Below are 116,250 nucleotides of genomic sequence, written 5' to 3'. Positions count from 1 at the left end.
CTTTTTATATAAGTGGGAAAAGTCCCTGGAGATCAGAGGACTTTGAAGAGTATTATCCCAACCCTGAAACGTAACTCTCTCCAATACAGCTGAAAATAAGAGATACTGTTTCAGTGATAGGTTGGCACAGGCTGCCAATGGGAATGTAATTAATGGAGATAGCAAAAGTCCCAGTTTTAGGTTCAGTGAAATTACAATAATAATTGTAGGTTCAAAAAAAATTACAGTAATCATGTTTAAAGTAGTAATTATAAGTAATTAAGGAATTAATCGGCTGAGTTGAGGTTGACACCTGTTCACTCTATTATTCAAACATTCGGTTAATATAGGACTCTTCAGAATTAATTGATATTATAATGGATAATAAATTTAATTCATACTAAAACCATATTTTTAGGGACGTACCAAATTTGTCAAAAACCTGCCATTTAAACAGATCAAGCCAGCATATTGCAAATTAAAAACAAAAAAAAAAAAAAACCCCATATGTAAATCAAATTAAATTAAATTTTCAATCCGTTATCCGTCATTTTCAAAATTTCAGCCGAGCTTCCGTGCACATTTAAAAGGGGTGGATTGGGTAAACCCCAGGCTTGAACATCTTTTGATTTGAATTTAATTCAAGTTTATTAAATTAAAATTAAGTTTGATTTAAGTTCAATTAAGATAAAAAATAATTCAATTCGATTTGATTTGAATTTATTCTATTTTGTAACTCGAATCAATGATCTGAATTCATAGTTCGGTTCAATTTGAATTAATTATTCGAATTGATGGTTTGAATATATGACTTAGATTCATGGCTCGAGTTCATAGTTTATTGAAAAAACGATGTTATTTTACCTAAATAATATTTAAAATTTCTTATTCGAACCACGAATTTGAATTACCAATTCAAACTACTGAATCCAAACTAATTTGAGTGATGAATTAAAACTGAATTGAGCCACAAATTCAAACTACTGATTTGAGCTTTGAATTCGAATTGAATGTGAGCCAAACTGAGATGAGCATCTCTTAACTCTAGTTCAGCTCAAATTAAAAAACGAGTCAAATCTTTCGATCTGAGTTTGATTCGAATATGAATTAAATAAATTTAAACCAAACTAAATCGAATCGAATCAGTTTTGAAAACTAAGCCGACTCAAATTATATCTAGACCTAATTTAAAGTGCTATAATAATTTTAATTAAACGGTTTATGAGAAGTGTTAAAATTACGAATTAATATTATAACATTTTTTAAAATATATTATTAATAATATATCACATTAAACATTTATGTACATGTTCGGTCTATTTTCACATACAAATTTCACGAGAATATATTTGTAAAAATATATTTATTATCATTTTTCATATCATACCCATAAAATTCTTCCAACTTTTTTTCATTTTACCTGGTCGGTTTCCTAGTAACTTCACAGGACTTTATTGCTTTGGTCAATACTGGTTTGGGAGGTTCTGTTTACAAATATTTAAACATTTGAATACGAGAAAAATTTACTGCTCAACTTATCCAACATTCGTTTTTCTAGGGTTTCATTTCCGTAATCTGTACAAGGTTTCATTGTTCTATAGTTTGTAATGTTCCTTACATCATACCAGAACATGTTGTTTTGCATGGCAAGAAATGCCCAGCTTTTTCTTGTTTGTTAGTTTCTTGGTTTTTTGAAATTTCAGGGGTACTTCCATTGACTTGTTGGAGATCAAAGGTAAAACCAGTCTGTAAATTTTATATCTCTTTTGTTGGTGTTAAGGGCTTTTTCATATATTGATACGTCAGGTTTCATGCTTTCTCCCGTGTGTTTCTTTCTGTTAAATTGCCTCCTTGTTGTGATCAATAGAGTTAATAGTGGCGGATGCAACCATAATGAAGCAGGAAGTTTGATAGAATCATCTTCTATTTTCCCATGCAGATTTTCCATTCCTTTCAGGGAATGTATAATTCAGTTCAAACCATAAAACTGAATCAAACCAATTAAAAATTACAATTTGATTTTGTTTATAAAATAGTTAGGTTTTCGTTGATAATTTTTTAAAAAATAGTTTTTAATTTAAACTATTTTCAAATCAAATCAAATTATAAACTTTTATATATATATATAAATAATTATATTTTATAGATATAATTTTTTAATAAATAATTAGATGTAGAATTTATTTTCTCCTTATTTTATATTATATTATGAAAAATTATAATTTTATTAAATAATAAATATTTAGAAGTGAATATTTTTAATATATTTAAATCAAATTTGATTGGACTATATTTTGGTTTGGTTTAATTGAAACCTAAAATAGTTTGTACTTTAGTTTGTTTGAAAATTTTTTAAAAACTCTCTCAAACGTATCAAACTGGATTTTACACAAATATTTTAGCCATTTTAATGCCGCTCTAGTCCTGTAGTTATTTAACATTAATTTTGGGAAGACTAATTTATATATTCAGAAAAGATTTCGTCTTCCACTGGACAAATTCAAAACTTGGTTCACAAAATGCAAGTTCTCCAGGGAATTGCTGATATAGGAATAAAATGGTCTAAGTTTCATTTGGATACATGTTCATGGAGAAAATCCATTTTCATCTTCTGCTTCTTCTTGAACGTCTCTTGAGAATGAAGGAGAAAGAGAAAGTGAATGCTGAGTCTAAAGGACAGATAAATGTGTCAATACTACATACGTAAAATATAATATGAGATACCTTGTTCCTTGAAAAAGTACATTTTTTCATATTTTTCTATGCTAGTGGTCAGGGATTTTCTATGATTATTGTTTTGTTCATTACTTCCTATTATGCTATCTTGCGTACTTGCTCTCTTTATCTGTCTTCTGGAATCACAGGATGCATAGGAGAGGAGCCTTGTGCTTGGCTTCTTTAAAAATGCAAGTGGCATGCTTAGGGCTAACGGTGAAGTTCACGTAAGTCACAAAACAAAGCCTCCATTTTGGTCTTGAACTTGTAGAACTTGCTAGCTCGAACTCGCTGTTATTAAATGAATGTGTTCCTTTTCAAATAGAAGACTATACCCAGGTTACAACAATGTCAAGGAAATTTGATGGTTGCTTCAAAAATGTCAAGGAGACAATTCTAAGAGCTAGCTCAAAATGATGTGATTTTGTTCATAAATCTCCCAGGTTTAACAGTTTCACACAACCTCAAACAAATGTCGCCAAAAAATATGAATAATGCTCCAGGCCACATAGGGTTGCCATCAACAAGTTACGTCCGAAGAGAAAGTGTAGGAATCTTTGATGGGTAGTTCAATAGTGTAAGGGAGACAGTTGGAAGAGTTGAATGATACATGCCTGCGGCGCAAGGAAGAAGCTTAAATGGTTATTGTATTTAATGGATGAACTTCACCATTTGGACACTGGGAGATCAGCACAGCTGTAAGTCATGAGGCTGCATAACAATGACACAGGTAAAGTAATGGACTAATGGAGAACTGCATCTTGCTTTAGTGGGGAGTTGGGAAGCCTCTTGGCTTTTGCTGTAAGTGGAAGTTCAGCGAGGAATTTTGGTAGAAGTAGAACCACGGAAAGACAAACCTAAAAATTGCTTCTGATTTTTCTTCCTTAAATCACAAGGCATTCTAAACCAGTGACGATTATGACCCACCTTTGTTATTCTCTGAACTCTGAAAGAGGGTAGTAGACTATAATTTCATTTTTTTATTCTTCTCTTAACACTTGCATGGTTATTTCCTCTTCCAAAACTTGGAAGTGGAGTTTCTACTGGTGTTGGTGGTTCACAAGGCTTCTGAATATTGCAGAGGAAAAAAGATATACTTTAAATTCAAAAAAACCCATTTCAGAAAATTTTCCAATTTCATCAGATTATGGATGATATACATAAATGCTGTACTATTTATTAACTAATCACCTCATCTCGTGCTAAGTTAAAATTACAAGTCAAGGGCATAAACTAAAAAGATGATCTCTGTTATCTTTATTCCACAAGTAGAAAGGAGATTCATTTATTTTGCAACAATTCTACACTAATTACACATTGCGAGGTATACTGCTGCCACCACCACCAGTGGTTTTCATTAGACCCGTTTTAAAGACATATCAACATGTAAATATACTAGTATAATTTGGCATTTTCCCAACTTCCACATCTGCTAGCTGGCTGCTGTCATACTTCCCTGCACAATGCTCTTAACCCTTTTATGGCCGGATAAAGAATGGTAGTATGATACAAACAACCTGATTTCGGGTTTGTGCAACACCACATTGGAGGAAAATTATACCATCCTCTTTGGGTGTTCTTCTATATTTAATTTATCTACATTCAGATTCAAAGGATTTAAGATGCTTCCCAAATCTTGTAATCTCTACCCTCCATGACGAATGACCATTTTTGGGGTCCATTTGGAGGTTCATAATGACCTGGTCCAATCTTCATTGCAACCTTTTTGTCGATGATAGCTGCATACACATCCCTTTCCGCTTTAGCAATTTGAACCTACATTATGCAAATCAAGTGTCAGAATGTTTTCAGAATACAGCATATTCACTCACTGAACACTTCTACTATCTGACTAGTAGATCTAGAATAGCAGTCTCTCAGCTTATTGAAAACTAACTATGCTTCGACAATGGAGCTTGTTCCTTTTTCTAAGAGAAATAAGAGCTTCAATCTCAGATCGATAATTTGAAAAGATATGATCATAGAACACTGTTGGTGTTCCTGGATGAGTTAAGATGTAAGCATATCCCTGCATTTCCCTTCCACCAGGAAATCTCCAATGACCCTTCCAAAAAAAAGAACATAAAGAGAAACTGAGTTAAAATTACACTCTTCAACATCACAAGGTTATAGCATAATTATATAAAGGATCTAACACGGTTTCTCTCCTAAGAAATTATAATATTATAAGGTCCATATAAGATCTCATTTTGGACAAGGCGTCATACAGAAAACCACATTAAATAAACTAAAGAAAAAGGAATAAAAGCAGTCCGGGAACCAAAAAAGAAGACAGAGAGAAGAGGAGAAACATATTAAGATATTGCTTTTCAGCTCAGCTTAAAACTAAATCCAAAAACATCTTAGGCTACTGATATTTTTGCAATTCCTCACAAAAGGGATATAGATACAATACTAAACCAATCAAGATTTATGGTAAAGCTCCAAAGATTTATATGATATTAATTACAAGAATCTCAAACAAAACGCAATTCAGCTATTTCAGCTCAGAGTTATGTTGCTGGTAATATTCTTTGATTGAGTCATGCATTTTACTTCTTCAACTATAAGAGATTAAAAATGGTAGACAAAATAAGTGGTTCAGACATAAAGAACGTGTACCTGAGTAGAACCAGTGTCATGATTCTCTATAAAGGTTACAGCCCGAGATGGCCACCATCCAACAACACCTGGGGGTTTTCCCTTCTCATCTGATAAACGCCAATATTCACATCTTTCCAGTGCCTATGATAAAGAATATTTGTGAGTATATTATCCCACAACTTATGATGGTAGAAATCCCAAAATGATGTCCCAAGAGGAGGGCAGTGTAGAAAGAGCAGACGAGATGAAGAGGAAAACATTATCAAGCCTCTTAAACAATGTCATAGCCAGGTTCACTGCATATTGTCATAGGCAGATTGCTCTGACAGCACACCTGCGCGACCTTAGCTAAAACCCAAAGACATGGGCAGCTAGAAATTGGCAGGTCATGACAATATACTAGTTGACTTGATATAGCTTATGAGATAAATAACTTGATATAAGCAAAATCATTAACATGCTATGCTTTCCTCTATTTCTACAGAATTGCCAACAATGTCCTAATTTTGTAGGCGAAGCAACAAGGCAACTCATCAGTTCAGACAAGCAGATATAATGTAAAGAAATTTAGTTTCACATGAACAACTATGAACTAAGGCATGGCTACAAACATAATATAACCTTTATACCACTTAACAAAGATGTATGCAGTTTTCCCAAATCCAAACACCCAAAACAGAAGTGCTTACTGAATGAAGAACTCCTTTTGTTGTGACATCAAAGGCACCAGAAAATCCATTAGTGGCATTGATCCAGTCAATTATTCTCTGTCGATGTGCATCTTGATTGTGATCCATTTCATCATATGTATAATTGAGAGAATCCCAGTACTCGCCCACAGAGAAGTAAGGTTCACTAGCATCCAAGTAGTCCTTGACATAACCCCCCCAGAATCCTCTAACAAAGTCAAGCCTCCATCCATCATATCCAATTTCTCTTCTGCAAGTCACATAAAACAGCTTTACAATGAAACCCATGATGACTTTTCTTTATCACACAAAGAATTCAGTATCAACATCAGAGTAAGCAAATCTCCATTTAAAAGAAAAATGGCAGAATTGATTTCACAAAATCATAAGACATAGTCATTACTATTTACCACTCTATTCAGCTCCCAGTCCAATCTGCTAATTTGGACAATCAGAAAAGAAACAGAATATAGGCAACTGGGGTACACATATGGCCACCGTAAATCTCTATACAAGCACAGAGGAAACCTGCTTTTTCATTTTCTTACTATTACCTCTTTCTATTTAACTTGCCCATGTCAAACTGTAGAACCCATGTCTTAATCAGAGATAATTTTCCAATGATTGAATAAAATATTTGTATTAAAATATAGAATAAAATTTTCCTACTTCGGGTCTTCAACTTTTTTTGAATATCATGATTATAATATCATTTTTCCTTTCTCCCCTGATTTGTGAAATCTAAACATTAGATCCAGTTAAGCACTTAGACAGAATTCAAAACAATTACATTTTTAATATCTTTCTTCAAATTTTATTTTCAGAGTCCCCCCACTTCAAGTTAAAATATTGGCTCAGTCTTGCTCCTACACATGCAATTTTGTTTCCACTGATAATAAAAGAAACTCAAAAGATCAAAGACATCTCTAGAGCAAAAGAATTTCATCCAGAGTAATGACCTCAGCCAGCATAACCATTCTTTGATGTCTTTCCGAACAAAATCTTGTGAATGATCAATGTTTGGAGCAGCATGAAAATTATCTCCGCTACTTTTGTTGCCCCTGCCCTGTATCAAATAGAAAAAGGAAAATAACATATTTATCTTTCCCCAAACATACATACATACACCATAAACAAATACAACTCTGTAAAGTAAATCATGGATGTCTAATTCAGAAGTCAGAAGGCATTTCTTAACATTGTTCGGTTGACCTTTCTTTTTGTGCAGTATCAATTGAAGATTCTATAAATTGTTAGGCTGTCTTATTTTTTGCTATAAAATTGATCAAGTTTCATCAGATCCAAAACCATATTATAGCTGCATATTACAAATATGCACATAAGGCACAACTGAGATAACATTACTTTAAAACTCAAAGAATGTTTCGGCATAAATCTTGGGTTCCACTACAGGGAGCACTGAGTTAGCAAGTCTAGATGTTCAAACATAAACTAGTCAATCTCAGAAAATGATACTACACTACTGCTTGCACCTTTTTCACTGTTTCCACAATCATATAATCTTTTGTAGAATAACAAAACAAAACTTTCATTATAAAAGGACATCTACTCTTTTAGAATGTTTACATTCCTAGATATATGATATTGTCCCTTAAACATTTTGATATTTGCACTCTGGAAAATGAAAACATTTTTTTAAACTTTATTATAGTAAATAGAATGGTTGAACTCTATCAAAGGGACACCATGAGACTTCTGAAGACAAATTTCTTATCTCTTTGTATGTCATCCACAAGCCAAATTGGTTGTAAACATTGTCAAATGTGCACAAGGTGACAAACTACAGTCTTTTTTTGTACTGAATGGAAATTCCAACTGAATATACATATATAATAATTTTCCAACCTAAAAATAAAATAAAAGACTAAAAAAAGTCATTAACTTATATGTTTATATTGAGTATTAATTTCCGAACTTTCCATACCAAAGACAGCATTGCATCATCAATTGTAAAACCAAGATGACTTCTCAAGGATCAAATATATCTTAACTACAGTACTTAAAAAGTAAAATTCAGTCAGGATGGGAATCTGTGAGTTAGTAGCATCTTTATGTGATAGGTATATCACTTAAGCACCATATTGTGCATTGCAAACCCTAATTACTCTAACAGCGTCTAGACCTACTTAAACTTGATTCTACAGGCGACAAAGAAATCTCAAATTTTAGGAAACAGCAAGAAATTTTTTACCTGAAAATGGGGATCATCACAAACAACTGCTCGATCATCCCAATTTAGATGACCACCAAAAATATTCCATACACCATTTTGATTCTGAAAATGGGCACAGCGGTGATTCAAGACAGCATCTCCTAGAACTTTGATACCAACTTCATGAAATTTGTTCACAACATCCTTCAGCTCATCAATAGTTCCATATCTAGCATATATCCCATAACATAAATCAATAATATTTGAAATTTTTACTACGATGATACTATTCATCATCTTCCATGTTCAGAAAGGTAAAAATGGAAATTATATGCTTAGGAAAGTATGCATGATAAGGAATCAAATCCAACACTATTTAGATATGACAAGAATTGAATTTTCATGTTCTTTTCTCACTAAACAATGTAAGTTATTGATGGCTAATTATAGGTATTCACCCATAATGGCCATACATAAGGCCTAAATTGATATAAACATAGATCTTTTTCGCCCCTCAAGAAATGATGTTGATCACAAATTATTTCATAAACTAAAAATTATTAGATACCTGCAATTTAAATTATATAAATCCTTGGGCATGTATCCTTCAGGTGACACAGATTCTGTTGGTGGTGGTAACCATATAACAGTAAATCCAAGTGAAGACAAATCTGCAGCTTTTTCTTTGAGCTCCATGTACCATCTTCCAGATTTATGTGATTCCCAATTAAACCCTTGGCATAATATTTCAAACCCTGTCGCTGTCCCTGAGGATACTTTAGGGGAAGGTTCTGATATCTCAGGTTCTGCAGTAGCTTCCTCCATAAAAGTTAGACTAGAACTTCTGAAGATACTATAGGCTTCAGCAGCCAATTTTTCAATTTCCTGAAGTATACTTTCTTGTACAGCTTTAGTTTTTGTCTTTTGACCTCTCTCAGAGGAGATGCCACTCATCAAGCTTCTTATCTCACTAATGATTCCATCAGTGTAAGAAACCGTATGGTCTGCTTCTTCAGCCCTTGCGGGTACTGGTGCATCACTAGACCCGACTTGTGAGTGTTCATTAGTCAAGGAACTTGAACTCAGAAGTGGAATGTAGAAATCATTTCCCATACATTTCATCCAAGTGTTGTCATTCAGCTTGAGGACAAAAACAAACCCTGTAAATTCTTTTTCTAATGTAAACAATTCACAGCATCCATTTCCACCTTGCTTAGGCTGAGAAAAAGGCATTTGCATAAACAGAAAAATGAGAACAAGAAGAACCATTCATGCCCACATTAAGATGAAAAAAATACAGAATCTGGTTACAAGCCACCAAAAAAAAAAAAAAAATTCCAACTGGATCCTACATGAACTCATGTTGACATATTCATTACTTCATGTATCTTGGAATCCATCTACTGTTCATAGTGATCATGAAAGAAGGCTCTATGTGCCAAGTCCGTTCAATAGAGTCAGCAAGCACATATATATACATGAGAAAGATAAAGATTACTAATTAGTTAGAACATAACTTCCCAGTTCCTGAATAATTATCCTGCTGCTATTTCACAACCATATTTGGCAATATGTAACTATTTGCAGTTTTGATACACTATACAACTGTATGACACTGAAAATGAATTTTAACAATTTAACATTAAGGAAAAGGAAAAAGAAAAAGGCATCACAACAGCTTAACTCCATTTCTCTGCCACATAATGCTACACTGACCTTTAATAGAGTTCGCAAAGCCTTGTTCTTGAACACAGTTGTTTCTGGTGGATATGGGGCAGCTGGAATTTCCCATTCTTTACTTTCAGCTCTGCAAACTCCCCAGTGAATAACAACATCTCCAGGCAGATCTGTTTCCAAATACAGAAGATTCTTAGCTGTCTCATGACACTTCCTAACAGAAACAGTCACTGAGGTATCAGTGACAACTTTTTTTACAATAGCCAGCTCTTCATAGAACCCTTCTAGGCGCCTATTTTCTTGTTTAGGCTCCTTGAAATCACTTTTGCTGTCTTGAACTTTTGATTGTGATGCCTCTGCCTTGACAAGCATATTCGGTATCTGTCCCAGAGCTCCTATATACAAAAGGAGGCAACAGATTTCGTCAGTGTATCATTTGAACATAAATCAGAGATATAATAAAAGCTACCAGTAACATGAAAATTATTTTCCACCCTACCCCTGGCCTATTCAACACTCAACCCAAAATATTAGATATTAATGGGCTCTATATGTTAGCAAGTAGGCTGTTTAGACAATTATATGGATTTAAAAAGAAAGAGATGTAATGAAACTGATTTTGCAGCTGTTAACACTGGTTATTGGTTAGTAGATAAATCGTAGTGCGAATTCTTCACTTGTTCAACACAACTTCAGGGTGTTCTTGAAATACCAGATTCAGTTAAATCAATGTATGCTATTAGGTGGTTTGGTTTTTCCTCGTGTTAGTACCAACTCTTGGTTAAAAACAGGAAGTAATTGACACGGAAATTAATTATCAATATGATCATATTCTAGCATCAAACATGAATCAATAATGAAAACAAAAGCATACACATGTGAGTTCTACAACCTGGCCAGAAATCAAATACAGTTTTCGTGCCAATTGCGTTGTCATCATCTTGGAGGTAGTCCACCAAAGGCACTTTAAAATCTCTACCTTTATGCTGATACCAAGATCCAGTTTCTTCATCCTACATCATCATCACACACCAAATATATGATTAACAAAAAAAAAAATCTATAAATAACGACATAAATTTTTATTAAGCACATAACGAGCAACTCTTGAAAATCCAAACACCTTCAATACAAAATTTATAGCTGCAATTTCACTTCTGGGATCAATATCAATTGCTACTTGATGAAATGCACCTCCTTCAGATTGTTTCTTCAATGGCGTCTCAATTGCATAGTCCTAAATCGAAAAAAACAAAAAGTAGTATCAATTTTTTCCTCTTAATAAACTCATTAACATCTAAAAGCTAACACATAAATAAATACCTTGATGAATACAGAACCAGGAGGTATCATATCATTTGGAGGTTGATCCCATTCGCTACAAAAACAACCATATATAATAAATCATTACAAATCATAAAATCGTAATTTAAATTAAAAAGAATCATAAATAAACACATAAGGCAAATCTCACCAGCCAGTATCACCGCTAAAAGTAACTCCCCAATGAATAATCCATTTCCCAGGAAGATCACAACCCACACTTAACTCCCACCTCTCTTCATCTTTCCCCTTATGCAATCTTATAAAAATCTTTCCTTCCTCCTACCAAACAAACCAAAAATAAATAAATAAACAAAAATCCCAAACCAATACAACACACACAAATATTTCATTTCCTTTCATAACAAACCGTTTTTGTCCGCCTCAAAGGAAAAGTTTCCCGGAACAAGAGGTCATTGGATTCAGAAGTCCTGACGCTAGAAGTGTCTGTAACGGATTTACCAGCGGCTTTAACGGTGGGAAGGTTATTAAATCTGCAGAAGGTAGCGGCATTCGGGAGTGACTTTAAAGAGTAATTTAAAGAGTTTGGTTTGAGTAAAACGTTGCTGGTATTGGGAAGGCAAACGAATTTGTCTCTACAGTAACCATAGAGAAGCGTCTCAGAAAGGAAGGTAGACATGGCTTTCATTGGTTTGAAGAAAAAAGAATGGAGTTTGAAGAACAAAAGTTGAGATTTTTGCAGATAATTATCATAAGCGTCTAGCAGCCGTCTGTTTTTGTGAATTCTCTTTTTCAAGTTTTGCCGTAAAAATCAATTTTCTTCATTTTTAGAGCCAATCCAAGTTGTACATATAAAATTAGTATTTATTATAATAATAATATTTTAAATTAATATTATCCAAACAATTATCCATATTTATTTTAAATATATAAATAAATAGATATTTATATATATTAATATTTAAATAAATATACATAACTTTATTATTCAACTTATATTATAATAACTAAATATTATTTTAGACATATTGGGAGAATCATTTAAATTATTATTTGGAATTACAATAATTAGAGGGACTGAAACATAATCTTCCTATTAAAACAGACTAATCTTGTGATTTGCGGTCAAAAATTTTCTACTTTTAATTTAAAATAATTAGAATTTTAATATTTTTATTAAAATAATTTAATTTTTAAATCAATTTTAACAGTATTAAATTACAATAACATGCATGATTGTCAAGATTTAAAAATTAAAAAAAAAGAAAGAAAGAAAGAAAGTTGGATTTCTTGATTAGAAAACTATTATCATTTTGTCCCACAAAAAATGTGTGAAGTTTTGTTTCTTTACGAAACTTTTTACACTTTCTTTACGGAAGCCACAAACTTTTGAGGGCGGCGAATCGGATCATCAGCTTATCCATTCGTAAATCAAAAGGGTCAGCACTGATGATCCTTTTTCTTGGAAATGTCCAATCATTTTTTTATTTGATTTTTTTTAATTTTTTTTATATGCCAATAAAGCCCAGTATCGCCATTCTCATCCCTCGTATTTCAAGTTTTTCCCTGTCCTCGAAAAACGAGAAAATAATAAATAATAATATATTACACACAGATAGATTCAAATAATTAATAAAATATTATAATTTTAAAAAATATCTGGATTTAGGCTGTTATTATATTTATTAAATATTAATTTATTTAATATAATAATTATGAATTTATTTATTATAGTCTAACCAGGTTTATTATTAAGCATAAGTACTATGAAATTGACACAACAAAAAACTCATAAGGGTTAATATGGTCTATAATCTGTTTTCTTTTTTGAATTTGAATAGTAGGCATCAAAGACTAGTAAATAAATTACATTAATACTGTGTAAACTTGTCATCAGCCATTACCAATGCTCTCTGCAAAATGATGGCAAAGTCTATCAAATGCAAATTGTTGATCAAAATGTTTTGACCTTATCAAAGGGTATTTTCGTCTAAAAGTAATAAAATAAATAAGTTTGAATTATCACTTATTTACAAAATGTAATATGAAAATGTTTTGATTTGTAATCCAAACTTAAATTTATAATTTAAATTTATGACTTATTTATAAAATATTTTATTTATTATTAAGTAAAATAATATTATTTTATTAATAAATTATAAATTTTTATTATGAATCTAATTAATATATTTTAATAATTAAATTGAATTATAAATTTAAATTAAATTATTTTTTTATTTGAATCGAATTTGTATCTACAAACCCATATACGTATGTTTTACAAGATAGAAAAATAAGTTAGAAAGGTGCCAATTTTGTATACAAAACATACGGGCGTCGCCGGTTTGACTACAAAACGACACGTTTCAGAGAGCGAACCGCAACTCGAAGAATATTCTCCAATACGCCCACTCACACAACCACCTAAGCTCTCTCTCTTCTTATTATAAATCAACGGCTCAAAAAACTCTACATCTCCCACGCATATAATCCAACTGTCCACATCACTCCTCTCCGTAAACAACCAAACAACAACATACTATTAGGGTTTTCATTTCGTTATATGCTATATTCAAACTAAGCCACTATAATTCATTAACTTTATTCCTATTTTCCTCTCGTTTTTCTTTTCCATTTTCTCGGGAAAATCATGGGGAAAGGCCCTGGTCTCTACTCTGACATTGGCAAGAAAGCCCGAGGTAACCGAATATTTCACTTAAAAAAAATTTTATTCACATTTAATAGGTTTTTTATTTATTTTTGTAGATCTTCTCTACAAGGATTATCAAAGCGACCACAAATTCACTGTCACTACGTACACTTCCACTGGAGCCGTAAGTTTTTTTTTTTTAAATATAATTTTTAGCTATTTTTCCCTTTGTTTAGCGAGAAAATGGGGAAGGAAAGAGATGAAATCAAAATGATATTATGAATCTATTTAATGGGTTGAGGTGATTTGAAATAATGATATGTGTTTGTAACGCCGTACAGGCGATAACTTCAAGTGGGATTAAGAAAGGTGAGTTGTTTTTGGCTGACGTCAGCTCTCAGCTGAAGAACAAGAATATTACCACTGATATCAAAGTGGACACCAACTCAAATGTAAGTCTTTCATTGACATTGCACTATCAATTGACTGTTCTTAATCTGTTTCTTGCAACTCCGCAGCATTTTATATCTGTCAGCAGTTTAAGCATCTTAAGTAGTTCTTGTATCCGGAAATTGAAGTAATTTGTATTGTGGATGGTTTTATGTATGAATTTCTGTGTGCAAGGAAGAAAAACGGGGTAACTTTTCTTGTTGGGTTTGAATTTTTTACTTGGTCAATAGACTTATACAGTTGTATCCCGATGTGATTTTGATGAATTCATGACTTGTTTGTTTTCTTATTTGTTTTTTAGCTTATGGAAGCTCATGAGATTTTCCTCACTTATCAAATAGTTCTTCAGATTGCTACCAGTAATGTATTATGTTTGACTATAAGGAGGAAACTTCTGATCGCTTGTTTCTCTCTTTTCTGAAAGATTTTCTCGCCTGGCATTTTATACATTTCTATATGGGTTATATCTTAATTTCAATATGCAATGGGTATCAGTTCCTAATGATATGACACTTAGATTTGTTATGTTTGTCTGTAGCTTTTCACAACCATTACTGTCGATGAACCTGCACCTGGACTCAAGTCAATCTTTAGTTTTAGGATTCCTGATCAGAGATCTGGCAAGGTCAGAGATGCCTACTTACTTTGTCAATTATGTTTGTTTTCCGACTTTTGTCTTTGAAGATTCGGTTCTATGTGCGACTAACTCACAGTGCTTCATTCATGTGACTTTTAATGCACATCAATGGGCTCAATGAGATAGTTGTTCATTGTTGTTTGATGATCTGATTCGTGGTTATTGTGGAGGCACAGGTTGAACTCCAATACCAGCATGAGTATGCCGGAATAAGCACTGGCATTGGATTGACTGCCAGTCCCATTGTCAACTTCTCTGGTGTGATTGGAAACAATTCTCTCTCCCTTGGAACTGATCTTGCATTTGACACAGCCAGTGGAAACTTTACCAAGTGCAATGCAGGGTTGAGTTATACCAATACTGACCTTCTTGCTTCCTTGACATTGTGAGTATTTCTTTCTACATAAAACAATTCTTTTCCATATTTTGGCATGTTTTTAGTCATATTAACTCTTAAATGGTACAGATGGAAATCAATTGTTTTAAATTGTTTAACTTATGAGAGCCAAATTCTATCAGTTTTTGTGCCTCAAAATAACTTCCTGTTGTATTGGATCATACAACGAGTTAGACCTATAGAAAGAATTATTTTGGGTAATACATACTTATGTTTCGGTTAAAATCTTATTTATTTTAAAATTTATCGCCATCTGCTACTTGTTCACCGTATGATATCTTCATTCTGTGTTTTCGATGAGTTGATTTTGATTAACCGAGTACAGGAATGACAAAGGTGATACTCTTAACGCTTCCTACTATCACCTTGTGAGCCCATTGACAAATACAGCAGTTGGTGCGGAGCTGACCCATAGCTTTTCAAGCAATGAAAACACTTTGACAATCGGTACTCAGCATTCACTTGACCCTTTGACCTCAGTGAAGGCCCGTGTAAACAGCTATGGCAGAGCAAGCGCCCTGATCCAGCACGAGTGGCGCCCAAAATCTCTGTTTACTATATCAGGAGAGGTTGACACCAGAGCGATTGAAAAGAGCGCCAAGATTGGACTGGCCTTGGCACTCAAACCATAGACTAGATAACCATTCTTGATACCTGGAAAACAATAATGTTAGGTGGAAAGACGTAAAATCCTAATTGTTTGTCGTGGACATGCATATTGGCTTTCACAGATGTGGCCTGTGGGTTGTAAAATAATACCGGCTGCTGGAGTATTGAGCCAACATTATCAATTTTATTTGTCTCGGTTAATCCCACCTTTAATGGTGGGTGTACTTGCTTTGAGCCGTATATTTCATATGGAATTTGCTTGAGCTTCAGGTCCGGCCTGCACCATATCATCTCCAAGGATACATTTCAATTCATTTTCATAATTTTTTTTAATAAAATTATATATAAAATCAAGTAATAATAATATATTATTATATAATTAAACAATTGTAAATTAAGTTTAAAATAATATTTAATTATATAATAATATATTATTTATCATTATATAAAGACAAAGATTTATTGATACCTTGAACTAACAAGAATAATTGTTAAGACTTTTAAATTGCAGGGGTGCCATGGTCATAACCCAACAGTAATTCCGGCAATGAAGAATCATCTCAATCATCGAAATTTATGCTCCATAACACCACACTTTAATTTGTCATTTAACATTCTAAAAACCCAAATTGAAGACACCATCACACCATATTTAATCCTATACGGTTCCTTACTTACATCACAATATACAACTAAATATAATAAAATCCTACACAAATTCAACCAAATTACACATCATTAACTCAGAATACGGGCATTTCCAATTTGGAAAGCTATGCACCACTCGTAGCTTTGGCTTGAAGGAGACCTTCTCTTATCTGTGATGTAATGTCTCTCACAGCACCAGGTCCATGTGGGATGAAAACAGAGTTTGACTTTGAGGATGCGCCAATTTCCTTCATGGTGTCAAAATATTGAGTGACTAGAACCATGTCCATCACATCCTTCGATGTTGTTCCCGGTACATTCACAGAAAAGGCTAGCACACTGTCCCTCAGCCCATCAACAATTGCCTGCCGCTGACGAGCAATACCAAGCCCAGCCAAATACTTTGATTCTGCATCTCCCTCAGCACGCTTGATTTGCAGTATTTTCTCTGCTTCAGCTTTCTCGTTTGCAGCCACCCTCAACCTGGCAGCTATCAATCACAAAAAAATATGTCAAACATTTTTCCCATTTCTCCCACAAGGCTTGCAATAGAAAATTGGTCAAAATTATCCTCACTCTAAAAATCTCTGCAAAGTGAATTGAGCCAAGAAATTGATATCTAAAAAAATCCATGAAAAAATATTAACATATATTACAATTCCCAAAGAGATCTAAGTCATACCTGCATTGATTTCATTCATTGCTCTCTTTACGTGCTCATCAGGTTCAATGTCCACAATAAGAGTTTGAACTATCTCATATCCATAATGTGACATGGCCTACATATACATACAGAATTAAAATACATTTTCATTGTTTAAGTTAGTGTGATTTGGTGAATCCTAAAACTATATCAACAACAAAAGGTACCTTCTCTAGTTCATTTTCCACAGCTTTTGCTATTTCATTTTTCTGTTCAAAGGTTGAATCCAGGTCCAGCTTTGGAACACTTGCCCGAATAACTGCAGTAGAAACGCGGAAGTTAGTTTCTCCTACATATTATGCTCCAAAAACACATCAAACAGCTGTTTCTAGCATAAGTTCAAAGTTAAAACAAGCATAGCCAAGCAATGAATCATTTTCAAATTTCCAGAAACATTGTTCATTGTTCAAATTCAATTCTCCACTAAAAGAATTAAGACCAAAAGTAAATGGTTCTCCAATAACTACAAAAAATCAACGAGATGGAATCAACGGAAATAGACAATAGTACATCACTATATTAGTTATGAATATCTATCCAATCTAAAGAATCCTCTTAAGCTTCAGTAAATATATCAGCACTAGACCAAGCAAAACACAGGATCTATATAGAATGAGAGGGATGAAAAATGGAGTTCTCTCAAAATTGTTCCAAAATTAATTCCCACGGTAGCATAGTATGCTACACAAAATAAATATTACATATTATAATAAGAGTTTCCATATCAAAATTTAAAATATTAACACAAATTAATGCAGAACTGAATAATTCAAATTGCTTCAAAAAAACAAAAAAAAAGTAACAGCATGATTAAAAAAGAAGAGCAAAGTACTCAAAGTTTGTGTGCAAATTCAGTGCAGGAAGAGAATACAAATTATACCTCAATAATCCATGGCACAACTGAAGCTAGATAAAGCAAAAGTTATCCAAAGAAAAAGTTAAAGCAATAAAAAGAATTGGATATGGACCATGACAAATATTCATACCATCGAAGACATAGGCTTGTATCTGTGATCTGGTATTGCTGAGCTTGTAGAAAGCATCAGAAGCCTTATCAGCCAAGGCTCTGTACTGAATGGATGCAACCACATTAACAAACACGTTGTCCTGAAAAAATGACAAATACCTCCACCTGGTTATAATTCCACCTTGAAGCATATAAATGGCTACAAAATTAATGATCAGTTGTACTATGGACAAACAAATATGATGCAGTAACTTTGGCTTTCAAATACGCTCTAACAAAACATTCATAACAATTCAACTTCACAAGACTTCTTTTAAATGATGTAATTTCTACTAGGGAAAAGCTTATCTTGCATGCTATTGCCCTCATTTTATTCAAAATCATTCAAGTTTTATATAAATTATCAATGCAATTGAAACTGAAATCCTATGTCATACTACTATAATATGGCTCAAGCAATAATTGTATTCCTTCCAAATTTCAAAGTAGCTAAGCATAGAATATCAAAATTAACAATGGAAAACTTAGAAACTAGAACAAATTAGTGAATAAAACTTAAATATTCTTGTCAGGATGTATTTGATTGTGCATCAAACCTTGGTTTTTGTTTCACATCGAACATCCAGCTGTTGTACACGTAAAGAGAGGTGACCAGCAACCTGGCTCCCCAAACACCAAGGCAGACAGTGACAACCAGGTTCAAGCACATCATCAAACTTCCCAAAAGTTTCTTTGATGGAAACAGTGGACTGTTCCACTTTAATACAACCCAAAGCTTGTCCCATTTCTTGATTCTAATTAAGAAACAAATACAAAAATCAATAATCTTTAACCAATTCCTGGTTATAAAAACTTATTGAATATAGTCCCTGTAAGACTAGATAAAGAGCTCTCCTGGAAGGCCAGTCATTAGCAATTATATGTCGAATATGCACCTTCAAAACTCAAATCAAACTTTTATACCACAAGTTGAACGAAAAGCATAAAGAGTGTAGTGACCAAAAAGCAATGAACAGCTTACCACTAGCCAAAAAAAGGTAAAACTAACATATTATATTAGATAGTCAATGACACATATAAAAGGGCTTGTACAAGTTGAACCTACCTCAGAAGTATAATTAATTTACAAAGCAACTACCCACAAAGCAGCCTAGCCATATAATGGTTGACAATGTAGCAGTTGTATTCAGATTTTTTTTTATTGCTATAACAACATACCAGAGCACACCTAACTATGAAATCAACAATTTATAACAACTATAAGTCATTAGAAAGCTGAGTCCTTCATAGTTCACAGTACCAATAAGCATGTACCCAGACAATATCTATATCCCGTCAACAAGGTGCCAATTGGCAGGGTTTACAATAAAAAAATAAAGTTGACTGGACAGAAACAGAAAGAATAACCAAATGGAAAAGAAGAGTATTATCTCATTAAGTATCTTGATTTTGACCAGTACAAAGTTGCAGAATGGCAGGCAAATACAATTGAATCAACTTTGATGAAAGCAATATATATATAGATAACATTTAAAGAATATAAAAACCCAAAAACAACACGAAACTGTCAGCCAGGTTCATATTGTAGATTTTTTAAGAAGGCAATAATTGATTTGTATACAGCTCATAGTGACTGATTCAAAAATCACAATAATAAAACATTACAAAATCAACAAAATCAAAGTGAATCAAAACTGACATGTATACCACGTTCATCACTCAACCTCTGTATGAACTATTATCATCCCAGAATCAAACAAGAACCATATAATTCATACACAAATCAATAAATAATCACGTAAATTACATTAAAGATAAACACAAAAATAATACTAAAACTTCCAGAAACGATCTCAAATCATAATGGAGAAATTATGACAACAATGCAAAGGCAGAACACTGAAATTCTACTCGGAATTCATTAATGTAAACCCTAAGTGATATTGAATATGTTACCGCTTACCAGAAACGCAGAAGTGACAGGAACCTACAGGTGTGAGAGAGAGAGACTCACATAGAAAGCATCATTTGCGCGTGCGTGCGTGTATATATGTAGGTGGCAGCGTAAGCGTGTACGCTTGAAAGAAAAAGACAAAGAATAATATTAGACAAATTAACGTTGTCTCTACTAATACAAATTTAATTTATATTTTCCGATAATTCTTTCTGCACGAACGGTTGATCTTAATTTTAAATTTAAAAAATAATATTTAATTTATATAATAATATATTATTTAAATATTTAATTTAATTTTTTTAATTTTTCAAAATAAGAAAATTATTATTTAAATTTAAATTCGAGATAGTTGGATCAAGGTAAGTGGATAGGCCTTTCTTTTTGGGAATTTTAAAAACCACACACCATGTCCAACGAAAATTGCGTTTTCAATTGAATGTGATGGAGATGACTATTGCTTGTAAGTTTCCTGAATTTTTCAACAAAGCTTTAAATTTTATACTTGGTCACACCATTGTGATGTTAATAGTATTTAATTGTATTTTAAAGTATCATTATTATAAGACGTCTTGTCATTATTATATATAAAAAGTCATTGATTTTATCATTAATGAATATTTCACAATCTTTATATTTAATTGTAAACAAATAAGGTGGTATAATTATATAATTAAATAATTAAAAATAAATAATATTTAATTATATTATAATAATAAATATAATTTTATTAGAGAAAATAATTATTTTTATCTAAATTTTAGTCTAATTTTAAAATCATTTTTACAGTAGATAAAAAATTTAAACACTTACTTATAGATTAACTATTATCCAAATTTTTAATTAGGGATAAAAGTAAAATCATCATTTTATCCATAAACCATAAAACCTTGAAATTTATATCATTTTCTCTTTCAAATTTTAAAAACTAACACTTCAACCTATTTTCAAAATTTGAAAAGTTTAAATTTCACCCCTGAGATTTGTTTCTTTCCCCAGTGACTATCATTCCGACCAATGACTGATACTTTTCACCCATATTTCAGATCCAATGACGAAGAACGACCTTTTATCATCCAGAGCAATAAAAAGAGATGAACAACGAAGTATCATCCTTTGTCTCTTTTTGTTGATCTAGATAATGCTTCATCATTAAGATCTAGAAGATGAAGGGTCGTCCTTCGTCATCTTTGACCTTCGCTTGTTTTCGATCGTTAGTCGATTCCCTAAGCCACCAGGAAAATAATATAAATTTTTTAAATTTTAGAGTTTATAAGTAAAATAATGATTTTATCTCTGCCTTTAACTAAAAATTTAGACGACAGTTAACTCATAGATAAATATTTGAATTTTTTATCTGTCGTAAGTGTGATTTAAGTTTTGATTAAAACTTGAATGGGAAATTGCCCTTTTCCCAGTTTTATTATTGAAAAAATGAAAATAAAAATACTTTTTCTTGATACATTAAAAAAAATAAAAATGGCATCATGGAAATGTTCGACTTAAAAACAGAATACTTACCGAGAATGTTAGTTGTAAGCAACCAGGGATTCCGGCCATAACGGCCCCAAGGTTTAACGAGAGTCAAAGGAACCCAAATATTTGACTGACATTAACCAAATCAAACTTTTACAGAAAACTACTTAAAAGACCGTTTTGTTTTACTTATCCAAAATTTTCGTGCCTTCCCTCAAACAACTTCAATGCAAGAGTCACTCTAACAGCTTTTTTTTAATCTTTTTCCTCAACATCATATCCTCCCACAATTAAAAATCTATTCATGCCTGTCAAATATTTGGGCTCAATTGTTGTTATCCAAAACTCTTAGGCATAAATAGGACGTTCACTAAACCTTGAGGTGGTATGCATTGACATTCGTCTTTCTTTAATGTATTTTCCTTTGCTCCAATAACTTTAGAAAGTGATAATTACACCCTTATATTTTTACCTGTCATTGACATAATTTGGACGTTAAAGGGGTTTCGGTGTTTATATGACCTTTTCTTTTATCCCATCTTTATTACTAATTATTAATTAATTTTATAATATAAATTTAAAAATTCAGTATAAATCAAATTCTAACGCTATAGGCAGTTATAAATTTGTAATTATATCAATAATAAAATTATACATATATATTTTTTGTTTATAATTTAGATACATAAATAATATATATTATGTGATTAAATAATTTTAAATTAAAGAGAAAATAATACTCAATCACATAATGACACAGATTTGTGTATCTAAATTGTATACTATCTGTTATATGACTATATTATTTTTTAGAACCCTATATATGGATAAAAGCTTTTATGTTTTAATTAAAAAATTATTAGTCAAATTTTAACCTTCATTGTATGGGTATTAGAGACTTTTTATAACATGATAATGTGAGAGAACAATTTTTTTTTTAACGAGAAACTCCACTCAAGCCAAATCGTCATATTAAGCCAAACCAATTACACTAAATAAGATAAATCTTGGGTTTAATGATTGACTTTATAACTACGATAAATTAAGAGTTTGATCTTAATATGTTATTAAAGAATACTTAAACTCATATTCTCTGATCTCCTCCTTTATCCCTCAAGCTATCTCTCAGAGGTTGTGGGAAAACAATTTGATAAAAGATGTGGATGGAATTGTTACTTTCGAAATATATTGGTACAAAGGGAATGATAATGAAAAGTGATAAAGGGAAAGGAATTTTCCATTGTAGCGTGCTTCACACTTTGTTACTGTCCCATTGTGTTTGTTGACTGACAATTATTGAAACCTGACATGATTGTAGCCATTTGATCAAAATATGTGCCACACCACACCACCTGCCTCGTCGACATGTAGGAGAACGAGTGCTTCCCGCCTATCCTTTGTCTCAATGTCATTTTCTCGTTGTGGAAGAACAATAAAAAGGCAAAAATATCAATGGAAGGAGGGCGATGGAGTTGGCAGCAATAGTTGTAGTGGTTGCTTCCATGGCCAAAACAAGTCGAAGTCGAGTTGACCAGGACAACTTGGACTTTTACTGCGTTTTTGAAATGGTTTTCCTGAATTTCTGCAATTAATCTTACCATTTTTTTTTTCCACACAATGGGTGGGAAAATGTTATTTACTCAAAACTATAATAGAAGGGACCAGCGGGAGGCAGGAGAAGACAAAGAAAGAAGCATGTAATGTAAGTGTAGTTTCAGAGCAGAGTAGCTTATTATTTTCTCAACCTGACAGTCAAAGCTAGAAGATGAACACCAATCTATCAACAATGATTTCATCCTACTCATCTACCACCAAAATCATGGCGATGATTTCCAAGTAATTTTTTGTTGGGTTGGTTTATTTCCTACACAAATGATGTTTGGATTCCGTCCTCCACGAAACTCCAAATAGATGTATCTTATTCTAAATATATAGTGGAACATGGGAATAAACATGCCGCTCTTGCAGGTGCTCCGGGATCTTTAACATGGGAAAAGCCCTTACATTCTGAATTTCAACAATTAGCAAGGTATCAATCTTTCAATCTTTGTATTTTTGTCGAGATTAAAGGAATAATTCTGGACAGGCACATTTCATTGGAGGTTCTAAGAAGTAAAGTTCTCTGGAATGTCAATGTACAAACACGGTAGAACAGAAGGACATTGAAGGCTTTAAGCATGTAAATGAACTCGCCAGCTTCTAATAATAAAGGGAAATTGATTTAGTGGAATTGATTCCTTGCTTTGTTAAAAAATTTTGGCACTACGTGAGAGAATATTTTTCCCATTAATATATTACCAGGCAAGGTCTTCAAGGACTTGACTGCTTTAAATTTCACAAGCGGAAATCAAACAAAGTGCAAAATGGAAAGATGGAATGAGAGGTAATCATTTCTTTAATATTTTTAAACAGATTAAAGCAACATATGGTTGGCATCAGAAATTTTGCTCCATAAGCTTTATCTGCCTGGATATTCTTCCCTACCTAGAGGTGGACACTCTAAAACACAACATAAAGCATGTTTCTCTGTTGCTTTCTGGGTTCTCCAACAACAATGTGTGAAGAAATAAATGAAGAAAATGGGGTCAGGAAAGAGAGAACGAACGCAATCCTATGGTTTGCCATTGGGTTTTGGTGATTGATGGGGGTACTGATGGTGATATGGAGAAGCATGCGAACCATTCGGTATGGAAAGGCTTCTCTGCCCGTTTCTTGAAAGTGATCCAGCCTGACTTCGCACACCGTTTCTAGTATTGGGACTTGAGATTATTCGTTCAGCTTGCATGGTCTGGAAATAATATGATGAGCTTGCCATGTCCTTGAGATTGGGCAGAGGCTTTAAGGCTTCAACAACTTCGCTCATGAGGGGCCTGGCTTTTGGATCCCGACTAAGGCAATGAGCAGCCAACTGGGCAGCTTTCTGGGCACCTTTGATGGAAAAGTGACCTTCAAGACGAGGGTCAATCAATCTGTAAAATCTTCTTCGCTCTCCTAGATGTGGCCGAGCCCACTCAACAAGATTATGTTCCCCATTAGGACGGTTCTTGTCCATTGATCTCCTGCCAGTTAGCATTTCAAGTAGAACCACACCGAAACTGTAGACATCACTCCTTGATGTAAGATGTCCTGTGATAGAAACAAGTACTTTGTCTAATTAGACCGAATGAAGGAATTAAAAATGTGCACCATGCTAACAAAGAAATCATCAAGAGGTTAAGTTCTCTAAGCTCAGATATGCAGGATTTTTGCTCACTGCAGGACTTGATCAAGGACACTGGCGTTTGAAAGCAGAAAGCTTTCACTGAGAAATTAAAAAAAAAAAAAGCAGGAGATTATTCACTAGATGATTTTGCTCTTAATTACACCTACCAGTCATTACATACTCTGGTGCTGCATAGCCGTAAGTTCCCATCACACGGGTTGATACATGGGTTTTATCTCCCTCAGGACCATCTTTCGCAAGTCCAAAATCAGAAAGTTTGGCATTGTAGTCCTGAAATAATATATTATTAAAATGACAAACGATAATAGGAAAGAACTTTAGTGTTGCCATTGGTTTTGTCACATACTGCATCTAATAGGATGTTGGAGGTCTTGAAATCACGATAAATCACCGGCCTTTCAGCTTCTTCGTGTAGAAATGTAAGACCTTTTGCAGCTCCTAGTGCAATTTTCATTCTTATGGACCATGGAAGTGGCAAGGACCCTGCATATGACCAAATATAAAGTAAACATAAAAAAACTGTACTTTGAAGACAATTCTCACCAACAAACAGAAACAGCTAATATATAACCAGGTCCTAGCCATACTGAAGAGAGCTTACTATAGCACTGCATTAGCATTAAATGAAATGATAAATGAGACTGTTATTCAAGTGGTCACACATTTAAAAGTAGATAATTGATTCCACACTTCTAAACCTGACAGACAAAACTGGTAGCATGAGAAAGTAAAATTGTTGAAGCACACACAGAACTGCTGCTTGGAAACCATAGGTCTATTCCTGATTTGTGGCAACATGTTATCTTTTACACTTCCGCAGTTTCCAGCAGAAGTAAGAGCAGATAGAATGTAATTTCTTTCAGGAAATTGCTTTTTCATTCTACTAAGAACCGAAGCAACATTTGTAAATCGAATCCAAGGGGTGAAAAGTAGCTGAATTGATGGTAGAGATAAAAAGTTTCGACAGAATCTCCTACACTTTCCACTATAATTCAGGAGGCCTAAGCGAGACTTTAAAATCCAAATTTCAAAACCACAAAGATGAAATGGGAAGCTTAATAACAAAGAGGAAGCAACATACTTCTGAAAAGGTGATTCTCCAAGCTTCCTCGAGGCATAAACTCATATACTAGCAGCCTTTGATCATCTTCGATGCAATAACCGATTAATTTAACCAAGTTGGGATGAACAAGATCACCAAGAAAATTTACTTCAGCCTGCAGCATAGATGAGCCAAGATTTAGACAACAACTTAACATAAAGTCATTAAAAAAACACTGTCAACCCAGAAGCAGTAAATAGAACAGATTAGGGAAAATTGCACACCAGCCATTCTTTATGGCCCTGAAGACCATCATGGTTAAGGGTTTTAACAGCAACAGTAAGCCCTGTGCCAGGTTTAACAGGAGCAGTTCCATTTTCTTCTATCCAGCCCTTGAAAACACAACCAAAACCACCTTCTCCAAGAAGACTCTCCGGCCTAAAATTTCGTGTTGCCAGCTTCAGATCATTAAATGTGAATTTTCGTAGCCTAGAAGCAACTTTAAGCTCTTCCTCAAGCTTAGAAGTGGATGCATTACTTTCTGCATTACTGGTGGTAGTAGATGGGACTACTGGAACTGTCGGTTGGTCTCTACTGGTGTCATTTGTGGATTTACTTTCTGCTGATCCACAGACAGGCTTCATAATTTAGAGTGCAAGTCATAAATATTCATATGCAACATCAACAGATGCATTTTCTTACAATATTCAATAACAAAAATAAAAACAAAAAAGGATTGGGATCCATTCTTAAAAGCTGGAATTACTCAACATTGTGGGACTCCTAAAAACAGATTTATCAATGAAAATCTAAAAATATGGTTTTAAAAGTAATTTAGATATGAGAAAGATGACTATTTCAATGGAGTGAGATTGAAAAATATATGACTAATATTTTCATTTACGGGAAAAAGTTGGATATAATACAACATATTAATACATGTTTAGTGTGAAAGAAAAGACTATAAAGCTTCTTCCTCAAACTTTAATCAGTCATCAACAACAACTCGCTTTTGTAGTTACATATTTTGTAAAACAATCCATAAATTCTCCAACCCATGATATGCTCTTGCTTTTTGATTTAAACTTCACCTTATAATCAGTCCCCACTCTAAAACTGCCTCACTTAAGCACATGTTGAACCAAACCAAATCTATTAACTACTCGATTGCCTTATTTTAATATTTTGAGATGCAGATTCTCGCTAATCCAATGTGTTAACACTACCTTCACCACCTTAGGAATTTTCACATTAGATACCCACTATCTCTCGCACACAATGAAGTGAGTAGTGTAAAACTTACAGGTTCAGTCAACTTTAGCTCATGAGATAGTTCAGAAATATTTATGCAGAGACTGAGAAATTTATAAAACAGAAAACCTTTGAGATACATTGTCCTTGAATGCAAACATATTCTGATAATTGACAGAATAGTAACATCAAATTTGATGCAAAACCAGTTACCAGGCTTGCATCACTATTGCTACTATATCCATTGCTGTCAACACCAACAAGTTAGCCTACTAAATCAGGTACTTCAGACATACAAGCTAAACTATTGCCCAACATTTAGCAAGTTATATGGCTTTAGAAATACAGTATCTAATTAAATCGCAAAGCCGAGGATTACCACCAGCAGTACTCCAACATACTACCGAAAGCAAATACATGCCAGAAGTTCTTAGTTGTCAACTGTCATACCCTTCAACGTTTATTGTCCAGAATAAGCCCATGTACACCAAATATACTCATTCAAAAAGTGGTGGTTAAAGGTTGAGCCCCAAATTCCAAATTATATTTTCTTGAAAACTGAAGTCTGATCAGCGTGAAGTAATCAGTTAATTTTTTATCCAAATGAAGGACAATATGATATTTCCATTCCTGTAGATTATCCATCCAGGTGCATACGATATAGGGTTGATACCTAATAGCAAATACAACTGCAAATATTCCTTTTCGCTTGTGTTAAACTCTTCCAGCACTGACTGAGTCATTTTGATAGAGTTACCTTCTGAACTGAATTACTAAACTAGTAATGACTGATGTTTGCAATTATTACTCCAACGGATATGATTCAGGATTCACAACAGAAAGACCCAATAAATGGTAAAAAAGGAAAATGATATGACTAGAGAAATAGAGGTGAAACTCTACACTTAACTCCAACATAATTATGTTCCACTCCCACTGTGGAACCCCAAAAACATGGTTTCCCGAACTCAGGAATCATCCATGGATAGGAATGGCTCTTTTGAAAGAAACTCCCATGCAATTCCTAAATAGTCCAATGATTGAGGAAATGTAAAATTCAGCTTGGATTTTTTTCTTTCAAATTCTATAAAATCTTCATGTTTTCATAAACATCAAGTAGTTTAAAACTATTAAACCACGCACGTTAACCTTGCCAGTCACACGTCACCTGGCATTTGGTTCCGTTTATTCAATTTACAGCTTGAAAACATGCTAACAGAATACCCGAAACAAATTCACATCGATCAAGATCATACCATTGACAAACAGTTAAAAAAAAAAACATATTTAAGCAAAATCGCGTGTGTGTAAAGAGTCTAACAAAAAATGATAAGCATAAAAAGAAAGAAAAACCCTCCAGGTAAAGCCAACGCTAGTACAACTCCTAAAATTCCCAGGAAAAACTTGAAATAGAAAATAGAAGGTTCAAGTAGAGAAGAATTACCATAATGAGTACTGGTGCCACTAACAGAGCTATCAACTTTGGATCTTGAAGAAATGCAGCTTCCAATAAACCTTAACTTGAGCCAACACCCAGTCTCTTCTCCAGCCTCAACTTCATCTTCAACCTCCTTCTTCTTCTTCCTTCCCTTTGATTTGCGCACATCCCAATAAGAACTCTTCACCTTCCCATTTGCACCATCAAACCCCATTCTACTCCTCAACAAACCCAAAACTCATCAAAACCCTCAAAATCACTTATTTCCTCCCACCCACCAAAAGACTTCAAAAATTTTCACAAACTTTTCGTTTCAAGGACACCCCTAGACCAGGTCAGAAAAAGACAAAAACAACCCAACCCAGTTGAGAGCAGAAGTAGATCACACGAACCAGATCATAAAACAGTAACCAAAGATTGATCGACTTCTGTCCAAACTCAAAACTAAAGTACTATAATTTAACAAACTTGACAAAACAAAACAAATAAATAGAACACTTAGTTAAACCCACAAAAAGAGTTGCTACACAGCCACAAAAAATCTGTCTCAAAAATACTTGAACATAAGCCCACCAGTTTAAAACAAAATAACTGGCAAAAATATAAAAAACATCAACTTTATATTATCGATTCTCTTTTTTGTTTATTTTAATAGAACCGAAGACTGGAAAAAGCAACATGGGCTGCCCGGAGAAAGCGGGCAGAGAGGTGAATTTGGTGCCCGTAAGAGCTGACCGTACAGATATGTAGGGAAGGGTGATGGGTTGTACATTGAAAAAGACGAAAAGGAAAGAGAAGGGACAGGCCGGGAAGAGTATGAGAGTGGAAAATGAGGGTAGGAAAGGGACCCACTTAGATGGTGACGTGCATTTCTATGGTGGGCGGACGCCAACGCGCGCGTCATATTGAGCTCATGCTACTACAACTATACTATGCATGCATCTACTCGGTATTTTGAATATTTATTTATTTATTTATTTATAGATTGATAGAGTTGAAGGGCTGTTTGATTATTAAAATTAATTTATTAATTCAACAGACATATGCGTTTAATAAATTAAAAAAAGATAATAAAGGTGTACATACAGGATGAGACGAAGAAGTGTTTTCATTCAAGTATGAGAATACAACATACATACATACATACATACATACATACATATTATCATACATACATACCTAAATACCCTCTAAATTAATTTAATAAGATATACTTACTTAGTTGTAGGCATCTTCAAGATGATTCTCTGTTTTTTTAATACTCATGAATACCTCATCTTCTTGGGGGATATGATATCTTTGAGTATAAATGTTTTCATGCTTCATTATAAAATTACAAATTTTAAATAGTATACTTAAAATGTGCTTGTACCAAAAATTACATTGCCACCTAAGGTAGAGTTGTTTTTCATCCCAACTGTTTTTGAGCAACATTTGTAATTTTCACTTATTACAGGAAATAATTTTTTAATAAAATTATATAGATATATATTTATACGTATTATTATATTATTAGATGATTTTAAATTAAAAATAAAATAATATTAAATTATATAATAATATATATAAATATGTATTTATTTGTATATTTAAAGTGGGTATGTATAATATTACTCATAATTTTTTATTTCGAAAAATAAAAGATAGCCAGAAAAGGGGAAATAAGATTTGGCATGGGTGTTTAAAGTTGAGAAGGGGGATCTTTTTGATCATTTTTAATTGAATTCTGAAACTTTATTTCAAACCTAATTCAGGAGAGAAGTAGATGAACATGTGTTTGTGGAGTTTCGCAGGTTAAATGCATGGCATTTACTTGAAATAACTCAACATCATCCACTACATTGCCTTGGGAACTTGTGCAGTGCAAGTAATAAACTGCCCAACCCAACACTCCTAATTATAATTTTTTGGGAGAATTCAAATATCTGAAGTCTAGAATCTCCTCGATGGATATATATCCATCAGGGGAGAAGGACTATTTCACCCGCAACTTTTGATGCGTTTTGAAACTGCCACTTACGGCAGATGAAAATCTATTTTTCTCACCCATGAGCAAACTGTCATCCAATTTTTCAGTTAGAGACAAGGGCAAAATCGTTATTTGCTATTTAAAATCTTAAAACTTTAAAATTTTACCGTTTCTCCCTTCAGGTTTTAAAAACTAAAACTAACTCATCCTCAAAGTTTAAAAAATTTAGATTTCACCCCTGGGGTTTGCTTCCTTCTCCGGCCACCACCGATAGCCGACGCATTCGATCGATCTTCCATCTTCGACTACAAAAGACAACGAAGGACGACCCTTCGTCATCCTTCGTCGTCTAGGTGGAGTGACAAAGAGAGACCTCTTCGTCGCATCGTGCGACGAAAAGATCTCCGTCTCTTCGTCGCACCGTGCGACGAGGAGATGAAGATCTCTTCGTCGCACCACTGTCGTCGCACCAGGAGAAGGAGAAGGCCGGTGGCGATGCCGGAGACGACGTTGGGAGATGAAGTTGAAGAATGTGGGTGAAATGCTAGTTTTGAAAGTTATGGGGGGGTGACTGTATTTTAAAAAATATAGAAACCCTAGGTTTGGGGGTGAAAATGTTAGTTTTCAAAGTTTAAAAACTTTAGGTAAGGTGAAAATGTTAGTTTTTAAAACCTAAGGGAGGTGAATAGTAAAACTTTCACATCAATTTTAAAAGATTAAATTGAGGGATATTTTTGTCATTTTATCTAATAAGGGTAAAATAGACATTTTATCCTTATGCAAATATAAATCATCCATATTAACGGCTCATAGGTGGAAAAAGTGGATTTTCATCTGTCGTGAGTGACACTTTAGAAACGCATCAAAAGTTGGGGGTAAAATAGTCCTTCTCCCATCCATCAGCAATGACAGAAGCTTGAATCAGGTCTTCTCCCTACAAGTTATAATATTCCACCATCAAAGAGATATCTCCCTAATTTTCTACTATGCCTTTTCCAGTCAAAGAATCTATGTATTTCTAAGGAATAATCCATTCCCATTCCAAGGTAGATTGACTCATTGCTAGAATCAGAGTCAAATTACTTTATGGGACACCCAGGTGGAGTAAATTAAATTTTAACAATAGACAGACCTATAAAATATGATATTACCATAGTCTTATACAAGTACAAAATGCAAATAATTTTACAAATAATATGATTACATCCTCCAACCACAATACAATAGAATTAAAATTCTAGCAACTTCCCCCAAATTCAATGTGGGTCAGACCCTCTCTCTGCCGTAAATTAGCAGTATAAAGAGTACAATTCACACAACACAACAAAGTCATTGTGACTTCTCACACCAACAGATTCATCTACAAAGCCTGCATATTCTTTTCCACTAAACGGTATATAACAAATGTTGTTCTTTATAAAGACATGACAATGATATCAGGCTATTTTAATTTCCTAACCAATCACTGGCACAATTCCCGCTAATCCATGTGAGGAAATCATTTACCCCTTGCCGCTAAAATTGCTAGACAACAGCTCTTCCAATCTCTTTCCCTGTGTTTTGTGTATAAAATTGTGATAGGAAACACAACTTCCAATACATATGTCCTAGAGGATCCCTGTCGAGATGCTGGAAGTCGCATTAATTTTCAGTGACTGCTCTGGAATATAAGTTACACCTGATTGTATCAAAGAGGGATTTTGCATAAGAATAGCTAGTATTAACATTTGAGGATACAGGTCAAAACTAATGCATCAATTTACTTTAAGGGTGGAGTCAGTCAGAAGAAAAAGTGCACAGAACCTGTGTGTGCCGTCATTCATAGATGAGGCGGACAATTACCAAAAACTATAGCTAAAAACTACAGAGGAATGTCACAATCTTGAGTGTGAAACACTAACCTACTAAAAAGTTCGTGTTCAAGCAAAGTGGCATAAAAAAATTCATGCGACAATGGAAATGGTATAAATGATGTACCGTGTCCCTCATCATCAATTTATCAATTCTACTTATATCCACAGAAGAAATTGGATTGCATTTAAGGCAATGATAACAGATTCCTTCTGATGGCAGTTCGAGATAGTTGGCAAAAGAGCAAAAAACGGAAATAGGCAGACAAGTACCTTTCTCCTTAACATCAATCTGTAGGGTATCAAGTGTAATTATACCATCAGTCAGTGGAAGCAGCTCAAGCTTGATTGTAGCCGTAGAATGAGAAGGAATGCATCTGATGCAAACCATAGTAAGTCTTAATACCTAGTGCAATAACAAATTAAAGATGAAGGAGAAGAAAGTGGTGAATTACCCTAATGGAACTCTACTCTGCAACCATAGATGTGTACAACCCAAACCAGTACTCGGTATGACATCCGATACAGGAGAGGACTGCCTGTTAATCAAAACAGACGTAACTCCGCCATCACCATTCTGTTTCTGGTTCTCTGATACTAGGGGTACAGAGCTCAGCTTGTTCAGTGCATGACCATGTCGCTCATCATTTGCTTTTCCTGCATACTCAGAAGATCCAACAAAGGGACTGAAAGGTGATGATGGTGTAGAACTCAAGGACACCACTGTCGGAGGAGAAGCAAATGAGGTTGGAGCAAGAACTGTCAAGGTCAGGTCTTCAGATGTCAAATTTGATGCCTGAAGAGTTAAGACCTGGAAATTTGAATCAGTTAGATGATATACAACTAACCCAGAGCAAAAGAGAGAGGGTACAATACCTGGACAGGAAGCTGTGTGAATCTATCATTCGGCCCAGAAGGTTGTCTTGACATTTCAGATGCAACAGAGATCATGAGATCTCTTGAGATGCGTGGTTGCCACGTTGTTGGTTGCTTGAAAAACAATCTTGACTCTATAGTCAACATAAAATAGTGAGAATTCAGAATAACTAACAAGTTAAAATATATCAGATGATACAATAAAGTAAGAAAATTACGATACCAGTATAATTGCACCGACAAGATACCATAAGTGCATACTGATCAGCAGTTGAAGCACTCCTCTTTCCTTCAAAAGTCTTGGAAGGAAGATGCAAACTTGATGATCGAGAACTTCTTTCACCATGCGCTTTGCGATCCATCCACATTGAATATGCTGGTTTTAGAATAAAAGATTGTTCTTCACCCCTCCTGAGATGGGAAGTTCTTCAATAAGCTCATGGGAAGAAAAGAGTCACTGAATCCAAAACCCAAACAAATATTTCTTAAACTTGCATAGGCCATAGAACTATGATACCAGTGAAGTCTTCTCACCCTCCTTATGTATACATTATGTGCTTACATAACATCTGATCAATGTATAAGAACACAATCAATAGTATTGGCACACCTGTTTTTCATATTTCAATGGACATTAGCAACAGGGTCCATATTACATGGTGGTGTTCCTGTCCAGGAACCATATTATTATAGCAGTGCATGGCATCTTTTGACTAAATTAATTTGACTCATGGATGAGCCAACTTAGTGCGAATAATAGTTTCTGAATAACTCTCCTAATATTATTACATCTAACTTTTTCCAATTATCAAGACCATTCACTCCTCCAGACCACCTCTTTTTCTTTTCCTCTTCTCCACTTCTCAGGATAAAGTCAAAGTTTGGCAAAAGTATTGCTTAAGGTCCTTCTCCAATATCTACTTGACTATTACTGTGACTAACTAGAAGAGAGAAATGGCTTCAAGAGGGTATCGATGGAGGTACAACTTGGGTTTCTCAACTTGCCATTGGCTTGAGCATATCTAATTATAAATATCTACAGCATGCTTACAACATTATATTTGAAACAATCAATATACTTTTAAACCAACTATTGTTATAGATTGAATCTGAATCGTCCCACAGCAGATTGAACACAAGTTCGTGCCAGCGTGATAGACATGTTTAAGTTAAAAAGTACGAGAGTTGACATTGATAAATGCATTACAGTAACTCTTCACTCTATAACTAATTTAAAAGTAACATATAGGAGTAAAATTCATAGTTTCTCACACATGTAACAAAAGCATTGCCCCTATTGAACACAGATAGACATTAATGGGTTTTCACTTAATCCAAGTAGCAGGAAGCCTACAAAATTATGCATTAGTTCACTAGAATATCAACAGCCATCAGTTATTGCAATACTGAAACAAGCAGAATTAAATAAAGGGTCAACTAATTACTAAAATTAATTTAAGATATTGGAGTGAAAAAAACCTGAGTGATAAATTTGGCAAGCTGTGGCCATTTCCAGCTTCAATACATGCAATCGGCAATGATAAAGTTGGTCCACCTTTTGACGCCTCCTCAAGGACAATTGTTATAGCATCTATATATACCACAATATCTGGTGTATGTGCAGGAGAAATATTCTGTAAAATAACTAGTAAAATCTTAGGATAAGTCTGGCCAAAATTTGACTGCAGGACCTAAGGAGCAAATCTGCATAGCTATGTAAAAATTTATATATTTTCACTGGAAAAAAAAGAGGTATAGTCATATGACCAGATATAATCACAATAAATACCTTTATCTGAACACAAAGAAGGTCATCTGTACAGCAGTCAGCAGAAAAAGAATGAATTTCAATGGGTTGAATTATTTCAAGTTTCCTCCTCCACCTTCTTCCTGGAACATAAATGCCTTCCAGTCCACAACGAACTGAAAATCTTTCTTGCTCCACTGATACACCTCGAAAAGATAAAAGCCCTTTAGTTTCATTTCTCTGATCCTTAAACAGTTTTTGAGATGAGGATTGATCCCAATCATCAAGATCAAAGGATGGCTTAGAACTTTGGACTTTAAGAGGTAGAGGAGGTGTGGTATTTTGAGGAAGAGATGACATGGAATAACTTCTAAATTGGGAGAAGAGCTGAGAGCCAGAAGAGACAGACTTTTGTTGAGTGCTGCCAATTCCTGTAGCAGAACTCCTAGGAGGAGATAAAGAATGAGCTGGAGGAACAGTGTTATCCAACGGAAGCAACCATTTTAATAATTCTGCACATGGATCAGGATTTGCATTCATTAAGTTGTCCTGATTCTCAGAATACAGGTTTCGTTCCTTATATTTCTCAAATTGAAGAATTTCAATTACAGGGTCTCTCAAGAAATCAACACCAACATTCACCTGTAAAAGCACCTGCATCCTTCCAAACAGAGAAATGGAGAGACAATCATTAAGCTGAACAACAAAATAACCCATAAATGAGCTGACCATAAAGGTTCTTGGCTGAAAATTTTTTAGTGAAAATCTTGGATGAACAACAAAGATTCAGAACTTCAACTTCTTGGAATAGAAACATGGAACAACCATATTACCGAGCCAGCTAAAAAGTGCAAATAACAATAAGAGCATCTCACACAAAATGATAGTTCATTTAAATTCTCCAACTTTAAAGCAAGTTGCTGACTCAACATGCAGAAATAACTAAACAGAGCGACCAGTGTAGCACAACCAACATACCAGATGGGACTACTCAATTCAATTAAACTTCAACAATAAATTTATTGTGACAGGACTCAACAAAGCATATTAAACAGAAATTATAACATAAATTGCAATATAATCCAGCTTCCATGTGCTGCATCAGCACATTTAATACATGTAAAAACAGAAGCAAAAAATTCTGAATCTATATTGCAATCTATAAACAGAAATTAATAGTGCAACTGCAAAGCAATGATTTATGCTCTCACTAAATATAGAAGCGGAATAAACAAAATAATTAAGAACAACATATAAGTTGTCACATACCACTAAGTCTCCGTTAGAGAGAGAGCAGCACTTCACTGAATTTCTTGCCACTCCACCAGAGACATTGGCATCAAAATTTCCTCTATCAATAACTGCAGTAGCACGAGACGCGCTTTTTGTGGCTTTTTTGGTTCCACTTGCACCAGACTTTTGACTATCTGTCTCAAAGAATTCAGAAGATATCTCAGGAGAACTCTTCTTTGACCAAAGTGATTCACCTGACTCTGCAATTCTAACGAAAAAATGGGAGTCCTTGAATTTTTGCAACAAAGTTTCAGTTTGTCTTTTGTGATCTTCCATTTTAAGCAATGATTCACTGGCTGAAATATCATTTTGTAAATCCATCTTTTCTTCTGCTGAGTTTACACCATTCTGATCTGTTACTTGCCTATCAGGACTCACTTCCGTATATCCAACCACTGAATTCATTGTGTCTTCATTGTTTCCATTTTTTCTCTCAGGGCTTTGTCCTCTACTTCTACCCATAACAGCAGCAAGTTTAAATGGTGTAATGATTTCTGTATCCTGCTTACATGCTGACAAGCATGCCAGGACATGTAACTGTTCACCTGAAATAGAAAATAGTTCAGGTATGATAAAACAAACACAATTTCCAACACAGGAAAATCAGGGAAATTATGTATTCCAAAACTGAAAAAAGCCACTGCTTCGGGAAAGATTGGGTACCAGGGAAAACAAAGGTGCGGTCCAGTGAGCAGAATGAATGTCTATCTGGCGCATCGTACCAGTTATCTGGGAGTTTTTCTACAATAGCATATCAACCATTGGATTAAATAGCATCGGAGTTAAAGAAATAAACAATCATCATGTAATATTCATAAACTGAGGAAGAACTTCAAGGAAACCAACTCTAGAAGACTGTTCGAATATTACACAAAAAAATGTAAAAAAGTATCAAAGATGGATATTGATGCACCATACTATCAATAGAAGGGATAAATCAAAAAGACAAGTGCTAAAAGCACAAAAATGGGAGTATGGGATAAGAACTTATATATACATACATGTGTGTGTGTGTGTGTGTGTGTGTGTCTAATTCGCATTGTTTTACTAGGTACTCTGTGGTTATACATTAATGTTCCCGAGCAAGCAAACCTTTATTTATTTGTTTTTTATCATAAATTAGTCAAAATCATGTCATAAATACCTATCTGAGCTTTTTTACATTTTCATTCCAAATATATATGTGAATTCCTGCATTCTCTATCACATATTAGTCAATAGTCAGTTTCTAAAAAACTGATTAATACATAAGGGGCATCTCTAACTTCCTTCCTTTTAATAAAGAAGGACAAGCACTTAACGGTTAATCAAATAATTAAGTTATTTAATTTATAAATTTAAAAAAAGAAAGAAAAAGATTATGTCTATCTCCATAACGATAATGTGTTCATACCACAATTTTCACTTCCGAGCTCCCTTAATATCTCTTGTTTTCTAAAATTTCAACCATCAATTATACAACTTCAAACTTTAGTATATGCTTTGGCCCTGTGGAGACTAAGAACTAAATTCTAGCTTAACTACATACAATTAAAACACCAAGTTAATGCTAAAGTTATATTATAATACTAAACAAACCAATCAAAACCTAAAAACAATTAAACCGTGATTGAGAAATAGTACTATAAGGAATGATGATCCATCCTTCTTCTTCAGAAACATCAGTGTGGTTCTCTACAACAGGAGAGTCATTCTTTTCACAAGAAACCTCAATGCTGCCGCCATTTTCACCTCCAACACTTTCGATCTCTCCACCAAGATAATTAGCCGTTGAGTAACGCGTGTACGCATCCTCAGCGATAAGATTTTCCAAGGTTGATGGATGTTTGGGTAAAAAGCTCGTGGCTGCAGGAGATTCCTGCTCTGGCACTGCATGTTGCGTCGTCGTTGTAGAGCGCAGCAGAAAATTCATCGTCCTAACCAAAAAGATTTCGCAGAAATAGTGGGAAAAAATGTAATCAGAGGCAAAGACATGCAATGAAAATCTACTAGTGTTGTAAAGTAAATGAATAACGAATCATCGGAAAAATAAAAGTTAGATTTGAGAGGAGAGAGTGAAGTTTACCTGGCTAAAAGATCAAACTGAACAGTTTTTCCCTCAGAAGTGGTAGATCCAATTTGCAGAGTGGATCATAGAGAGGAGTGAGTGTTCTTTAATTTTCACGCTTGGTTTCGATCTGGTTCTTCTGGCATGGATTTCTTTCTATCTCTTTCTTTGGAGCCTGAAACGCAGCGTTTTATTAGGGCTGATCACCTGCAATTGAAGCCCTTTATTATTGATTTATTGTATGGCCGAACGGGGAGTCTAGTGTCTCCACCAGAGGTTTGGCCAAAAAACACTTTGCATCCGTTGAGATAGGAGGATAACAATTTTTTCACTCATAATTATTAATGATAAAAATTAATAATATAAAGATAAAATATTAATTTCATTGTTTATAAATTTAAAAAAATAAAAAAATTTAATACATTTTATGATCATACCCAAACATTTTAAATATTTTATTTTAACTCTTAAATAAGTTTGAAAACTTTTATTTATACCTTTAAAACCCTAATCATCATGCGACTTTAATATCATTATCATTGACGGTAAAGTTAACACTGAATGAAGTGAAAAAGGTTTGATATCAATAAGATAAAATGTTGAAAATTGCAATCGACATTGAAAATAATTGAAAAGAATGAGATAAATACGTGAAGAGAGTTCTTGGATTTTAATAACATGAAATAAAATGGGAATAATGATATCATTGGAGATGGATACATTAATGTTGAAAGTGTATGTAAAAATCGAATAAGTATTGGAGATGAACTATTTATGTGAGATTGTCAATTGGGTTTCAAGGCAAAAGAGGATGCGAGTGAAAGAAAATAAAAATAAGAGGGTTTTAATTAAATTTAGGGAAATTTTAAAAAATGGCCAAAATGCCCTCCCATTAAGCAAAAATACCCAAAATCACTATTTTTAAGCCAAAATGCCCAAAATCACTGTTTCAAAAAAAAAAATGCCTATGACTTTTTTTAATACCAAAACTACCTTTCCCCTCATATTTATATAACTCTCCCACTCACTATGGGGTTTTAATGTAATTTTAGATAAATATGAAGGGTTTTTGGATATTTTACATTATAAAGGTATTTTGTTATTTATTTATTTATTTCAAACTTTTTTCTAAAATGTCAAAATTACCCTTCCCTTCATTTATATAACTCCCCTCACCCATTATGGGGATTAAAATGATTTTAGATAAATATGAGGGGTTTTTGGATATTTTACATTGTAAGGCATTTTCATTTTTCAACTTTTAGAATTCGAATTTCAGTTCCGTTTTTTTGAATTTCACCGTTTTACGATATATCGACTCGTATTTTTCAGATTTCTGAAAGATTTTCCGTTTGTTGTCATTCTAGGGTTTCTCAACTTTTACAATTCGAATTTCAGTTCCGTTTTTCGGATTTCATCGTTTTACGAGATATGGACTCGTATTTTTCAGATTTCTGAAGGATTTTTCGTTTGTTGCCATTTTAGGGTTTTTCAACTTTTAGAATTCGAATTTCAGTTTCGTTTTTTCAGATTTCACCGTTTTACGAGATATCGACTCGTATTTTTCAGATTTCTGAAGGATTTTTCGATTATTGTCATTCTAGGGTTTTTCAATTTTTAGAATTCGAATTTTAGTTCAGTTTTTTTGAATTTCACCGTTTTATGAGATATCGACTCGTATTTTTCAGATTTCTGAAAGATTTTCCGTTTGTTGCCATTCTAGGGTTTTTCAACTTTTAGAATTTGAATTTCAGTTCCGTTTTTTCGGATTTCACCGTTTTACGAGATATCGACTCGTATTTTTCAAATTTCTGAAGGATTTTTCGATTGTTGGCATTTTAGGGTTTTTCAACTTTTAGAATTCGAATTTTAGTTCAGTTTTTTCGAATTTCACCGTTTGATGAGATATCGACTCGTATTTTTCAGATTTCTGAAGGATTTTCCGTTTGTTGCCATTCTAGGGTTTTTCAACTTATAGAAGTTGAATTTCAGTTCCGTTTTTTCAGATTTTACCGTTTTACGAGATATCGACTCGTATTTTTCAGATTTCTGAAAAAAATTTCGATTGTTTCCATTATAGGGTTTTTTAACTTTTAGAATTCGAATTTTAGTTCAGTTTTTTTGAATTTCACCGTTTGACGAGATATCGACTCGTATTTTTCAGATTTCCGAAGGATTTTTCGTTTGTTGCCATTCTAGGGTTTTTCAACTTTTAGAATTTGAATTTCAGTTCCGTTTTTTTGGATTTCACCGTTTTACGAGATATCGACTCGTATTTTTCAGATTTCTGAAGGATTTTTCGATTGTCGTCATTTTAGGGTTTTTCAACTTTTAGAATTCGAATTTTAGTTTAGTTTTTTCGAATTTCACTGTTTGACGAGATATCGAGTCGTATTTTTCAGATTTCTGAAGGATTTTCCGTTTGTTGCCATTCTAGGGTTTTTCAACTTATAGAAGTTGAATTTCAGTTCCGTTTTTTTGGATTTCACTGTTTTACGAGATATCGACTTCTATTTTTCAAATTTCTGAAAATTTTTTCGATTGTTTCCATTCTAGGGTTTTTTAACTTTTAGAATTCAAATTTCAGTTCCGTTTTTTCGAATTTCACCGTTTGACGAGATATCGACTCGTATTTTTCAGATTTTCGAATGATTTTCTGTTTGTTGCCATTCTAGGGTTTTTCAACTTTTAGAATTTGAATTTCAGTTCTGTTTTTTTGGATTTCACCGTTTTACGAGATATCGACTCGTATTTTTCAGATTTTTGAAAAATTTTTTGATTGTTTCCATTCTAGGGTTTTTCAACTTTTAGAATTCATGACAAGATTATTTAAAAAATGAACTGAAATACGATACACATCCATATATAACCACAAATAAAGTATATCATATACATATGAACATACACTAAATATATACATCTAAACATAGGAATAACTATAAATATACATCCGTGAGCTACTCGATACAATGAAAATACAACTGTGTCGCTAATCGTCGACGCATAGAGGTAGACGACTCTCGGGGAAAAACGTAGCTCCGTGCCAACGCCAAACACTCAAAAAATCTCAACATAAAGACGCCACAGTCACCGGAGCCCAACCCCTGCTGAGGGACATCCGATGCTCGATGTAAAGTGAGGGGATCACGTCGTGGAGTCCTCCTAGAAGCTGTCCAAAAAGTCGTCGCCTCTAATAACGCGGGAATAAAGGTCATGTACGGTCGCATGCGCTGCTCCAGAGTCCCTATATTTTCTGAATATGAAACATCTGAATCGTACACCGTAATCGACCACTCACGGAAATCTATAACTCCGGCAACCCAATGTGCGTTCTCGAAGTTTATAGGGATGAAAACCTATAAACAATGAGACATTTTAGTTACTTATCGTTGTCGTTAACCAATTGAATATAATATAAATATATATAAACTCTACCGATTGACCATCCCCCATGGTTTGTACAACAATCCCGGGGTATACGATGCATCAACCATCCTCGTGAAGAGCCCCGAAAACTCAAACTCTCCAATCGGTGTGGTCTGCCAACTCTTCCAGGCCATCTCAATATGACCTCCAAAGAATGTGTGGGCAGTCGTCCAACGCTGTGAGATAGTCGACTGGTGATCGGCCTGTTGTCGACGTAATAAAGCCAAAAAGGAGTCCACATGCTAAAATGGTTTAAAGTGATTCACGTGTTAGTTAGTAATAAATATATCTAGCTTTTTATGAAATTATAGGCAACTCACATCGTCAGTCAACCACTCGCGCAACTCTACAACAAGCCTCCAGAAGCTGGCCTTCGACTTCGACCCGATGAAGTAGACATCATGTGAGTCAGAAGCTGCAGCGCTGGTGTACCACGTGAGGAAAGATTCCTCACGCTCAGAGGCAGAGGATGGAATGGTCGTAGGTTGCCGTTTCGCCCTCCCTTTGAGTGGATTCGTATACGGGGTGCGAACCAGCGGACCCTTCCGGATGATCCGGCCACGTGCTGTACGAATCATCTGCATGATCTCAAAAAAATAATTAATTCGTCATTCATCCTACGTAACAATTAGCATTAATCGATTTATCTTACCTTCTCCAAGTATGCGGAAGGAGGTTTAGCTGGATAATCCTGAATCACGGTCAAATCCACCACGCGTGCTCCCTCGGCGGACTAGAAAATATAAATTTTGAACATCTCAATGACCAATAAATACAACTATTTATATACTAAGTATGATTGATATACCTCAATAAGGATGGCCTCAAAATCGTCCTCCTGGAAGTCCTCCTCCTGTGAACCAATATCCACTATTTTTTTGGTCAAGCTCGGGATATCAGCAAGTAACCATAATCGCTCGTCCAGAAAAACAGTCAAAACATCATTAAATAAATAATATAATTGAAAAGACAGATCAATCAATGACAATTTAAAAATAAAGTTAACCTGAACTTCCGGGGAAGGTGTTCAGAGAGAACCCTCGATCGATGCAACAGAAGGACTAACCGGTGCGTCCTCCGGGTCACTACCCTAAGATATTAGTAATAATAACTTAATTAATGACATTTCATATATAACAATACTATAATATAATAATGACATTTAACAATAAATATAAATTTGAAATATCATACGGACCTCGTGTGGGTGACGGGATGGTATTGCGGTATCAACAGGGGATGTCGGTGGGATATCCTCGTCTCTCTCCTGTGCGAATGTAATAATAGTTGTCAGAATAATAACACTGTAGACATTTTATGTAAGTAATAAATTAAAAGTGATTTTACAACCTGAGCGACGGAGGCTGGATATGTACGCGTGATGATGTCCTCCAAACGAGTCATACGATCCTCTAATCGAGTCATTTGGGAAGAGACATCGTCACGTAATCGGGTCATCTGGGAAGAGATATCGTCACGAAAACTTGATATCTCACGTAAAATCGTAGCACTCCAGTGTGCTAATGTAGCATCTAATGTAGCAAAACTGGGTGATACGAATGGGGGACATTGCTCGGTGGCATGATGGGTGGAATCGTCCTGTAATATAATCATTTACAATGTAAATAAATCAATTTATATTTTTGTCAATTAATATATATAAATGATAATATAAAACTTACCTGAAATGCGAACGAAAATCCGTAAAGGTCATATTTACGGATTTCTGGCATCCGTCCAGAACAGACTCTCTCACTCGCTTGTGACATAGAATCGTATGTCATCTGCCACACAACAACGCCCCACGGGTAGGAATTAAACCCGTCCAAATGATCAACTAACTGGAAGTAATCCGTGGACACCTTCTTTCGTCAATCATTCCCCAACAAAACAATGTGAAGAATATACAACAAGGCCATCTTGACAGCGTCAATATCGTCAGCCCCCCATGGCCTCGACAAGAAAATACGCTCTAAGTCATGATACTGCACCGTCGAAAAACCTCGAAAGTAAGTATCTCTGATTCGATGTCCGGAAGAGCGAGGCATATATGAAGAGACATCAGTCCGTCGACTAAACGATAGACCTGTGACTAGTGCAAACTCGAACGGACTAAATCTGACATCAACCCCACTAACCCTAAACCAAAACTCGTCTCTGGCAGAGGGTCGATGTAACTGTCGGAGTAGAAACGCATGAACCAACATCCCAGAGAATTTGGTTTCGGATAAACGAAGGAGATATCCGAAACATGTCCTCTCAAATAGTCGTAGCTGATCTGGGGTCAATGTAGCAGTAATCCGAGATAATGCGGCACGCTGTGCACGACATATCGCCTCTGCCCGGAAGTGTCTGGTCTCGTCGGGGATTCGCAGCTCGCTGTCAACCCGTATTCTTTTGCGAGAAATATTCTGAGACAATGTCAAAAATTCGTTAGACATGAGTAAAAACAAATATGTAAACAAATGTATACGTGAAAAAAATATAAAAAGATGAAAAATACCAAATAATCAAAAAGAAAACGACAAAACTTAAAAAACAAGATTTAACTGCCTGATAACGGAATTGAAATTTGAATTCTGAAAATTGAAAAACCCTAGAATGGGAACAATCGAAAAATCCTTCAAAAATCTGGAAAATACGAGTCTATATCTCATAAAACGGTTAAATTCGAAAAAGATGAAACTAAAATTCCAATTTTAAAAGTTGAAATAAGCTAAAATGACAACAATCGAAAAATTCTTCAGAAATGTGAAAAATACGAGTCCATATCCCGTAAAACGATTAAATACGAAAAAATAGAAATGAAATTCCAATTTTAAAAGTTGAAATACCCCAGAATGGCAACAATCAAAAAATCCTTTGAAAATCTGAAAGATAAGCGTCCATATCTCGTAAAACGATAAAATCCGAAGAAACAGAATTCTAAAAGTTGAAATACCCTAGAATGACAAAAATCGAAAAATCCTTTAGAAATCTAAAAAATACGAGTCCATATCTCGTAAAACGGTAAAATCTGAAAAAACAGAATTGAAATTCGAATTCTAAAAGTTGAAAAACCCTAGAACGGAAACAATCAGAAAATCCTTTGAAAATATGAAAAATACGAGTCTATATCTTGTAAAACGGTTAAATTCGAAGAAACGGAATTGAAATTCGAATTTTAAAAGTTGAAAAACCCTAGAATGGAAACAATTAAAAATTTCTTCGAAAATCTGAAAAATACGAGTCTATACCTCGTAAAACTGTTAAATTCGAAAAAACGAAATTGAAATTCGAATTTTTGAAGTTGAAAAACTCTAGAATGGAAACAATCGAAAAATTCTTAAGAAATCTGGAAAATACGAGTCCATATCTTGTAAAACGGTTAAATTCGAAAAAATAGAAATGAAATTCCAATTTTAAAAGTTGAAATAACCTAGAATGGGAACAATCGAAAAATCCTTCGGAAATCTAAAATATAAGAGTCCATATCTCGTAAAACGGTAAAATCCGAAGAAACGGAATTGAAATTCAAATTCTAAAAGTTGAAAAACCCTAGAATGGGAACAATCGAAAAATTCTTCGAAAATCTGAAAGATAAGAGTCCATATCTCGTAAAACGGTGAAATCCAAAAAATCGGAATTGAAATTCGAATTCTAAAAGTTGAAAAACCCTAGAATGGGAACAATCAAAAAATCCTTCAAAAATCTGAAAAATACGAGTCCATATCTCGTAAAACGATAAAATCTGAAAAAACGGAATTGAAATTCGAATTCTAAAAGTTGAAAAACTCTAGAATAGAAACAATCGAAAAATCCATCGAAAATCTGAAAAATACGAGTCCATATCTCGTAAAACGATAAAATCCGAAAAAGCGAAATTGAAATTCGAATTCTAAAAGTTAAAAAACCCTAGAATGGGAACAATCAAAAAATCCTTCGGAAATTTGAAAAATACGAGTCCATATCTCGTAAAACGATGAAATCTGAAAAAACGGAATTGAAATTCGAATTCTAAAAGTTGAAAAACCCTAGAATGGGAACAATCAAAAAATCCATCGAAAATCTGAAAAATACGAGTCCATATCTCGTAAAACGATAAAATTCGAAAAAACAGAATTAAAATTCGAATTCTAAAAGTTGAAAAACCCTAGAATGGAAACAATCAAAAAATCCTTCGGAAATCTGAAAAATACGAGTCCATATCTCGTAAAACGATGAAATCGGAAAAAACGGAATTGAAATTCGAATTCTAAAAGTTGAAAAACCCTAGAACAGAAAAAACGGATATAAAATTCGAAAAGTACACAATCAAAAACCCTAGATAAGAAAAATCTCAATTTACCCCCTCATGAAAACTGAAACTCTAAAAGGTCCACTCTGTCCTAAAGAATTTCCCCAGCTTCCCAATATTTTAAATAAGCTACTTTTCCCCCCGAAAAACAGCCAAACAATCCTGAACGTGGGATGCGCGATTTTGACGTGGGAAACACTGTTCCCACGTCGGACTGCCGATCTCTTCGGCAGTCATTTTCGGCCAAATTTTGGTCGTTTCAGCCTCCGATTTTCACATAAATCAAATCTAGACGTTGTCTAACACAAAACCCCTCAATCAATTCAACAAAAACAACCAAGAATCAAAACATTTCAAGCATTTTTCAATCCGTAAACCCTAAAATTTCAAACCGAAAAATCTCAATCAAATCTCAATAATATGAGCAATAATTTGATCCAAACAAGATTAAGGGAGATATACTAACCTTCTTTGCCATTTGTGGGTGCCGGAAATCAAGAAAATCGACGGAAAGCGACGGAAATCAGATCGCCCGTGGGATGAACGTGGTGACGTGAAAATTTTGGAAATTTGAGAGAGAATGAACAGTAAATCGCTAATATTAACGTGGGAAATAGCTTTTTTTTTTTTGTTATATATATGGACATTTTTGTAATTTTGCAAAACTCGGTTGGCGTGTTAATTTTCAAAAAAACCCCACGTGGGATAAGTATTTCCCACGTCACCCCAATTGTTTTAAAAAGCTAATTTCCCCCCCTAAATTAGGCTGAACGTGGGATTATTGATTTTGACGTGGGAAGCACTGTTCACAGTCGGACTGCCGATCTCTTCGGCAGTCATTTCCGGCCAAATTTTGGTCGTTTTAGCCACCGATTTTCACATAAATCGAATCTACACATTGTATAACACAAAACCCCTCAATTAATTCAACAAAAACAACCAAGAATCAAAACATTTTAAGCATTGTTCAAACCGTAAACCCTAAATTTTCAAACCGAAAAATCTCAATCAAATCTCAATAATATGAGCAATAACTTGATCCAAACAAGATTACGGGAGATGTGATAACATTATTTTCCATTTTTCGGTTGCCGGAAAGCAAGCAAATCGGCGAAAATGACGTTTGTCGTGGGGTTGCCGTGGGATGCGTTAAAAATTCGAATTTTCTTTGAATTGCACAGTGAAAATTTACTGTGTTTATATATGGGGGCATTTTCGTCATTTCATAAAACCTGGGCATTTTTGCTTAAACCTGAATTTTTTGGGCAATTTCGCTTAGACCCCTTTAATTTTGCCTAATTTTTAAAATTTCCCTTAAATTTAATACTTAAAGAGCTTTTTCAGTTCTTAGTAATTTAGGGGGATGTGAAAATTTTGAAAAGTCAAATTGTTGCAAATAATATGGTAAATTCACATTCCAACATTATTTTAGATTTCCTTTTTTCGGTTAATTTTGGGTAAGAATATATTATTTTTACTACCATGAGTGAAAAGTGTTTTAAGACAAAACCTTAGGTGGAAGAGGTGATTTCCCACAACTAAATTAATTCCCATTAAGGGGCTTATGGTTCTCATATTTAAATATTATTTTAGTAATTTATTTTTTATTCTCTTGTTTGGTTTGTCATTAATAAAATATTACAATAATCTTTTATTACCAATACTGATGTAACATGTAATATAAGTGATAATCTGATTACCATATTCATCTTAAACATTTAAAGATTACCAAGGTAATCTTGATTTTATTGTAATTATATTATTATTTATTTTTTTTGAGACAAAAATAAATTTATTTTTAATTAATATGATAAATAATATAAAAAATATTTAAAAATAATTATATTCATGGGTATTTAAGTAAAATAATTTATTAATAATCTTTAATTATATTTAACTAAACACAATAATTATTTATACCTACGAAATTTTATTAAACATAGTAATCATTTATACAAAATTTTATCAAATATAATAATCATTTATATCCAGTAATCTTCTAAGTAATCTATCTTCAAGGTAATCTTTCTATTTTGGTAATAAAACATTACCGAAACCAAACACCCCCTAAAGATTTGGCAAATTTAAGTTTTCACCTATTAGATTCCTATGTCACAAATTTTTGCTCAAAACAAAAGGGCATAAAAATCATTTTCCCTTTCAAATATTAGAAAAAAAAAACAATAAATCGTCATCTGGGAATAGCAGATCACACCAAATATCACATGCTTCGATGCATATACAATATGAATCACTCATCATATATATTATAAATAAATAACATTTATCTTATTATTTTTCACCGGCTGAAATAGATTGGTAGTTCGAAAGCCTTAACTGAAAAAATTAAACCTTACAAGAGAAAATAAAATTTTTTAAATTTTATATAAATGAAATTATTAATTTTTAAAATTAAAAAATAAAATAAAATTTTAATTTTTTTAATTTTTTATTAATTAATAACTTTATCCTTAATTTTAATAAAATTTCTAAAATTTTATGAATAAGAATACGACATTACACCAACCCTTGCGTGACAATAAGTCTTTAAAGCCTATGTAAGAATACAAATGTAGAAAACGAAGCTGAGAAAAAAGGCAATTTATGGACTTTCCGTACGAACAATTTTACGGACAAGATTTATCACTATTTAACTGCTTTCCAGCGAAGAGGTTGTTGTTATATATTTTAATCCATCTGACTGGTTGCCTGCCTCCTGCAACAGTCTGAGTCAGCACTCACCATAGGGCAGGCGCGTGGAAACGCGGCGAGGCGAGGCGAGGCGATGGGATGGGATACGCAGGGAAGGTAGGTAGTACTTATCTGAAAGCCTAATTTAGTCAAGTACATAAAAAGCTTCAACCAAATCGAAACCAAACAAATGACCACCACAGCCACAGCCACAGCCACGACCCCGTCCAGAAACGGAAACTTCATTACATTAATAAAAGGGGTAATGACGCGGTTGGATAAGTATCACCGTCGTGTCTTATCTCTATTTTAGCTCACTAAACCAAAGCACAGCCCACTTTATTACTGCCCTTAGGACCCCACTTGTCGGCTTCGAAACTCTTCAATTATTGATTAGTTTTGGGGTCCACATTTTTTGTGGCAATTTCTTCAATAGCGTTGCCTAAAAAAACTGTTTTTTTTTTTTTTAATTTTTTGTGTGACTCTGCTAAGTACGCTACTACTCGGCTCTTGCGTTTTGGTGTGTCTTTATCGTGACTGTATTTTGAGGTTCATTTCAAACGATTGATGGGTATTGCTCGATCATCATTGTTCATTCGATTCCAGAATCCCTCCCAGATATTTCAAGGTTGAACAAGAGCAAATGTGTTGGTATTGTTCACTGCCCAAACTGGAGATTTAGCTGTCTAACAACTTGGTTTATCTTGTTTTAGCACATTGCACCACATGGGATTGGGAGTTTTTGTGTTAAGGGAGAAGCAGGATGGACTCACAACTGGGTCTAATTGAACAATCATTTAACAGTCGTTACACTTTCCGGGCACGAGAAGCGCTCGATGATTTACCTGACAATTTTACAATAACCGATCCTTCAATCTCTGGCCACCCAATAGTGTTTGCGAGTCGAGGGTTCATGAAAATGTCAGGTTACTCGAGAGAGGAAATAATTGGGAAAAACGGAAGATTGTTTCAAGGTCCAGGGACTAATCAAAGGACCGTTATGGAAATTCGAGAGGCAATTCGGGAAGAAAGGGCAATTGAGGTTAATTTGTTGAATTATAGGAAAGATGGGACACCCTTTTGGATGTTGTTTCGTATGAGTCCTGTATTTTGTAAACAAGATGGGAGGGTTACTAATTTTGTGGCATGTCAGGTGCCTATTGTTTCCAGAAAACGTGGGAGAAACTGTGGGTTCGGTTTTAGTGGAAAGGGCAATCAGTCTGAATTTAGAGAGATTGTGTTTGGTTCTTGTAGGAGCGAGATTTGTTCGGATTCTTTGTTGGATTTGGATCGTGTTTTGGCTCTTCAGTCGGATAGTCAAGGTTTGTTTTTCTATGATTTGAAGTCAGTTCAAGAGTGTTTGATGTTGTTTTGCAACATAGATTTAGTCTTTAATTTTTTTTGTTAATTGATGATAGGATGGTTCTTAAAAATTGGTAAAGATTGAAAATTTTGGATTATTTCAATTCATCTGGCCCTGAATTTGATGGAATTGCTTGTATGGTTTGGCTATCAATCAGTGAACTGACAGGTACTCATTGAGTACGTGATGGTTTTTGGTTTTTTTAGCAATTTAACGTCTTCTATTCTCTTATGGAGATCTCTTACTCTTCTTTAATTCCATAGATTCATTAAGGATAAACTAAGAGATAAGTAATCATCTTTGTTGCTTGGTTTTATCAGCTAAGACATGCTTTTTGTTGAACTTTATCACATTATTGGGCTAGAATCGTTTGATTTGTTCTCTAATTTCAAATTTATTTTCTATTATCTAGTATTCAAGTATCTTGAAGATATTTTATTGTGGTGATAATATTATGATGCATGTTTTGTGATGCATTTTCAATTATTTAAGCTTTCTCTTGATTAACTTGACTGTATATTGGCATTTGTACTTTGTAAATCCTGCATTGTGTAAGTTAGATTTCTTCAGTTCTGGCAAATAAGCTATGGGATTGATGATTGATATTCGCATTTGTAAAGATTGTTTGATCAACAACATGTTTAAGATTAGAATGCTTGTAGGTTCCTGCATCTTTATTCAATCTTTCTTCTCTTTCTTCCAGGACATGCTTTTTATATATGCTTAGTGTCTCTGGCAGGATTAGAAAATGAAGAGACCTGTGAGGCAAGTGAGCTAGAGAAGCAAAAAGCTGCAACTGCTATAAACAACATCTTGTCTGTGCTGACTTACTATAGTGCATCAACAGGCAAATTGGTTTGTGAAAAGCGATGTGGCATACCTGGGGTGGACTTCATCAATTCGTCATTACGTATATCTCTTGGTAGAATCAAACAAAGCTTTGTATTGTGAGTTTATGCAAATTCCTTTTTTTTAAACTTTGAAGAAGGATTGTTGCTCTTTGAAGATTTCTAATGCATTTCTTCTTTACTTCTGCAACATATTCGTGTTGGCTTGCAGAACTGATCCACACTTACCTGACGTGCCCATAGTTTATGCCAGCGATGCCTTCCTAAAGTTGACAGGTGCTAAGCTTAACTAGAATTATACTTGTCACATAAACAAATTAGACAATTATATAAATATTTAGCCATTCAATTTATGCTGCTGCTTACATAAAGGTTGACTTCTGTAGGTTATGACAGACATGAAGTGTTGGGGCACAATTGTGGGTTCTTAAATGGATCTGATACTGATCCTGCAACCTTATATCAGGTATAGCCAGTTTGACTGCTAATTTCTGAAGCCATGCCATTTTTTGACATAAATAAGTGAAGTGGAGCTTTTGTTAGATGAGAATTTGTTAATTATTAATTTCCCACAGATAAAGGAAAGCATTCGAGCAGAACAAGCATGCACAGTACGTATCTTAAATTACAGGTTGATACTTAACATTACTTTCAGTGTTTTAAAGAACTGCATCATTTTCTTCAAACTTAAATAAATATTTTGCTGCTTTAATATCAGGAAGGACAAAACTTCATTTTGGTGTCTTCTTCATATGTCACCCATTCGTAATGCTTCTGGCAAGGTATTGTAGCTTTTCTTAAAGAAAAGTTCTATTGAACATTATAACGTCTATTTTGGTACCCTGATCACTATGAACTCATGGTTAATAAACTGAATTTGCCTATTGTTTGATGGAGAATAATGTTGTATTTTGTTTTATCATACATTGATAAAGATAAACAAAAGATGGGAATTTATTTGCTGTATAAACTGGAACTCTTGTTTTATCTGTTGATAAATGGGTCTCTTTTATGAGAGCACAACATATTAGGTGTTTATTTGGAGTGGAAATTGATGTGATTGTTACCTCAAATAAGTTTATTTTAAGGAAGACTGTTTCATATAGCTTGTAAAGGTTGCTAAAAATGTATAAATTTGTAGAAATCCTCTAAGTATGGAGTATTTGAATGAGCATTAAAGGCAGTACCAGTCTTGTTTCAGTTTGTTCTGCATGCTCAATTAATTTTTTCTGCCTATCACCATCTTCTGGTTATCTAGTCGCTGTTCTATTCTTTATCCACGCTTGTTGTTGGTTATGCTGCATCTGCAAAAGCTTCTGTTAGTTGACTGTATTAATGGAATGTGTTATTATAGGTTTTCTTCTCTTTGTGCCTGTTTGCATGATTGCTTATTGTTGCCTCATGGGTGACTTAAGAGTGATTGTTCTAATACATTTGTATATTTATTTGATATTTAACTTCATCATTGAGTTTAGTAACCATGTTTCCTGATGATTAAGGCTTTTGTTGATCATTTAAATTCATTTTGATAGAAAAAACTGATCGCAGAATAGAGAACTAGGAATCAAATTGTTCTTGTGTTCTTTTTCTCTTGAATTGTTTACTTTTACAGATAATTCAAAAGATATGACTGGTGTATTTCATTTATAACTAGGTCTCATGGCTAATTAAACACCAAATTCCATCAGTGATTTTATTTTGTATGGACGGTATCTTTTCCATGTGTTATTTCTAGTTGTTATATTATGTTCATTGTGCCGGTGGTCTTAAGTGTCTATTGGAGAGGATGGGTGAGTTTCTTACATTTCCTGTTTCCAATTTCGATACCATTTATCTCCAGTTCATAGCTTTGCTTGTTTTCTTTTTCCCCAATCTAGCAAGCCCCACCACTCCATGTCTTTCGCTGTTTGTATGGTTGTTGGATCACATCATCAATTGCACTGCTACCTTTTGGTTCAACCTGCCCTACCCACCAACTGTTTTCAAATCATACTCTCGAAACTTCTTTGCTTATGGAACTTTGTTGTGTTCCAAAATACGTTGTCCCTAACATTAAAAAGTGAAGGATCCTGAAGCATTCATGTTTATGATGTATTTAATGAGTAATTGTTGTTATCACTGAAACTTCTGAGTCTGTACTTAAGGTTACTAAGTAGGTGTAGTACTTTTCAGACTAAACTTGTTAATTAATTTGTATGATTAAATGTTCTTTTGCTTTACTTCAGCTTAGTTTCTCTCACCAAGTCCATTGGATTCTTTTCTATGTAGTAATTTTTTAAAGAATTATTACAGAATACTTTGATTGGTTAAAAGTGATAAAACCGTGTGCCAACCTTGATATTACCACCTTATGGGCCTTAATGATACATTGCAGTGTTGCATAACGGTCTGGTCTGTAAGTCTGCTAGCCAGCCCATGGTTTACATTTCAGGTGATTGCTTCTCTGTGATTAACTGTATATACCATGGGAGGACTGTGGTCCCCTTGCACAGTTTTGCACATATTTTTTTGGTATTGTCAAAGTAATATGTCATTGTCTAATAACAGTGATAAATCACGACACTGGAATGCAATGAGGGACACATTGCTTTTTTTATTGCATTCTACTTTATTATTTAAGGTGTTACTGATGACCATGACTTCCGTTTGTGGACAGCCATAAAGATAAGTGGGGTAGGTAGGGAGGGATTGGAAGATTGAATCATTTAAGATTTCTACTTTCTAAGGAGCAACCTGACCCCTATTTTTGAATTGCTGTTTTGGGGTTCTTTCGGTTGCCCCATCTTACAATGGTGGGGTAGTGCATTTCGGTGGATAATTTTGGTGTTTATAAATGTAGTCCTGCCTTTAAGTTTTCACTTTAACATTTTATGTTTTTCCATAATTACTTATTTGATAATTTACTCCCCTAGAGGTAGTGTTCTCTTACAGGTTCCTGCATATAGATGCAGACCTTGAATATTAAGTTCAATTTTATTTACCCTGGTGTAAACTTCAGGTGCAAAGCTATTACATATTAGTAGGAATTGACTAGGGGAATTGAATCACTTTAATAAGGTGGTGGGTTCAGACTATTGCTTTTTGGGAGTTTACATTGTTCCCCTTGTCGAGTCATGTTATTTTTGGCACAGATGGAAATTCCACCCCTTATTTTTGGTTATGACACTTCAGGTGGCATATTTTGCCAGCGTTCAAACAGAAGAAGGATGTAAGAGCGCAGACCGACATGGTCTGAGCCCAGAAAAGATGCAGCTCAGTGCCATCGGTGCAATCAAGGTTGCAGTGAGGAGTTCATCAATGGGTGCTTGTTCTTCAAAATCCATTTGTAAATAGCTTTTAAATTTTTTGCCCATTGTACTGCTGCTTCAGAAATAATATCATCCTTCTTTCAATATGTGAAACCCTCATTTCACATTGTAATAGCCTCAGCCAGTTGTTGAAAAACATTTTGCCTCAGGAAATAGAAAAAAGGGACTTAAGTTGTTCATAATATGAAAAAGGATTTCTGTTCAGTTTTAAAGATTTTGGTTCATATTTCTGGATGGCTGAGTGGATTAATCAATGTCACTTAAACTCCTAATAATATAGATAAATTTAATCACCCCAACCACTTTATAAAAAGTTTCAAGCCCATTAAAATTAACCCGAAAATCAATATGCTAACAAATTCATCATATCTAGTAAATGATAAAATTAAACACATTTTTTAATAAATAGATAATAGGAAACATTAATCAGTCAAATGCGAGCAAATCCTGAACCTTTACCACCCTTTTGCAGACTCTTCCACAAAGTTCTTAAGATTCTTCTCCTCCACAAGCTTTGCATTTGTGGTTTGATAAGTCCACTGTGGAAAAGGCACGGTTGGCACCCTAAAACATAAGCTTTTAGAGGTTGAATTCCACTCACAACTTGTAACAAAACATCACACCGAAGGATGAGACAAAACCTCTGTCTACGAACACCATGGCACTGTATAGCTTGCTTGGACATAATCAAGCAACCATCAGATCATGGCCTTGAGGTTTGATCGCTTTCGAGCAACCACTAAATTGTAGTTAAATTAAACCCAAATTAGCAACCTCAGCCAACATCTTTACAACCATTGTCGCCAAACTTACTTTCTCTCTCATATTTACAACTCTTTCACACCATTTTCTTTTCTATTTTGTCGAAAACACTTCCACTTCCTCCTGCAAACAACAATTGTTGTCACTCTTAAACCTTCTATAGCTAAGGTGATCAGCGAATGAAAATAGGAGGTGGTGTGATGTTGGTTGGGACAAAATGAATGGAAATTAATTGAAGGGATGGTGGGCGAGTTGATTGATGAAAATGGGAGGTGATGTGAGTTAGTTGGGATAGAAAGAATGAATATGGGTTTGAAGGATGGTCAGGAACCTTGTTGCAAATTACAGGTGGATGTGAAGGTAAATGATGACCATTTTGTCAGTTGTGAGGGAGGAGATGATGGCAGTCAATATTTTACTGCCAACAAGAGGACATTAGGATGTAAACTCATATCAAGCTTGGAATATTTTTGTTTTTTTTAATCAATTTTATAAAGAAAAATTAATAAAAGGGTAAAATAGACTTTTTCTAACTTAAAAAGTGGGAAATACCCTTTTGTGAAAGATTGGGTGCCTTGAATACGATGAACGCCTCTTAGACTGCCATTATCAATCAACAACTCATCTCTTAAGAAGGTCAAAGAACTATTTCCAACCCAAGTTTAGGTTTAATGTCATATCCATAAAATTTAAAAAATTTAAAATCTTATTTATACGTCAACTGTAATAAAAAATAGAATTAAAATTAGTATTTTACTAATAATATTTAAAAAATATATAAAATTAATTATTTTTCTTTTTTAAGTATTAAAAACTAACAACTTTATCCTTATTTAAAGTTTTTTAACTTTAAAAAATCACATTTTTCTTATTAAACCAAAGATTTTTTCTTTTATTCCTTCAGCCACTATCTTCAACATCAACGACCTACCCTCTCTAGATCTCTTCATTCTCTAAATTTTTGTCTCCGACAAAATAATTTGAAAATGGGAGGTGTTGACCAACGTTTTAGGGTAGAAAAAAAAAGTTGTTGATGTCAGAGATGATGGTCGAATGAAAAAAAAAAAAACTCTAAGTTTAGAGGGAAAATATGATTTTTCAAAATTAAAAAACTTTAGACAATAGTAAAATTATTAGTTTTTAAAACTTAGAAGATAAAATATAATATATTTTATATTTTTTAATATTATTAATAAAATAATAATTTTATCTCATATATCTAACAAAAATTTAAACTTTAGTTAGTTAATAAGGGAGATTTTAAATTTTTTATATTTCACATATGTAACTTTGAGAGCACAACTAAACTAAACTTAGGTGGGAAATAGTCCTTTGGCCTCCATAAAAACACTTTGAGAAATAAATATATCCATGCACACATACGCCTTCTATCGCCACACACTTTACAATTGTCATTCTCCAATGAATGACCCTTCTTCCGTATTTCATTAATTCACTTCTAACATGCATCGCAATTATAAACCAATTAATTTTCATTATAAACTTTGACTCTCTGATTCCCCTTCTTCTGTTTCACCATTAAATCAGATTAAAACCCTATTGCAATGCATCTGCATGCGTTCTTCACCCAGCAATAACAATAATGGCCACCAAGAACCGTTCTTTCTTCTGTATCCTCTCTTTACTTTCAATCTTCTCTTTATTCATACCTCTTCTTTCCACGGCGTTTGATGTTAACATATGGGGTGGCCACTGGGTTCTCCTCCAACCCAGCATCGGCATCTCTGCAATGCACATGCAAGTTCTTCACAACAACAAGATCATCATCTTTGATCGCACCGAGGCCGGCCCTTCCAACATCTCCCTTCCCGCCAATAAATGCCGTTTAAACGACGACATTCTCAATCTCGACTGCACCTCCCACTCTGTGTTATATGACATTGCTACAAACACATTTCGTCCCCTTGTGATTCAAACCGACACGTGGTGCTCGTCTGGCGCGGTTGACCATGACGGTACCCTGGTCCAAACCGGCGGCTACAACAACGGTGAACGCGTAATCCGCCTTTTCAGCCCAAGTGATGACGAAAACTGTGATTGGGTTGAGTTAACGAAATCTCTCTGGGACCGGAGATGGTACGCGTCAAACCAGATTTTACCAGACAATCGGATCATCATCGTCGGCGGTAGAAAAGTTTTCACCTACGAGTTTTACCCCAAGAATGAATCTTTACCGTCAAGTTTTTACCTTCCGTTCTTGATCGAAACAAGAGATCCAGAAGAGAACAATCTCTATCCTTTTTTACATCTCTTACCTGACGGCAATCTTTTCATTTTTGCTAACAAAAGATCAATCTTGTTTGACTACATTAACAACAAGGTTGTTAAAGAGTTTCCACTTATTCCCGGTGATGACAAGAGGAACTATCCCAGTTCGGGCTCTTCTGTCTTGCTTCCTCTACGTTTAACCGGGCCGAATGATCACAATTTGACAAGTGTTTTCCCTGAAGCTGAGGTGATGGTGTGCGGCGGAGCTCCTCCCGGTGCGTTTCTCAAGTCTCAGAAAGAGCGTGTTTTTGTACAAGCTTCAAAGACTTGTGGCAGACTAAAAGTGACCGACCCGGAACCCGTTTGGTCAATGGAGGTCATGCCAATGCCACGTGTCATGACAGATATGGTACTGTTACCCACAGGTGATGTCGTCCTTATTAATGGTGCGTCTAATGGTACTGCCGGTTGGGAGAACGGAGACAACCCGAATTTGAACCCGGTTTTGTACTTGCCAAACGCAGAGCCGCCGCTCAGATTCTTGGTTTTGAATCCCTCGAAGATTCCCAGAATGTACCACTCATCAGCTGTGTTAGTGCCAGATGGCAGGATATTAGTAGGTGGGAGTAACCCGCATCCGAGGTACAACTTCACAGCGTATCCGTACCCGACTGAGTTGAGTTTGGAGGCTTTTTATCCCCACTATTTAGCTCCACTGCACGAGAACATCCGGCCCTCCATTTTGGCAGTAGAGTCAACGGAGAATACGGTGTCGTATAATGAGGTATTTTCCATAACTTTCTCGTTGACTATGTTCCTCCCAACTGCAGAGCTGTTTGTGTCGCTCATAACGCCGTCGTTTGCTACGCACTCGTGGTCAATGAACCAACGCATGGTGGTTTTGAAAGTGCTGGAAGTGGTACAGCTGTCCATTTTAACTTATAAGGTTGTGGTGATTGGGCCCACTGCTGCCACGGTGGCGCCACCTGGATATTACATGATGTTTGTAGTACACTCTGGAATCCCTAGTGCCGGTGTGTGGATTAAGGTGATGTGAATGCGATGGTTCAGGCTTCTTCTTTTTTTTTTTAATTTTTCAGTAGAAAAATAAAAGGGTTTTTTTAGAGGTAGTAAATTCTCCAATTGAAGAAATTAGTCATTGGTTTCAATTGTAACGGCTGCAATTCAATGTGGTTAAATATTATCATTCCCAATTTCGATAGATGTGGGATGGGTTTAATAAAACCTGAGAAGTCTGAGGGTCTAATTGAAACAAAATTATGAGTTCATGTCAGAGTGTGGTCAAAAAGGTAATTTTACTATCATACGTGCTTAAAATGAAGATGCTACATTCCCCTCTCCATTTTTTATTCACACAAGTACACTGAGGCAGCTATTTCAGATGTACAACTGGTTCTCCAGTTTTCACTATTTTCAAATCATTTAAAGAAATTGTTCGGGTATAAGCATAACTGGCAATTGAATGACCGTCAATTATTCATTCAATTCAAAATGTTGTTACTTTCTATCTTTTCCATCTTTGGAACCAGTATTGCAAGATAAGCGGCTCCCATATAATCAATCACCATATTTGTCAAAGAGTAACATCATTCCAATTTATTTATTTATACGTATTATTATATAATTATATATTATTTTATTTTTATTTTAAAATTATTTAATTATATAATAACATATATAAATATATACATATTTATACGCACAAAATAGAAACATATAATTTTTTTTATTTGTCAAAGCGGCATTATACCCAATTACTCATCCAACCGTAATAACAAGAGAATCAGAACCAGTTACAAGAGAAGCTCCCTACTCTCCTCTGTATTGGCAAGTAGCCACATATGCAACCGCAGAGTAAAGTTTCTGGCACCATGAATATTCATGGTAAAACCAACCCATTAACCATTCATCTACGTAACTTCTTATTGGAGACAAACAAAATTTTGATATCTTAAAGATGTGCTCTCTTGATCAACAATTTTTCAAATTCAAAATTTGAAATTCTAACTCGTATATCAGCAATGGTTTAGCAGGAAAGAACCATTTTAATTTCTATTATCTCCCATAATAGTTTTACTGATTTGCTCTTGTCGATCTATATTTGTAGCCGATGGCCCAGAAAAGGTAGTGCAAGAAATTTAATCCACTGAGCACACACATCAGCCAGTAGAATCTGTCAAGGTGATACTCATTTATGCTGCCACCAGAGAGCCACGGTTGGTGTCCAGAATTGCCAGTGACTTTGTTAACTATTGACACAATCACTGAGCTTAAGTAATATCCCACGGCCAAAGAGGCCCAGGACAGCGATGTTGCCAAAGATCTCATGCTTGCTGGCGCCTCCGTGAAGAAAAATTCTAGCAGCCCGGCTAAGGTGAAAAGATCAGCTGACCCCAGGAACAAATATTGAAAAGCAATCCACAAGAATGTGATTGGCAATGGACTGGTTGAGTCGAGTCCCGAGTTTGTTGCGACTCTCTTTCGCTTAATCTCAACAAGAGCTGCCACTGCCATGGATACAATGGAAAGAACCAAACCGATTCCAATTCTTTGCAGATGAGTAATTCCCATTTCAGATTTGGTTACTTTCCTGGCAAATGGGATGATGAAATGATCATAAATTGGCGCAAGGATCATGATGAAGATTACAGGAAAAACTGGAAGGGAAGCTGGTGGGACTTTTAAGGAACCAATCTTAGTGTTCATGGTAGCAGCTTGTTCGACTGAAAATGTGGATAGTTGAGCCAGGCAGCAGTTGAGTATAATGGTGCAGGCAAATATAGGGAGGACTTTTATCACAATTTTGACTTCTTCTACTTCCTGGACTGTGCATTCTAGTGCTGTATGGACTGGCTTGCTTACCAGCGATCTGTTTAAGAATTTGAGGGCCTCCGTTGGGGCCTGAGGTAACTCTCTAGCTTTCATAGTTTCTTCTTGAGGCCCTTCGCTTGGGTGGCTTGGATTAGAAGGACTCGCGCAGAGGTTTGCGATGGCATTGCTTGGAGTTTTGCTTGTGCGAGCGTTGATCAAGGCAGCAATCAAAACCTTGCAAATGGTGGTGAGTGGGCTACCAGAAGGGATCTTGTTCTTATAAAATGCTGAACCAGCAAAGAAGATAAGGATTGACAAGAAAATTGCGATGGTGGAGATTCCAAATCCCCATTGCCATCCTTTATTGTCTTCAATCCACACAACTAATGTGACAGCAATGAGAGCACCACAGGAGAGACAAAACACAAAGTAGTTGAAAAAGGTTGATCTTTTCTTCCTTCCTTGTGGGGTGGCTTCATCGAATTGCTCCGCCCCGTGTGAGGGCAATGACCCCTTAATCCCTCCCACGCCCAAAGCCACCAGATACAGCCCAATGAACAACATTGCCGCCTTTCCTCCACCAACTTCTTCGCATGTAATATTGACGCTTGACGGGCCGCATGACGGCGGCTTTAGAGAGGAAGAGCGAGCTTGGACGGTGAGTATAACCAAACCCTGTTTAAATTAAAAAAGCAGCTATAAAAATTCCAACAATATTAATGAAAATATTCATAATTGACAAGCAAAACCACCATTTTGATGATTCATTAGTATACAGAGTAATTCAATTTTTCTGGCATTTAATTTAAATTACATGACAAGAATCAACACATGCCATAATGATGGTGATATATATATATATATATATATATATATATATATATATATTATTTTAATTAATATTATTTGAATATATTTTTGATATATAATTTATATATATAAATCATATATTATTATATAATTATATATTATTTTATATTTAATTTAAAATTATTAATTACGTATGCAAATAGTGTAAAAAAAATACATTTATTGTCGTGATGGGTAAGATTATCGGGTACAAGCACAAACGGACAAGGTAAGGAAGAAGACAAGTAAGAGGTTTGCCTTCAAGTTGGAACTGAAAGAAATGAAGTTTTGTCTTTATTATAAATGCACATGACATATACAACAGATGGGGGGTCCACATGACAGCCCGACGCCGTCTGACTAAGCAAATGAATTTATAATTATCACCATTAACTCCCAAGATAATATTAATAATCAAAAGGAATTTAGGATTATTTTTATTATTATTATTAAACCCAATTGCATTTGACGTGGTAATACATATTTTTCCGAAGACAAGGAAAGATTCTCAAATAAAAACTTACTTTTATGGAAAATAATTTTATTTTTACCCATAAATGTAACTTTTATTTCCTCAAAAGAAATTAAAGTGCCTAGTTAAAAGTACACAAGCACTGGTGCTCAAATCTACGTACAAAGAGTTGCAGTATTTTTTTTTTACTGCAGGCCCCCAACTTTTTATGCCTTTTCACTTCAAGCTTCTGTTTTCTTTTTTTATTCATGCAAAAGCTTTCTTCTTTCACGATTAACAATGCACTTCAACCAGATTCAACTACTATGCACACTAAAAATTTACTTTCTTTCTCAAACAAAAATATAAAAAGATTTATAAAATTCAAAGAATTTGTTAAGAAAAAGGGGGGGGGGGGGGGGGGGGGGGGGGCGGAGAGAGAGAGAGGGGCAGACTGGAAATTTAAGTGGTGTAGTATTTACCAGAAATTCAATCACTGCACTTATCAGGTAGATGTGATAAGCAGTGAAAAAGGCGTCAGATAAGAAGCCTCCAAGAAGAGCCAAAAGAAAGGAGGTTCCCATGAAATTCGTGACATTGTTTGCAGATTTTAATGGAGATAAATGCATATATTGCGACAAATAAAGCACCAAATTGCTTGCGTTTGCCAAGTATGCCAGGTTCTCCAATATCTCCACAACTACACCCACAAATTAACGCCAATTAACAAAATATTTTAATAATCCCCACTTGAAAATTTTGATTGCGATGAATGATAAGAATCACTGGTTTAAAGGAGATTTAAGAGAAAGAACGAAAGAAAGAGTTGTTGCAGATACCCAAAACGAAAGATGCTGCAAGCATGCCGCCATGGCGACCTCTGAGAGCAGGTCTGTTCCTCCAATCAACATAACCTTCCCATCTGCTCAACTGCTGTCCTTCTTCCTCCTAAAATATGCACCAAAATTCATGAGGACTAAAAAATCTAGCATGCAGTAAAAGATACTGGTTTTCAAAAAAAGGTATAAACCAAAACCAAGAACAAATAAAAATAGCAATGAATAATATTGAAAGAAACCAAAAACAGAAAAAGAAAGAAATACAGAACCCACCATCTTTCTTCTTCTCTCCTTTTCAACTAGGGTAATTTAAGTACTTGAAGTTTGATTTCTGGTAGAGAGAGAGAGAGAGAGAGAGAGAGAGAGAAGAGGAAAGAAAGAAAGTTAGTTTGATAAAGAAGAGCGACGATTGGTGGGAGATTTAAAGAGCTTGAAGATAAAAGGGTCCAAACTGGGGAGAGAATGGCCTAGCCTCATTAGAAAATGACTTTGAATCTCGTTTCAACTTTTGAGGTATTACAAAAGAAATTTTAATTTCTATTATTAAGATAATATAAAGTTTCCACAGCCAATATTAACTAAACATGAAGATACATCGATGGTGAAATAAATGATAGGCTTTTATACAAAAGATTAAAAAAAAAAAAAAACAAAGCATCAAATCTTCCCACCCAAGTGAAAAAGAAAACAGAAAATGGGGTAGCCCTTGTCTTGTTTGACCACAAAACCAAAATAATAAATGTAAAAGCGATGATGCTTCAACCTCCAATTTATGGTGTGTTGGTTTGGCTACTGCTTTCACAGTATGGCTATGTTAACAAACACCTTCAGATTTTTTTTTTTTTTTAATAATTTGTCCTAATTCTTTTCTCGTGTTGGAGGAGTGAGGAGCGCGTGCGTGCGTGCGTGCGTGCGTGCGTGCGCAAGCGTGTGTGTATATATATATATATATTATAATTTATAATTGACAGTATATCATATATACATGTGATATGTACATATATAGATGTGCAATTGACTTAACAACTGGGGAATTCTTCAGGTGGATGCAACCACAACCCATTTGCATTTGTGACCGTAAGACTCCGAGAATTCATCAATATTTTACCATTAGAAGGATGGAAGTAGGAAAAGAATAGTCATAGCGGGAATGAAAGTGAATCAAATTTAATTAATGAAGCTTTTCAAGAACTTATCCACCATCTTCCACTCACCCTTTACTAGTGGTACGACCACCGCCACCGTCCTAAAAGTTATCTAAAAACGAAGCCAACTTCATGAAATTTAAAGATTTATTTAAATCAAGAACATTTAAATACAATATCAGCATCTAACTCTACCACTTTTTCTTATAAATATAATGGATTTTTTCAAAGATACATAAGACCTTTTGGATAAGAACTGAGCACTCCAGCTGAGAGCACAAGATTCTCATTTGTCTTTATTACTCTCTATCTTATACTTTGAATTTTATTTATAGTGGGTAACTAAATTATTTGTTTAACTCTAATGGTTATTATCGTAGTGTATCTTATGAAGGACTCAAAACTTTATAAACATTTGCTTATTCTTTTTATCTCAATATTTTAATAATAATTTGTGACTTGTACTTAATTAATCAATTTGTTTTGGTGTTAAATACTTATTACAGATCTTGATTAATTGGGCTTAGTGGTCACCATTATGAAATTCAGAATTTAGTGTTTCCTTCAACTCAAATTAAGAGGTCTCCACAAATTTATACACACCCTTTTTAATATCTGCGGATGTTAAACATTGCATAAAGAGGACGTATGTTAACTTGTGGGTATAATTTAGTGCAAATAACTAAGAATAGTCATGAAATTGAACATTCATAATGATGTTTTTAAGGTGGTTCAACTTCCTATTTGAAAACTTATTTCCAATTATAAATTTGTCCATATTTATAGGGTTATATATGTAATTACAGAGCTAAATGTCGGAACCTTGGTATAATAATCTGGACAAATTCTATTGTTATGAAAAGTGAATGATCATGTACACTCAATGTGGTGGGGACTGACTAAAGGATGAAAAACAGTCATGTTAAAGAGATCGTGGGAAACAATTTTAACTGCCAAGAAGAGTTCTTCTCTCTACTTTTTGGATAAAATCTTATTTTGAGCAATATTATATACACAAACTTTTGATACATAATTTATATACATAAATAATATGTTATTATACGATTAGATGTTACTTTATCTTTAATTCAAAATCATCTAATCATACGATGATATATTATTTTGTATTCAAACTATGTATAAAAAATATATATATATAATTTTTATTATTATTTTTTATTTTTGTGATGGACTTATATTTAAATGACATGATTAACCTAACTGTCTTCTTTTCGTGAATATCCACGAAAGAGATGAAGTGGATTGTAACAAGTCTTTTCAGCATACTCATTCAATTGCATTGCCCCAATTAAATGAATAAATTAAGCCTAGTTTGACTAAGATGTGTCCTTCGTGTGAGGGATTAGTGTTGTGTCAAGTCGTTTATGAATATAAGTTTATTTAAATATGTAAGCATAAAATATTCCCAATTGGAGATTGCCTTTTAAACAGGAACACCATCGGGGCTCTTTCATTGCTAAAAGAGACAAACCGGAGATTGCCATAAGAAACACGGGGCTTAGCTTTCCTGTAAGATTTCCAATGAGAAGAGGCCATTTCATTTTACATGTAAATGTCACTCTTCTCTTGAATGGAAAGATACCTCTTCTAGATAGGATTCCTGCAATTTTCAAAGTAGAATTGGAGACTGCATTTACCATGAGATGCAAATATAATCAGACAGATTTTATTAAAAACCTTGTATTGACAGGGGTCCCTGGACAAGGTCATAGTTGACTTCATTGAGCAAAGAAACAAATATATATTGGCAAACGCATCACTTAATAAATGTAAAAGGAAAATACAAATGTGAACGAAATCCTGAGTTTTGTGGTCTACAACGTGTAAATTAATGTGGACGACAAGTCATTTCTGAGCCCCTTTTGCCTTCTTTGGATCCTTTTCAGCTTGCTTGTAAATGAAGCAGACCGCATTAAGATGGTAGATATTTCAAATGACTGTTTTAAAGTCAATTGGGCATGCATGTTGCACGTTTTTGATTATTTTCATTATGCTTTTCTAGATATAATGGAGTTTCTTTTTTGGGAACAGGAAGAAAATAGAGATAACAATCCAAATAATGTTATGAAGTGATTGAGTAAATAAATAAATATATATTTAATATATATTATCAAGTAATTGAGTGATTTTAAATTAATAATAAAATAACATTCAATCACATGATAACATGTCATATATGTATTTATTTATATATTAAAAAATATACACATAATATTGTTCTATTTTATACACCCAAACTAATTGAATAACAAGATGATGTCGCATTGTATATGTTATACAATAAACTCTAACACCTGGAGTATAACTTTTGAGAATCGACTATTTACAAAAGTTGTAATTTGCATACCGACTCAAGAATAGATATTATTTATTAAAGAATGTAATAGTTAACATTCCTTCTATATCACTCATTTACTACCAAAAATAATAATTTATTGTTTCATCAAGACTCGATCATTATCTAATTAGAAAGTTATTTTTTAAGTTTGAATTTGAATTATGATTTTTGTTTTATAAATATGAAGGTTTATTAAAAAAAAGGGCGGGACACATAGAAATAAAGGGCAAAATTGAATAATAAACCACCTATACATACATGCGCGCGCACGCGCACACACACACACACATATATATATATATATAGAGAGAGAGAGCTTAAAATAGATGAAGAGACTCTTTTACAAATTCAATTATTTTTCTTATGATTTATTATCTAAAATTAAGTCATTCTTTGGACATCTCTTTTAAAATCAGGGCTCACACTTGGACAAAGTTATTAATAACAAAACCACTTACGTAAATTTTTACTAATAAATTGAAACTACGCACAAAAAAAAGAACCACTTTGTGCAAATGTATGCGTATTTGTGTATATACATGTGTTTGTACGTGTATATATAGAAAGTTAACCTATCAGGTATTTATCCGGGGTCCAAAAAAAAAAGGATTGAAAATGAACTGATGTTAATGATGTAATAAGTGCATTGAAACGGACGGAAGACGACAGCTTTGAAAAGGACCATATTAGAAGTATAGTATTCGTCTTACTTGAGGTTTCTCTTGTTTTTTTTTTTTTTTAACTCAAGCAGCTCACAGTGACAACTCATATCTGATTTATAATATTTATTTGTTAATTTAATTTATTTTTATTAAATATTGTGATTTTCCTTAGTCCCACAATACTTATGATTGATTCACAGTTGCTCCAATCACAATATGACAATTGGTTGTTGTTTGATCATCACGTTATTTCAATTTGATTTATAATAAATACCCAGTACCGGTCTTCTCTCCCAATTAATTAATGTTTTCTGTTGCATGTGATTCCAGAAACCACGTGGGTCGCCGCCGCATCAGCCGATGATCCGTGGTTCTGCATTGCTCATCACGGACCTCACCGTCCGGGGGACCCCTATTCAACCTTAGAGAATATTAACTCATTCCTTTCAATATGCACATGAAGTGAGGAATCATTTATCAAGATAGGAATATGAATATTTTTTTGTACAAATATTAACTACAACATGCAAGATGAATAGTAATTTACTTAATTCTTTTTTTAAAATCAAGATCCACCCGTTTGAATAGATAAATTCAAGACATAACAATCAAATTCACAAAGATAAATCAAAATTTCACGGATATAATAAAGGCTCAAACCTAAAAGTGATACAGTAATCAAAGATGGAAAAATAACAAATAAAAACAAGAACTAAAAGATATTCAGTATCAGTGATTATAGTAAATAGAAGAGAGATGCCAAAGCAGAGGGAGGGAAGTTAAAGAGTGTACAACTAACAGGAATTATATAGAATAGAATAGGAAGTCTGAAAGCAGCCTATGAATTAAATAAATGGAATAACTAATCAATCATATTATATTCTTTATCGCTTGGCTCATATCATCTGACTTCTCATTTTCAGTCCATAATCCCTGCTGAGAAATTAAATTCGTATTCTCCAGAACAAAGTGATGTATATTGGCATCTTTATAATTAGATTTCTTAATCTCAAGTCACTTTTTAAGTTATAAAGCCCAGAAACAAAACCATTTTAGACAGACGGTGAGCCCTAGACAAGTTTCAATACATGAGTGATGATGTTTAATGGCTGTGGTGATGTAACTTCCTTTAAAATGAAGAAATTTAAAAGCCAGATACCGTTTATATATATACACATGCAAGTTGCTTAGTCACTACAAAAAGTGATACCCGGAGAACAGCAAAAGGAGAGTTAATGGAATATAAAGAGAGTAAAGAATTTGCGGCCATTCTCTCAATGTGCCGCCCACAGCATTTTTATAAAGTCATGTCAACCACCACCATCCGTAAGATCTTTTCAGCCATCTTCTTCTTCTTCTTCTTCTACATTATTTATCATAGTTTTCATCAGAAGATGGGCATTTTGGAATTAACTTATTTACTGAGAGAGGAGGCATAATCAAGGAATTAAATTGAGTGGGGGCACGAAACCTAAATGAAATAAAATTATATAAGGCAGCTTTCAAAGCTGGCTCAGAAGTAAACGACCCAGCCTGCACGCTCTTGCTGTCTGTATAATTAATTTACAAGTTTTTCAACTCTGAATATATGATTTGTTTGGCATTATCTTAGGTGTAAACAGACGTGCAAGGATTAATCTTTACTTAAACTGATTTACATCAATTGACTTTATAGTTTTTATTGGATTATTCATTGATTCCTGCATGTTTTCTTGTAATATTCTACTGTTATTCAATCTTTCGTTTCGACAAGCAAGAATTATATTATAATTAATAATTGCGTAAAATCAAATTATCAGAAACATATTATATATTATCCGAATATATTTTTTTCAACAATTTCATTTTCGTCCGACGTCAATGAAATGGGAATAATTCTGGGGAAGCTTGTACGAATTTGAATTGTATTTAATACTATGAACGCAGCCCACACCAGTACCATCATCTAATTAAAAAACATAATCAATACAAAAATAAATTAACAACGACCTCATCTTTAGGTTTTCTAATTATATTTTTTCCAGCGTTTAATATCTGCAAGGAAAAAGAAAATTTTAAACATTTATATACACTACAAAAAATACTAGTTTTAATAAGAGAATAATATCCCATTTTTATAAATATTTTTTTTATAATTTTAACTATCAATTAAATAATAATAATTATAGATTTTACATATTATATTTATTCGTCCAATCAATATACACAAACTTTATTTTATATCGAATTTAACTTGAAGAAGGGACTTTTAATGGGACCACGAATACCATTGAAAAGCCTACTGAAAAAGTAATAGGTAGGGTTATTGAATAATTAAAACTTCAGGTTCCAAATTGCCTCAATCTCTTTGAAAAATAATAAACCAAAAGTTGTTGTGATAATGATCATAATTAACCTGACTTGATGACATATAATATAATATTTTATTATTCCCAGGAATGCAGGAACTGTATAATAATGTGACTAGGAAAAATGTGAATGTATATCTCTATCTAGACTTCTCCAATAAGTAAGAATTTCATAGGGTAAATGTTCAAAGTCTATATGGAGTCTGATTGGACCGCTGTGGTAGAATTCTGTAATTATCTCTTATATTATATTAATCCATGAATTAGGTAGCGCCCATCACAAGATTTAGATTTAGGTCAAAAGTATGTTAATCCCGGTTTAGTGAACCAATTAGGTACAAATTAAGGTCTAAATCAAAGTCACATTTCAAGATATTTGTCTTCATTTTCACACATGCTTTTATTCACGGGCTGCTCTTGTTTGTCTAAATTCATTTCACTTGATCAATTTTCGTTCATCTATTTCACATCTGGAATATAGAACACAGGTGGTATTAAAAAGAAGAAACAAATTAAAAGGAGCGAGAAGCTTAGTTCTAAATCTTAATGGAATTTTGGTGTTATGGGTAATCTTATGTATCAGAATAAATATCTGATAGTAGTGCTCTTTAAACGCTGAAAGAATCTGGTTCCATTTGGAAAATCTTAAGTCTGCTTTTCTTCACATATTAACATAGCAACTTGTTATGAGAAAGCCTTTATAAGGGAAATTTATTGGAGAATCTGTTGGGGTTGATAAAAGGAGAATTAGTTGACCTTAGAAGAAACTCCATAAAGCAAAGGCAAAAAAAAAGGCTCGCATGGTAAAGAAAGGCAAGTTGGAAAGGATAAAGTAAATAAAAAATAAAAAAACCCAAAGAAAATAAAAGTGTAAAAGAAGCATCTAAGTATAATTTTTCCTTCACTTTTTCCAGATATTAATAAAAATACCTATTTTTCCTTTCGTATATATATATAAAATCACTTTTTTTAATTTTATATATAATTTAAAACATAAAATAACTAAAATATCTTTAGACTTTATATTCATTCAATTAAGATTTATCCAACCAAATATGAATTTACCCAATTAAAATATAAAACTCTTCCATTAATCTAATCAAGACTGAAGATAAAAATACAAAAGAAATATTGGTTGAAGCCAACCAATTTATTTAAAAAAAAAGGGCTATTTTAATAAATATACCCACTTTCTCTATAACCAAACACGCAAGATGATTCCTTCGTCTTCTGTGCATGGAAACAGCAGGCAAAACTAAGAAATTAAAGACCATTTAATTAAAAGTTGAATGAATTAAAATTAAATACCATTTAACTGAAAAAAGAATCAATTGATTTATATGTTTGATCAACGAAGACTCTTGGATTGTGATGGGTGAGTTCACGAGGCAAGGGCATGCGGTTGATAAAATTCAAACTTTGAAAATGAAAATAAATGAGACTGTTTTTGTTTGTTTGTACTAAATGGTGCATGACATGGTGTTGATTCTGAAAGATCGGTAGGATGCATTGTATGTGAACAGATTGGTTGCCCACGAATCATGTTTGAAATTAATGTGGGTTCAACGCCACATGTATGTTTGTTGATGTACTTGCAATGATACCTCAAAGATATTTTGGAAGTTGGGGCTTCACTGCTTGACAAGCTTTTTGTTTATAATTTTATATGAATCCGATGAGGCCCATTGAATGAATCCGAATAGTAAATTAAAAAATATCATATGTATCTATTTTACGTATATAAATAAATAAATATATTTATATATATCAATCAATTGATGTTATATATAAATATATATTTAAAATAAATATATAAATAATCCAAGATAAGGGATTGATAGTGTTATACGGCTCCAAGATGTGGCTTTAATGAAATCTTAGTTCAACTAGCTACATTTGTTGGTCCAAAGAAAAATGATTTATTTTAACACATTAACTGAGATTGGACTTGAAGATTTATTTTAATAAGATGATCCCAGTTTCTCGAATCAGCATAGATATTAGACAGGAGCGCATAGGCACCATGATTCTTGGCCTCAAGCTTTACTAGCTTTCTTGAGGCAAACTCACCCATTTCTAAATTCTTATGCATGTGGCTACCTGGCCATGTTATTGATGGCATTCGAGGCCTCAATGGGTTATATGCTCACCCCTAAGTGTTATTCTGATACTAGGGCCCATGACAGCCCGTCTATACGTAGCCTTTTGGGGATTTGGAAGAACGAAGCACCTATTCCAGTTTTTAAGGAAGGGGAATAATTCGAATGCCAAGTATAGCGACTTAGAACATCTTTGCCTTGCCTCCTAGAGCCTATCATCGCAGGTTATGAAAATTATCTGTTTTTGCATTTTCCAGCAACCATAGTAATCTCGAAGTTGGGTCAAGATGGTGGTAAACAAATGTTCATAAAGTTGTTGCACCTCCTTCGTTATCTTTCCTGCTATAGGAAAACAGAGTGCGTTTGAACAGTCCCATGTTTTCTGTAGAATCCTTTTGTCATGTCATGGGTTATGTTCCTTGCGGATGTAGCCAATATAATTTCAAAAATGAAAAAAAACCCGGTTTTATTTTTTCTGAAATCATAACCATCTGAAGAGATTATTGTAACCAAATTAATCTTTAATGATGGACCGTCCTCTCCAGCAAAGAGTTTTATCATGCCGCAACAATTGTCTTTACTGTTTCCCTTTGTTCGGTTGTTGGTGCCGAGTACAGAGGCCATGGTGTTGCCCCACCGGGTAACAACGACATTCAATCTGAATTTAACGGGTAATTTTTAACAACTCTGCATATCTGAATCTAAACTTCTAATATTGTATTTGGATGTGCAGAAGGTAGACTCAGAAGAACAATCAAGAGAGTCATTCCTTGCGCTTGGTATATGAAGGCAAGATTGTATGTTTTTGATAAAATTTTAAAAATCAAAATTATTGCCTTGTTGAAGAAAAGTTTTTCAAAAAAGAACAAAAGACAGGCAACAGCAGCATAGCATGTGGCAGACAAAAGGAAAAGGTTTTTACGAAATATTCCTTACTACTGTTTTGGTGAATGAATCTGTATATTCGAATAATTCAGGATCAGTAATGTGGGTAAACAGACGCTTTCTTCTACACAAGTTTGTCGATGCATTGCTCCCCAATCGCCATATATATCCTTCTGTAACAGCGACCCTTTCTCTGGAAACCTAAAACATGAAAAGTACGGGAAATATTGATCAAAACTTGTGGACATGTTTCTTGAGGATTGGAATTGAATTCGATCGAGTTCAAATAGCGCCATTGATGGTAATCGTAAAGCTATGAAAAGTTGTTTGCAAGAAGAAAAACAGAGTGATTTACAAGTACTATGCTATGCATTCTGATATGAACACAGAAATCCACTACTAGCGGACATGAACACAGAAAAACTTTATTCAGAACTGTTAATTTTCAGAATTTTATCATTTTTTCTTAAACATTTGCAGGCATTTCACCGAGCAATCCATACATGTCGAGGGTTTGTCCTGAATTGCTTGAAGATATTCATGAGGTGCTTTCGGGCAAGAAGACACAGTAATTAATTAAAACATTAAAAGCTCTGCTCCATTGCTTCTTTCTTGATCGCTTCGAGGCAATCTTCTATCCAGAGGGGTCTATGAGAAGGACATTGAATTCATACATGGGTTGTCCTACTTTTTTTAAATACTTCCATTTTATTAGCAAAAATCTTAATCCCTTTGAGAGAAGCCATTGCCTTTTGGCGTCCATCTAGTTTTATGCTCATTTCTTCATAATTATCCCAAGGTAAATCTAAATCCGTTGGGTTTGCCCCATGCATTTTTAGTTTAAGTTCAATTATATATAATATATAATTGTAGTTTGTAAAATTTGTCCGGACAAAACCTAAAATCCCTGGACTCCACTTTCATTTTCAGGACAGTCCATGATTAAAATACAGTATAGACAAATTTTCTAATAATTTTAGTTGCTAAAAATACTCAATCCTGAGTGTTTCTTAAAATTAATCATCTCCCTTCACTGACAACGTCAACAATGATAGACAAGCCAGTCTGTTTTTGTTTCTCTATTTAGTGGAGCATCTTTGTATACCTCACTATGCAAAAACCACATGTACATTGCTTGATTTTTTAACGGCCAAAATGATGGGTATTAAAATTTTAAATACTTATTTATTATTTAATTTTAATTAATTTTTTTATTAATTATAAAAATAAAATTGTTATTTTATCATTAATATTAATTATATTTTATTTTTCTTTTTAAATTTAAAAAAATAACAATTTTCTCTTATTTTAAAGTTCAAAAACTTGTATTTTCTTTATTGTTAGGGTTTTATTTTTTCATTTGAGATTTTCGACAATCAATCGATTTGGACTATTGGTCGATCTTTCATGCATCTAACTCTTCAATGGTTTTCCGATATGAAAACCACTCAAATTTCGATCGAATGACATCACACAGATCTATACGACATTACAAGGATCTATGCATCAGTCAAATGATACACAAACGACTGGATGACACATAGATCCATGCCATCTATGCATCGGTCAAACGATATACAAACTATTGGATGACACACAAATCCATGTGATGTCACATAGATTTACGCAACATCCTTCCACTGCTTTGATCTAATTTTGAATAGTTTTCACACCGAGAAACTATCAGGGAGGGAGATGCACAGAAGACTGACCAACGACTAGAACCAATTGATCGCCAAAAAGTCCAAATAAAAAATCAAACCTTAATAGTGGGAAAATATAAGTTTTTAAACTTTTAGATACACAAAAATTATTAATTTTTTAAATTTAATATAAAAAATAGAATATAATTTTAATATTAATAATAAAATAATAATTTTATTCTCATAATAATTAATTAAAAAAAATTTTAACTGAAGTTAGGTAACAAATAAATGTTTGAATTCTAAAATCTTGTGGGTGTTTATAAACCTTTTGGCTTTTTTTTTTTTTAATAAAATTCCGTACACTAAGTTTTGAATTCAAAACTACATAGCAGTATTTATTTAGTTGCTTTCCTTTTACTCCTAGATAATGCTGATTTAGTTTCCATATATATATATATATATATATATATTATATTTTTATAATATTTTTTATATGGTCTCATCAATTTTTGCCTATAAGAATTTGTACAATTCACATGGATATATGAGCAGCCACAAAGTTTGGATCCTTTGCTTTCTTTCCCGAGTGTAAGCTTTTGTGTATTGTGTTTCTCGCAAACTTTCCGCAGTACAGTGAAGCGCATCACCAGCTTTTATCATAACAAGTCATAGATCAAATACTCTGCGTCTCTGTGAGATATTGATGACAAAAGAACAAAAAGCTATGGCTGGTGGGAAAATCTGTGGCAGTTCGAACGTACCCCCTTTACTTAGAAATGAGAAGCTTCCTGGTTCTCCTCAAGTTCTCGACTCTTTCTGGATGCCCAAACGTTCCTCTCCCCTTCACGGTAATTCCCTCCATTTCTTCTTGCTCTGTTTTTGGGTCCTTCATTTTTTATATTCTCTTGTCTCTGTTTCGTGTTCTCTGTAATTTTGATAATTGTGTGGACTTATACACTTGTTTCGAGATTAAAGTATTTTTGTTGTCTCAAGTGGGATTTGTGCGTTAATGCACGAAAGCTTTCCTCTGGTTTCGTATGTGTAAGTGTGTTTCTTTTATGGTCTTTGCTCTCAAGTTTTCTGAACGCAGCGACTCTTTTAAGTTTTCACATTGAAAAGAAAAGCTTCAAGCTTGTGTACAATCTCTCACTTTAGAGTTCATTAGCATATCATCTGATGTTTATTTTCCTTTCGTTCAGGTCCAGAGTCTGTTGTTAATTTCGATGACGTTGCCGGAGGAGACACAACGGTGTCGCCGTTCTTTCAATCACGTGTCAAAGAAGAAAATTGTTATGCGGATTTTGATGCGTGTTTCAATCAACCAGCTGGGAAGAAAAGGCGGTTAACAGCCTCTCAAGTTCAGTTTCTTGAGAAGAATTTCGAGGCGGAGAACAAACTTGAACCAGAGAGAAAGGCTCAACTAGCAAAGGAACTTGGCTTGCAGCCTCGTCAAGTTGCAATTTGGTTTCAAAACAGGCGGGCTCGCTTCAAAAACCAAAGGCTCGAAAAGGACTATGACTCTTTAAAAGCTGTACATGATAAGCTCCAGGATGACTATGATAATCTCATCAAGGAGAAGCAAGCTTTGGAAAATGAGGTAATTTTCTTTATGAAACTGTTCAGCTTGTATATTCTATTACTAGTGGAAATTTCATCCATTAAAGGTTCAATTTTGCTTTTCAACAGGTTCTTCTACTTAGAGAAAAGTTGAACGGCAGAGAGAATGAGAAGGAAAATTTGGAAACAATTGATGCCATCAAGCAAGTTACAACTGAAACTGTGTCCATTGTGCCAATAGTGGCTTGCAAACAGGAAGATGCATTTTCCGCCAAGAGTGATATATTTGACTCTGATAGCCCGCATTACACAGATGGGAATCATTCTTCAATGGTGGAGCCTGGTGATTCTTCCCAAATTTTTGAACCAGACCAGTCTGATTTCTCACAAGATGAGGAAGATAATAATCTTGGCAGGAACCCGTTACCCCCACCATGCTTCCTCAAACTTGAAGATTGCTATTATGATGACCCACCAACAACTTCATGCAATTTTGGATTCTCTGTGGAAGATCAACCCATTTGGTCCTGGTCTTACTAAGTTATCTGTGCTCTTTTTGGTCTCCTGGCTGATCATTACAAAATTTTCATGTGGCGCATGTGTTTCTATACATCAAGTAATACAAAATCTCACAGTTGTCACCTGTAATTAAGATTATATCTAGCAATAGCGATAATGCTATTACTCAGAACTGTACTGAGCAGTTGCAAGGCCTTAAGCTAGAAATAGCAATAATGCTTATTTGTTGGTGGGGTTTCCATGTGCTTGATAGCTATTACTACCATTGCTTCGCTCCACAGTATTGATCTCTTTATTAAGTTGACCCACAGAATTGCCAAAATGGTTTCATACATATACACCAAATCCTTACTAAAAAGAGATTTGCAGTGAAGAAACTAGAAAGGAATTTTAGCATTTTATTGTAACATCATGAATCATTAAAGAGAAATTTCTAAAGAGAACTGAAAGTTGAAAAATTACATACAACGTGTGGGAAATAAGAAACAGGCAGTGACATTCACTTAAGAAAACGTTGAAAACCAAATTTAAAAGAAAAGCCACATTAGTTTTTAGAGTAATCCAACGGTCGCTAATTCTTTTTGTAATGGCGTAGCCAACAGGTTTGAATTTATACAACTGAAAGTTTGAAAAAGAGAATGTATGTTGTTGTAAGTCAAGATTCCGGTAAGGTTCATCTTCAACATAATTTTTCAATAGGCATAGACTTTTAGCACCGGATGAGTTACTTAGATGTTGACATCTTCTTAGTCTGATGAATGTTTAAAAAAAAATCCTTAGTTTGTTCGTTGATGAAGATCGAGTCTACAACAGAATATCTTGCTGATATAAGGGAACCTGCTCATAGAACAAAACCCTTTCAGATTATTCTATTTAGTTGATTGAATATCAATTTCAATTCAAACATGGGTTTGATTCACACTGCATATTCTGAAAAATATTTGCCATCTAAAAATGGAAAATAACAGAGTCTTTGTCTAAAGAAATGCGTTGAGCATTGCATCAGGGCGTGGACATTAAATAGAAGCAGGTTAGTTGGAAGTTCACGTGAAGAAATGCAGATCAATTTACTTGATTTTTATATTACAAAAAGGGTACTAATTGTGGTTTCCATTCCATGTCTCAAAAGTCTTGTTAGGAGTATGGAGAAATGAACCCTTAACCTAATTTGTATAGGGATCGACGAAGGACGGTTGCTGCCACTGCAAATATAATATAGTAAGATCAATAGGACAAGAAAAAGCCAACCCCCATTTGAAACTTCTAGTGTTAAAGTCAATGAAAGCATGCCATTATTGTTTTTACTGTTTATTTTTTTATAAAGTTTATGCTGCAGTAGCATAGCGTTCAAATGTAGAAAGGGTTGCAGAGATAGAACAGTTAGTTATCAGCATCAATCAAGTCAGGTCAGGAAGATGCAAAGAAAATGAATAGATAAAGATAGAACAAGCCCTGATGACATCATTGAAAGAGGAAGTGATAAGCAAAATCTCCCCTTATGGCCATATAATTAAAATAATAACGAAGGATTCCTTATAACTAATAGTGATTAAAAAAGACTGTGATATTTCCAAGGCGACGATCAGAGTGGAATTGATATACACCACAACAGATGAGGGGCACCTGTAAGGTTGAGATTGGGAAAAGTCCAAACGTAGGATGGAGAGGTGGGGAACATGATGAGTGGAGATGAGGAATGCAACGTGGCAGGGAGTGGATGGTGAAGATGAGTGTCAGTGTCAGTGATTAGAGTTGGAGTGGAGAAAATAATGGGAGAGGTTGTGCTGTGATGTTAATTGTTGAAGCCAAGGGGGATGGAGGTTAAGAGTGAGCATGCATCTGTCCACCAAATGATGTGACACGTGTACGGTTAGTTTCAATGGGTACCACTGCCCACGTGCAATCCGCGTCCCTCTGTCATATGTCGATGTTGGAATTATGTTTTGTATTTGCATAAATGGGGCGTCTTGCATAATGTCAATTTCATTTTCCCTTGCCGACTCACTTCACTTGCTAATTCCCTTCCTTTCACCAATTTAATGGGAGAGGAAAATAAGGGTGGTTCTCGTCGAGTCCTTTCTGATTCAGTTAATGTTTTAGTAAATACTTTAACTATTAACAATAGGGAAAGAATGTCTCTTGAAGATATTAAATTTATGAATACATAAAAGAAATGTCCTCTTTTCATTTCTAATGGTAAACTTTTGTAAAATGGGACGTATGTAACTTTTACCTTCCCCAAATTCAAATCACCTTTTTGAGTTAAATAGGATAAACTCAAAATTCAGTAACCGTCTTATACTTATTGAATAAGGTAAGTTAATAGTTTGATTTTGATATATTACTAAATAAATTTAAATTCTTATCCTTTTTTATATATAATTTCTTTTTTTGTTATTTAAATTACCCGTGGGGATCCCTTCTCCAAATTTGTTAGAGCATTTTCTTGTTGCAGGAGGTGCCTTGGTTACATTTTAGAGGAAGAAAGATCAATTGTGTATGGATTGAATCTTACCCCTCCCTCATCTACACGTGTTGTGTTTATTCATAACATGTAAACTTTGGGCCTTCTTACTTTTTAATGGGCTTCCGGAAATTGAACCGTCGATGGAAAGTCCCAATGTCCGGTCCATTCTTTATTTGGGCTGTGTTTGGTTGATTATGCTATTAATATAAGGCGACATCCTTGTTCTCCACTGACGGTTGATAAAATAACATTCCCACCCTTTAAGTTTTAAAAAGCCACTTTTCCGCCCATCTGTTTTTTTTTTTAAACATATTTAAAAAAAATAAAAACAACTTCTATCTAAATAACACTATATTCCAAAATTTTATTAAATAATTTGTATACCCTTAATTTATAAGATTTCGATTAAAAATAATAAAAAAATACTAGTATAAATATAAATAAAGGTGTCAATGACATATAATCATATGTCTGAAATAAAATTAATTTCTTATAATTTTAGGAGGGTTTTAAAAATTCCAAAACGTTTGACAATATTTTAAAAATTTTAAAATTTTAATCTGTCTTTTAATAGCTTCAAATATTATAATTATATCTCAAAAGAAATAAATAAATACAAAAATTAGAGACATAAATATCATATTAAAATTATCAAGACTATAAATATTTTTTTAAATATATGAGATGAATATGATAATTTTCTTAATAAGATAATAAAAATATTTATTTCTCTAATAAGTTTTAAAAAATGACATTTACATCTTATTTACACTTTATATTATGATATTTAAATAAAATAATATAAATACCTTTAAATTATTAAAACTATCGTTTGACTTTAGTAAATAAGTAAGAAATTGATATTTTTAAAATTAAAAAACGAGAATCTATCATTTCATCAAACCATGGATGGGACATAGTCATTTGGCCCAAAATAAGTTTTAAATTAAATATATTGTTTTCCATTATAAATCAGTGATGTGCATTGATTTTTTATTTTTTATATATAGGATTTAGGTAATTCACGGGTCATCCGAATGTATTAAATGTTAATACATTCAAAAATACAATTATTTATAAATTTACATGGTATTATTGCCGAAAAGTTTCTCATGCACTCCTCAGATTTAAAAACTGATTTTTTTCCCCTTAAATTAGGGTGAAATCTTTTTCTTTCTCATCACAACCACCTCCCCTACAGGTTTGACTCTTGACATTTTCACTCCACTCTCCAAAGAGCGACTTTCTTCCCTGATGTCAGTTCAACTGAACAAATTTTTTGCCTAATTGAGTTTACGGAGATGTTAGAATATATTTTAAATATATTGTGCGGGTTATGAATTATTAACATATACAAAAATACCATTTTTCATTTATTCACAGAGACAGCCTATGTTTAAGGGTGCTAGGCACTTAGGATAACTTGCCTTTACATGTATAAAAGCAGTAAATGGAGAAGTAAATGGCAAAGACAGAATTAGATACCAGTTGGTGCTTTGCAGAGATACATGGTGCCTTTTCAAAATAAAAATTCCAGATGGATGCATATATAGAGTTATAACCGATCAGTGTAGACAGAATCAAATAGCAGACAAAAAAAATTTCGATAGCTAATTTAACATCGATCTGAAGAGCTCAAAGACGAGTTAATTTTTCTAAGGATAGTCCACATGAAAGTGGATATAAAGAAGAGAATGATGCCTGTAATAATGGCATACTTGAGACCAAGGTTCACCAGCAAGTTCACCAGAAGCCCTGCCAGTACAACACCAACAAAATTGGCTGACAGGCCCGACCAGAATGGCATGTCAAGAATGGCAGTGATGAAGGCGCCTGTCCAGGCTCCTGTTCCAGGGAATGGCACTGCCACAAAAAGCATAAGCCCCAGCCACTGAAACTCTTTCACTGGACCAGCCTTCTCCTTAGCCCTCTTAAATAGCAAATCAAGGAACCCAGATGCAGACCGGTATCTCTTCAGGTAAAGTATAATAAATGGCACAGGGATCATGTTCCTACAATGAAAGCTCCAAAATTTGTCAAATTCAAGCTGACGACTAGTTTCAACTATTATCTACTTCTGCGCCAAAAATCATGGTAACAAACAATCTAAATATTGTTGAACAAGGATTAGAGAAGGAAAGAAAGAAAGAAATGTCGCTCTTTAGTGTCAAACAAATGAATTTACGATTAAAGGGACTGTATAAATTTATCATTATTGTCAATCTACTTAGCACAATGAATAAATCCTGACAGATTGAAGGAAAAAAGCCAAGAAATAGAAGATAAAACTAACCCAAGAACAGATAACACGGTTATCAACATAGGGTGCAGTTGCATCCAGTAACCAACAGGAATAGCCCCACGAAGCTCAACGATAGGAAGCGTAGCAAGAGCAAACACAACAACCTCATCAGGCCAGCCGGAGCTCCTTAAAGCAGTGGCGATCTTGAGGCCAAAATCTGAAGCTCTAATGGAGTCAGCAGCAGCACTACTAGCATTAGCATCACTAGATGCAGCGGACCAAACAAGAGATAAAGAAGCCCAGAAAAGTACCCATAAAAGATATTTCCAAGGCTTTTCCTCAGCGAAAGGCAAAATCTTTTTGTCTTGAGTGGTAATATCAAGAAATCCATCAGATGAAGATAATCTTGTGCGTATATACGAGGAAACAAAACGACCCAAGTGTTGAGAACGAGAGTTTTGAAACGTGAAAAAAGTCTTCGACTCAAGGAATAGTCTAGTAGTGTTTTTACCAGTGATTAGTGGATTGAAAAGAAAATTTTTTGATGGGCTCTTGACAGGGTGGTTTTTGATAGACAAAGCAAAGGTTATTGGTGAAACAGTGGCAGCCATTTGTGGTTAGGATGAAGAAAGAAATACGGTGAACATTAGTGGAAAAGATTATTGTAGTCTTCGAATAACAATTAATAATTGAAGATGAGCAGAAGCATACAAAGTGGGGGAGGAATAACCGAAGTCCTGTTTGACATTTGGGAGAAGAGATCGAGTTTGAAGGAAGTTTGGGGAGCAGCACTAGCACTGCCACTGCCACTGCCACTGCCAAGCCAAGCGCTTTATGTATCCGTTTAACTGGGTCTTCGATATTATAATACATTTAGTTCCTAATATATATTCATGGCAATTCACAGTTTCACATCTATAAATCATTAAGTAAAAGATTAATGATATTATACACAGTTTTGATAGACATATAATACATTCAATAAACATGTAATTTGATATATGTATGATTTAGAACTGCTAATTAATTAAGTTCATCATCACAAGATTCACAACAATGCAAAATACAAATACCCATTGAAATCATGGTAAATTCAAATTACATTGTAAATTAAAACTTGATAATCAATCCAACATATTAATTAAGTATTCAGCTGCCACAGGATCGTAAATCAGGTTGCGCTGCTGTTGGGGCCTGAAAGAAGTCAGACCTCTGTGTGTGGGCTGTGCTAGAACAGTCCACTGATACGACATAAATACGCGGCTTATGACAAATGGCATTAGACGGACTGGAGTGGTGGGCGCACATGTGACTTCTGTGCGCGCGCAGGTGGGCTTGCTGTGCAAGCAGATTGGCTCGTGCGGCACTGCTGGGCTTTCTCTTCTTCTCGTCTTTTTTTCGAAAATTATACAATTGCCCTCAGTCTTTTCTTTTTAACCTCCTCCTTTTATTCTCTCTATATTTAAAACTTTTTCAAACTAATTTGCTTTAGTTGCTTTCCCAACAAAAATTCATAAAAAGAATCATGTATCTAATTAGACAAATTAACATAAACTCAAAAATCAGAAATAAAAATGGACTAACGGTAAAAAAAAATTAATGTTTATATATAAGTCAAAATACTATTTTTCACCTGAGATTTAGTAAAATAGTAAAATTTTTATTTATTAATTTTTAAAAATCTAAATATTTATTTTTTATTAAAATAAAATTAAAGGTAAAAATATTATTTAACTAAAACATTAAAAAATTAAAAATTTATCACTTTTTTTAAGTATAAAAATATAATAATTTCTTTTTACTTAAAATTTAAAAAATAATTATTTTTTTATAGGGTTTTTTTTCCTCTTCTGGGGCAACAACCTTAGTTTCAACAACAACCAACTTTCACTGAAATTTTCCTCTTCTATCATCATCATCGTCACCATTCATTTTATATTATTATCCTTTTTTAATCTTTAAATTAGAGTTTGATAGGAGCCGGCTTTAAAAGTACAATGCATTTATGTAATAGTTTAATTAATTTTATGAAGAGACACATGATTGAAGATTCTAAACCATTCGGTTAGCTTGTTGTATTTAGAAGAAGAAGGTATGTAAAATAGTTTAAACCTTGTTCTTTTGTTTTGAACCAGAGAAATGTAAAGTTTCTCTTATTAGTGAAACGGTGTAATTTTATTCACAACAAGTAGACATCTGTTGTTTTTGTCATCAACGATAAACTTATAATTATTTGTTAATTCTATTAATAATGAGTTAATAAAACTAATGAAATATTAAAATTTTTAAATAAAAAAATTAGGTTCCAATATTTACTATGGATGTAAAACCCTATAAGTAGTCAACAATATCAGCATTAGGTCATATAGATGTCAGTTTATACTCTTCACAATTCTGATCTCAATAATGAAATAAGAAATTAGTAATTTTCAAGTTCTGATCAACAAGAGGGACCTGTTTTGTCTGGTGGAAATGAATGCGAACAATATGGTTTAGAAATTTCAGAGTTAGACGCCTGAGGAAGCTTGGCTTTATGTGAAGATGGCTCCACCACCGTTTTAATTGTGTCTTTATACTATTGATTAACACTGGATAGGCTCCTAATTGTGTGATTCTGGTCAATTTGTTTGCACGCTAGCCGCCTCCACCAGTAAAAGATATCTTCGTATCATACCATACTCTATTGATAAGACGTGAAAGATCCTCCGAATAATAAATAAATAAATATATATATATATATATATATATATATATATATATATATATATATATAATTTTTATACATAATTTTTACATATAATAATAATATATTATTACATTATTAGATATTATTTTTATCTTTAATTTTTAACCATCTAATTAGATAATGATTGTTATATCTATAAAATAAGATAACTCTTAAAAAAATATAAAAATATTATAAATATATAAAGGCCAATGACTTATTCCTATCCAAGGTATAGTAAAAATCAAAAGTAACTTCTGTTAATTTTCGAAAACTCGAATATCTATCAATCTATTAACTTTGGATGTTACAATCAAAGGTAAAATCATCATTTAAAAACTTTTATTTAAACAAAAAAAAAATTATTTATTTTTTCCTTTTGGTTTTAAAAATTAATAATTTTCCCTTAACTCAAACTTTGAAACACTATATTTATACCCTAAAAACTTCATTCCATATTTCTGACAGCATTTCTCTCTAGCAGCATGTCCCCTCCCTCCATGGCGGTTTTTCAGTGCAACAACCACAAAAAATCTGATCAAAATGATTGCATTTTCTCACACAGATCTATTAGCTAGAGAGCGTCGCACGAATGATGCCCACGTTTGTGTTACATCGTTTGACCAATCTGTGCATTAGCACATATATCTGTACAATTTTTGCACAAATTCATGCAAGAAAATCCAGCCATTTTGATTAGATTTTCTATGGTTTTCACTTCAAAAAACCACAATGAAGGGAGGGGAGGTGCCATTGGAGAGTAACGTCTCGAAGAACGATCTCCAAAAAGATGAAATGAAGTTTTTTGAATATAAATACAATGTTTTAAAGTTTAAGGAGGGGCGATTGTTTATTCAAAGTTTGGAATGTAAACGAATATTTCAAAGTTTGAGAGTATAAATGATTAGTTTTTAAAACTAAGGGGTTAAAAAGAAATCAAATTTTTTTATTTAAATAAAAATAAAAAAATAATAATTTTACTCTGATTATAACCATGAAAACTAACAAATGAGTGGATTTTTGAGTTTTCAAAATTTAATAAAAATTACTTTAAATTTTCATTATATCTTATATGGGAATAAGTTTTTGACCTTTTATTTATATGGTCCTTACAGAATATAGATATTATTCATAACATCACCTTCCATCACGTTACTTATGTGCAATTTGTGAGTACAAAATACATTATACAAATTAATATAGTAATTTTCAATTGAGTTATTACGTACTGTCATTTTAATTAATTTCTGTACACCGTACATTGAAAAGAGTAAACAGAAAAGGCCATTTACGTTTATGGAGGGATTGGTCCCCCACTTTCCAGTCACTGGAAGCCAACCTCCCAAATACATAACAATTTAGTTCAGATTTCTTGTGTGTGGATATGGTGGAAGCTTTCAAGGTGAAGTTATTTTCACGTGTCTTTACTTTTTATATTGTTTTTTTATCAGTTTCTCGCCCATTCCATTATTTTCCACTACTTTCTTAATCACATTTATGCATCTTCTTCTAGTGTATCCATTACACACACGTATTAATATGCCTATGTAATTAAACTTTATAATAAATTCCTTTTTTCATATTATAAGTAACTCGTGACAAAAATAAATACAATTTTATTAAATAAGAATAAAATTGATGATGAGGTGGCAAATTGCTACCATTTGAGTCTTTTCCTTCCCTTGCTGTCCTATATATGTGTGTGCGCTATTGCCTAGAGGCTAGCTTTCACATGCATTGTTAAGAGTGGAAGATAGAGGTAAACTAGAGAAAAAAATCATGGTGGCCGGGGATAAAAACCAGTCAAGCTCGTTTTCCTTGTACTGTCTGACAAAATGTTTTCACAGCCCAGTAACGTCCACCCCTGCGGAGAGGGGACAGGAAGTAGGAGAAAGTCATGGCAAGGGTTTGTCAGATTCGAAGAAAGTAGCTCAGAAGAAGCCTGGAGGATGGAAATCCATGCCTTTCATCTTAGGTCACTATGTCTTTTTGTCTTTATAGCTGGTTCTTGGTTAAATCTTTTGTTTTGCTGAATAAAAGTGATACGTATGCATGCAGGAAATGAAACATTCGAGAGGCTAGCAGCGTTTGGCTTACTGGCCAATTTTGCAGTTTATTTGGTGAAAGAGCTTTTTCTGGATCAGGTTGTGGCTGTAAACATTATGAATATCTGGATGGGTATTTCCAATTTTGCACCTTTGCTTGGTGCCTTCATCTCTGATGCTTATCTCGGAAGATTTAAGACTATTGCTTTTTCATCATTTGCAAATCTACTGGTAAATTAACATTCTTTCTGCTTCACAATTTACTTCATCATCTTAAAATTTAACCATCGATAGTTAATCAATGAGAAAAGAGAAAAGACTTCTGTTCTCATCCATATCTGAGTAGGCGAACTTTACAATTTTGTGGTCCGTAAAAGATGCGTTTGGTTTGAGAGAGATTGGTTACCGTCAATTTCTTCTTTGTTGAAAATTTAGTGGATTACAAAGCTGAAGGGGACGACAACAATCATATAGTTCCGTTTGGTAATCACATATTATTAGCTAGTCACATGATAGCTGCGTGAAAGTCAAAGTTTTTTCTTCTTATAGAAGAACTCTTATTTTTTTTTTACCATTATTTGTCTTAGTTTCGCCTTTCTCCCCTTTGGCTGCTTTCATTGTATAATTGATATATCATTTAATGGGTTGCTCATTTTAAGCAGCAAACCACAAACTATTGACAAATCTTTTGTCATCTCTTTTAACAACAAGATTAAAATACAGCGGTGATGATCTGTAAATTGGCTATTGTCAGGGAATGATAACGGTGACGTTAACCGCATGGTTGCCACAGCTGCATCCCCCGAGATGCAACGTTGGACAAAACTCTCTCAGTCAATGCAAAAGTGCAAGCAAAACTCAACTGGGTGTTCTGCTAATGGGTCTTGGCTTTTTATCAATCGGCACCGGCGGAATTAGGCCATGCAGCATTCCGTTTGGTGTCGATCAGTTTGATCAAACCACTGAAGAAGGTGTTCGAGGAACTAATAGCTTCTTTAACTGGTATTACACTACATTCACAGTGGTTATTTTGCTCACTCTAACTGTGGTGGTTTATATTCAAAACTCGGTGAGTTGGGTGCTGGGATTTGGGATTCCTACTTTACTCATGGCCTGCTCAATCATTCTATTTTTCATTGGAACAAAGCTTTATGTATACGTTGAACCAGAAGGAAGCATCTTTTCAGGCATTGCACAAGTTTTTGTTTCAGCTTATAAGAAACGAAAACTTAAGCTTCCAGAAGGAGAGTTTGATGGGATATTTTATGATCCTCCATTGAAAAACACTGTTTTGTCTAAGCTACCTTTCACCAATCAGTTCAGGTGACAAATTTTTATCATGAAATGTGTTATATTATATTGTTAGATTGCATAATATGGTACCAATCAATTAATTCTACTTGCTATTTTATATTTTCTGATCAGATTCTTAAACAAAGCCGCTATGATAGTGGACGATAAGGAGCTTAATAGTGATGGATCTCCCACTAATCATTGGAGGCTTTGTAGCATCCAACAAGTAGAAGAAGTCAAATGCCTAGTAAGAATCATCCCCATATGGGCTTCTGGAATTATTTGCTTAACTTCCATCGTACAACAAGGAACTTTTACAGTGTTACAAGCTTTGAAAATGGACAGACACCTTGGACCCAATTTTCAAATCCCTGCCGGCTCTATCACCATTATCTCCATGCTCACTATAGGAGTTTGGCTCCCAATCTATGATCGCCTAATAGTCCCATCTCTCCGTAAATTCACCAAGCTTGATGGAGGGATTTCTCTTCTGCAAAGAATCGGAATTGGGATGGTTTTTTCAATTCTAGCCATGGTTGTTGCAGGACTAATCGAAAAAGAGAGGAGGGCTGCAGCCAATTCTCATCCAAACCTACATGGCATTGCCCCCGTGTCTGTTTTGTGGCTAGCTCCTCAACTTATACTAATGGGATTCTGTGAAGCTTTCAATATAATAGGACAGATTGAATTCTTCAATCAACAGTTCCCCGATCACATGAGAAGTATAGCCAATTCCCTTCTTTCCTGTTCCTTTGGAGGCGCAAGCTACTTGAGCAGCTTGCTGGTCACCACATTGCATGCTTTCACTGGAAGCCATAGCCACCCGGATTGGTTGACTAATGACATCAATGCTGGAAGAGTAGATTATTTCTACTTTCTCATCGCCGGGATGGGAGTCATTAACTTTATCTATTTTCTTTACTGTGCACATCGTTATCGTTACAAGGGTAGTGTCCAAGTAGATGATCACAAAACCTTCCGTAAGGTTGAGATGGTTTAATCGAACAAATAATGTAGCTTGCAGCCGGTAATAGTATGTAGAAACGTTGCAGAAGAATCTTAATAGGATAGTGTTTACTGTTTATCAGTCGTTGTCTCTTTGTTTTGGCTCTCCTATCAAGCTTTAAATAAGAGAGAGATAATTCTGCCTTTACTGTCAATGAATTATTGCATCATGATTCTGGAGTGCATTCGAAATTGAAATTGTGAATTGATCAGCAGAAAATAGACCCAACAACTTGATCCACTGCAGCATGAAATGAATACTTTCCAAAATTAAAGCGCAAAAATAAGTGGGCATGAAGTAGTCTTCGAGTTTGTGGTGCAAAGAAGAGATTACTCTTTTGATTTTGCTTTCTAAAGATGTTATTCGAGTTGGATTCTCCCGTCATATTAAACAGTAAAATTTTAGATCCAATAATTAGTTTTATAATTATTAATCTATATAAATTAAAATTTTAGTTTTAATATATTGATAAAAAGAATTTAAACTTTTACCGTCTTTTATTTAGAATTTTTTTCTACTGGTACTCAGATTATCCTACCAGAGCAATTACGCATGCAGCGATTGAAAATGACTTGTTTGGAGGATTCTCGACTACGCTTACTGCCTACGAAATTATTGATGCCTATCTGGTGGTCATCCTTGCTGCTTAGTCCTGCCATGCGCTGCATTAAAGCTTCTTTCTACTTAACCATGACAAAATATACTTTGGTTTCATCTGCCATTTGCCTTTGAGACTCTTGACATTTTCCCCCTTATTTAAGTAGGGCAATCTATTTTTGCCTAAATGAGCCCACCATCAAGCATTATTCACAGAATATTCTCGTATTAGTGTTCATGTATCTTTCGTCTTCCTCTAAGCTCTTTTGCAAGTCTTAATGGAGGTAAGTTGTACAATTATAAAAACTATTTATATTAACAGGTTGGCATTAGCATATATGGTAGATCCTTGAAATCTGCGTTTTACTTGTCGCTTTAAGTTTATACATGTATTGGGGACAACAAATTTGAAGCGTCGGTTCGCCTTTCACTATCATAAAATCATGGCTACCTCACATCATCGTCAATAGACATCGCCTGTGACTAATTATTAATAATAAATAGATCAACAGTAAGTGGCATTTTCACCGTACCATCCTATTATTAACCATCGAATTGCATCATTCTAGTCAAACGGCAATCTTTTTCTTGTGGTATTCTCTCTTCTTAACCCAATTTTTTACTCCCACTCAAGCAAACACACAATTTTATCAACTTTGTTGTGACCTTTAAGTTATTGATTGTGAATGAGAAATTCAAAACTAGAAAGATTATAAAGCATATAATAAATGACCCCAATGTGCCCCCTCTCTCTCACCCATAATCGTCGGTTTTCTTCTACTTTCTTATAATTATCTATTTTCTTCTTAACTTTCTTTAAACACTCATTGCACCTCTTTAATTTCTCACACTCGTCAACCATTTCTCTTTCCTCTCCCTCACCCTCACCCTCACTAATAGTTATTGCACTTGTCACTATCTTCCTCAATCGTTGACCTTCTCCTCTCTCTCACCCATAACTTGATAACCAAAATAAGAGAGAAAGATATTTAAAAAAAACCTATTCACTTGATTTTATTCGAATGTTGAAGCCTTTAAATAAGCCAAACAAAAAACATAAACTTCCTAAAGTTTAGACCACTCATCCATAAACTCCTAAATCTTAGAATATCATATTCTCTACAAACTCTCAAATCTTAAGACATTATGTTCTCCATAAATTCCTAAAAATTAGAACATTTTGCAAACAAACTAAATTATTATTTAACAATAAATTATTTTAACATAACGATATACTATTTATTCTAATTTTTTTGTTTATGGGGTAAATTTTGGGTGAAGAAGTATGATTTCTATATTAATTGGTGAAAAATGGTCTTTAAATCAAACTTTGGATGGGAAAGTGTGATTCACTCTTGAATTCATTAGTAAATCATAGTGCTGTTCACTAATTGGGCAACAGGAAGTGCCGCGAAAGTTATAGTCACAGTATATAATGATAACAACATCCACAATCTATAGGTCCACATAATAGTGTTATTTTGTATAATTTTTGTGGGTAATTTTATACATAAATAATGATATATTATTATATAATTGAACAGTTAAAAATTAAAAATAAAATAATATATAATTATACGATAATACATCATTATTTATATATAAAAATTATAAATATACTATTATTGATAAACTAAAGTGCAGTCTGGTTTGATTGACAACCTTACCGATAATATTTTGAATCATCAAGTGATGAATGACTAAGAATGGCACATAGAAAAGTTAATAGCTTATCCTAAACACTCAGAATGACCTGCACTGAAAGAATTGGCCTCCCCATTGATGTACCTGCTGATAAATTTATGGTACCTGTTTGTCCTCACTATTTGCTGCATTCTGGTTGTTACCTCTCATCTTCGTCTGGATATAAAAGATTCCAAATCACTCGTTGACAATTTTCTTCAACCAGCAACTTATTATTTATGTTGATCTCAACCACACACACTCTGTATTGAAAAGTCACAAAATATGAACACAATGTCACTGTTTATTAGGTGCAAATGTATGGTTGATTTTTATTATACTTATCCATTATTATCGGGCCAAAGGACTTATTCCCACCCAAATTATGTTATTTTTCTAAGTTTCTATTTTTTATCTTTGAAAATTTTAAACACTCACTCATAGACGGTTAAATTTAACGGTTTTAAGAGTAAAATCATCATTTCATTTGTAATATCAAAAATAAACGAAAATTAATCTCTTTTTTCCCTAATAAATCTTAAAAACTAAAAGTTTCATCCTAGGCTAAGTTTTAAAAGTTTACATTCCCCCATAAAGTTTAGTTTTCAGATCTTTGACATCATCGCCTGTGACAAAGACCTCTTGACGCCTTCTCTCATTTGGACATTTGGATGACGTCGAAAAAAGCTTATAGCTTCATCAAAAAGACGAAGCTATTCATCTTCCCTGAGAAAAACAATGCGTCATCTTTTTTGACGAAACATTATCTTTCCATTAGGTTTATGATTGTCGACCGGAGGGAGAGATGGTGAGAGAGTGACCACCAAAGGAAGAGAAATGAGATGTAACCAAAGACGTCACTAGATAAAAAAAACCCTTAAGAGAAAACTGTTATTTTTCATAACTTAACTTGAAGGGAAAATTGTTATATTTTAAGGTTTAGAGAGATAAAAATAGATAAAATATTAAAGGGTTAAAGTTTAGTTAAGTTTAACCATTTATAAGTGTGTGTTTGAGATTTTCGAAGATAAAGAAAAAAAATTTGGAAAAACAGTATAATTTGAGTGGGAATAAGTCCTTTAGCCATTATTATCAACTCATGTTACCTGTGGCCTGTCAAATATTGCACTCGCATGCACTATGGAATACTTGGTGGAAAGGAATATGCAATTTTTTTTTTTCAAACTAGAGCTTATTGACTGGATCTTCTTTTTTGAACGCTTTGATTTGATGTATCCAAAAGCAATTAGGTTTTTTCAAAGTGGGTATAACAGGATTAGGCATGGGGGGGTAGAAAAGAAAAGGTGGTGACATGATTGATGAATGATGATGATGATAAATGGGTGGCAAGCTGAATAGTTAATACATATATAATGAAGTTGCGCCTGGGATCAATTAGGCAAGTGGGGAAGATTGAAGATGACGTAGGTATGTATACTGGAAGAGGAACTTTGAGTTGTACTTTAGGTTAGGTATATAAATATTATATATAATTTTATATATAAATAATAAAAATATTATTTTATAATTATTTAATAATGTATCATTATTTCTATATATAATAAATATAACTGTTTTTAAATGATGGATGATTAGGTTGTCAAACGTATACTGTGGGAATTAAAAGTGAATGAGCCCAAGCTGGAATTTTATATTATGATTGGGTTGGAAGGTAACCCAAAATCATTTCATTCTTTTAAGTGGAATACGTAAGGGATATAGGGATAAGTGTTCAAAAGTTTCGTAGTTAAGTTTTGTTATATTATTTTAGATATATAAGTGATATATTATTATATTATTAAATAATTTTAAATTAAAAATAAAATAATATTTAATTATATGATAATATATTATTTATATATTCAATTTTATATTTAAAAATATTTGTATATAGCATCAAATTAAAACAACCCACTTAAGGGGTATATATAACAAACTTACTAACTCTTTAAGATTTATACAAATATATTTTTATTTAAATTTAATTACAAAAATACATTTATCCCTTTTATTTAAAAAAAAAAAATTAGAGACGTTTAGTTAAAAAGATTAAAAGATTACTCCGGTAATCTTTCTTTTATTACTTTAATTATTTTATTTGATTTATATGTAATAAAAAATTATGATACTCTTCTATTACCAATTTATTATGTGATATGTAATATAAAAGATAATATGATTACTAAGATATTAAAAAATTACTGAGGTAATTTTGATTTTATTATAACTATATTTTGATTTATTAATCTTTTAAAACAAAAATAATCTCATTTTCAATTAATATAACAAATAATATAAAAAATATTTTATAATAATTATACCTAAGAATATTTAAGTAAAATAATATAATAGTATATCTATAACCAAACATAATAATTATTTATACTTATTTATTTTTTTAAATTTTGTTAAATATAGTAATAATTTATACCTAATAATCCTCAAAATAATTTACTTTAAGGTAATTTTTCAATTTTGATAATAAAATATTCTCTAAATCGAACGTCCCTTTAGTCTTTTTCATTTAACAATATTGCAACCGACTTCTGGAAGTTCTAAAAACTTTCATTTTTACTCTCTTCTCACATTCCATGTTTAGAATCCAAAATAAAAAAATTAAAAAAAAAGTTTGTTATTCGGTATCACATCCTTTACTAAGAAGTTTGTTTGCCAATTACATTTATAATTGGTAGAGAGGGCTTACACCCTTGGACTGGGCCTCTAAATTATTTTTACTAAGTTCTGCTTTATATTTGTGCATGTTGAAATATAAGGCAAAGTAACTTAAGTCATTTAAACCATTGAAACTCGGATTTGTTCAAACTTATTATAATTAATAACACTACAAAATTTATATTTCAACAATTTATATCAATTTACATGTTATACATAAGCGTTGAATAGAGTAAAAATAATGCATTTTCCAATAGTGTTAAGTGTTGATGGTAAAAGTCCACCAACGAGAGCCACGTAAAATTAGAGATGTAATTTTATGCGAACAATAATGAATATAATAACTTTTTAAAGTTATATTTGAAAAATGTGACTTATATTTGAAAAATATTTATTTAAAGTTGTAGGATTTATGAAATTAGTCTTTTATTACAGACAAACGAGTATTTCAAATAATAAAATAATTTAACGGGATTATAAATTGTCAAACTTCGTCTTATTGGTTAAATTTAATTCGAAAACCATATATGATTTTACACTAGTAGTTATAAATTTTAGTTGCCAAATTAGATCAATCAAATTTTGGAAGACCAAAGCATAACTTTCTTCTGTTCTGGAAGGTAAAATGATAGCTAATTACCAAAAAAAGTTTTTGCCCTTACAACTTTTTAAAAGTAGCAGTTTTCGTATAAAACATTGAAAATGTCTTTTTAGCATATTAAAAGTTTGGGAAATTTTGGTTTAATACCTTAAGTTTGAAAAGTTATATTTTAACCCAAGTTGAAAATTTTAAAATCAAAATTCTAAGACCTTTCACATGCATATGGCTTGTATAATCAAGGCTAAGACACAATGATTACAAGAGCAACTACCTATATTTCAACTTTCTTTGAATTTTTAAGAATTATTTACCTAGGTTTTTTCTTTTAAGTTTCGCTTTGATCATCTTTTGAGTGCATTGGACATTTTCTTTCAATTTAAGTTCACATTCAAGTAAAAATAAGAGTATGATAACTCTTTGAATTAACAAATTTGTTACTAATCTTTATAGAAGGATCTTGGCTGATTTACAGTATGATAATAATAAATGTCATCTCCATACCTTTGTTCAGTTATGCTATTTATAAAACAAGAGACATAGACTAATAAGTAATTATATAAATGAAAGTAGATACACTAAGATCTTAGTTTAATTGTGCTATCCTACAAAAATAGGAGATAATTGTTATTTTGTAAATGTTGGACATTTTTAAGCATAGGATTGAAATTATGCATACCCAATTGAGTTTCTAAGAAGATTCGATGATCAGTGATGATAATCCATAAGTGTGATAATTATATTTGACAACCCAATTTGCATATTTTTATGCACTATGCCTTCAGTAAAAGATAGAGAACTATGGATAGGATGAATCGCCTGTGATATAGACTCGTACGTCATCTGTCACACGACAATGCCCCAGGGGTAGAAATTAAACCCGTCTAGATGATTAACCAACTGTAAATATTTCAGAGACGCCTTCTTTCGTTAATCATTCCTCAATAAAATCATGTGAAGAACATACAACAAGACCATTTTTACAACGTCAATATCGTCATCTCCCCATGACCTCGACAAAAAAACACACTCTAGGTCATGATACTGCACCTTCGGACAACCTTGAGAGTACGCATCCCTGATCCTATGTCCGGAGGAGCGAGAAATATATGAAGAAATATCAGTGCGTCGGTTAAACGAATGGCCCGTCACCAGAGCAAATTCAAACGGGCTAAATCTCACATCAACCCCATTAAACCTAAACCAAAACTCGTCTTTGGCGGAGGGCCAATGTAGTTGTCGTAGTAGAAATGCATGAACCAATATCCCAGAGAATTTGGTTTCTGGTAAACGAAGGAGATACCCGAAATATGTTCTCTCAAATAATCGTAGTTGATCCGGGGTTAGTGTAGACATAATCCTAGATAATGCGGTACATTGTGCACGACATATCAGATCTATCGGAAGCGTCTGGACTCATCGGGGATTCGTAGCTCACCTTCAACACGTTTTCTTTTGTGAGAAATATCCTGCAACAATTTTAAAAATTCGTAAAACATTCATAAATAGTAAATATGCAAACAAATGTCTTCATGAAAAAAACATAAAAAAATGAAAAATAGAAAACAATAAAAAAGGAAATGACAAAATTTTAAAAATAAGATTTCAGTATCTTAAAACGGTTAAAATAAAAAAACGAAATTGAAATTCAAATTATATACGTTGAAATACCCTAGAAAGTGAACAAACAAAAAATCATTTGAAAATCTGAAAAATACGAGTCGATATATTCTAAAACAGTAAAATTCAAAAAAACGAAAATGAAGTTTGAATTCTGTATGTTGATATACTATAGAATGTTAACAATCGAAAAATCAGTCAAAAATTTTAAAATATTAATCTATTATCCTGAAATGATGAAAATCGAAAAAACGAAACTAAAATTCGAATTCTATACTTTGAAATACTTTAAAATGTCAATAATCGAAAAATCGTTTGAAAATCTTCAAAGTAAGAGTCGATATATCTTAAAACAGTGAAATTCGAAAAAACAGAATTGAAATTCGAACTCTAAACGTTGAAATACTCTAAACGTTGAAATACTCTAAAAGATCAATAATAAAAAATCGTTCGAAAATCTAAAAAATACGAGTCGATGTATCCTGAAAGAGCGTAAATCAAAAAAAATAGAACTGAAATTCGAATTATAAACATTGAAATACCCTAGAATGTTAACAATAAAAAAATTGTTCAAAAATCTGGAAAGTACGAGTCAATATATCCTAAAACGGTGAAATTTGAAAAAACAGAAATGAAATTCAAATTCTACACGTTGAAATACCATATTATGTTAACAATCAAAAAATCAGCCGAAAATATGAAAATATGAATCGATATATCGTGAAAGGACGAAAATCGAAAAAATGGAACTGAAATTTGAATTTTATATTTTGAAATACCTTAAAATGTTGATAATAAAAAAATCGTTCAGAAATCTTCAAAATATGAGTCGATATATCCTAAAATGGTGAAATTAAAAAAAATGGAACTGAAATTCGAATTCTAAACGTTGAAATACCTTAGAATGACAACAATCAAACAATCATTCCAAAATTTGGAAAATACGAGTCGATATATCCTAAAACGGTGAAATTCAAAAAAACGAAAACGAAATTCGAACTCTATAAGTTAAAATACATAAAAATGTCACTAATCGAAAAAATTATTCGAAAATCTGTAAAATACGAATCGATATATCATAAAACGACGAAATTCAGAAAAACGAAACTGAAATTCAAAAATACGAGTCGGTATATCCTATAAATAAAAAAACTGAAATATTGTGTGAAATTAGGTCATTACATTGCAAAATGTATCCAAAAGGCACAAAAATCGAAAAACTGAATCTCAAATTCGAAAACAACATATTGAAAAGCCTTAAAACAGAAAAAACAAATATAAAATTCGAAAACTGTACGTGGGGAAACCCTATATGTAAAAAATATCAATTTAACCCCTAAGAAAATTTCTATTGCAAACAGGTCTAATATTTATCCCTTGCCCCCTCAGTAATTTTCAATTCTATTACCGCCCCTGCAGTTTCAAAAAAGTAAATTTTCCCCCAACCCATGGTATTTACGCAGCAGTCCACTGTCACATGACAAATTTTAGAAATGCCTGCAGTGGACTAATCCATAATGGCCAGCTCCCTAATGTTTTAAAAAAACCATTTAACCCCCTAACCCACTGTCGATGTCTCTTGACAGTGAGAGTATTCGTGATGACCGTGGGATTCACTGTTCCCACGGTCAGACTGCCGATTGCTTTGGATGCATTTTTCGGCCAAAAATCGGTCATTTCGGCCTCTAATTTTAACACAAATCAAATCTACATAAACTATAACACAAAACCCCTTAACAAATTCAACGAAAACAACTAAGAATCAAAACATTTTAAGCATTGTTCAAAATCGAAACCCTAAAATTTCAAACCATAAAAGCTCACTCAAATCTCAATAATATGAACAATAACTTGTTTCAAACAAGATTACGGAAGATATACTAATCTTCTTTACCATTTTCGGTCGTCGAAAAACAAGAAAATCGTTAGAAATCTGCTTGATAATGGGACAGTGGAGAGAGCGGGATTTTTCTTTAGATATACACAGTGACCGTGGCAGTTTTACCGTAGAAAATATGAAAATTTGCCTTGTTTATATATAGGGGCAGTTTGGTTATTTCACAAATATTGGGCATTTTTGCTTTAACCTGGTTGTTTTGGGTAATTCCGCTTAGCCCCCTTAATTTTGGCCTTCTATATAATTTCCCAAATTTTAATAATACAAGATTTCCCGGCCACCGCCCTGGTATAAGCTGAAAGAATTTTTGGCTTCTGCAACACTCAGATACAGGCTTGACGCCTCAAGCGGTCAAACCACCAAAACAATACGTATAAAAACGTCTCACACATTACATCAGTTAGGGTTTTATCCATGGATTCATCTTCAGCTTCTTCTTTACATTTGGCCATGGCGGCTCTCGTTGGAGCCTCCTTGATGGCCATCTCGGCCTTCTTTATTCACAAGCGCAGTGTCGACCAAGTCCTTGATCGTCTCATCCAGATTCGCCGCGAACTCCCTCAAAACAACCACGACCATTTCGACGAAGAAGAAAACGAAGAAGAAGAGTATAGCGAGGGAGTATATGGTTCCGATGGAGATGAGATGACGAGACAGCAGAGTCGCCAGTCGAGGTCGTTGGATGACAGCATACTTCGACGTTATAAAAATACCATGTCATCTTCGTTGCCAAATGAGTCTGTGAGAAATGATTGGTTAGAAGAAGATGCTAAGTTTGATGAGGCGATTAGGGTTAGAGCACAGAACTGTTCCGCTTCTTCGCTTGATAAACTCAATTTCATTCCCTCTGGACTTCCGCCTCTTCAAACATCACGAAGACTTGGTATGCCACGTGTTTTATTCCCTTCGAACCGTGATGAATTACATGTAATTTGTCTCAGGGGATGTAAATTCAAGGATGATTTTAATTGCCTTCGTTGTGTTTGGATGTTTTTGCAAACAAGTTATGTTGTTTTTTTTTTTTTCTTTTGTAGGGGAAGATCAGCCTTATAACCGTGGGGGTTCTAGTGCAAGGCTGGCATCTGTTGGCAGGCTACTTACTCCGAAATCTCCTGGAGGGAGTGCCTTTGAAAATGCTGAGGATTCTGAGGATGATGGCACAGAACTTGCAAATGAAGATGATATCGATTTTAGCTATGATGACATTGATTCTTCTGCTAATTTCATGAATGTATGTTCATGCGTGGTTTCTGTTTAGTATTTCTTGCTCGGCATGGAAACATTTTCTATTGTTATACTTATACGTAGTTCTGGAACTATTTAAGATGTTATATCAACCTTACAGTACTACTTTGTGTAAATTTAGGGCGCAGGTGCTGTAGGTTTCTGATGGTTATTAGTGGTTTCAAACTTTCAAAATATTTGTTGAAGCATACTTTTATTTCTTTATTCTGCTATTTTGATGTTATTCATGTAGCATTCCTTTTATTTATTATCTAGCCTGGTATTTGACTAGGTATATGTGATATTGTCATCTTGTCACCGACATATTGAAATTTAATTGTTTTACTTTTGGAATACGAGAAGCTTCACAATTAATGCAATATCATTGTGCAAATAAATTTGGCAGGATGTTGATTCTAAAATTCAAAATTCTTCTGCTGTTCCATTCAGAACTGATCTTGTGAACCTTTTTCAAGATCAAAATTGTCGAGGTAGTATAAATGTAGTGAAACCTAGTATTGATGTGCATGGCAATGGAAAGGTAGATACAGCTTCAGTGCACGTAACAGGGCATGATACTTTTTTGCCCAACGTTATATTGCCTCAGAGAACTACATTGCATGGTATCTAAACTTTTTAGTCCTTAAGAATTTCACTGTAACTTTGTATAGTTTTTTTGTTCTCAAATTTTCTTGACATTTAAATTAGAGGAAACGTACTTGACAAACCTTGTTTTGGAACTTATTATTTTTAGAGTCAACAACCATAGAAGAAGAGGAAGTGTTAAAAATGCTTCAAGAGTGTTTGGATCTGCGAAATAGTTATGTTTATACTGAAGAAGTTGCTCCTTGGTTGAAGGAAGCTGTCCCTGAATCTGATGCATCAGAAGTGAAGACTGATCCATTTCACTTTGAACCTGTTGAAGCAAGTACAGTGAGTTGTTTTTGCTTTTCAGTTGTGCTAAAAAATGAGAAATTTTTGTTCAACTTTGCTCATGATTCAGTTAGTGCAGGAGTTGCTTTATGGTAAGCAAGTGAAACCTTCATTAACATTATTAATCTATTCTTGGATTCATTTTTTTTTGTGTCTTTGCAGCATCACTTTCGGATGGAGGATGGAGTAGGACATGTTTATGCAAGTGAAAATGGTAGGTACTACGTGGTAAAACATGTTCTTGAGTTAGTTTTATCTATTTATTTTAAACTACTGCTTATACGTGGAAATACATGTAACAGTATTCCTCCAAATAAGAAGATATCATATTTACTCCACTTGGGGTGTTAATTTATGTTGGATCTCTATACAGAGCTATATGTGCTAAACGATACTGGTGGAATTAAGGCTACATAACCCTTACTATCAGGTTGCACCTGAAAGAAAATATATCTTTCGGCTTGAATTCATCTTTTAAATTTGACCATGAGGAGGGAGCAAAGCTTTAATCAGCTTTAGCAGAAGGATGCACAAACATTAGCCAATAATTGCAGCAGAAACACACGATGCATATCAAGCACAATGAAAGTGCATAAAGTACTGTTATCTATGTAGAACTTGATTATTTTTTAATACTTTGAAATTGGTGGTTCCTGGAAACATCCATGAATCAAGCATAGAATTTTTCCTAATCGTACAACATTGTCTTGTATTATGATATTTTTAACTTAGCTTAGGCCTTATACCCGGGGATTATATAATAAGGCATCTGTGTATTTTTTAACAACAATCTATCCCTTTATTTAAAATCAAAATGTGATTATTGCTTATATATGGTTACTCTTATTGATTGATTACTTACATCAACCTTGATTTTTTTAGATACCGTAGATCTTTTTCCTGTTGCAAATTCAACTAAATTTTTTACTGATATGCATCACATTCTGAGAATTATGTCTATTGGAAATGTTCGCTCTACATGTCACCACAGGCTACGGTTTCTTGAGGAGGTGTTGTTAATCAAACTCTTTTAAGTTTTGTTTTGACTCAGTTTGGACTGTTTTTATAACTTGTATCTGGAAAATATACAGAAATTTCGGCTCCATTTGTTAGTAAATTCAGACAAGGAATTTTTGGCTCAGAAGGGTGCTCCTCATCGTGATTTTTATAATATCCGAAAAGTTGATACACATGTGCATCATTCTGCTTGTATGAACCAGAAACATCTTCTGCGTTTCATCAAGTTGAAACTGAAAAAAGAACCTGATGAGGTATATATTTAATCCCCTTAGATTTCTACATATTAGTTTGTTGATTAAGCCTTAATTTTTTGGCCTTATAAAATAAGTCACATTAAAGCTAGTTCTGTGTATTTGTGCTTCTCGTTAATTGCTACTTCATTTTCTCAGGTTGTTATATTTAGAGATGGAAAGTACATGACACTAAAGGAAGTATTTGAGAGTTTGGACTTGACCGGGTATGAGTTACTATACTTCTATTAGTCTCTATCATCAGAAGTTAAATTGTCTCTACTGTCCTATTCTGTCAGTTGCTGTAATGCTTGGGAATCACTGTAGGTATGATTTGAATGTGGATTTGTTGGATGTTCATGCTGATAAGAGTACATTTCATCGATTTGATAAATTCAATCTCAAATACAATCCTTGTGGGCAAAGCAGACTTAGAGAGATCTTCTTAAAGCAAGACAATCTTATCCAAGGTTTGGCTATTTGATGGAAGTTAATTTCTTACCATATGTTTAACTCTGTATCTTGTTAAGACTATCAAATTAATCTTCGTCTTTAATAATTTTTTTTCCTTCTCTTTGTATTTGATTTTCGATGTGTTGTTGGATATACATTCTGAACTTAATGTCTTTTTCAGTATTTTAAGTGGCTGAATTAGGTTCATCTGGTGTGATTTATTCATGTAGAGCTTTCTAAGTAGAGCTTTTAATAAAAAGTGGCTAGGCATTGGTCGTCAAGTAGATTAATAAGCTGTTTTAAGCTGGCAGATTGTTTTTTTTTGGGTTTTAGAGCTTTTGAAGTGCTTTCATTGTGATAGATTATCAAAATAGTATACAAAAGGTTTCCTTTAATATATGCCCATATAGGTACAGGAAAATACTTTTTTCTTTTTAATTTCATGCAATTATTTGTCTTGATCGTAGAGTTATGAATTATCTAGAAATAGTTGCTGTAATATGCCAAACAAAAGTGTTTTCAAATGTGGTTTTAATATAAAGAAGAGTATATTATAAATTATAAAATATTATGAGGTTATTTTTTATTGTTTAAAGAAAGCTCGAAAAAAGTTTACCACAGGCCTCAAAAGTGCAATGTGCATAAATAATGAAATTTAAAGAATTGGAAGAGCTTTTTAATCGATTGTATCAAATGAGTGCTTAAAAGAAAAAAAATTGTTGCTAACTGTTGAAGGAAAATTTCAGGACGATTTTTGGCTGAAGTAACAAAGGAAGTTTTATTAGATCTTGAAGCTAGCAAATACCAGGTATCTATATACATACCCGTATATATTTATGTAGGAGCATGCACTTAAGTTTCTTTTCTCTTCCTTTGTTTTCCCTATTGTTGTTGTTTTTTCTTGATAATGTGATGGACTAATTATATAGTTTTCTTGGTGGCATGTATGATTGCTTCAAAGAAATCCTTGAAATTGCAAATGTCATATTTTGCTTTTAATGACAATTTGTTCCTAGCTTTTGTCTAAGTTTGCTTATATTTCGTCATATGCAATTAATATGAGAAGGGCAATCAAACTTCTACCTAACCATTCTAAATGTTAGGATTGCTTTACTCTCTAAATTTAGTTTATTTGGTTTCTTCATGTTTATGGACATTGTAAAACTTTATTTAGGGGCTAAGAGTTTGCTAGTAATTTTAGTTTGGCACTTATATCTTGTGTAGCATGTGGGCTGATATATTTTCTCCAAACACCTATAAAAATTTATTGGTAATTTGTTGTTAATGAGATTTTGATTCCTTGAGTTTCTAATAATTTTCCTTACTGCAAGCAGTCAGTACTCTTATTAATTTGTTTGAATAGCTTTGTTTAAACATTCGGTCTCTTTCAATAATTGGCACTTTTGATCCAAATCACTAGTAAAATTTGGAAGTCTTTTTTGTTTTATTGGCATAGATTATTCATGAATGAATCATAGGTTCCTTGTTTTGTTGTTTCCAGATGGCAGAATACAGAATATCTGTATATGGGAGGAAACAAAGTGAATGGGACCAGCTAGCGAGTTGGTTTGTTAACAATGAAATTTATAGTGAGAATGCTGTTTGGTTAATCCAGGTATTTGCAATACTCTTTGTGAATGATGTTACTTCTGCTATCATAGTTATCATATTAGCATGCTTATTCAAAGTTTTCACTTTTACATGTTTTTTGAAATATGCATAAACTGAAGTTTTATAAATGTCATAATTGTGTACATTGATTGCTTCTACTTGGGTGTCCTTTGGTATGTCTTATAAATTTTTCATTGGCTAAAAATTTTATTTTAGTGAGAAGTTTCAATTAAATTGGACTATTGGAGGTACAAGTAAGTTTGAGAGTGAGAAATTGTAACTCCAATGAAACATTTAATGAGAAGTTCGTGATTTTACTACCCTTTCTTTTTAAATTATGAAAAGTACTTAACAAAATAGTTTGAAAACCCATCCAGTATATTATTAAAATGTGTTCAGTTTTACTTTAGCTAAATTATGAAATAAAACTTTTTGTTGTTTATTACAAAACCATTCTTAATATTTGAAACTTACAAATTTTATTGGTATTACAAGTCTTCATGGAACATGACATACATATGTAAAGGTCAATGAAGGCCCGATATTTGTCTGAAAATCACTTGGGTCCTCTTGTTTTTTGCAAAAAAAAAAAATGTTGGTCTCAACAAAATTTGCTCAAAATCAATTTAATGAGTATTGCTTATAATTTGACAATGCCTTACAGGGGGACAATACATATATTTGTTTAGGGTTTATGGTTTAGGTTCATTTAATTTGACATGTTCAAAGATATGGTGAAGTTACCTATGGCCAAGGAATCTTGGATCATGTCTATGTGAAGTGATGATGAATTCAATTATTACAAGATTATAAAATTTGGGATGTTATATCTAGAACTTTCTTGACTATGAAAGTTGTTGGATCTAGTGGTGTATTTAGAGCTCTCTGAACTTGAAAGAAAGGTTTGAGGATTCCTGGATTAAAAATAAAAATTTAATTTGCATGGAAAGTATTTATGGGGTGCACTGCACACTCACATCATTTGATATTTCTTAGACTTGTTGATTACATGTTAGAAAAAGATAATAGAATGAATGGCAAGTATGTTTTAAGTCAAGATTTTGAGTAGAAAGATCCCACTACTCTTACATGAATTTGTATATTGCATAAGTATCATATTAAGCATCCAAATATTTGGTTGTTATTTGTAATTTCCTTGTTTTTCAGGTTGTGGCTTGAATGAACTTTTCATATTGGGCTCTAAATGTTCTCTTGTATCATTTTAATTTTCAATGTACTGTGCAGCTACCTAGGCTATACAACGTTTACAAGCAAATGGGAATTGTTAAATCTTTTCAGAATATTCTTGATAATATTTTCATTCCCCTCTTTGAAGTAACGATTGATCCAAACTCTCATCCTCAGCTTCACCTGTTTCTAATGCAGGTAAGTTTATTTGCTAATATTATTTTTCGCTGGCCTTATTTTGAGAAACATTTAATATAAAAAAATATTTAAATAATTTATTTGCTATGTTACTTTCTGTATATATTTACAGCGTTGTTTATTTTGTTTATGTTTTTCTTTTTAATTATTTTAAATTTTTAGATCTTTAGTAGAACTTGGTAAGCAAATGCTAATTTGTTTCTCAATACAGGTTGTCGGTTTTGACCTTGTAGATGATGAAAGTAAACCTGAAAGGCGTCCAACAAAGCACATGCCCAAACCAGCTGAATGGACCAATGATTTTAATCCTGCATACTCGTATTATGCTTACTACTGCTATGCAAACTTTTATACTCTCAACAAGGTTTGCTCTATATTCTTATTTACATTAAGATGTTTCATGTGATTTTAGTGCTACTTTCTTCCTCAACCAACTGGATTTATTATTGCTGGTATTAAGTTGAAAATAACCATCATCATTCATTCTGTGCTTCTGTTTTCTTTCCCAGCTTCGTGAATCAAAGGGAATGACAACAATTAAATTTCGTCCGCACTGTGGGGAGGTTATTGTCCACTTCTAATTGCTTATATTTATGTATTATGTATAGTTATTGTTACAGTTATTATTAAAAGACAATGATTTTTATTAATATTGTAACTGCTGCCCTTTTACTATTTAAGTATATAAAGGAAAACAAAACATCCTGAAAAGCTTAGTGCCCAGGGCTCAAAGCAAAACTGTTAACTAGGCTTTGTCAAGCACATCATTAAGGTCTTCATGAAAACATTTTCAAAGGTCCTTCTATTTGTTTTTTTCCTTTGGATAATGAGGAAATCTTACTTGAGTCGGACCCTCCTTTTGGGGCTGAATTGACTATTCCAAGTATGTGAAATCCCAGATTTAGTGATCGGCTCCACAACTAGTGTACTAGGTAAGTTTATAGTTTGATCTTGATATGTCATTGGTGGGATTTGAATCTATGCTCTCATGCTTGGGCTTTCTTCTCCTCTGCCACTCAAGCTACCCTTTAGCAAAAAAATGAAAATATCAGTTAGAAGGGGCTCCTTGATGTAAGAGTGAACCACCTTATTTTGCTGCCTGCATTAGTTCACACCAGAACCTTAAAGTTGTTTTACAGTGCAAGAACACCATATGATCAGTACTTTCCTTGTATCTTCTGAACATAGCACACAGACATACCCCAAGAATAACACATACATATAACTGCACTTTGAGCTAAAGCCTACTTTTCATGGAACTTTTAATTTGAAATTATCTGAGCCAGCTGGAAGGGGCTGTAACAATGATCACCAATTAGCTATTTAAAGAAGGATTACAAAGAGAGGGGATGCTGGATGTATGAAGACTCAAAACTCTTCTTTCTTCTCTTGCTCATTTGAGGAACTTCTTAGTGTTTATGTTTTTTGTAAAATAGTTTAATTGCCCATGATATTTATGACCTGTGCAGGCTGGGGAAATTGACCATTTGGCTGCTGGATTCCTTTTATGCAATAACATATCTCATGGGATTAATTTGCGGAAATCCCCTGTTTTGCAGTACTTGTATTACCTTGCTCAGGTTGGCTTCACACCACTAGGCATATCCTTATTCTTGTTGTAGCTTTGGCTCTTGTCTTATAGTATATAGAACTGATGGTTATCACTTACCTAATTAAAATTGGGCATATGCATGGAATCATATGTTGAATTTTATTTCTACTTGGAAGGTGTATACCACCGGATGTGCTATTATAATTGTTTATCTGTCTGCCCTTGCCCGTTGAGTTACTGGAACCAATGCATTCCTAGAATAATAGGGAAGACAGTTTATTAGAATGAATTTTGAAATGAGATTCCATGTTGTTAGAAATGTAAAATGGCAGACATCACTAAGAGAACTAGGATCTTCTTTTTCTTTTCTGGGTGTGTAATGCTGCAGCACCTCTTTTCTCAATTATTACTTTATCTATTAAAAGCTGAAAAGTAAAATATTTATGTTTTTGAATTTCAATTAGTATTAATTTTTTTTTTGGGATGTCATCAGATTGGATTGTCAATGTCACCACTGAGCAACAATTCCCTCTTCCTAGACTATCATCGCAATCCATTTCCTATTTTCTTCCAGCGTGGCCTAAATGTTTCACTTTCATCTGATGATCCTCTGCAAATTCATTTAACAAAAGAAGCTCTTGTGGAAGAATATAGTGTGGCAGCAAAGGTATGTTTAGTATACATAGTTTGTTCTTCATCATATTATATGTGCTTATGGAGTTATCATTTTGCAGGTATGGAAGCTAAGTTCTTGTGACCTATGTGAGATAGCTAGGAATTCTGTTTATCAATCAGGATTTTCGTACGTGGCAAAGGTGACGATCTTGAAAAACAACAATTTCACACCTTTTGGCATTTTCAATTTAAATTTTAAAAGGAACACTGAGCTATTTTACCCCCTATTATGGGATTCGAACTTTATTTTGCTTTTCAATGAAACCAGAGAAAAGCCTTTAGATACAGTTGATTGAAATCAACATGTCTTAGATATTGAAAAATTAATAAAACTATGCACTTCAACAACAAGTACCAATTTGTGTATTAATGATAATGTATTATTATGTGATTAAGTAATTTTGAATTAGAGATAAAGTAACATCCAATCACAAGATGATATGTCATCGTTAGTACACAAATTAGTTTTCACTATAGTGCACAATAGTTTTACTTTTAAAAAATTATGAACATTTTTATGTGTTGGATTATTTTTACTTTCTGGGTTTTGAGTTTATTGATTAGATAAAATCACATACAGAATCCAATGTTCTATATGATAAATTATTCTTATTTTTTTCTTGGCTTTTTTTTTTTCCCCTACAGTTGCACTGGCTTGGCAATAAATATTATATCAGAGGCCCTGAAGGAAATGATATTCATAAGACAAATGTACCAAACTTGCGAATTGCCTTTCGACATAAGGTATGGTTTGAGTTCCTTTTGTGTACTGTAAAATGCAAGTATATCTTTTTTAGCCATCTAAGTTCAAGTTTTGCAGACATGGCATGATGAAATGCAGTATGTATACCTGGGAAGAGCCATATTTCCTGAAAATATAGACCCTTAGCGGAATTGAAGTGGCTGGTGGAGCATTTTACGCTAAACGCAAGTAGAGTTTCTATGCTTAGTCAGGACTACTTTCAATATCCCAAAATGGCCCAGATGTACCAAATTCATGACACAGCAATTCATGACACAGCGACTCCTCTACAAATGTTAGAGCTGATGAAGATCCTGTTTTGAATGACATAATATATGGTAGCATTTTACAGTCTGACCGAATTTCACGATGCCATTTCTGTAATTTGCATTTTATGTATACCCAATTTTAGCCTAATCTAAATGGTGTTTGGGCAGTTACCAGTAGGTTATTGTTTTTTGGTTGGAAAAGAAATTCAAGCCAACATTAGTCCAGTTCTTGTCTCTATTAATAACAACGTTTCCTATTGTTGGATTCTTAATTCTCAAGGTTAAAAATCTTGTTGTGGTTAAACCAACTAGATGTCTAGATTCAATTCTGTCGTGATTTGTGTGGTTTTCTTTACTGTTCAAACATGCAAGCCACAGCGAGATGGATATTGATTCAAAAATTCTTTTATTTTTTAACAAATCTTAAGACACTAGTAAAAACTTTTCCACTTGATCAAAGGTACCAGGCTTGCCGACTTACTGATTGAATCAGATTTTTTGTTGATATTTACTAATTATTTATTAAAATTTAATCTGCTTATATATAAATTAATAACTACATTAAGAGAAAAAAATAATAATAAAAACAAGGGGTAAAATATCAGAAAATGTTAAATCTCAACACTAATGTATCTTTTCAATCATTGAGGCTTCACCTTTTAGTCTTTCAGTCTTCCCTCTGCCTCTCCCCAATACCCGTCCGCCGCTTCCTATCCCAATCAACCACCATCAACATCATCTCTCGGTGGTGCCTGCTTTCTTTATCTAGCCCTACCTTACCCTAACACACCCTTTCCCTATAATGGCGGCCAACGCTGCTCCCTCCGACCTCTCTGACGGCCCTGTCCTTAATGTTATCAACAAACGCCTCCGTGCCCTACGCAAAAAATTAAACCGAATCACCCAAATGGAAGACGCTCTTTCCCAAGGCAAAACCCTCAACAAAGAACAAGAAGAGGTCTTACGTTCCAAGCCCCAAGTCACCTCTCTTATCGACGAACTCGAGAAGCTTCGTCTTCCTTTAGCATCCGCTGTTTCCGAGGAACTCGCCCTTCATACCAACAACTCATCATCACCCTCTGTTGACCAAACCGACCCCGTGCGTAACCAATCCCAGCAAGTAGATAACGATGCCGTTTTGTCTGATCTGCTGAACTTGCTGTATTTCGGGTCTTTGTTTGACGTGAAGTCGCAGACTGATTTCACCGCCACTATGTTGACCAGAACGCACGAGAGAGGCTGTTGTTTGACGTACGATTACGTGACTGATGACGCTACTGATCTGCTTGGCGAGTTGGATTTAGATATGATTTCAATGCTCAGTGGATTGTTGGTCTCGCGACCCATTGACTCGAGTTTGTCACACAAGAAGGCGTTGCAGCACTGTATAGAGCACGCCAAGCTCTGGCTTTCAAACGCTGACCAGCTTATTGAGCCCAATGCTAATGTCACTTGTAAAGTTTTAAACTTTGGTGCCCTTTTCTAGGTTCTGCTTAATTATCTTGGCCTGATTTAGGTTTTTGGGGTTTTTGTAGATGCAGGATTGAGGGAGAGGCTGAACAAAATTATGGGTTCAGATTATTTTACGACCACCCCAGAGATGAAAGCGCCTGTGGAAATGGCTGCAGCAGCCAATTATGGTTCTTTTCAGGTACCAGTACATGGTTCTGTTGTTCCTGTTTCGGTGTCAGTGCAGGTGGAAGGTTCAACTGTACAGTATCAGGAGAAGGTATTGCTTGACTTTATTTAGTTTTCCTTTATGAAAATAGTTGTCTGTGTGGAGTTTCGATATATGTGCACAATAGTTCTATTCGTTGATTGTAATTTCTTTTTAGTTCTATTCATTGTGATTGTGTCTGTGTGATAGGAAGGGCTGTTTTTGGTTGGTTAATGCGGTGCTGTAAGTTTTGTTATTGTTCATTGAAATTTTTGTTCCCAACTTTCATTAGTGCATTATGAAACTTTTTGGAACTCATATTTTCTACCACAAAGTTAATCTTTGAAAGATGCCTATATGTTGTTTTCTATCATCTAATTGTGGCTTCTGCTTGGATATCGCCTGATTTTTATCAGTACTTCTTATAGAATGGAGATTGTTAGCTACCTCTTATCTTTTTCAAACTAGACATGTAAAAAGGAGGATTAATTCTGAAGCATTTTGTAAATTGCTTTTTGGTACCATTGAGGATGGAACTCTTGACATTGTCATATTTTAGTTACATACATATTTGTTGAAGCACAGGTTGAACATGGCTTTCTCTACCTTGTTGCATATTTGTCAAAAGCGAAAAGCGTTGAAAGGGGATGAGGGATCTTATAGCCTAGGTGAAGGCATTGCTTTTTTACCTAAGGCTATTAAAAATTTCCATTAAAAAATTTTCCTTTTTCCATTAAATTTAATATATATTTTTTAATACATAGACAATAAAAAATTGATTAACAACTTCATCAACAGTCCCAGATTAGACTGACAACATGTTATCGTGCTTAGACTTCTCTAGCAATTATATAAGAGATTAATGACAGACAACCTCAATATCAGGTGATATCAGACGACTTTAAATCTCTTTAACAACCTCTCTGACAACCTTAGAACTCGTTAACAACCTCTTTGGTGGCCTTAGAACTTACTTTTGACCTCCCAACAAACTTGGAACTCATTTGTGATTTCTCTGACAACCTCAAACCTTATGGGAGACTTCAAAAATTGCCAATAACCTTCGTATCTAGTTGAAAAGTGTCATAAACCTGCAGGAAAGCCTAAGACTATGCCTAAAATTGTCCTGAAAATTTTGGTATCCCTCAAGTCTGGATTAATTGGCTTATCATTATACTAAGAATGTAACAGAAAACTCATTGGTCGGTAGTTTTAATTCTTCTATCAAGGACCAAGGAAAAGTGAACTGAAAGTTAGATCATGGAGTACTTTAATGCTGTTTAGTAAGCAAGTTTCATGCTTGGGTTAGATTAAACTGAGTAAAAAGTTGAAACTATAATTGCTTAAGAGAGGTTGAAGATGTTAAAGGGATTGCAGATGTTGTTTATTATAAGTTTAGAATGTTCCTTCGCTCTTTTTTGTTATGCCAGTGATTCCATTACTTGGTTGTGTATAATAATGTAACATTAGGACTACAATTTCTAGCTATCCAGTTTGTTTAACACTGACGTTTGCTTTGCATTAATTTCAATAATTTAGGGCTTTGTGATTTAAGGATCATTTTTATGCCCTATATTTGTAATTCTTATTTTTGGGCTGTCTTGACTCAGTCATGTGCAGATATACTGTGGATTTGTTCACTCCTTTGTAATACTTTTCACAATTTATGTAAGTTTTCCTGAGTTCCTTAAAAAGAAAGAATGGTGCTTAAGTTGACAGAGGTTTTGCCCATGGTGCAATAACTTTTCTTCTGAGAACCATCCAATTTTGAGGATGTTGTTCTTTTTGTTTTTGGTTGGACTTCCTTTCTCAAACTGGAACCAAAACTCCTCAGATGCTGGGATATTATGTTTAAATGGTGATGAGTCAGGTCCTGTGGGAAGTTTAACCATTCAGTTGTGTCCAAATATTGGTGCATGTTCTTTCCTCTTGTGAAGAAAAAAGATTTACCATGCTGAGTGCAGATTTAAGAAATTGGATTGCTTGAATATTAAAAAATCAATGCTCTCACTATCTGTTTTTTCATGTTTCATGGGCTTATGATGACTGGTTCAACTGTTTTTCATGCACTTCTATCCGCATGGTTAAATTAATTGATCATAGGTGTTGTTTTGTGAACTAGTTACTCACTTTTTGAAATTTATTCTGCACATACATTTGCGTATTTTTTCTGTGTAAGGATGTGTTTGATACAGTACCTATATTTTTATGTTATTTGTAAGTTACTGTTTGTACTCTTGGGATGTGACCAATGCATTTTAATTATCTGTGACATTTTAGAGGCATATCTCAGTTCTTGCATGTTTATGCTTTTGTAGAAACACTTGTTTCCTTAAAAATATCTTAATTTTATCTTGAACTATGTTCTTTTGACTTTAGGTATACTGAGGAAATTTTTTTATACATCCCATCAGGTTTTTAGTTTTACAAGTATTTATGTTTTAAAGCTTTTATTATGCACTGTAGAATTTTTTCCTTTATGTAGTACATTGTTACAGTTTGTGATAGGCGCCTAGCACCGGCAAACAAAATTAATAGTAAAAGAGCTGTAAATTCAGAGATTGATAATAAGAGAGGATTGAATATGTATTGAGCATGTATTGATTTTTAGCAGGAATTATAGTAAGCATGAGCATATCACTTTTGACTTAATATGAATATCAACAAGCAAGGCGAGATAACAGAAAGAAACCACGCCACAGTCCTGCCATGTAGCTTTTGAGAGGGTCGACACTCTCCCAAGTACCTGACCCAATCTTTTCTCCTCTCCTCTCCCCTTTACTCCATTCCTCTTATTTGTTTCCGCCGCCAACTGCTCTATTCAACATTAGCCATGTGGCCCTTTTTATCAGTTGGTCCTCATCTACATATGTGTCTCCCTTAGTTGATTTTGTTACTGTGTTTGTGCCTCCCAGTCTTTCTTACCCCAGTCCTGAAATTTCTTTCTGCGGTACACCGAGTTCTAACATTACCCCACCCAACAAGAGCTGCCTTGTCCTCAAGGTGGAAATAAGGAAACTATGCATTCATCAACACTAAAGATTCTCCTTCAAGAGTTGTAAATGTCACAAATCTAGGGCCCTAACTGATTCCACTTGGATTACGCATGGCCTTGCAGGAAGTAATTGTGCCAAACTCTTGAAATTATCCTTCAGTTTCCTTTATACTTTACTCAAATCGCCCTTTTAATTCAAACTCTCTTTCAGATTTTTTTCAAGCTTTTTTGACATATCCCTCATTATCATCAAATTTCTTACCATTAAAAGTATCAACAAAATTAGCAACACCATCTGCATTGTCAAAATCGACAAATCTCCAGTGGTTAGCAAAACTGATGTAACACTAGAATTTTTAGAGAGAAGGTTTAAGTTCAAGTCTTTGTCATATTTGTAAAACCCTAATTTATCTGGTACCGTAGTTATGGGTTGAGTCATTGTGTCCTGGATTTTACCTGTCCAACCCATCTGGTCAGGGTTCCCTGGTTACCCAAAAAAAAAAGACAAATCTCTAGCACTTCGATTTTTCATCTCCATCCCTCATCTCAACAGAACTAATAATTGTTCTACACTTTGCAAAGAATAAAGGAAAAAACTTTTTTTAAATCTTCATTTGTTGTTGTTTCAGCCATTCTCATGTCAACACTTAGTGTTACCCTGACCCAGGTTGCCTTTGTAATCACTTTGAGCTTGGGCTTCGCATTTGTGCCTCCTAGCCTTGTGTTTCCTGCCCCCTGGACCCCCACCCACCCCCACCCCCCTGGTAATTTCTTTTGGTGGTACACTGAGTCCTAACATGTCCCAAACCTAGTTGCATAGATTATTGGTAATTTCTTTTGGTGGTACACTGAGTCCTAACATGTCCCAAATCTAGTTGCATAGATTATTGAATAGTTTTGAAAGTATAAATTCAAACACAGTTTATCCTTAGCATTTTAATTGGACAGTTACTGGTTGTTCACTGAAATAGATCTGTTATTTCAACCATTATCACTATATAATCAATCTGCATTGTTATTTTTCACGTGATTTGTGCTTTGATGAGTAACCAGTGCATTTACCTCTATAAACTTGTCATCTGAGAGTTCTTTTTTTTTGTCTGCGTGTGTGTTTGCCGGGCCCTTTATAACATCATGGGAACAGCAGTATTTCTTAAATCTTTTGGATGTTTCCTGGTGGAGATCCTTGTGCAATGGTTAAGCTGTGGAAAGTCTGTTGTCTGTGTTATTTTTTATATTTTTTTGGCCATAATCTCAAGAACCAGAAGTGTATAGGTTCACTTATTTTTTAGATATTAAAATATTATTTTCTTTTCAGGACGAAGACATGATGAATTATCAAGAACATGAAACCGGGGATAATCAATCTGGTCGTGCAGAAGAACTTCAAAAGGTACTTTTGGTTAGCTATGATATATAATGTTTGCTGTCTTCTTTTTTTTTGATCTTTGAACCTAATTGCATATGTTTGGACTTTGCTTTTCAGGATGACTTGGAGACAGAAAACCCTGCAGAAGGTGCTATGGTCCAAGAAGAACAAGTGAAAGAGGAGGCAGAGTTGGAGCAAAATTATAGAGATGGAGAGCCAAAGGAACAACAGTATGGTCCCCGAAGACCCTATCAGAATCAAAGAGGTGGTCGTGGTGGTGGCCGTAGAGGCTATTCAAATGGTCGTGGGGGTCGTGGCAGTGGCAGAGGAGGTGGAGGCTACCAGAATGGCCGGAACCAATATTATGATCAGCCTGGTAACTACTATCCTAGAAACTACTATAACAATAGGGGAAGGGGAGGCAGGGGTGGTGGGCACCCTTACAGTAACCATGGTGGGGCGGTTCAAGGTGGTTATGCGGCAGCTGACAATGGTGTGAAATCATGATACCATCTCTATTTAGGTGTCTATAGGTTGTCTGATCACTAGCTTATGTTGTAGGTGGTGAAAATGTTCGTTTTCTTTTCGAGACTTGCATGAAACATGAAAGATGGTTTTACTTTTATGGGGGTTGATTTCTCGTTAAAAACACCATCCAGGATACCCATTTTCTTTTTGTAGTTGAGTTAATAGAGGATATTTATCAAATGGAAGACCAGATAAAAGGGTTGGATAATTATTTTGATGGACTTTACAATTATTGAACAAGATAAGTTAATTGTTTGATTTTGATATATTATTACAGGAAATTTGAAATCATGATTTTGAGAAACCTGATATGTTATATGAGGATTTTGAATCAAAAATAAAAAGATATTCCATCAAAGAGGCATTTGGGTAAAACTAAATTTTGCTTCTATTCTTGAGTAAATTCCTGTATTCATTGTCGAACGCCTCATTGTCCTAAATAGAGAATAAGATGCGGGAAAATGACTCCACCAATAAAATTTATAATATAAACCAGTAACGTAAAAGAGACGATGCTCAGAATGTCAGAACCACAGCTTCCTTTTTTTAAAAATTCCGTTAACATAAAAAGTTTGTACTGCCAAGTCAATGTCGTTTTTCTAAGTCAATGTCGTTTTGCCACGCCATCATTCCAAAAGTCTTTTTTCCTCTTTTGTTTAACGAATAAGGCTGTCCCAGGAAAAAAAAAAAAATTCGTATAGCTTTTTAATTGTCACCGTAACTTCTTCCTTTTCCATTTTTACCCTGAGAAGAAGAAAAGCCCCCACAGGATTATGCTTTTTTCTTTTAGTAGAAAGTTTGAATTTTATGGGACTATAATAATTTCTTATTTTCTTTCCAAAAAGGCTAACATAAGGTTAGAATCGGGATGCACCAAATTTGAATAAAATTTAAGTTGAGAATAACTCAAGATCAATAAGTTAAAATTAAAACTCAGAAAAAAAATTTAATTTTAGATTTAATTTGAGCTGCATCAAATTTAAATACTTGGATTAACACGTTTGATTTAAGTTTAAATTCAAACTAAAACAATTTAAATCAAATCAAATCTTAATTCTATATTAAATGTTACACAGACCCTGTAATGTTGTTCTTGTTCTAACTGAAGAATATATAAAAATAAGATGCTCCATCTTATTATATTGGACCATTAGATGTACAAAGGAAGATGCTCTCCCAGTAGCCACAAAATTGAAATGGCTTGCGCATCTTCCATTTCTGCACATTTTTTTAATCCCTTCTTACATTTCTGAAATTACAATAGATATATGTCTAACGGTCAATCTTATATGTATATATTTTTAAATACATAATTAGTATTATAAAATTAAATATTATTAACGATTATCTTAACTATCAATATTTTTTTTTATATATATAAAATATTTAATTGATGGACATTAACCCATTTCCCCATTGGCCTAATTAGTTGAAATTCTCTTTTCCCATTAGTAGAATTATTTTATTTGACTTACATTTTGTTCTATTTAACTAAAGATTCATTGCTCCTTTGTCATCATCTGTCGACAACTCAAACATGTCGTAATGGTTTTGACCTTGTGTTGGTTGCCTAGTTCAATACAGCTAATTATTCTCACGAACTCAAATTGGCAGGACATGATTTGACATGGTTGGATTCTCAGCTATAGATTAAAATGTAAGCAACAAAATTTATTGCAAGAGAATCCTTTGCGCCTTATCAATCCCATTTTATTTAGTTATTAATTATTATACCCATGAGACAAAGACTATAAAGATTATATTCTAAACTTTAAAGAATCAAATACCCTACCAACGTTCAATATTTTTTAAACGAATACCCATTTGGCTATTATTTTATATATAAATAAATTATAAAAGTTTATTCATATAATTCAATATAATAGTATCTGATTAAGTGATTTTGAAATTTAAAAAAAAATAATTATATCACATCATTTTAACTTATCTATTAAAAAAAAAACTAGTAAAATTCGGTTATACACGTAGTTTTATTTTAAATACTACTGCAGAATCAAAACTTGGGGTAAGTCTTGAGACTTATATAAAGCCATCCCCACCACAACACTCTCAACTACAAACCAAATTCAATCTTCTCCTCTGGTAAGTTGTAAGCACTTTTCCTTTTGAGAGATTAGTTAAGCAAGATGGGAGCAAACATGTCTGAGTTGGAGAACCCACATGGATTCAGCCCTGTAAAAACCAACCAGCTTATGGAGTGCCATTCAAAGAACCAATGGAAGGCTCAGTTTGATGCCAACAAGGAAACCAACAAGCTGGTGAGTAGCCATTCTTATTTATATTTAATATTATATACAAGGTATTGATTAATATTAATATTCGTTTGTTTAATATGAATGATTAAATACGGTTTTGATTTTGGTGATGAAGGCGGTGGTTTATTTTACGGCAACCTGGTGTGGACCTTGTAAATTCTTGGAGCCGTATATCAAAGAAATAGCAGCCAAGTATTTAGACGTTTCCTTTGTCAAGATTGATGTCGACAAGTTAGCGGTAATTAATTACTTAATTAACACTCTTAATTATGTAAAATAGGTCGCTAATTATATAGTTATCATGCTAATATGTTTGTTTATGGAAACTAACAGGCAGTGGTAAAGGAATTTGAGCTGATTGATGTGGTGCCAACCATGGTTTTTGTTAAGAAGGGGAAAGAAATTGATAGGTTGGTGGGTGCCAAAAAGGAAGAACTACAGATGAAAATTGAGCAACACAGGAATTATTAATCAAAATGCTGCTGCCTTTAATTAATTAAGGCAAGTAAACTCATTGCAATTTCCTATATATAATAAAACTACGTATATACACATTTTGTATACAAGTAAATACACATATAGATATGTCATTATACGAATAGGTGATTTCAAATTAATAATAAAATAATATATCATATCACATAATGACACATCTATGTATGTACTTATTTATATATAAAAAATATGTACGTATACCATTGCTCCTTACTAAATAAGATTATCATTTCTTTAATTTCCATATTATTGTAACTGTAGCTTGTTGAAGCTATTATTGTAAGGATTAAGGATAATTAATATATAACAGTTTCATTAGTTATTTGTTTCTTCTAATCTTTAAAATATGTAATCCTGCTTATAATATACCCAATGAGACTATAATCTCTAATCATAATCAGAAGCACCTAATTACATCTTAAAGTTTCTAAAACTTTGATTAATTTGGAATATATGAAAAATTTTAAGTTTTCAAAAAAAAAAAAGAAGAGGTCCGCTAGTGTATCAGTGGTTGAAAGTAATTTGCAGCTTAAATTGTCATAATAGA

The 116,250-nt window shown here is 33.7% G+C and overlaps 15 protein-coding genes and 2 long non-coding RNA genes across 32 annotated transcripts in view; 9 read left to right on the top strand and 8 right to left on the bottom strand.

The window, feature by feature from the left end:
• Positions 1 to 132, bottom strand: part of LOC123213337 (probable metal-nicotianamine transporter YSL7) — a 3,169-nt gene extending 3,037 nt beyond the window's left edge. Inside the window, exon 1 of the mRNA XM_044632754.1 lies at positions 1 to 132. This exon is cut by the window's left edge and continues 403 nt beyond it. The gene's annotated coding sequence lies outside the window, so the exon portion shown is untranslated.
• Positions 133 to 3,923: 3,791 nt separating this feature from the next.
• Positions 3,924 to 11,939, bottom strand: LOC123213508 (alpha-amylase 3, chloroplastic). 2 transcript variants are annotated; one of them, XM_044632959.1, is made up of 13 exons: positions 11,531 to 11,936; positions 11,312 to 11,442; positions 11,161 to 11,215; positions 10,961 to 11,074; positions 10,730 to 10,850; positions 9,877 to 10,232; positions 8,729 to 9,378; positions 8,200 to 8,389; positions 6,947 to 7,053; positions 5,988 to 6,237; positions 5,317 to 5,439; positions 4,592 to 4,759; positions 3,924 to 4,470 (listed from the first exon to the last, which is right to left on the bottom strand). In XM_044632959.1, exons 1-13 carry the CDS (start codon positions 11,807 to 11,809, stop codon positions 4,312 to 4,314), a joined length of 2,703 nt encoding a protein of 900 aa, XP_044488894.1. In that variant the 5' UTR covers positions 11,810 to 11,936; the 3' UTR covers positions 3,924 to 4,311. The 2 variants fall into 2 exon arrangements, with proteins under 2 accessions (XP_044488894.1, XP_044488895.1); XM_044632960.1 differs by lacking the exon at positions 4,592 to 4,759 and having other exon boundaries at positions 11,531 to 11,939.
• Positions 11,940 to 13,595: 1,656 nt separating this feature from the next.
• LOC123214445 (mitochondrial outer membrane protein porin of 36 kDa-like) lies at positions 13,596 to 16,133 on the top strand. The gene is made up of 6 exons (XM_044634214.1): positions 13,596 to 13,820; positions 13,888 to 13,955; positions 14,113 to 14,223; positions 14,760 to 14,846; positions 15,035 to 15,243; positions 15,581 to 16,133. The coding sequence occupies exons 1-6, from the start codon at positions 13,772 to 13,774 to the stop codon at positions 15,885 to 15,887; spliced, it is 831 nt and encodes a 276-aa protein (XP_044490149.1). The 5' UTR covers positions 13,596 to 13,771; the 3' UTR covers positions 15,888 to 16,133.
• A 286-nt stretch (positions 16,134 to 16,419) lies between these two features.
• On the bottom strand, positions 16,420 to 20,298 carry LOC123214444 (hypersensitive-induced response protein 1). Of its 2 annotated transcripts, none has more exons than XM_044634212.1 (6): positions 20,146 to 20,298; positions 18,779 to 18,976; positions 18,202 to 18,322; positions 17,383 to 17,474; positions 17,195 to 17,291; positions 16,420 to 17,002 (listed from the first exon to the last, which is right to left on the bottom strand). In XM_044634212.1, exons 2-6 carry the CDS (start codon positions 18,965 to 18,967, stop codon positions 16,638 to 16,640), a joined length of 864 nt encoding a protein of 287 aa, XP_044490147.1. In that variant the 5' UTR covers positions 18,968 to 18,976; positions 20,146 to 20,298; the 3' UTR covers positions 16,420 to 16,637. The 2 variants fall into 2 exon arrangements, with proteins under 2 accessions (XP_044490147.1, XP_044490148.1); XM_044634213.1 differs by having other exon boundaries at positions 20,139 to 20,157.
• A 2,771-nt stretch (positions 20,299 to 23,069) lies between these two features.
• LOC123214447 lies at positions 23,070 to 23,842 on the top strand. The gene is made up of 2 exons (XR_006501841.1): positions 23,070 to 23,448; positions 23,581 to 23,842. It is a non-coding gene; the product is annotated as an uncharacterized LOC123214447 (long non-coding RNA).
• Positions 23,843 to 23,976: 134 nt separating this feature from the next.
• On the bottom strand, positions 23,977 to 29,293 carry LOC123214443 (serine/threonine-protein kinase PBL34-like). Of its 3 annotated transcripts, none has more exons than XM_044634209.1 (6): positions 28,573 to 29,293; positions 26,162 to 26,499; positions 25,917 to 26,052; positions 25,182 to 25,318; positions 24,982 to 25,105; positions 23,977 to 24,738 (listed from the first exon to the last, which is right to left on the bottom strand). In XM_044634209.1, the coding sequence occupies exons 1-6, from the start codon at positions 28,778 to 28,780 to the stop codon at positions 24,224 to 24,226; spliced, it is 1,458 nt and encodes a 485-aa protein (XP_044490144.1). In that variant the 5' UTR covers positions 28,781 to 29,293; the 3' UTR covers positions 23,977 to 24,223. The 3 variants fall into 3 exon arrangements, with proteins under 3 accessions (XP_044490144.1, XP_044490145.1, XP_044490146.1); XM_044634210.1 differs by having other exon boundaries at positions 26,162 to 26,496; positions 28,573 to 29,290; XM_044634211.1 differs by having other exon boundaries at positions 26,162 to 26,515; positions 28,573 to 28,706.
• A 2,375-nt stretch (positions 29,294 to 31,668) lies between these two features.
• Positions 31,669 to 38,636, bottom strand: LOC123214059. Its single transcript, XM_044633766.1, has 11 exons — positions 38,367 to 38,636; positions 37,925 to 38,217; positions 36,965 to 37,042; positions 36,278 to 36,846; positions 35,051 to 35,662; positions 34,741 to 34,895; positions 33,485 to 33,672; positions 33,262 to 33,395; positions 32,841 to 33,196; positions 32,659 to 32,762; positions 31,669 to 32,213 (listed from the first exon to the last, which is right to left on the bottom strand). The coding sequence occupies exons 2-11, from the start codon at positions 38,211 to 38,213 to the stop codon at positions 32,143 to 32,145; spliced, it is 2,556 nt and encodes an 851-aa protein (XP_044489701.1). The 5' UTR covers positions 38,214 to 38,217; positions 38,367 to 38,636; the 3' UTR covers positions 31,669 to 32,142.
• A 4,178-nt stretch (positions 38,637 to 42,814) lies between these two features.
• On the bottom strand, positions 42,815 to 43,188 carry LOC123214058. The gene is made up of 3 exons (XR_006501806.1): positions 43,125 to 43,188; positions 42,973 to 43,041; positions 42,815 to 42,864 (listed from the first exon to the last, which is right to left on the bottom strand). It is a non-coding gene; the product is annotated as an uncharacterized LOC123214058 (long non-coding RNA).
• Positions 43,189 to 49,175: 5,987 nt separating this feature from the next.
• On the top strand, positions 49,176 to 54,444 carry LOC123214056 (protein TWIN LOV 1). Of its 12 annotated transcripts, none has more exons than XM_044633754.1 (8): positions 49,176 to 50,063; positions 50,808 to 51,051; positions 51,164 to 51,228; positions 51,339 to 51,418; positions 51,528 to 51,583; positions 51,671 to 51,734; positions 53,327 to 53,383; positions 54,124 to 54,444. In XM_044633754.1, exons 1-8 carry the CDS (start codon positions 49,505 to 49,507, stop codon positions 54,283 to 54,285), a joined length of 1,287 nt encoding a protein of 428 aa, XP_044489689.1. In that variant the 5' UTR covers positions 49,176 to 49,504; the 3' UTR covers positions 54,286 to 54,444. The 12 variants fall into 12 exon arrangements, 11 of the variants coding, with proteins under 11 accessions (XP_044489689.1, XP_044489694.1, XP_044489690.1 ...); XM_044633759.1 differs by having other exon boundaries at positions 53,951 to 54,346; XM_044633755.1 differs by having other exon boundaries at positions 49,178 to 50,063; positions 50,832 to 51,051.
• A 2,004-nt stretch (positions 54,445 to 56,448) lies between these two features.
• On the top strand, positions 56,449 to 58,529 carry LOC123214055 (aldehyde oxidase GLOX). The gene has a single exon (XM_044633753.1). The coding sequence runs from the start codon at positions 56,626 to 56,628 to the stop codon at positions 58,306 to 58,308; it is 1,683 nt and encodes a 560-aa protein (XP_044489688.1). The 5' UTR covers positions 56,449 to 56,625; the 3' UTR covers positions 58,309 to 58,529.
• Positions 58,530 to 58,979: 450 nt separating this feature from the next.
• LOC123214054 (protein NRT1/ PTR FAMILY 4.6) lies at positions 58,980 to 62,730 on the bottom strand. Its single transcript, XM_044633752.1, has 4 exons — positions 62,496 to 62,730; positions 62,223 to 62,331; positions 61,866 to 62,083; positions 58,980 to 60,758 (listed from the first exon to the last, which is right to left on the bottom strand). Exons 1-4 carry the CDS (start codon positions 62,496 to 62,498, stop codon positions 59,346 to 59,348), a joined length of 1,743 nt encoding a protein of 580 aa, XP_044489687.1. The 5' UTR covers positions 62,499 to 62,730; the 3' UTR covers positions 58,980 to 59,345.
• An 11,136-nt stretch (positions 62,731 to 73,866) lies between these two features.
• On the top strand, positions 73,867 to 75,679 carry LOC123213135 (homeobox-leucine zipper protein HAT5-like). Its single transcript, XM_044632500.1, has 3 exons — positions 73,867 to 74,214; positions 74,566 to 74,963; positions 75,053 to 75,679. Exons 1-3 carry the CDS (start codon positions 74,070 to 74,072, stop codon positions 75,461 to 75,463), a joined length of 954 nt encoding a protein of 317 aa, XP_044488435.1. The 5' UTR covers positions 73,867 to 74,069; the 3' UTR covers positions 75,464 to 75,679.
• Positions 75,680 to 79,298: 3,619 nt separating this feature from the next.
• On the bottom strand, positions 79,299 to 80,981 carry LOC123214986. Its single transcript, XM_044635012.1, has 2 exons — positions 80,203 to 80,981; positions 79,299 to 79,921 (listed from the first exon to the last, which is right to left on the bottom strand). The coding sequence occupies exons 1-2, from the start codon at positions 80,760 to 80,762 to the stop codon at positions 79,525 to 79,527; spliced, it is 957 nt and encodes a 318-aa protein (XP_044490947.1). The 5' UTR covers positions 80,763 to 80,981; the 3' UTR covers positions 79,299 to 79,524.
• A 3,614-nt stretch (positions 80,982 to 84,595) lies between these two features.
• On the top strand, positions 84,596 to 87,374 carry LOC123214822 (protein NRT1/ PTR FAMILY 2.13-like). The gene is made up of 4 exons (XM_044634818.1): positions 84,596 to 84,851; positions 84,935 to 85,152; positions 85,676 to 86,244; positions 86,347 to 87,374. Exons 1-4 carry the CDS (start codon positions 84,656 to 84,658, stop codon positions 87,212 to 87,214), a joined length of 1,851 nt encoding a protein of 616 aa, XP_044490753.1. The 5' UTR covers positions 84,596 to 84,655; the 3' UTR covers positions 87,215 to 87,374.
• Positions 87,375 to 96,568: 9,194 nt separating this feature from the next.
• Positions 96,569 to 106,691, top strand: LOC123214757 (probable AMP deaminase). Its single transcript, XM_044634727.1, has 19 exons — positions 96,569 to 97,171; positions 97,323 to 97,519; positions 97,919 to 98,135; positions 98,267 to 98,445; positions 98,608 to 98,659; positions 99,328 to 99,455; positions 99,537 to 99,716; positions 99,855 to 99,922; positions 100,023 to 100,165; positions 100,895 to 100,956; positions 101,650 to 101,763; positions 103,005 to 103,145; positions 103,357 to 103,509; positions 103,655 to 103,708; positions 104,615 to 104,725; positions 105,191 to 105,364; positions 105,432 to 105,512; positions 106,018 to 106,116; positions 106,193 to 106,691. Exons 1-19 carry the CDS (start codon positions 96,703 to 96,705, stop codon positions 106,259 to 106,261), a joined length of 2,691 nt encoding a protein of 896 aa, XP_044490662.1. The 5' UTR covers positions 96,569 to 96,702; the 3' UTR covers positions 106,262 to 106,691.
• A 327-nt stretch (positions 106,692 to 107,018) lies between these two features.
• LOC123214758 lies at positions 107,019 to 113,143 on the top strand. The gene is made up of 4 exons (XM_044634728.1): positions 107,019 to 107,837; positions 107,919 to 108,112; positions 112,354 to 112,428; positions 112,522 to 113,143. Exons 1-4 carry the CDS (start codon positions 107,186 to 107,188, stop codon positions 112,909 to 112,911), a joined length of 1,311 nt encoding a protein of 436 aa, XP_044490663.1. The 5' UTR covers positions 107,019 to 107,185; the 3' UTR covers positions 112,912 to 113,143.
• A 1,853-nt stretch (positions 113,144 to 114,996) lies between these two features.
• Positions 114,997 to 116,025, top strand: LOC123213850 (thioredoxin H7-like). The gene is made up of 3 exons (XM_044633466.1): positions 114,997 to 115,211; positions 115,324 to 115,446; positions 115,542 to 116,025. The coding sequence occupies exons 1-3, from the start codon at positions 115,080 to 115,082 to the stop codon at positions 115,677 to 115,679; spliced, it is 393 nt and encodes a 130-aa protein (XP_044489401.1). The 5' UTR covers positions 114,997 to 115,079; the 3' UTR covers positions 115,680 to 116,025.
• The last annotated feature ends 225 nt before the right edge of the window (positions 116,026 to 116,250 follow it).

This window comes from Mangifera indica, chromosome 4, assembly GCF_011075055.1.
Source record: "Mangifera indica cultivar Alphonso chromosome 4, CATAS_Mindica_2.1, whole genome shotgun sequence".
Taxonomy (NCBI): domain Eukaryota; kingdom Viridiplantae; phylum Streptophyta; class Magnoliopsida; order Sapindales; family Anacardiaceae; genus Mangifera; species Mangifera indica.
Note: the sequence above shows the minus strand (reverse complement) of the source record. Positions and strands in the feature narration are given on the sequence as shown.

Excerpts from the sequence above, each read along its gene's own strand:
- LOC123213508 (XM_044632959.1), bottom strand. The coding sequence starts at position 11,809 with ATGAAAGCCATGTCTACCTTCCTTTCTGAGACGCTTCTCTATGGTTAC. Across the intron at positions 11,443-11,530 it reads CTTTGAGGCGGACAAAAACG|GAGGAAGGAAAGATTTTTAT; the intron begins GTTTGTTATGAA and ends TTTGTTTGGTAG. Across the intron at positions 11,216-11,311 it reads TTTAGCGGTGATACTGGCTG|CGAATGGGATCAACCTCCAA; the intron begins GTGAGATTTGCC and ends TTGTTTTTGTAG.
- LOC123214445 (XM_044634214.1), top strand. The coding sequence starts at position 13,772 with ATGGGGAAAGGCCCTGGTCTCTACTCTGACATTGGCAAGAAAGCCCGA. Across the intron at positions 13,821-13,887 it reads CATTGGCAAGAAAGCCCGAG|ATCTTCTCTACAAGGATTAT; the intron begins GTAACCGAATAT and ends TTATTTTTGTAG. Across the intron at positions 14,847-15,034 it reads CTGATCAGAGATCTGGCAAG|GTTGAACTCCAATACCAGCA; the intron begins GTCAGAGATGCC and ends GTGGAGGCACAG.
- LOC123214444 (XM_044634212.1), bottom strand. The coding sequence starts at position 18,967 with ATGGGACAAGCTTTGGGTTGTATTAAAGTGGAACAGTCCACTGTTTCC. Across the intron at positions 18,323-18,778 it reads GATGTGAAACAAAAACCAAG|GACAACGTGTTTGTTAATGT; the intron begins GTTTGATGCACA and ends TCATTTTTTCAG. Across the intron at positions 17,003-17,194 it reads AATGAATGAAATCAATGCAG|CTGCCAGGTTGAGGGTGGCT; the intron begins GTATGACTTAGA and ends TGTGATTGATAG.
- LOC123214443 (XM_044634209.1), bottom strand. The coding sequence starts at position 28,780 with ATGGGGTTTGATGGTGCAAATGGGAAGGTGAAGAGTTCTTATTGGGAT. Across the intron at positions 25,106-25,181 it reads CCAACATCCTATTAGATGCA|GACTACAATGCCAAACTTTC; the intron begins GTATGTGACAAA and ends ATATTATTTCAG. Across the intron at positions 24,739-24,981 it reads ACCAGAGTATGTAATGACTG|GACATCTTACATCAAGGAGT; the intron begins GTAGGTGTAATT and ends TTTCTATCACAG.
- LOC123214059 (XM_044633766.1), bottom strand. The coding sequence starts at position 38,213 with ATGAATTTTCTGCTGCGCTCTACAACGACGACGCAACATGCAGTGCCA. Across the intron at positions 36,847-36,964 it reads CCGCACCTTTGTTTTCCCTG|GTGAACAGTTACATGTCCTG; the intron begins GTACCCAATCTT and ends TTTCTATTTCAG. Across the intron at positions 33,673-34,740 it reads TTGCCAAATTTATCACTCAG|GAGGGGTGAAGAACAATCTT; the intron begins GTTTTTTTCACT and ends TTCCCATCTCAG.
- LOC123214056 (XM_044633754.1), top strand. The coding sequence starts at position 49,505 with ATGGACTCACAACTGGGTCTAATTGAACAATCATTTAACAGTCGTTAC. Across the intron at positions 50,064-50,807 it reads TCTTCAGTCGGATAGTCAAG|GACATGCTTTTTATATATGC; the intron begins GTTTGTTTTTCT and ends TCTTTCTTCCAG. Across the intron at positions 51,229-51,338 it reads TGCCTTCCTAAAGTTGACAG|GTTATGACAGACATGAAGTG; the intron begins GTGCTAAGCTTA and ends TGACTTCTGTAG.
- LOC123214055 (XM_044633753.1), top strand. The coding sequence starts at position 56,626 with ATGGCCACCAAGAACCGTTCTTTCTTCTGTATCCTCTCTTTACTTTCA.
- LOC123214054 (XM_044633752.1), bottom strand. Across the intron at positions 62,084-62,222 it reads TGCAGCATCTTTCGTTTTGG|TTGTGGAGATATTGGAGAAC; the intron begins GTATCTGCAACA and ends TTGTGGGTGTAG. Across the intron at positions 60,759-61,865 it reads GTGCAGTGATTGAATTTCTG|GGTTTGGTTATACTCACCGT; the intron begins GTAAATACTACA and ends TAATTTAAACAG.
- LOC123213135 (XM_044632500.1), top strand. The coding sequence starts at position 74,070 with ATGACAAAAGAACAAAAAGCTATGGCTGGTGGGAAAATCTGTGGCAGT. Across the intron at positions 74,215-74,565 it reads ACGTTCCTCTCCCCTTCACG|GTCCAGAGTCTGTTGTTAAT; the intron begins GTAATTCCCTCC and ends CCTTTCGTTCAG. Across the intron at positions 74,964-75,052 it reads AGCAAGCTTTGGAAAATGAG|GTTCTTCTACTTAGAGAAAA; the intron begins GTAATTTTCTTT and ends GCTTTTCAACAG.
- LOC123214986 (XM_044635012.1), bottom strand. The coding sequence starts at position 80,762 with ATGGCTGCCACTGTTTCACCAATAACCTTTGCTTTGTCTATCAAAAAC. Across the intron at positions 79,922-80,202 it reads ACCGTGTTATCTGTTCTTGG|GAACATGATCCCTGTGCCAT; the intron begins GTTAGTTTTATC and ends CTTTCATTGTAG.
- LOC123214822 (XM_044634818.1), top strand. The coding sequence starts at position 84,656 with ATGGTGGCCGGGGATAAAAACCAGTCAAGCTCGTTTTCCTTGTACTGT. Across the intron at positions 85,153-85,675 it reads CATCATTTGCAAATCTACTG|GGAATGATAACGGTGACGTT; the intron begins GTAAATTAACAT and ends GGCTATTGTCAG. Across the intron at positions 86,245-86,346 it reads CCTTTCACCAATCAGTTCAG|ATTCTTAAACAAAGCCGCTA; the intron begins GTGACAAATTTT and ends TTTTCTGATCAG.
- LOC123214757 (XM_044634727.1), top strand. The coding sequence starts at position 96,703 with ATGGATTCATCTTCAGCTTCTTCTTTACATTTGGCCATGGCGGCTCTC. Across the intron at positions 97,172-97,322 it reads TCAAACATCACGAAGACTTG|GGGAAGATCAGCCTTATAAC; the intron begins GTATGCCACGTG and ends TTTCTTTTGTAG. Across the intron at positions 98,660-99,327 it reads TGTTTATGCAAGTGAAAATG|ATACCGTAGATCTTTTTCCT; the intron begins GTAGGTACTACG and ends TGATTTTTTTAG.
- LOC123214758 (XM_044634728.1), top strand. The coding sequence starts at position 107,186 with ATGGCGGCCAACGCTGCTCCCTCCGACCTCTCTGACGGCCCTGTCCTT. Across the intron at positions 107,838-107,918 it reads GCCCAATGCTAATGTCACTT|ATGCAGGATTGAGGGAGAGG; the intron begins GTAAAGTTTTAA and ends GGGTTTTTGTAG. Across the intron at positions 108,113-112,353 it reads CTGTACAGTATCAGGAGAAG|GACGAAGACATGATGAATTA; the intron begins GTATTGCTTGAC and ends TTTTCTTTTCAG.
- LOC123213850 (XM_044633466.1), top strand. The coding sequence starts at position 115,080 with ATGGGAGCAAACATGTCTGAGTTGGAGAACCCACATGGATTCAGCCCT. Across the intron at positions 115,212-115,323 it reads ACAAGGAAACCAACAAGCTG|GCGGTGGTTTATTTTACGGC; the intron begins GTGAGTAGCCAT and ends TTGGTGATGAAG. Across the intron at positions 115,447-115,541 it reads TTGATGTCGACAAGTTAGCG|GCAGTGGTAAAGGAATTTGA; the intron begins GTAATTAATTAC and ends GGAAACTAACAG.